The sequence below is a fragment of the Panthera pardus genome, unplaced genomic scaffold (genome assembly GCF_024362965.1).
Source record: "Panthera pardus isolate Hobbes unplaced genomic scaffold, ASM2436296v1 HiC_scaffold_13, whole genome shotgun sequence".
In the NCBI taxonomy this organism is placed as follows: domain Eukaryota; kingdom Metazoa; phylum Chordata; class Mammalia; order Carnivora; family Felidae; genus Panthera; species Panthera pardus.
In genome coordinates, this window is record NW_026526688.1 from 26,117,427 (window position 1) to 26,261,605 (window position 144,179).

General features: G+C 45.2%; 1 protein-coding gene and 1 pseudogene across 3 annotated transcripts; both read right to left on the reverse strand.

The window, feature by feature from the left end:
- Window positions 1-22,376: 22,376 nt before the first annotated feature.
- On the reverse strand, window positions 22,377-74,235 carry PRAG1 (PEAK1 related, kinase-activating pseudokinase 1). 3 transcript variants are annotated; one of them, XM_053900923.1, is made up of 6 exons: window positions 74,003-74,235; window positions 68,690-69,174; window positions 64,636-66,191; window positions 43,484-43,641; window positions 31,090-31,841; window positions 22,377-23,699 (listed from the first exon to the last, which is right to left on the reverse strand). In XM_053900923.1, exons 2-6 carry the CDS (start codon window positions 69,017-69,019, stop codon window positions 22,551-22,553), a joined length of 3,945 nt encoding a protein of 1,314 aa, XP_053756898.1. In that variant the 5' UTR covers window positions 69,020-69,174; window positions 74,003-74,235; the 3' UTR covers window positions 22,377-22,550. The 3 variants fall into 3 exon arrangements, with proteins under 3 accessions (XP_053756898.1, XP_019322333.2, XP_053756899.1); XM_019466788.2 differs by having other exon boundaries at window positions 64,636-66,455; window positions 74,003-74,234; XM_053900924.1 differs by lacking the exon at window positions 74,003-74,235 and having other exon boundaries at window positions 64,636-66,491; window positions 68,690-68,803.
- Window positions 74,236-106,387: 32,152 nt separating this feature from the next.
- LOC109277232 (14-3-3 protein sigma-like) lies at window positions 106,388-107,209 on the reverse strand (annotated as a pseudogene).
- Window positions 107,210-144,179: the final 36,970 nt, after the last annotated feature.

The following is a 144,179-nucleotide window of genomic DNA, read 5'->3' on the forward strand; positions in this document are numbered from 1 at the left end:
AGGGACTGGATGAGCCTTTCATGACCCAATGGAGGCCCCTCAGCTGTGCTCTTTCTCCAGATCAGCGTGCTTCTCAAAGCTCGGGCCTCCATGAGTTTTTCCCTTCTTCCCGGAATGAGTGCCACCTGTCTTTGGGGGAACCACGGGCTACCTTTCAGGTCCCAACTCCTGGCCGAGAAGCCTCCCCGGCCCATCTCCCTTGGCAGTCTGCTGTTTCTTCTGCTGTCCTTTCCTCTTGCCACTATCACAAAATTGATCAGGGGTCCTCATGTTGCCGTGGGCTTATTTCCCTAATGCCAGCGTGAGCCCTTGGCAGGCTGGGACTTTGTGTCCCCCGGCCTGCTAAAGGGTCTGGCACGCAGTACCCACCCACTCTGGTGGCGATGTAGCACACTGAATAATGGAAGAGAGATAAGTTGGTAAGAGCGGAGATTGTCCTCAAGGAAAGGATGCACGGCAATTGGAAGCAAAACTCCCGGTCAACCCAGGATAGTAGGACATCTCCACGTTGTAAGAAGCAAGTGAGAACAGTGGGCAGAGAACATTGTCAGGAAGAAGTCAGGGCCCTCCCTCCTGGGAGTGAGGCCATTTGGTGGATTCTCCCCAAGAACCTACATCTACCTGACTGGTGCAGCTGGGGTTCCTCCACCTAACCCCCATGGTTCGCTGGGGCTGAGGTCAAGTTCAGGCTCTCCATGCCCCCCTTCCAGACTAAGCAATCAGTGGCTCCCAGCAGGGGGAAGGACTCTGAGAACAGAGCAGGGCCCAGCCCATAAAGCATGTTCTGGGAGCCTCCGGGGCCAGCAAAACCAGCTGACGTCCCCACCTGCCGGGGGCTTCGTTTGCCATCTCCGGGCACCATCCTTCAGGCCCGTCCTGCTCCCAGCAGTGGCTTGTAGGGCCTCTCAGAACCTGAGGCACCACGCCCTTGAGCCCCAAGCAGCCTAATTACCCCAGCCTCAGGTTTGGAGTCCCTCAGCCTCACTCTGCCCCGGGGGCCACAAGCCCAGGTGCTTGTCCCAACTCAGCAAGGCCTGTAGCAGCTCTGTGGAAACTGCTGTGAAAGAACAAAAATTCAGCCGAGTAAATCCGAAGATCTACTTTGCCTTATTTAAGAACCGACGCATCAACAGGCAGCATCCCACCTTGCAAGTCGAGGGGAGCCCTGAGGAGTTTTTTATAGGAAGGAGGTGGAGCAAGGACGTTATCAGCTTAAGAAAATAAAGGATTATGCCAGGCAAGGTCTCCTTTCCTTAGTGGGAAGGGCAGAGGGTCCTCTTAAGTGGCTTACCTCATCTTCCTTTGGGAGATGGCGAGGGCCCGTGTGACAGATCACCTCCCTGGCGACCAGACATTTCCTGACCTTTCTGCGGGACGTTGAAATAGCAGTTTGGTTAGGTGATCCGCCCCGATTTGGCGGCTTGGCCTAAGTGATGCCATTTGGGGCCTGTGGTTTCTTTTTAACACTACTTTTTTTTTTTTTTTAAGGTCATAGGCCGTGTCCCACAGTTTGGCCACTGTAGGGGGTCCCCAGCTGCCGGATGTCATCTGTGAAAGTGCTGAGCCCCTCACTGCCATTTCTGAGTCCATGAGCTGTTCTGAGTTCCGGTCCATTCTGTTGAGAAAACGTGACTGTGAGAGTAGAGGGGGAGTTCTATGGCAAGGGGTGCCAGTGCAGACACCCCATTTCTCAGCTCAGTGAGTCAGTATTTGCTGACTGCTTACCGGGTGCCAGGAGCGAGGCACCCCTGACCCCGTCCTACAGACTCTGCCTTCCTCACGGAGGATCCCTGGTGAAGGCGAGTGGCTTCCTCCTACTGGCTGGCAAGGAGTTCAGCGGCTTCTTCCTACTGGCTTGCAACCCTGAAGACCAAACCCACCCCGGGGGGCAAACGCAAGTCTCCTTGGAAACAGAGCCACGCAGACTCACCGGATGTGGGTGGAACCAGGGCAGAGCCCCGCCCGGGGCCCTAGAGCCGGGGACGGAGATTCACCCCCTGCCCCTGTCGTGGGGGAGGGGCCACCCCTGCAGTCCCGCTCTTCTTGCTCTTGGGGCGCAGTTTGGCTCACAGCCGGGCTGGGCTGCGCTCTCAGCCTCTGACTCACTCTACCTACACGAGGGAGGGCGTGTCACCTAGAAGCAGTCGGTCCGCCTGACTTCGGTGGTCAGACCTGATCTCACCCCAGTCTGCAAGGGCGCTTGGGCCGCTAGTTCAGGACCACTGCCGCTTCCTGCCTCCCCTCACACCCACTCTCCGAGAGCAGGCAACCTTCCTGTGAATTTGGCAAGTGGCACCTTCTCAGACTTTCACACGGAGGGAGACCCGGTGCAGAGCCGACCAGGAAGGGGGGCTCACCAGAGCAGCGCTTGGTGGGGGTGGGTTCTGTTCCACAGTTGGGGGTCACATGTGGAACGAACCATAGGACATGTTCGTGGCCATAGGCACCTGTGTGGGGAATGTGGCTGCTGAGGGACCGTCCCCTTCAGCCAGTTGGGGAGAACACCAGGAAGGCAAAATGGGGCTTGGCGGGGGGGGGGGGGGGGAGTAAGACCTGGGGGAGGGGAATTCTTCCCCATCTCCGTGAGTCCATGTGGAGAATCGGCATAGGAACGAAAACAGAGCCCTGTGAGGGGCAATGGGAAAGGTTAGATTGGTTCAAATGACACAATAAGGTCTACTGACTCAGATGAAAAGTGTTGAAAGAAAACTGACAAATTTAGGCCTCAGGTGGCCCCTGAGTCAGATGATGTGGTGACTTCGATGTCCTCCTGTTTCCTTCTTTATTTAAATGGAGTTAATGTCATCTCTTGCCATCATCCAAAAGGACACAGAAGGAACATAAACACTTAGACGGTGGTGGCATTATAGCAGAAAACCACTAGTGTTCAGTTATGCCAAAGGGGGACCTGCATTGACCTGGTAAGTGACCAGGAAAGAACAGGTGTGGTGGAGAAATGCCTCGGTGGGTTTTAGCTGCTGGGTTAGGATTTCAGGTCTGAAGCTCTGCCTAGAAAGATGGGCAGATTCAGAAAACAATGCCCAGTGTCCCCTGAGGTCTGGCTATCTACACAGGGCAGATGGGTCAGCTGGAAAATTCCTATGGGTAGGGGAACGCTCAGGGCAGTATTTTCACAGGTAGAAATGTTTCCCCACTAATGGAAGGTGGAAATCAAGAGAAAGCCAAAGAGGGTGAGAGAGAAAGATAATGTAAGAAGAGGGAAAAAGAACAAAAGCAATGTCTGGTGTAGTGGGACCCACTATCAGGAGAAAACTGATGTTAAAATTCCAGGCAGTCTCTCCTACGGTAAGCCATTCGGCCATCTTGAGAGGAAAGGTAGTGAGGAAGAAGAGGAGAGAGGCTCTTATCTTTAGGGGCCTTAATTGCTAACAGTGCCTATAGAGGATCTTAATCATCCAGACATTTAAACAACTTTAACCATAAGTTAAAAGAATGGTTGCATCCAGCTATTAACAGTTTGTCTTGTACCAGCCCCTATGCCCCAGGACAAGGCCCTCAGAACACCTATGACTGACTCACAGGCCACCCGGGACCATCGGCCACATGCAGGGCTCCAGCCACAACAAAGGGACAGATTCTAATTCTCATCAGTGTCCCTCTGATCAAGGTCCCCCTGTGGGCCAGGACGGGCTCGCCCCTTGCACACGTGAGTCTGCTAGTGTTTAAAACGAACTGTCGTGTCTACTCCCTTTTTAGGTTGGAATGAGCCATTTGCCTAAGGAGACAAACCTCAAAATACTGCCAGGCTGTCCCTATGAAGAGTCATAGTGGGTGAAAACTGGACAGGAAAGATAAATCCCTGAATTCTCAAGCTAAATGTCAAGGCAAGGTGCGGGGGCTGCATTAACGATAAAGTTCCCTAACATCTGTGAAAGGCAGACTTTGCTGAATGGACAGAAGCAATAGTCATTTGGTTTTGTTAAGGGGAAATAGCATCCAGAGAGCCACAGCACCGGAAAAGACATTACAGATTATCTTCTAATATTAACCCCAGGCTAAATATTTCCCCGAAAGATTTTAGATGGACTGATCATAAAAAAATAAACATTGGAGCCCCTGGATGGCTCAGTCAGTGAAGCATCCGGCTTTGGATTTCAGCTCGGGTTATGATTGCCCAGTTCCTGGGATTGAGCCCCACGTCGGGCTCTGCGCTAACAGCACAGAGCCTGCTTGGGCTTCTCTGTCTCTTTCTCTCTCTGTTCCTCCCCTGCTCACTCTCTCTCTCTCAAAATAAGTAAACATTAAAAAAAAAAAATACACATTCATAAGTGATTACCAATAATGAGGTAGTGCTTGAGAGACAGAAAAATAAAAGCTGTAGTTGTAATCAGGCTTTAAGGAACGCCAAGTGTTATAATTGGGCAAAAGATCATGGTATGGAAGTCAGCCCTGGAGGCCCATAACTATGCTTTCCTTTCCCCCCCACGATCTGTGTTTCTGGCTCTCTACCCCACCACATTCCTATTACCTGGTGTAGGAGAGTCCTTACTCATGTAGAGATTCCTGGAAAAGCAGGGCCACAGTGGAGGCCCATGATAATATCAAGAACCCCTCGAAGACCCTTTACACATATTGGCCCCGTGGAAGGATAGTACGTGGGGCCTTTCAGTACAGGAATTCTCAAGGAGACGAAGGAGGGTTTTACAATGTGAAGGCCAATGAGATGAAGTCTTTGTTAGGAGGGTAAAGGAATGAAGAATTTTATGGAAAACAATTTGCCATATGAAGCAAGAGATTTAAAATGTTCGTATCGCCTCAGTGATTCTCTCCCAAGGGAGTCATCAGACATGCCCTCTCCCACCACAACACATGTACAATTAAAATGAAAAAGACCGGCCAGCCCACATCATGTGGAGGAACCAGAGCTCTCATATGCTGCAGGTGAGTATGTAGGACGGTGTACCTACTTTGGAAAACTATCTGGCAGGGTCTCAAATGTTAAACTAACATCGACCCTATGACCCAGTCGTTCCACAACCAGGTATTTACCCAAGAGAAAAGAAAGGAACACTTGTACATGTGTGTTCTCAGCAGCAATGTGATAAAAGAAACAAACGCAAATATCCACCAAAAGTTGCTGAATACCATGCGGTAAATCCTTACAACGGAAAGCTGCTCAACAATGAAGAGGAAGAAAATATGGATATACGAGACAACATAGGTGAATCTCAAAACGACGACCCCTGAATGAAAAGGGTACATGTTCTATGATTGCACGAACATACATTTCTAGAAAAACGTCAGTTAATTCTTCTAGAGGGAGAGAAAGCCTATCAGTGGCTACCTGGGGATGGGATGGATGTGAGATGAGTGGAGCCAGGCAGGAGGGAGGGATTACATGGGCCACAAGGAACCTTTTGGGAGAGATGATTATGTTCAATATCTTGACTGTGGCAGGATTTCATGGGTGCATATACATGTCAAAACGTACCAAATCTGCAATATAAATATGTGTAGTTTAATTTATATCAAATAAATACACCAAATAGCTGTTAAAAAAATCAGATGTCCTTTTCACCCTCAGTCTCACATTGTTTTAATTCTCCTTCAAAGCTCACCTCCGTATGTCTTCCTCTGGGATCTTTCCCAGTTCCTCCCCTCCCCCACTCCAGAAGGCAAAATTAGCTTTTCCTCCCCTGTACTCTGCTTGTACCTTGGCTCACATCTCCGTGATAGTTCATATTTGTGTTTGTAGTTCACATGTATGTCGCTCTAACAGTTTCTTTGTTGCGTCTTCTCTTTAGCTATACTGGGAACCATCCCTGTTGGCTGTCTAGTCAACGTAAGGATGCTTAGACGTGTTTATGATAAAAATAACATCCTGAAGATTACATGACCAGTGTCATGAGCTCTTAAGTGGAAAGGTGCTACAGAAACCTAACAAATAAATCATAAATAAACGCATCAAGCTGTTGTTTAACTAAAGACAAGCAACACCTCATTGACACAAATTCATAATGCCTGTCAGAAGCAGAGGGCACAGTGCAATGTACTTAATGTAAAGGAAAGGAAAGGCTGGGGACAGAGAGCTTGTCTTGGGCATGCCTTTTGCATAATTAACTTTAAAAATGGCTCCCCTCAGACTGCCTTTAATTGCTAATTCAACGTTTTCATTCATCGATTAGAAATTAAAAGTTATGAAAACACCTTATTTTTTTAAATTTGAGTACAGTCTAAAAGCTAGAGACACAAGCTTTTAGCTAGGCTCCTAGTCGCTCCTCAGGACTGGGAGGAGTAAAATTGTAAATTCAAGATCACAGTTTTCTTTATTAAACTAAATCTTTTGAGGGCGCCTGGGTAGCTCAGTCGGTTAGGCATCTGACTCTCGGTTTCGGCTCAGGTCACATCTTGCAGGTCTTGAACTCGAGCCCCATGTCAGTCTCTGTGCCGACATTGCAGAGCCTGCTTAGGATTCTCTCTCTCTCCTTCTCTCTCGGCTCCTCCCCTGCTCTCTCGCCGCCCCCTCTCTCTCAAATTAAATAAACTTAAAAAAAAAATTACATAAAACAAACAAAAAACTAAATCTTTTGGGTGAACTTGGAAAAACCAATTAACCTACTCTTTTTTAATTATACCGTTTACCAACCTTCTGACCTCAAAGTCACAAGACAGAACTAGACAACCTTCCCCCTCCACAAGCAAGTCAACCTCTTGGACTTGTTTCCTCATCTTTTAAATGAGAACAGCAGCGCGTGCACTCTCTGAATCACAACACGAAGACACTCTAATAACATGAGGTATGACCCAGCGATTCTACCCCTAGGTATATACTCCACACAAACACTTGTACGTGATGTTCACGGAAGTTTCTTCGTGATGGCCAAAGAGTAGAAACAATCCAAACGTCCATGCATAATGTCCATGGACAAATCCAATGTGGTATAGCCACACCACGGAATATTATTTACAAATAAAAAGAAATGAAGTGCTGATACGTGTTATGACATTGATGAACCCCGAAAATATGCTGAGTGCAAGAAGACAGTCACAAAAGAGCTCATATTGCATGGCTTCGTTTGTGGGAAATCCAGAATAGGCAAAACTATCAAGACAGAAAGTAGATTAGGAGTTGGCCAGGCCTGGGGGAGATGGGAGCTTGGGAGGCAGTGGCTAGCATGTGGGGGATATTTTGGAGAGTAACAGAAATGTTTTAAAATCAGGGTGATTTTACTCTGAATTTACTAAAAGCCATTGAATTGTAAACTCTCAATGGGTGATTGTTTGGCATATGAATCATATCTCAGTAAAGTTTTTGAAAAGGAAAGCATTTAGGGCACCTGGGTGGTTCAGTCGGTTAGGCAGCTGACTCTTTTTTTTTTTTTTTTTTTAATTTTTTTTTTAACGTTTATTTATTTTTGAGACAGAGACAGAGCATGAACGGGGGAGGGTCAGAGAGAGGGAGACACAGAATCTGAAACAGGCTCCAGGCTCTGAGTGGTCAGCACAGAGCCCGACGCGGGGCTCGAACTCACGGACTGTGAGATCGTGACCTGAGCCGAAGTTGGCCGCTCAACTGACTGAGCCACCCAGGCGCCCCAGGCAGCTGACTCTTAATTTCAGCTCAGGACATGATCTCATGGTTCGTGAGTTCGAGCCCTGAGTCAGACCCTGTGCTGACAGTGCAGAGCCTGCTTGGGATCCTCTGTCTCCCTCTCTCTGCCCCTCCCCAAGTTGTGCTTGCTAGCTCTCTCTCAAAAATAAATAAATGTTAAAAAAATATTTTTTTAAAGGAAAGCATTTATATGATATTTATCAGGCTTGAAGATTAGCAATCTAGAGATATAAAAGGCACAGTAGTACTTCCCATATTTAATGTGCACACACATCACCTGGGGATCTTGTTAAAATGCAGATTCTGATACAGTAGGTCCAGGGTGGGGCCTGAGATTTTGCATTTTTAGCAAGTTACCAGGGAAGCAGAGGCCACTGCCTCATGGATCACGTTTTAAATGACGTAAAAGAGTGGAGAATGGTTGTTGGTTTTTTTTGAAGACTTTGAACAACAATCGGTGAAACAAGGCACACAGCAAATATTGATTAACAAAGAGGCGTTTGAAAGGTGTTTGTGTGCAAACTTTAAATGCTGTACAATTTTGCGAGACTTGACCAAGTTCCGGTGGTTAGAACTCTCTAAGAAAATGAACATCACTTTTTTCAAGCCCTGACTTAGTACTGACTAATTTTGGTCATTGTTTCCTGACTATCCCTATCTTAAGCCAATAATCTTTTCCTTGCTTCTATCAATCTCATGTATAAAAGTCACAGTAGGGGCACCTGGGTGGCTCAGTCAGCTGAGCATCTGACTTTGGCTCAGGTCATGATCTCACGGTTCAAGAGTTTGGGCCCCGCATCGGGCTTTGTGCTGACAGCTCGGAGCCCAGAGCCTGCTTCAGATTCTGTGTCTCCCTCTCTCTCTGCCCCTTCCCCACTCACACTCTGTCTCTCTCTGCCTCTAAAAAATAAAGAAACGTAATAAAAAATAAAAGTCACAGGACATGGTCATGCCTTTGATCTCCAGGTTTTCCCATAGGGCCATCCTGTTCCTTACTAAGGACGCTGGACAGGCAGTTCATGCTGCGTGTAAAAATGACTTAGGGAAACTTTTATCATAGCTCTTAGTAAGTAACATTGCTATACATTTCTATCAATCAACCAGTCAATGACTGAGGGAATTGCTTAGGACCCAGGACATCAAACAGTGATCACATTACAGCTCAGTGATTGACAGAGAGAAACTTCTCACCCCGGGATCGTGGCATGTCACATGTTTCATTGGCTTTTGAGTACAAACAAATTTCTTGAGGATGTCTATGGGTGCAAGAAGGAGTTCAATAGGAAGATTTACATATTTCTACCTCTTACATATTTTTTAAAAATCTAATTTTAGCATCTCAAGATCCCAGATTTTACCAAGAACTGAATATTACCAACTCAGAGCTTTAAAAGAGGATTTATGGCCTCTGTGGCACCCCCAGCAGCCTCTGCACACTGTGAAAATCTTCAGCCCTTGTCAGGACCCTCGTATTGTCTTAACTTCCTCTGACCTTTCTGGATGATGGGAACTGGGAGAAAGGCAAGGCACCTGCAAATCCACCCAGCTGCAGCCAGAAAGCGCCCACTGCAGTCAGCCCCTGGCTCCAGATGCAGAGAATATAGTTGTTCTCAGCCAAAGTAAACACTTCCCCATCTGGGAGGCCCACTGAGTGACAAGCAGCTTTGATGTAGACATCACTCCCCCAGAGAGCTATTTGTTGGGAGGCTGGGGCGGGAGAAGGAAGACGCCTGTCTGCTAAGATGTCCTGCTATCGTGTGTTTGCTTCCTGCAATGCAATCCTCATGAGTTTGGGTAAAAGCGATTACCCTGGCACTTTAAAAGGGAAGTTGCTTCTAAAACCAGATTCTTCTTGGCAGCGTCCTGACATGCCTTTATTGGGGCTGATGAAATAATCTGCTGAGGATTTAGCTCACTTTCACAGACCTTCCTGACCAGAAATGGAGAGAAACCAGACAGAGGTCTGAACTCCACCCGGTGCAGCTGTCAGGGACACTGGCATAGGTTCATGAGGTTTGTGGGTCCCTTTATCCCAGGGTAAAGGACATTACTTTGGAAAATTGAATTCCTGCTGTGAAAACATAATGCTGAGAAGCAGCTCAAAAACAAGGCACCCGTGGGCCATTGTCAAGAAATAAGAGTGTCTCTTAAAGCTCATCCAAATTTGGGGAAACCCAGAGTGCAGAACCCTGCATCATGGAATTTTTCGTTCCACAACATTCCTTTAAAATCGCTGACAAACGTTTCAAATGATTTGTAAACTTGCGTGTGCTTATGGATTTAAGTGGTTCTCATAAAACTTCATCCTAAGTTTTGCCAAAGCATTGAAGACAAATGTGCTTCCTGTAGAGGGAGTCCCATGCATAGGGACTTCCTGGAGAGCGAGTTCCTACTGCAAGCAACTTAGTAAATGTGCTGCCTGTAGAGCTAAGATCACACTGTGTTCACCATGCCGTTCAGCACGGCGCCCTGCTATCCGGAGCCCCACTGAAGAGGTTCAGTTGCTGGGAATGCTGGGATAGCCTCATTATAAACCGGAGATGTCCCACCCAGCTTGGTGTCTTACCAACACTCAGCCTTAAGAAAAAAAATCTCACAGTACAGAGTGAAAAATCAGCAGGTTGGGAAATTTGAAGATTCTTGCTCCTTTTCTGCCCAGGAAGCCTCAGTGAGGTGGTGGCTGGAAATATGGCAGAGCTAATGGCCTGGGTAAGAGCGGATGACCGAAGAGAGAATGTGCTCCCTCAGGGGGTACTGCAGGGAGCACTGATACTTTGGGAGTGCATTCTAGGGTGATTCAATTGAAAATGGTTCTAATAAAACTTGTGCACATTATTACTACCCACCTCAACACTACACATTTCAGAGAGATGGATAGTGTTTGCATGACATGCCTAAAAAAAAACAAAAACAACACCATAAAATGTTCCTTTGCATTTAACTTTTGAAATTAATAACGGAGAACTATGCAGTCACTGTTGCAGTGGAAGCTGCTCGATGTAGCAAAAACAGAGCAGCTTTGGTGTAAAAGACGGAGACCATGGGGGTCCCAGTGTGAAGGCAAGGGCACCATACTTCAGAAACAATGGGGTGGCTGTGTTGTGGGGGAAAAAATGCTGAATTTGAAAACAGATGATCTGGTTCCAGCCTGAGTCCCATTACTCGCCAGTCATCAGGACTCTCCGGCGAGTCACTTTAGTCTCTCTGAGGCTCTTTGTCATGCTCTGTGCTTGGGGACATTGTATGACTCTGGAGAGGTGGTGTGAGGTAAGCTGTGTGAAAGTGCTTTTTCAACCATAAAGCCCCATGTGATTTGTGAGGCGTCATCTTTCCTAAGCAGCGGGCATAGTCATCAAGTGTAAACCATGTCTAATCATAAATGTCATTGACACATTATTAAGCATCTAATGTACAACAGAAAGAGACAGGGAACGGTGCAACAGAGTGGTTTCAGATACGGTGACTGCCCTCAAGGAGCTCATAGTCTACTTAGTGAGAAAGAATATACTACATCGCCACTCTCATTTTAATAATAAAACAACAACAACAACAGTTACCCGTCTCCTGAAAAGTGATCAGTAGTGGGTCAAGAGTACTGGGTCATGAACGACCCAGGAGTGAGTGAATGCAGAGGAGAAAGGGACACTGGCTTTCATGGGCAGGGTAAGACTTGGGCTCAACACGGATGGACAGCCAGGATGTTGATGGCTGCCCAGCGGACACCGGACTGCAGACATGATACATGGTACTTGGAGGAGAATGGAAGGCATGCAACCTAGACACTAGTTCTGGGTGAACACTTCATTTATTAATTCATCTTTCCAGACCTCAATTGTCTCTTTAAATGTACGTCATCTATCTGGATTCCCACATATATCAGAGAAATATCGTAAGAAGGTAAAGTAATATTTCAAATAACAGGACTTTACGTCTTTTGGAACAGAGAAGTCAGGCAAACAAAAAGACTATTATTATGCCATTCATAGTTTTCTAATGTTTTCATTAGATGCCAAACCAATAACTTCTGTTTGTGCAATCCGAGGGGTCCATGAATGAAAGGTTGCCCATTATGTCAAAAGAAATCCAGGGTAGCAATATTTATATCAGACAAGCTAACTTTGAAACCAAAGATGTGACAAGAGATGAAGAAGGGCGCTATATCACAATAAGGGGAACAGTGCAACAAGATCTAACAATTGTAAACATTTACGCCCCCAACTTGAGACACCCGACTATATAAAACAATTAACAACAAACAAAAAAGAACACATTAATAATAAAACAATAATAGTAGGGGATTTTAGCAACCCACTTGCATCAATGGACAGATCATCTAAGAAGAAAATCAACAAGGAAACAATGACTTTGAATGACAAGTTGGACCAGATGGACTTAACTGATATATTTGAAACATTCCTTCCTAAAGCAGCAGAGTACACATTTTTTTTCAAGTGCACATAAGATCACACACTAGGTCACAAATCAGGCCTCAACAAGTACAAAAAGACTGAGATCATACCATGCATCTTTTCTGACCACATGCTATAAAACTTGAAGTCAACCACAAGAAAAAATTTGGAAAGACCACAAATAAATGGTGGCTAGAGAACATGCATGATACTAAAGAATGAATGAGTCAACTGGGAAATTAAAGAAGAAATTTAAAAAAATACACGGAAACAAATGAAAACTAAAATACGGCGATCTAAAACCTTTGGGATGCAGCAAAAGCAGTCCTAAGAGGGAAGTTTATAGCAATACAGGTCTACCTCATGAAGCCAGAAAAATCTCAAATAAGCCACCTAACCTTACACCTAAAGGAGCTAGAAAAAGAACACATGAAGCCTAAAGGCAGCAGAAGAAGGGAAATATTAAAGATTAGAGCACAAGTAAATGATATAGAAACTAAAAAAACAAAAACAAAACAGTAGAACAGATCAATGTAACCAGGAGCTGGTTCTTTGAAAAAATTAATGAAATTGATAAACCTTTTACCAGACTTATCAAAAAGAAAAGAGGAAGGATCCAAATAAATAAAATCACAAATGAGAGAGGAGAAATAATAGTGAACACCACAGAAATACAAACAATTAGAATATTATGAAAAATTATATGCCAACAAATCTGACATTCTGGAAGAAATGGATAAATTTCTTCCTAGAAACATATAAGCTACCAAAACTAAAACAGGAAGAAATAGAAAATTTGAACAGACTGATAACCAGCAAAGAAATTGAATCAGTAATCAAAAATCTCCAATAAACAAAAGCCAGATGGCTTCCCAGGCATATTCTACCAAACATTTAAAGAAATGTTAATATGTATTCTTCTCAAACTGTTCCAAAAAATAAAAATGGAAGGAAAACTTCCAAACTCATTCTATGAGGCCAGCATTACCCTGATTCCAAAACCAGATAAAGACTCCACTAAAAAAAAAGAACTACAGACCAATATCCCTGATGAACATAGATGCAAGAATTCTCAACAAAGTACTAGCAAACTGAATCTAACACAACATTAAAATAATCATTCATCACGATCAAGTGGGATTATTCCTGGGCTGCAAGGGTGGTTCAATATTCACAAATAAATCAGCATGATACACTATATTAATAAGAGAAAGGATAATAACCATATGATCTTCTTTTATGCATCTTCTAGATGCATAAAAATCATTCAACAAAGTACAATATCCATTCATGACAAAAACCCTAAACAAAGTAGGGATAGAGGGAACATAATTCAACATCGTAAAGGCCATATACAAAAGACCAACAGCTAATATAATCTTCAACAGGGAAATACTGAGAGCTTTTCCTCTGTGGTCAGGAACAAGACAGGGATGTCCACTCTCACCATGGGAAGTCCTAGCCTCAGCAATCAGACAATAAGAAGAAACAAATGGAATCCAAATCAGCAAGAAAAAAGACAAACTTTCACTATTTGCAGATGACATGATAGTCTATATAGAAAACCCAAAAGACTCCACCAAAAAATTGCTAGAACTGACACACCAAATAAAGTCACAGGATACAAAATCAACACACAGAAATCTCTTGCATTTCTATAAATCAAGAACGAAGCAGCAGAAAGAGAAACCAAGCAATTGATCCTATTTACAACTGCACCAAAAACTATAAGATAGCTAGGAATAAACCAAAGAGGTAAAAGAGCTGTATGCTGAAAACTATAAAACATTAATGAAAGAAATCAAAGATGACACAAAGAAATGGAAAAACATTCCATGTCCATGGATTGGAAGAACAAATATTGTTAGAATGTCGATACTACCCGAAGCAATCTACACATTTAATGCAATCCCTATCAAAATACCACCAGTATTTTTCACAGAACTAGAATAAACAGTTCTAAAATTTGTATGGAACCACAAAGGGCTCCAAATAGCCAAAGCAATCTGGGGGCAGGGGTGGGAAGCAAAGCTGGAGGCATCACAATTCTGGACTTCAAGTTATATTACAAAGCTATAGTGATCCAGACAGTATGGTACTGGCAGAAAAACAGACACCTATGTGTCAATTTCCTGATCAATGGAACAGAATAGAAAATCCAGAAATGAATCCAGAACTATATGGTCAACTAATCTTCAACAAAGAAGGAAAGAATATATTTCCAATGGGAAAAAAAAAAGTCTTTTCAACAAATGGTGTTGGAAACATTGGACAACTACTTGCAAAAGAATGAAACTGGACCACCTTTCTTATACCATACACAAAAATAAATTCAAAATGGATGAAAGACCTAAATGTGAGAAAGGAAACCATCAAAATCTTAGAGGAGAACACAAGCGCTAACCTCTGACATCAGCCATAGCAACTTCTTTCTAGGTATGTCTCCCGAGGCAAGGGAAACAAAAGCAAAAATGAACTACTGGGATTTCATTAAGATAAAAAGCTTCTGCACGGCAAAGGAAACAATCAACAAAACTAAAAGGCTACCTTCAGACTGGGAGAAGATATTTGCAAATGACACATCTGATAAAGGGTTAGTATCCAAAATCTATAAAGAACTTATCAAACTCAACACCCAAAAACCAAATAATCCAGTGAAGAAATGGGCGGAAGACATGAATAGACATTTTTCCAAAGAAAACATCCCGATGCCTAACAGATACACAAAAAGATGCTCAACATCACTCATCATCAGGGAAATACAAATCAAAACCACCATGAGATATCACCTTACCCCTGTCAGAATGGCTAACATGAACAACTCAGGCAACAACGGATGTTGGCAATGATGCAGAGAAAAAGGATTTCTTTTGCGCTGCTGGTGGGAACACAAACCAGTGCATACACTCTGGAAAACGGTATGGACGTTCCTCAAAAACCTGAAAATAGTACTACCCTATGATCCAGCAAATGCACTACTAGGTATTTACCCAAAGGATACAGGAGAGTGCTGATTCAAAGGGGCACATGCACCCCAATGTTTATAGCAGCTTTATCAACAAGAGGCAAATTATGGAAAGAGCCCAAGTGTCCATCAACTGATGAATGGATAGCAAAGATGTGGTTTATATATTTATATACTGGACTGTTACTCAGCCATAAAAAAGAATGAAGTCTTGCCATGTGCAATGACGTGGATGGAGCTACACAGTATTATGCTAAGCGAAATCAGTCAGTCAGAGAAAGACAAATACCATTTGATTTCACTCATACGTAGAATTTAAGAAACAAAACAGGTGAACACAGGGAAAAAAGAGGCAAGCCAGAAAACAGACTCTTACCTATAGAGAACAAACTGAGGGTTACCGGAAGGGAGGTAGGCAGGGGGATGGGCTAGATGGCTGATGGACATCAAGGAGGGAACTTGCTGTGATGAACCCCGGGTGTCGTAGGTAAGTGATGAATCACTAAATTCTACTCCTGAAACTAAAAAAGAAAGAAAGAAAGAAAGAAAGAAAGAAAGAAAGAAAGAAAGAAAGAAAGAAAGTTTCCCATTAAGGCATTCCTTTCTTGGTGCTCAGAGCTCAGGGGTATGGGAGTCCAACTAGACAAAGGACGTGGATCACGTGGCCAGTTTCTGTCCGCTAAACATCGTGGTGTCCATTTACAGACACACAGCAAAGCCAAGCTGTGGTCATTCTCGGGGCCTGTGGTGTGCTCTTAACAACATCACCCCAGGAATATTAAGTGTCTCTCTCCTACCTCCTTTCTTTCCCTTCAAGGTAACTTTAGAGGTGCCACAAAGGAGAAACTCCAGACTTTTTTACAGGGCGTGCCCCCTGGAAGGTGATAATCCCAGCCCTCTGGCAAACTGACTGCTCCAGGAGAGCAACTCCCAGACACCCTCGTGCACCCTCGTGAAAATCCTTTTCAGGAGCCTTCGTGGGGCTGGGCGCTGCTTAGAAATGGTTATCCTACCAGAACGGCAATCCCCAATGCCCTTGGTTTTTCTTCGTTCCGGTGCTTTCTCCAGTGGGCCGTTGCCTTTCAGAGTTGAAATGAAGGGGGCTGTCCAGCGATGAGCCAGGGCCGGGCAGCTGACACAGGCCAGGGCTGTCTGCAGGAGGAGGGTAGCTATCAAATGTGTGATTCGTGGCCAGAGGAAGCTGCCAAGCCCAACAGCAGGGGTACAGCGAGCACTGGCCAAGAAGGCGCTCCCTGCCCTGCGCCCCTGGGTGCCTTCTGCACCAGGAGCACAGCTCCTACCCAGCCCCCCCAAAACGCCCCTCCCCCAACCCCTGCCTTCCCAAGAAACCGGTCCATGGGACAAAATGCCCAGCAAGTTCCTTCATTCTATCCATCGTTAATCAGGTACTTGAAACAGCGCATGGCTCATGTTGGGCTCTGCTAAGACCAACATCATCAGGCCTCTTTTGTGTAAGAGTTAAGTCTCAGTTCCACAAAGGACTTCAATGAGCGGAACCTCGTTGCTTCCATTGCAGCGCTCAGGACTCAGGGAAAGAGGTGAGCACCACACTGGAGCCACAGAAAAGCTGAGCCACAGAGAGTCGCACCATCTCTTTCTTCCCTAGACACTCTTGCTGGGAAGGGTTTTCCTCGAAGACCTGGTCATAGTCTCTAGGTGGGGTTTGCTGCAAGGGATCAATGAGAAGTTTATCAAAGAAGTGTTAGGTTCCAAGGGCAAGGACGAGCAGAGTCACTCCAGAGAGGAGGAAGCACCTGAGAACAAATCTCACCATTTAACTCGGGCATCTGCTGTCGACGCTGACTGTGGTTGGGGGTGAGTCTCACGGTTTCTGTGTAGGAGGAAAAGCAGTCCATAGTCCCCAGAGAAAATAATATAGGTTGTCCTAAGAACCAAGGGGCAATACCAGAGAGGGATCATTCACAGTTTGGTGAATTAATGTTCCCCAAGCAGTGCAAATGACTCTTTCACCACCTCGGTGGAGGGTGATGGACTGGGTTAATTCTCTGGATCAAGGGAGAGGTCCAGTCGCCTCCTTGCTTTAGAAAAGTTTTTGCTGACACACTGCTAAGAGAGAAAAGCAAAGTGCTCTGGCAGTTCTGATATACTAACACGCATGTAAAAGAGAAGAGTCTTGTATCTGCTCATTTGGGCAAAACACCCACAAAGAAGATAAGAAATTAGTGAGCTTGGTTACTACGGTGTATTGGTGGAGAGAATGGAAAGACGGGGACAGGGTTGGGGGAAGGACACTTCTCTGAACAGATCTTGTCGAGTAGTTTTAGCTTTCAGTGCCATGTCAAGTTTTGCATACTCAAAATAAATAAATCCAGTTACATTGAGGGGTAGGGGGAGAGGGAATCGGTTACTCCCTTAGGAAAATGGAAAATTGTCTCCATCATCATGGTTATGGGAATGGTCAGTAAAGAAAGGGCATATATAAAAGGCACAATTATTAAAGTCTTTCTGACTTGTTAAGGAATCTGTTACAAACTCTGAAATTGAACTCTATACCACCTAGAATTCTATAAAAGTTCCACATCCCTGGAGATCTTTAAGAATAGAATAGACATACAAATGTCTGTATGATTCCAGGAAAGGGCTGGGAAGAGGGATACCATAGACTGAATGTTTGTTCCCCCCAAATTCATACATTGATGTCTAATTCTCAAGGTGATGGATTAGGTGGTGGGGTATTTGGGAGGTGCTTAGGTCATTAGTGTGGAAACCTCACACAGTTGGACTAGTGCCCTTAATAAAGGGATCCCAAGAAGCTCCTTTGCCCTTTCCACCATGTGAGGACACAAGAACATGGCCATCTATGACTAGGAAGTGGATCCTCATCAGAATCAAATCCATTGGCACCTTGACCTCGTTCTTCCTAGCTTCCAGAACTATGAGAAATAAATTTCCATTATTTACAAGCCACCCAGTCTATGCCATTTTTTTTTTTTTTTTTTGTAGCAGCCTGAGCAGACTAAGATTCATGAATGCCCTTCTAGGGTTGTGGGAAGTTATTGGGGCTGGTTCCAGACAGGTAGTAAAGCAGGTAGTTTGTCTCTGAATCTTGCTTTCTCATTTCCTCTCTTCTCTGCCCTCCTTAGGTCTCCATGCTTGGTTCTCTCAATCTATCTCCATGCCCGATTATCCCCGATGAGGCAGTAAGTCAGAAGTCTGAAGAATAACCTTTAAGAAGTCCTAATACAGAACACAAACTTTTCATGGTCTGAGCACATCCAGTGTTCAGGACCATGGTTTTTATTGTTTCTGTTGTTGTTTGTTTTTGAAATAGCTGTACTCACTTCTGGTAAAAGATCTATAAAGATTCGAACCCAGCATTTATAACACAGGATAAAAGTATATGTTCAAATTCTCGCTGGTATAGTTCAATACTAAGCTAGCTTGTTGGCATGCAGAAGACTCCTAAGGTAAACTTGACTTTGCTTCCCCCACTCCAGGAATGGATGTAGTCAAGGAGGAAAGATGTGGATCAGAGAAGACTGAGTATCCAGGGCTCAGTAAGGTTATAATTCATCATGGAAATTCTGGTTCAGCCCCAATACTTTCCAAATAAATGATACCATTTCTGGGCTAACTTAGACTCCTTTCTTGGAGCCCTACAACCCCTCTGGCTACCTTCTAACTAACCTCCCAGGGCATAAGTCCTCCCAGGACATCTTTAAGTCTGGAGAAGGTCTCCTTGGCCGTCCCTTAACTCTGCATTAATTAGCATCAGAAAAGAGAAGCGTATTTTGTTAAGATATTCACCCCATGGAATTTGCCCCAGACATTTTATACTTGTCTTCTATTTTTAGCAATGACATCAGTTGGGCTACATTTTGGTTTCTAATGAATCATTCCATTCACACCACCCTCTATTAAATGCCAAGCAGATTTTATGTTACAAATCTCCTGCTTTTAATGAGATTAATAAGCTTATCCTTAGATCTTCAAAGATTTATAGCTATTCAGCAAAGTGGGAAAGGCCTGCCTCATTTATTGGCTGTATATATTTAAAGAATGGATTTCAGAGAAGTCATTAAAGTGACATGTGTCTTCCCTCTTCAGAATCTTTATAATTGTTTGTGTGCATGTATACATCACAAAAGAGCTTTCTCCAGCCCCAAGCTCTTGAAAACCAGGAAGTGTTACACAGAGTGGTAACCACAGCTCCCCAGGGCCCTGTCTTTTGAGATCTGAGCCATGTGTTATGATAAATAAATAATCCCCTGAAGTATGTTATCTTGCTTCTGGCAAGGATATGACAATTTAGATGTACGGCTCCATAACGCCTACAGGAAAGAGTTTAGGAGAAGAAAAGATTCCACGTCTTGGGATGAAAAAGGGAAAGGTCCCATTAATAACCAAGATTACCAATGCAAAAAGTATACGGGGGCGACCTGACTCAGAGCTGGAGAGAAAAAAGATCTGGAGATGTAAATACCAGTAATTGGGTCTAAAGCCAAGCAAAAAGATGAATCCACGGATGTCAGGAGTATTGAATAAACAAATGTTAGGAGCCTGGCATCCTACAAAAGCCCTGGTTTGTTTCTGAAACTCAGTCCAAACTATTGTTTCTGGACTTCATCTTTTTAGTGCTTGAGCTTTCTGTAAGATAAAGCTGTGCATTGCAGATGTATTTTGAGGCAACAAACAAACAAACAACTAGTTATATTGAGCCCTTGAATTTAGAGAGGCTAAAGCTGTTTGCCCAACCTACTATATGTAGTCATGGGCATTTATGGAATGGTATGTAGTCACTTACCATTAACGGAAAAGGCCAACAACCCATCGAGATGAATGGGTAGCGAATACCCTGTAAAACCATCCTGATGAAAATAGGTTTGAATGTTACCAATTGGATTTCACCCATGGTGAATGTAAGAAACTGGCCTGTCTAGGAAAATGTCTTAAAAAAAAAAAAATCAATAACACCACTATTGGGGCCATTATCCAATATTTTTAAACAAGGAAATCCTTGACAAATTCCCTTCAGAACCATGCACTAGGAAAAGGCTTGTTCCTCATGATGAACTGAGCCATCCCCTAAGATTACACACAAAGATTTCTGCAACCCACTGTTTTCTACTTTTTCTAGGTTGCTGGACCGCTGAGAAGGAAGTTTCATGTTTATCATTCCTCTCCATTGGAATTTACTGCTGTAATTTCTTCTCACCTTTACTCTGGGGTTCATTTTGGTTTTAAAACCTTTTCTACAATCTCAATTTTTTTTTCCTGAAAGTGGGTGGCATATACAAAAGGTGTCACTAATACACAGAGTTAAAATGTGCCTCCAGAGACGTGTTTCCAAGTGGCACTGCATTCCCTTGGCAGAATGTCTGCTTCCTCCCTCCCCATTGCTTATTTACTTAAGTGAGAAAGAAAGCAAAAGATAGCAAATGGAGGGCGGAGGGTGTGCCTGGAAAATTCCCAGGAATAAACAACTGACAAGCTGTTGCCCCCCAAAACAGATAGGTCCTAGGGAAGACAATGATTTCCATGTTCAAAGACTCTTTTTCTTGCACAAAGTTGGAAGCTGGTTTATTGTGTCCCTTCCTCGGTGCTCAAGTCACAGTTAACAGGACAAACGCACTGCTCAGGCACTGTCTTCACAGCCGACGCATGGAGACAGGGATGTGTTCACCTGTAGTCCAAAAGCAGTGAAATTAATATGCAGAAGGGGACCTGAGAGATTTCCCCGTCCTGGTCACGAAGCACATTCCCAGATTTCTAGAACATCCATGAAGATCTCTGCATTTGTTTTACGATGTCCAGAACTATTAACAAGGTTATAGAAGTTAGGTCACAAGTTGGGAGATCACGCTTTAGGTAGAAATACAAGGGTCTTGGGGGCTGTCTCCTTTTGCATGAGTAATTAGTAACATTTGGTGTGTCTAGTTTGAGGAGGAAAGGTCTGGTGCTACCTAATTCTGTGCACTTGAAAGGTATGGTGACAAATATCGACCGCACTGGATACCAGGTGACAGCAAACATGTTAAATGAATGAGTTTTACAAACAGAAACTGGGAGGAGCTTAGGACAGCAGGGAGATTGCCGGTCTGGGAGCAGGAACACCCCTGTTTCCTCCTGCCGATCCCTAGCACAGTGGAGACAGGTGACAGCAGGCCACCGGCCGCCACCTCCACCCTTCCCCATTCCCTGCCCCAGGAGGCTGAACCCGTTAACTGCATCACCCAACCCCACCCCCCCCACCCCGTGGGCTCAGCCTGGGGATGGCAGGTGGGAAATGGAAGGTGGATGGTTAGTTCACGCACCTCAGCTCCTGCTTTTGCCTCATTGTCCCTCCTGTTTTCTCTTGACCCTTTCCACCCCTAAGTGGGACGCTTACAGTTTCTTCGTCTGAACCATCTGGGGTGGATTCCATTTCAGCCAGGCCTCTGACGGATACAAATGGCAGCCAGCTTTAGCCACCTGGAAATGGATTTGGAGCAGTGGGGTTGAATTCTGAACCTCTGCTGGCCTTGGAATCGAGTCTGGATTCTAAGACACTGTTGCGTGGGGAGGTTAAGTGATGCCCACAGGCCCCGGGGCCTAGTGGCCCGCTGCTCTAGCTCACCAGCAGGTCAAGGACACCTCAAGTGGTCTTGGAGCTACTGCTCAGAGGCTTATATTCAATTTAACCACCAAACATATTAACACATGTGAACACTTGGGGATAAAAGAGCTCAACCCCCGTTTTTTTTTTTTTAAATGAAGGTCTGGGGGCCCCTGGGTGGCTCAGTCGGTTAAGCGGCCGACTTCAGCTCAGGTCACAATCTCGCAGTCCAGGAGTTCGAGCCCCGCGTCGGGCTCTGGGCTGATGGCTCAGAGCCTGGAGCCTGCTTCCGATTCTGTGTCTCCCTCTCTCTCTGCCCCTCCCCCGTTCATGCTCTGTCTCTGTCTCAAAAATAAATAAAACGTTAAAAAATAAATAAATGAAGGTCTGTTGGGGGCACCTGGGTGGCTAGGTCAGCAAAGCCTCAACTCTTGGTTTCCCCTCAGGTCATGGTCTCACAGTTCCTGAGTTCAAGCCCCACATCTGCTCTGTGTTCACAGAGTGGAGCCTGCTTGAGATTCTCTCTCTCTCTCTGTCTCTCTCTCTCTTCCTCTCTGCCCCTCCCCCGCTCATACTCTCTCTTTCAAAATAAATAAACTTTAAAACCAAAAAATAGTGAGTGAAGGTCTGCTGGATTTTTTTTTTTTTTTTTTTTTTTAACAGCCATTTGACAAAGGGGTAAAGTGATCCCATGGTGACGTAGTGAAGTCGGAGTCCAGACTTCACTGCATCCGCAGAACTGTCCCCAGGCCGGGGCGCGGGGCAAGGAGTGTACTGACTGCAGGAAGAAACCTGGAGGACTTGAGGAGGACGGAGAGCGGGGGGACGGAGTGGGCAATGACAGCCACAGTCTTTCTTATTTAGATATTTTATGTATATATTACATCCAAGTATGACAGTCGTTTGTACCATTTCCCAGGGGAGACAGATGTTCCCAAGGCCAGGCAGGGTGCAAGGGGTGGGGGGGATGGGTGGCAGGCGCGGGCAGGGGAGCGGGCGGCTGAAGGGCGGGGCTGGGGGCCGCGCTCACAGAAGCTGCAGGAGCTTCAGGGACTGGAGGAGCGCCCCCGGCTCGGCCGCCGCCAGATACTGGCAGCACAGCCAGTCCTCCAGCTCCACCCCGCGCCTGCGGTCCGCCGCCCGCTCGGCAAACTTCATCATCATCAGGGCGCGCTTCATGTCGATCCAGTTGTGCAGCGTGCCGCACAGCACCTCCTCCGACGTGCCCGGCTGCTCCACCAGCTCCCGCCGCGGCCCCCACAGCAGGCACTGCAGCACCCGCTTGGCCTCGCCGATGCGGATGCGCTTGATGGGGTCGGCCTCCAGCAGCAGGTGCGCGAGCTGCTGCAGGCCGGGCGAGTAGAGGGACAGCGCGGGCAGCGGGGGCAGGTCCTCCTGCCGGTAGTCCTGTTCCCGCAGCCGCGCCCGCACCTCGAACGGGTTGGGCTGGTGGAGCAGCTCATAAATGAGGATGCCCGTCTGGAACTCATCGAACTTGCGGTACTGCGAGGCAGACACGATCTCCGGGGCCAGCCGGGCCTGGCTCTTCTTCTGCTGCAGGTTGGTGGTGCCGCCTGGCTTCTGCTTGGCCTTCAGGAAGTTGCTGATGATGAGCCGCGGCAGGTACTTCTCGCTGGGCACCCCCTGGCAGGCGGGGGCGGGGGCGGGGGCGGGGGCGGGGGCGGCGGCCGCGAGAGAGGCAGAGGGGCACGCTGCGGGAGCCCCAGCCGGGGAAGGGGATGGGGCGGCGGGGGAGGCGCCGGGGGAGGCCTGGGGGGAGCAGTGCACCAGCAGCAGGTTCTCCAGGCACAGGTCCCGGTGGATGATGCCGTGCTCCTTCAGATGCTCCAGCCCGTTGCAAAGCTGCAGGAGCAGGAAGCACACGCGCCGCTCGTAAACCTCAGGCTCGGACTGATGGCTGGAGGCGGAGTCCCGCACAAAGTCAGAGGCTGTCTGGTGGGGCACCTCGGGGGTGATGACCACCACGCAGTCCTGCTCCTGGGCAGGCGGGTGTGACGGGGGTGCAGGCAGAGGGTCCTTGGGTGCGTCAGGAGAGGTGAGCATGCTGGAGGGCACCGAGGCAACAAAGTGGCCGCAGTCCTGCTGGATGTTGAAGTGCACGGGAACGGAAGGGCTGCAGTAAGGGGCTGCTTTGGGCTCAGGGGTCTTGCAGATCTGCGGGCGAAAGGCAAAGTCAGGTCAACGGTGGAATCCATCATCCTCAACAAACGGTGTTGGGACATTTCGGATAGCCGCTTGCAAAAAGAAGTAAACCCTTACACCGGACACACAAATTGCCTCAACGTGGATCACACTTAGGTGTAAGAGCCCCAAATATACGTTTTAGAAGAAAACCCAGGACAGACTGTTTGAGACTTGGGCTGGGCAAAGATTTCCCAGATGCCACACCAAAAGCATGGTCCATAAGGGGAAAAAAAAGTCGGTAATTATCAAAATTCCTAAGATACCATTAAGAAAAGGAAAAGACAAGTCATAGGCTGGAGAAAATATTTACAAAACACCTATCTGATGAATAATTTTTAAGTAAAATTTAACAAAAAACTCTTAATGCAATAAGAGAATGATAAACTACCCAATCAAAAGTGGACAAACTATATTAATAGGAATTTTACCAAAGAAATACGTAAATGGCCACCAGCACAATAGTCACTGGGGAGGGGCGCCTGGGTGGCTCATTCGGTTGAGTGTCCGACTTCGGCTCTGGTCATGATCCATCAGTTTGTGAGTTCGAGCCCCGAGTCGGGTTCGCTGCTGTCAGCACAGAGCCCGCCTCAGATCCTCTGTACCCCCCCACTCTCTGCCCCTCCCCTGCTTGTGTTTTCTCTCTCTCAAAACTAAATATTTTTTTTTTTAAAAAGTAGTCACTGGGGAGATGCAAATCAAAGCCACAGTGAGGTATCGCTTGATGCCCACTCGAATGTCTATAACAAGAATGACAGACAGTAACAAGTGTCCATGAGGATGCAGAGAAATGGGAGCCCTCCTACATTGCTGGTGGCGTATAAAATGGTGCCATCACTTTGGAACACAGTTTGGCAATTTCTTTAAGAGTTAAACATAACATGACGACGTGATCCAGCAGGAGTGGGGTTCCCACAGGACAACGTGGCACCCTATCAGTAGGAACACATCTGTCTGCCCCTAGTGTGTGCTAGAGAAATTCTCAGGAAACCAGACAAGCGTTTACACAGGCAGTCAACCTTAATTCGCATTCCTTGAGCCCTACAGCGGCCACCTGACCACGGACGTGTTTGGCCACTGGGGCGCTTTGCTCCCTTCTTGGGGAATCTCAGGGACAGAAGCGGGTCCTTCTAGGCTGTGGCCAAACTCCCTGAGACTGCCCGAGTTTCCAGATCCAGGTAAAGGTGCAATGTTGGTTGCTGGCACGGCTTGGCGAGCCAGACGTTTTATTGGAGCTGCTACATGGAAGCCACGCACCTCTTTCCGAGGATGAGTCAGAGAGAAAACAGAGGGCTCTCCAGGGTGAGGGATGCCAACCTACGGCACCCTCTGAACACCCTATTATTGTAGGAATAAACAAGCAGGTGAGTTGGAGCTCCTCTGGGGAATCCCCACGACCATCGCTCTCCGGCCTCTTCAACATCTTGTATTAAGACAGCACCAGCCACCGAGGATCTTTAGCCGTGGTAATCCTCTTCTGGCTGCCACGCAGCTGCTCAAGCCGGACTTGTAATGGCCCTCTGTCAGGCCTCATTTTCCCCGTAATTACAAGGAAAGGGACAGAAGATGGTCTGTGGTCTCCCCTCTCAAAAGGATACAGTGCATCCTCAGCCATGCGTTATAGGAAGGTGAGGATCGTTGTGTAATCCTGCAAAGAAAGGCACCTCGCATCTGCCTAGAACATATCATCCCACGAGCAATCCAAAATAACCCTTCAGGCTGCCGCGGTGCCACACGCGCGTGATTGATTACAGCAGCGTTTACAAAGCGCCACATTGCTAACAGGTGACGTTTTCAGGAGTTCTGCTGCAAGCATCTTTTCACAGGCATTTATTTAGATTGCAGCTATACAAACCTTCTTCTCAGCCTGAAACCTGAAATAAGAGAGTCCAGCCTCTGAGGAAACTTTTAAAATGATAATTAGGAGGTGAAGGGAGGCAACACATTAGTAATCTATTACAGAGGTAAAACAGAAGTAAAACCCAAGTGCATTTTCCCCCAGACATTGCTTCCTAATACACTAACAAAAATGATTCTGGAACACGCATCTAAAGGGCATTGTTGTGGACTCCCCACTGTAGCCCACCCAACTGTATTTGGTTTTTACATGGCAGTCTTCTGAAACACTATTAAACGAAAGGGAATGTGTAGCCTTCAAAATGTAGTCTCGTGTATAGATGCCAGCCACTGTTTATGGCAGTGTCTGCTGTGCCCTCTGTGGCTATGTGGGCCACGCATTGCTGAGGTCGGGGTCACTCCCTTCCCCGTGAGAGCTTCTCCACCACAACACACACCTACCAAACTCTTGTACGTGAGACACTGCCTACTAAGCATTTTTCACACAGTGTCTCATTAAATCTCAGACAACCCGATGAGACAGGATGAGGTAGACGCTTCTACAGAAGAGTTGAAACAGAGGCTTCGAGGGGTTAAATTATTTGCCCAAGATTGTACAAGGGAGAAGTCTCCAGGAGTCAAAAGTATGGGCTTGGAAGTGAAAAAGACCCTGGCTTAGATACGAACTCGAACTCGGCAAACCCTGGCAAGTTACAATCGATTCTTGTTATTTTGCAGACGTTCTGTTAAGTAGCCACAAACACGGAATGAGCGAATACTGAACCACTGCTCCTAGGGGAAATATAGGGCGAAGTTCTTGCAAGCGTCTGTTCGTAACATTTTTTACCAACCGGCCAACACCTAACCTTGCTTTGTGTGTGTTTCTGTTTAAAGACACCTTATTAGCAGATACCGTGGATTCATGAACACAGAACTCCCGCAGACGGCACTGGAACTCACGCCTAAACGAAGCTCACCCAACACTCCCCCAAAGGCACATGACAGCCTTCTTGTGCTCACGACCACTAGGCAGGACTTCAGCGCTCAGCTTGGTCATTTCCAACCGTGAAATCATCAACACAAGGCACAAAAATGTGAAGAACGAGACAACGAAGAGACCACAAAAAGGACACCTGTTGACAGGGGAGAACCGAAACAAGAAGCCAGAGCCTTGCCTTGTTCTACCTTGGCTGGGAATTCGCATGTCTGGTGACCCAAGTTTCCCCCTACTCTGTGCATTTCCAGGGACCACAAAAGGGCCACAAATTATGATTTGGGGTTACAAACGAATTTTAACAAGTGAATTCAAAAATACGGAATCCACAAATAGCGAGGATCCACCTTATTTATCTCAGTCTAATTTCTCCTCTGCAGTCCGGGCAGCGATAGGTCCTTTCTCCCAGGGCCACTGTGAGCAGCCAGGGACACAACACAGGTGTGGCTCTCAACACAGTGACTGGCCCACAGTGAGCCGGAGAAGGTTGCTATGGTGACTGCTCTGCTGGTCTGGCTGTAGCCATGTGGTGAGGCAATCCAGAGCTGGCTTGCCAGTTACTGTACAAACCTGGGGGCTGCAGCTGTCCAGGGCCTGGGAAGGGTTTCCAAGGATTCCTTTTCTCAAGGGTGTCAAAGGCCTAGGCCCAGCAAATACCGCTGACAGTTTGCACAGAGATGTAAATGAAGGAGCAGAATAAATGGGGACAGGGCTGGATGCATTTTAAATTCAGCGAGCTAGTCCTCTGTCAGGACCCCCCTGCCCCCGATCTGAGAGTCAGTACAGCGCAAAGGTGGGGGTGCCCCCTGCGGTCGTTTCACAGTGCGGGATGGTGGGTGCGGGTAGAGGAAGGGGGGAGGACAGGGAGGCTTCTCCACCCTCACCCCCTCCATTTCATTTTCAGGGAGTCTGAGCTTGGGATCTGGTGCAAGACCACACAAACCTTTGGTTCAGCTCAAATTTCAAACGTTTTGCTGGGCCAAGTCTCACTTTCAACTTTGGAGCCACAGCCTCGTTCGTGGTTAAAAATCTGGGCTAAGTCACGTTCTTTAAATAAAGAAGGCCCAGCTGGCTTAACACAAGTCCCTAATTACCGAACTGGAGTCCTAGTTGACCGAGGAATAAAGCAGATTCTAAAACTCACACACAGCTGATGATTTTTCCCCCCCACCACATAGTCACGGAGCAGGGCTACAAGAGCTGGCTTTAATCTCCTGGCTGCTGCAGGGCGCTGAGCCCATAAACGGAGGGCCTGGCATTTAGTGCGAGCAGGTGCGAGCCTGCTTTTGTTAATGGGGACTCGCGAGCAAGGCTCGCGCTTACCAGGCACAGATGACATGAGCTCAGCGCCGGAGTGGTGGCGTGGGCGGGGAGACCGCTCTGTCCCTCAGATTACAGATGACTGTATTCCGTCTAGACTGCAGCGCTAATGAAGTACAACAGCTGCACGTGGGAAACGATGTTCCGAGAGCCCCCGCCCCACAATTACCCGGGCCAGGCACACTTGCGAATCGGTATTGTTGTTCCCCAGATTCTGAACACTGGATGCTCTTCTCCAGATTTCCTTTTCATGTTACAGAGATGGTCCTTGGGCTGCCATGTCTCCGGCAGAGTCAAATAGGACACCCGGGACTCTCTTCCTTAGAGGGCTGGGGCCTTGTGTCCCCACTTCCTTATAGCTTACATTTCTAATGAAATGAGGAACAATGCTTGTTTTTAACCTCCTCCAGGAAAGCCAGATTTTCTGCATTGTTCTTCAGAGAATGTGGCTAATTCTTCATTGTTCCAGGAGGTCCTAGATCCAAGCGGCACATGACAATCACTTAAAAATATAAAAACCACGGGCGCCTGGGTGGCTCAGTCAGTTAGGTATCCACTCTTGGTTTGGGCTCAGGTCATGGTCTCACGGTTTGAGAGTTCGATCCCCGCATTGGGCTCTGCACTGACAGCAGAGAACTCTCTCTCCCTCTGCCCCTCCCCTGCTCTCTCTCATGTGTGCTCTGTTACTCTCTCTCTCTCAAAATAAATAAATAAACTAAAAAATATATGTGAAAACCAGAACCCTTTACCCCGAGGTTCTGATCAGTGGCCACCTAGCTCCTTAGTTCCCAGAGCAGGATGACATCACTTTCCACCCCAAGGCAGGAGGGAGCAAGCTGCTTCCACCAGGTCCTTCCTTCCTCAAAATGGAGAGGCACTGAATGAACCCAGTTCCAGCCCCAGGAGCCAGGTGACAGTGGCTGATGCCCTTGACCTCAGGGAGGGCAAGGGAAGGCTGGCTCACTGATTACCTCCTCAGGTTCCCTGGGGCTAGCAAAAGCAAAGAACCTCCTGTAAGACACCTCCAAGCCCTCAGGCTTCAAGGAGCTCACATTTCCATTCCTTTCATTGGTTGGGTCCACACCCTGGATCTGGGCCAACAAAGACGACCAGAAGCCTGGCTTCTCAAGTTCAGCTCACTGGAGAGTGTACTCACTTTCCCTCTACTGGATGGATACAGCACCATCGGAACAGGAAGGGGAACACTGGGATTGTTTCTTTTTTGTTTTTCACTGTGCTTGGGGAGTGGCAGAGCAGGATCACTTACTAAGATGGGTTTTGATAGAAAGAGACAGTGAAGTTCAAGAAATCGACAGACTCTCAGTTCAGCATGTTTGTGTTCAGCATGTTTGTGTTTTCTTCCATCTGGTGCTTGCCATCTTAGCCACAATCCCCCCCCTAGTCTTTTGGGACCTTGATTCTGGATAATTGATTGTATTCTTATAGCCGTACTGGCCTCTTCACCCCCAGTTTTTTCATCGTAAGGCAGCAATTATATATGGCCCCCTGAACCTATAAATCAGGGGTTACTAATCTATTTTTTTTTAAACTTTTTTTTAACGTTTTATTAATTTTTTGAGACAGAGAGAGAGGGCATGAACGGGGGAGGGTCAGAGAGAGAGGGAGACACAGAATCGGAAACAGGCTCCAGGCTCTGAGCTGTCAGCACAGAGCCCGACGCGGGGCTCGAACTCACGGACCGCGAGATCGTGACCTGAGCCGAAGTCGGATGCTTAACCGACAGAGCCACCCAGGCACCCCATACTAATCTATTTTTTATGGTGCTATCACCAAGTTCTTAAAAGAAAAATCTCAAAGTACAAAATTCATTGCAATTTTCCTTGGTTAATAGTCATAATATTAAAAACTTTTTTTTAAATTTTTATTTATTTTTGAGAGACAGAGTGTGAGTGGGGGAGGGGCAGAGAGAGAGAGAGGGAGACACAGAACCTGAAGCAGGCTCCAGGCTCTGAGCCGTCAGCGCAGAGCCCGATGCGGGGCCCGAACTCACAAACCATGAGATCATGACCTGAGCTGAAGTTCGATGCTTAACCGACTGAGTCACCCAGGCATCCCTAATTATCATAATATTTTTAAAAACTCCACTGGTAAGCAGGAAACCACCCTGCCTCCCCAGGCCATTTCATGTTAGATCAGTATTTGCATTTTTTTCTGACTGGAAATAAAAGATCTTGGGACAGGTGATGGCAAAAACAACAACAACAACAACAACAACAACAACAACAAAACAAACAAAAAAAAAAACTCATTGTTCCCCTCCTCACTACCCGCAAAAGCTTGCATTTATAGAAGAGCTACAGGACCGCCAGGTATTCAGGGGACACCAAAAGATGAGAAAAAAGGCCACGTGGAAGGAACAGAATGTGGGTGCAGACGGCTCGACCAGCTTGCAGGGAGCTGCACCTTGAGAGAGCGGTGGGGGATGGTAGCAACGGCCCTGAACTGGTGGCAAAAATTAAAGAGCCGTGTTACTTGAACTAGTCACTTCACTTCTCTGAACTCCATTTCCCTTAAGGGACAGGATGGTAGTAGAGGTGTAGCAGGCAAGCCAAAGCAGCGTTCTGATCCATCGCAGCCACCCGCCACCGCCAGCTGTGGGCAGCTAAATCGTTTTGCGCCTCAGATTCCCCATCTGTAAAACCTATCTGCCCTGTGAGGATGTGAGGTCATGTAGTTAATGCACCCGAGAGTCTTGTTGCATACTGAATGCTTCATCGATGCGGTTACTCTGTGTTCAAGATCACGCCTAGGTCCACCTCCCTCTCCAGCTATCTAGCATTTGAAGAACAGTATCTTCATTGTCCGTCCCTCTGACTGGATCATAAGCTCCATAAGGAACCTTATGTCCCGGGCCAGGCTGAGGGTGAAATCGGTGAGCACGGGTGCTCACAGTAAACGCAGGCATCAAGCCTGCGCCTGAAGCCGGGACAGGTGAAAGGACTTGCTCCAAAGGCTGTCCTGCCACAACCAGGACCAGCTGGTTGCACTGCAGAATAGGAGCAGGGGGTGGGGCGACACCTGCGTTCACAGCAAGAGACGGGGCAATACCTACCTTCACAGCAGGGGGCGGGGCGGTTCCTGCTTTCACAGTAGGAGGCGGGGCAATACCTACTTTCACAGCAGGGGGCGGGGCAGTACCTACTGGGCGGGGCGGTACCTACTTTCACAGCAAGGGGGCGGGGCGGTACCTACTTTCACCGCGTAGGTGCTGCCAGGGTCCTCGGAGCAGGTGGCGCAATAATAGATGGCGTCCCCCGAGTCACAACAGGGCCTGTTACAGGTCAGTTTGAAGAGTGACCAGTTATTCTCGTTGAAGTGCAGCTCCTTTTTCTGGCCGCCCATGAAGAGGTCCTCACACTTGGCTGCGAGGCGCACCAGGGACTGGGCATAGAGGCCCCCCAACTTGGCATAGGTGCCCTCCTTGCTGCTGATGCTGCCCAGGAGGCTGTGGAGCTGCAGCTGGGTGCTGCCGGTGGAGGCCTGGCTGGACACGCTCAGCTGGGAGGCCGAGGGGACCCCTTTGCACTGGAGGCTGGGGCTCCCGAAGCCGCTCTGGCCGCCCGCCAGCCCTGGTGCCGGCACCCAGTGGCCGTTGCCTTTGAAAGTTTTCTCCAGGGGCTCAGAAGAGGAGAAGATATGATGGTGGCGGCTCCCGGGGCTCGAGGAGTAGCTGAAGTGGGACTCTTCGTGGGCACAGACGTTGGTTTCCGAGTGGCTGAGGTTCAGCTTGGGACTTGCTGTTCTTGGCTTGGGGGAGCCTTGGGTCCAGAAGAAGCCATCAGGCGAAGAGGCCGCTCGGCTCACTAACTTCTTCTGGGGGAGAGGCGGGGGCTGCAGGGGGCCGCTGGGGGACACATCCTCAGTGGAGCCCGAAGGAAATGGAACAGGAGCAAAGAGTTTCTTCCCGCTGCTGGTGGGGGAGTGCGCTGGCTCAGAGGAAGGGCCTGAAATTGAGAAACAGCAACAATCAGGCTAAGAGGCCTATGCCACTCAGTTCCAGGGCCCTGCGGTCACAGAAATTGATTTTACTTGTTATTTATTTCTAAGAGATAACATATGCACAATGAACACAATTCAAAATGCAAAAAAGGTATCCGGTGCCTTTGAAGTCAGCCTCCTACCTTAGCACCCAGTCCCCCTCATCAGAGGAAGCCACGCTGGCAATTTCCAGGGATCCTTCTGAAGATTTGCCAAACAACCCAGACAAATGCACATGCACACGCACACGTTTACACAAAGGAGATATTTTACATCAGATGTGCAGATCTATCTAATTCTTTTTAATAGCAATCCCATCATATACCATCATGTGCAAGTATCAGGATTTATTTAACCAGTCCCCTCCTGATGGACACTTAGCTTGTTTCCAATATTTTGCAAACAATGCCTGCAACAACAAACTTGAACACGTATTTTGAATGGATTTTTTAAAAGTCAGGTTTATAGAGTGTACAATTGACCCACAATAAAAACAATAAAAACACCCTGGTTGCCTTGGGGGGCTGGTATGTGATTTTATAAATGAAGAAACAGATCTTAAGGGAAAGCAAGTCTTTCCTAGACGCCAGTTCCCAGAGTGGGGCACGTGAATGCTGAACCTGACGGGGGTGAGGGACGGGGATGGCCTCAGCCCCCCACCCCAAACTGCACAGAACATGGGGACATTCAGAAATGTCATAGACAGTGAGCTGAGGGCCAGTCTAGACAGGGCAATGACTGGACTTCACTCTTTGTATCAACGTATGAAATGGAGGTTTCAAACCAATGAAACAAGAGTTTGGGTAAAAATATTCAGGGAAGAAGGCATGGCAACTGGGGACAGAAAACAGCAAACTGAAACAGAACTCATTTCTTTCATTCTGAGAACTGACTGGAGGATGTCCCCACTATTTTGATAAAAGCTTCTAGGGAAATAACAGGAGCGTTAACTGTCTTCACAGGTCCTAAAATGCATCCTAGTATCCCAAGGGTTAAAATGTGAGAAAACTACGGGTCTGACGTTCAAGGACCTAGGCACTAATGACACCTGCCGCTCACTGAGTTCATCGAGCCATGTCATCCTAAGAGCAGGGCATGCAGTGTCCCTCTGTGCCTCTCCCCACCTCAGCAGCATGACTGGAACGCAAGAGCTACAACAAACACATAGGTCCCAGGCAAAGAGCAAAAGGCCCCAAAGGGAAGCAAAGTGTTAGTTTTGTGTTGATGCACACGATCTTTCTGGCACGGCTCCTGAATAGTTAACGATTTTCTTTGCCCACACAGAGTTGCCCTCTGTTTTCTCCAACCAAAGTGCGGACTTCTAGAATGGACCCCCAAGGAACAAACACGGGCACCAAGCCCCACAGATCAACACGGGGTCTCCTTACTTTGGGGTATCCCCTAGGGAGGAGGCTCCCTCTCGCAAGGTGACAGACCACGTCATCAGGCTCACCTTGCCCACTGACATCCAGGCCCAGCCTCACTGACCAGAGCAGTGTCCGTGAGTGACCGCAGGGGCCTCCCGTCTAGTACATGGCAAGGCGGTGTCCCCCACACCGACACCTTCCTCCCCTGGCTCCGCTATCACTCTCACGGGACCCGGGAGAAAGCACAATGCTGCTCACGCTCCACATCTGCAGGAGGCAAGCTCTCTTGCTTCCCAGTGGTTTTCCAAGAGCGCAGTTAAGTTTTCCCTCCCACCTCACCCCTGCATTGCTAATGACGGGCGGGGCACCTGCCAGCAAGGCTGAATGAGGGATTTATACCCTTCCAGGCCAGACTGATTATAAACCAAGCAGCAGCGGCACAGTCAGGCCAGGCAACTTTACACACCCGTGTATTTTCCCCTCACGGTCTGAAAGGGGACCGGCGAGAGCCAGCCAGCTGGAGGACGGGAGACCCTGATCGCAGCAGGTTCTGGATCCCTGGGGTCTATGGGTTCCTCCCCACTCTCCCCAAGAGGCTTTTCTGCTCCCAAGGGTGCAGTCAGCAGTGGAGGCGGATGAAGGCTAGGGCTGCACAGTCACTTCGTCTCCATCCTCCCTTTAGCAGAGGCTGAGAGAAAGGGGAGCACCGGTGACCAGCTGCTGGACTGCAAAACGGAGGAATAAGACCCCTTGTATACGGGGCTCTCAAAGGACACTAAGCCTCAGCCACCAAGTACCCAGGGGATGAGCAAGAGGGTGACTGAGTGGAAACAGGTCCATTTCCCGACCTTTCTGCATTTTGGACGGCAGAAGTCTGCGACCATCAATCTGATTCTCCATTTGTTATCAACAGGCAGAAGATGGAAGACGAGGGGAGGCAGGGGAGTGTGATCAGAGTCTCTGGTCAATGCTCCTTCTATTTCTAACTTTATTTATTTATTGCATGAGAGAGAATGAGAGAGAGAGAGAGAGAGAACACGCAGGGGAGGGGCAGAGAGAGAGAGAAGGCTCCTGTCAGCACAGAGCCCGATGCAGGGCTTGAACTCATAAAACGTGAGATCATGAGCTGAGCCGAAACAAGAGTTGGACACTCAGCTGACTGAGCCACCCAGGCACCATTCTGGTCAGTGCTTTAATCAGTGCCTCCAGTGACAGGGACAGCCTGCCTACAGTGAGGACTCCTTCCAGTCCCCAGTCCCCGGGTAGTTTCTGACAAATCAGTTTTTTGGCTAGTCGCCTCTTTAAGCCTTGCACTTACTTCCCCATTCTTATTGGTTTGCCTTCCCTGTATGGCTCTCCATGACGCCTGCAACATGTCCTTTTCTGCCTCTACCTGTGACCTGAGGGTAGACAGCGGGATGAACCCCTAACTAGCTGTTGCCCTCACCGGGCTGAGTTTCCTCATTTAAAAATTGACCAGATCGCACCACAGTGAAGGTCCCTTCCAGCATGAATAGTCTACAATTTCAGCTACTCTCTCCATTTTCAACTTCTTCCAGCAGGCATTTTGTCTCAAAGCTGCCCCTCAAATAAAAATACCTCTAGGCAGATAGCTCTCCTGCTTCTCTCGCTCTAGCTCCCTCAGCTGCCCCTGGTTAACTTTCCAACCTATAAGGGTAGCAGGAATTAAAAAAAAAAAAAAAAAAAAATCTGTAACACTTCTTATTCCCTAGATCACCAGAGGGAATCAGGAGGTTCTGCTCTCACACCAAAAATAACTTGTGTGTGTGTTCAGGCAGTTGGAAGGAAGTGATTTTCTCCTTTATCCAATGGATGTTCTCTTGCTTTCCTGTGGGAACTGCATTAGTCAGTGGCTTTGATCAGATCTATAGGTAAATCTGGCAAGGAGTTCTGGGTATTAGGTGGAGTGTGGTTCCTTCTCCTTTATTTCTTAGCTGCTGTGTGTTTGATCACCCAACAATCACTGCACAAAGCCCGTCCTAATTAGAGGACAGCAGGGCCTGAGAGGGCTCCCCCACCCGACCCGTCCCCAGCAGGAAGGGCTACAGTTACCCAAACCTCACCCAGGGAAGTGAGGCTCACCTCAAATGTGCACTTTACGCATATAATTGGGCCTTATGTACACATATTGTGATTCTGAGGTAAAAAAAAAAAAAAATGCCTAGTTCTGTAACGGGCACACCTCCTTCCGACCTGAGGAGTCTTTTTTAACTTAGTTTCTTAAAATGTTTCTTTTAATTCGGAACCACAGCTGGTGAGGAGACCATACTTCACTCTGATAGCCTCTGGGCACCTCAGGATCACATAACAGCTCAGCCCGTCATATTCTTAGGGCTACTCTGAAAGGGGTCAACATGTGGCCCTTGTCAATGAAATTGATTTCTCCACCATGGGACAAGAGGTACCTCCTTTCTATGGGACCAGAGGGCACCCCTAAAGCCCCACTCTGATTCTACCACTTTCTTTACTCTTACATGGAGCACTTCCTCCGAAACATGGCTGGAGGTAACACAGTAGCTAGATTCTCACTACAGTTGACCCTTGAACATGGGCTCAGAATGTGTAGGTCCGCTTATAGGTGGTTTTTGTCTTTTGTTTTTTTTTCTGGTAAATACAGTACTGTAAGTGTATTTTCTCTTCCTTATGATTTTCTTTTCTCTAGCTCACCTTGTGGTAAGAACGCAGTATATAATACAGAGTACAAAATCAGCTTATGTTATCAGGCTTCTGGTCAACTATTAGCAGTTACGTTTCTTTAACTTTTTTTTTTTAACCTTTATTTATTTTTGAGACAGAGAGAGACAGAGCACGAATGGGGGAGGGTCAGAGAGAGGGAGACACAGAATCTGAAACAGGCTCCAGGTTCTGAGCTGTCAGCACAGAGCCCAACGCGGGGCTCAAACTCACAGACCGCGAGATCACCACCTGAGCCGAAGTCGGACGCTTAACTGACCGAGCCACCCAGGCGCCCCATCAGTTACGTTTCTAATAGAAGCTACTAAAGCCGTGGATTGTTGACTGTGCGGAGGGGGCTGGTGACCCAACCCCTCTGTTTTTCCCAGGGTCAACTGTATTTGACCACTACACTCTGCATTTAGAAGAAGAGCGAGAAAGAAGAGGGAAAAAATATGTCTTGACACCTAAAATAGTTGCAAAATCCACAGGCAAACCACTGGTTCAGAAAAATGTGCCTAAAGAAAATGCTGAAAAACTCTGGCCAACAGCCCATATTCTCAGGACTTAGATTCAACAGCAGTGAGAAGAATTCAAATATATCCTGGTTTTATGCTGGTGTTAGATCACCCTGTTTCCAAATTCTGGCTTACAATTAAGAGTGTCAAAAAGGGTGAGAATGGAAAATACTTTTCTGGGAAGTTTGCCTCCATCGTAGTTACATCATTGGTAGGTTTTTAAATGACTTTTTGTGCTAATAGGGCCAGAGAGCTCCAAACCCCAGTTCCTAAGTTTTTCTTCCAATTGCCAATTCTGCATATAAAGCCCGGAGCCCATCATAGAGCAGAACACCTCTGTCTCTCTTCAGTGTGTGTTTCAGAGAAGAGAAAGCGTTTCTGGTGGGGAAACTACACATCGCATATGGTACACTGGGTGGGATCTTAAAAAGACCGAGGAGAAAGTATACTAGTTTGCTGCCATTATATTTAGAAAGCAGAGAAGAAATCAGGATTTCAATGGTCAAGATAAACAGTCCAGGCAGAAACGCAGGCCAGAAGTTCAAATGTAGCACTGTGACGTTTTCTTTATTATAGAGTCCTCTCTTTTTGCTGGCTTTTAATAGGCACTTTCACTGTTCTCCAGGGCCAAAATGAGAGGTAAGCTTATGGAGGAAGTGGTCAGTCCAGTTTTGAGCTGTGTGAATGAGGCTGTTTGGCTCCCTTAGTGCACAGCTCTGCCTTCTGACAGCAGCCGGCCAGAGCAAATGTGGCGCAGAGGGCAGAGTCACGGCGAGGGGAATACCCCACCGAGCTCCAAATTCTTAGCTTTTGGGTCTGGCTCTTCTCCCACCGCGGGTAAGGTACAGCAAATGGAATTTTCTTTTGTTTGAAAAACATGGAGTGTTCTATGGATCTTTTTTTTTTTTTTAAATGAGGATATAGATTATTGGCTGGAAATGGCTATACAGAGTTATCCATTCAGTCAGTCAATATTTCCTGAGCACCTAACTGCAAGGCATAGGAAACAAAGCAGATGGAAAAAACCTCTCCTACAGCCCGTGGCCTTGTTCAAAGAAAGCCATCTATGTGGACACCTTGCCACTGGTGCCCAGGAAGTGGCACCCTTTCAGGTTTCTGCCAAACCCCCTCTTCTCACCCCAGGAGACATGAGGTGGGTGGCGGAGGGGATGTTCTAGCCTCACATGTAGCTTTTTCCTCCAAAGAAAAACTGTGCAAACTCTTGTTTGATCACACAATCAGACAGGCTCAACATTAATTGTTAAAAAAAAAAAAAAAAAGGCAGCGAAGTATTCCTTCAGAAGGAACCCTGGCTCTCTCAAGAAGGTAAACGTGGCCTGAAAATGGAAACAGATTCTCAACATTCCACAACTGGAAGGAAAACGTGGCATTGGTGAGGAGCCTCTCCGGAACACTTGATCATCCTGAGAAACAATAATCAAGATGTGAATGCGATTTACATGTAAAACAGGAGAAGCACTGTGTCTCAGCTTGGAAAATGGGCCCATGGAAAACGTTCTGTGCCAACAGCCCAAGCGTGGCTCCAGAACCCTGCCTTCCGGTCTCCTGTGAGAACACAATCATTTGGGGTTGTTTTCCAAATTAACAGTAAAATTAGAAGTTAGTTCAAACCACTTTCACATGCTGTTGATGGAAGCGTAAATTGACATTTTACGGGATAATTTGGGAACATCTATTTAAAATGCATATAGGTTTTGACTTATCAGTTCCACTTCTTTTTTTTTTTTAAAGCTTATTTATTTATTTTGTGTGTGAGAGTGCGCGTGTGCATGCATGTGCAAGTGGGGGAGGGGCATAAAGACGGGGAGAGAGAGAATCCCAAGGAGACTCCACACTCAGCACCGAATCCAGTGTGGGACTCGATCGATCCCATGACCCTGAGATCAGGACCTGAGCTGAAATCAAGAGTCTGACCCTTCACCAACTGAGCCACCCAGATGCCCCTTCTTCTTCTAAGAATTTATCTTTCAGATATGTTCACCAAATTATATCAAAGTATGTCACGGGATCTTATTGGAGACTGGTAATGAAAATCACCTAAATATGCATTGTTAAGAGAGGGGTTTAATGAATTCACACAAGGACAAAATATACAGCATTTAAAAAAAAAAAAGAGGTAAATTTAGAGGTTCTGATTGGAAAGACTTCAAGATACATTAAGTATAACAATGTGTCAAATTGAAGTTTATGATATTTTAAAAATACGGATAAAAATTTCTGAGAGGACATAGAAAAATATGCTCAAAGCATGTCAAAGGTGGGAGCTGGGACAGGAGGTGTCTGATGACTTTGACTTTGCCTGTCATATCTTTCCCTGGCGTGTGAATTTTTATCATAGACACATACTGACTTTAGTGACATAATAATATATATTTTAAAATTCAGTGTGGGGCACCTGGGTGGCTCAGTCGGTTAAGAGTCCGACTCTTAATTTTGGCTCAGGTCATGATCTCATGATTCACGGGATCAAGCCCCATGTCTGGCTCTGAGCTGACATCGCAGAGCCTGCTTGGGGTTCTCTCTCTCCCTCTCGCTCCCTCTCTCTCAGCCCCTCCTCTACTGACTCTCTAGCTCTCTCTCAAAATAAATAAATAAGCACTAAAAAAAATTTTTTTTTAATTCCGTTTACAAGAAATAGTTTAAACTAAAACAAAGCTTCACTTTCGTGATATTGTATGGGCTCAGGCCACAGACAATCTTAAAAACGGAGGATCTTTTCCTTTGGGATAGCTTCTTCGTCCTTTACTAATAAATCTCCCTGAACAGAACCCGGGACTCAGTCTGTCTCCAGGGGCGTGGGGGATGAGGAGGGCCTAACCGTGTGAGGGCAAAACACCAAATGTAATATATTAGACCAAACCCACCAGTTTAGGATCCAGTGTTCTGGCAGCCAGAAACAATAATAGCCAGAAGACACTATTTTCAGCTGGGGAGTTTTAGATGCCTTTTCAGGGCTGCTTTTTTTTTCTTACAGAGACTCAGGTAACAGCCTGAGTAGGAGAGCAAATGCTCAGTGAAGGTCAGGCTGTCACTCCTTCTGACTGATGTCTGATCTTTGTGGACTTACTGCCTCTCCTCCTGACAGATCCGCCCTCCCCTCCCCGCCCACCTCCCTGGCTTGATTTTTCCCCACAGCACTTCCTGCCATCTGACACGCCAGCTACTGTAGCCCTTTATCTTCCTCATTGTCCATCTCTCCCCACTGGAATGTGACAGAAAGAACTGGGCAGGTTTGGTGACTGAGGTATGTTCAACATCTAAAGCTGTGCCCAGCAGCACAAGCCTTGGATTTGACAAATATCTACCAAATCAAGGATGCGATTAATGGGTATATTTAAAAAATCCTCTTGGCATCATTACTAAGAAAAACAAGCTGACTACTGTCAAGATTATAGTAAAACCTTGGTTTGCAAGCGTAATTTGTTCGGAAAACGTGCTTACAATCCAAAGCACTCGTATATCAAAGCGGATCTCAAGAACCACTGGCTCCCTTGTGATCATGTGACGTTCGGCATCCCGTACTACTTGTATTGCAAGACATCATTTGTCTATCAAGTTAAAAATTTTTCGAAATGTTTGCTCGTCTTGCAGAACACTCACAGAACAAGTTACCCACAATCCAAGGCTTTCCTATATTTCGTTAACTTGGCTGTATCTCTGGTTTGCCAGTTATAAAAATACCAACACTGACCTGGCACATATCTTCATGTGAATTTACACCTATATTCGCTGTAGACCTCTTATCTATTGCTTGTGCCAACAGTTTCAATCCAAGAGTGCACTCTCTAATCTCCCGTACTGTGGGGACCTGGCCTCCATGATGCCTGTTAAACTGTGCAACCGAATTTTAATGTTATCCTAAATCAAAAAGTTAAATAATCTTAATGTGCCATTGGGTTTGTCTAGTTAAAAGGAAGCATTTGGGGGCACCTGGGTGGCTCAGTCGGTTAAGCGTCCGACTTCAGCTCAGGTCATGATCTCACGGTTCAGGGGTTCGAGCCCTGCGTTGAGCTCTGTGCTGACAGCTCGGAGCCTGGAGCCTGCTTCAGATTCTGTGTCTCCCTCTCTCTCTGCCCCTCGCCCCCCCCCCCCCCATTTGTGCTCTGTCTGTCTCTCTCAAAACTAAATAAACATTAAAAAAAATTAACAGGAATCATTTAAAGCCCAAGAGTCTTCCAATGACTTTCTTTCTCTCTCTTCCTTCATCTTTTTTTCTTTCTTTCTTTCTTTCTTTCTTTCTTTCTTTCTTTCTTTCTTTCTTTCTTTCACTTTCTGATGACCATTTGTGATGACTGTCTAGCTGAGCATTTTGCCTCCCATCTATTCACTACAGATGACCTCTTGGCAACATCCATGGATCTGTCCTGACACATGCAGTTTGTCCCTCCCAAACTGAGCATAAACCAAACAACTGCTTAGATGGATTTTTCCTGCCACTGAGTTGACTCACTGTTCAACTGAATTGCCCATATGGACAAATGGGATAACAGATGTGCTTTGAGGAGTATGAGATGCCTCAGAAGCATAAAGAGGTAAAATGAATCTTGATATAAAAATATACAATTTAGACAAACTGGTTTCCAAAATGCAACAAAGTTATAGATTCCAGCTATGTTTGCTCTTCTTATAAAATCTATTATTATTATTTGCCACAAAACCCAAATAGTCGAAAACTAACTTTAACCACTAACTCTGATAAGCTTCTGAGAAATTTACATAAACTGTTAGGATACGCTCTGGAATGACTTTGTCCTCAACTCACTTTACTGCAGATATAAATAGCCTGCGGAATGCATCTTTTTCATTAGCGAATTCTTCCTGACAAACCAAATAGTCTAAAGATATCTTTTGACTTCATATATAATATTAGAGAAGTAGACACTACATTCTGGTCTCCAGGAACTTCAGCTTGAATGAACTCTACCTCTCTTATTCAGCTCCCCTCTTTCAGCTGCAATATTAGTCACAAAAGGCGTGATGGGTAAATATTTCAATATTAGTTTTATAAGGTAAAAGTGAGTAAGAATTCATGGGACTGAAAGATGACTGTCCAGGAACAGATCTACAGCAAGCTGCCTTGGTTAACGAGGAGAAGCAGACTGAGAGCTTCTTACATTTCATGACCAGAGAGACAGAGAGACACAGAAAGAAGAGAGAGAGAGAAAGAATAGAGAGAGAAGGTGTTGGTCTCTTGCCAGCTGCAAAGCATGGTCTGGGGTACAGAGCCATCCACAGGAGCAGCAAATAGAAATGGTTCACTCTAAGGACCCAGAGTCTGGTAACAAGGTATATACTTTTCGTTGATCTAGGAATCCAAGTTTTGAAGTGCATTTCCATTGCAGAACTGGTTCATGATAAAAGAAGAACCATGAAAATACATTCATTTGGATTAGAAAATGCCTGAGTTAGGTGTCGCCACTGTATTCCTAATCCCCAATGGCTCCGTATTTCCCACTTCTTCCTTAACCTACAAAGCTCTTTGCTCCCTCTCCCTCGTCAGTTCTAATCGCACTTGAGACATGAGCTCAAGTGCCATCTTCTCCAAGCAACTTCCCTGAACGCTTCCTCAACCCTCACTGACTCCTTTCTCTTCTGGAAGCCTTGATAGCATTCATGTTCTGGAAAGCCCAATCTCCTAGCTTAGACAAGCCACCCATGTGTCATGTGTTTTAGTCTTGTCTCCCTAGCTAGACCTTCAGAGTCCTGAGAGCAAGAGTCATGATTTGCTGGTTCTGAGAAGCCACGTACCCAGGTAGTTCGGGAGAGTTCACATCTAGGCGAGCTGGCTGGTGGCCAGCGGGGGGCTCCAACATACACTGCTCCCTCAGAATCACCCATCGTCCCCCAGAAAGCATGTCAGGGCACAGGGTCCAATGGTTCACGTGCCCCGCCCAGCCCTCTGTGGAATAATCCAGCTCGTAGCATTTTTGCACAATGGGATGGGAAAAGGGAAAAGATGAAATCCCAGGAAAATCTGCAGAAAAAGGAAAGCCTCTTTTGCTATGTCCCACCTAATCGAGATTAAGATATTTCCTGTTTTTAAGTCTGAGCTTTCAGAAGTTTCCCATAAGAACACACCACAGGCTGACTTATGACACATGCTTCAGTGTTAGCAGTACTCATCTCTCAGACGGAAAATTGTTAGTGATCGTGAATTCATGACGGAAACCTCGACTCCAAAATTGCCTACTGGGAAGAAATGTGTCCACAGGAGCGAGAAAGGCTGTCGTGTTAGCACATGTCGAAACATCACACGCTAAAGGGAGTTTAAGAGAAATGCAGCAGAGGAGACACACACACACACACACACACACACACACACACACACAATGTCAAAATAATGAGAGGTTTTACTATTACCTGTCCCAACTACAGAAACACAAGACTTCCTTCTGAGGAATATGCCCAATCGGGACATACCCACATTACTACGCCTGAGAGCTTTATCCAGGGAGTGGGATGGACAGTAGACTAATGAAGCCTCCGTGCTTTAATACAACAAACATTTATGCAAGCACCTGCTGTGTCCAAGTAAGCGTGTGCATGTGTGTGTGCAATCATGCACGTAAAAGGGCAAACAAGCTGCAGGAGGGGGAGAAACGACAGAGAGAAAGAGAAGCACAGAGGGTGAAAACTTGTGGTTGGCATGTACCTAATCCCCTGAGAAGCAATCCCGAGGACAGAAATGGAGAGCAGACCTATATATAAATGGCTTATCACCCAAGGAATCAGGAGTCTTTCAATATGCTTTCACCTTGAGCTTCCTCCGCCTCGTTCCACAGGGACGCAATGTATGTAAGTAGAAAGGGCAGCACGGGACGAGGCACCTTGTCCTGTATTCAAGAGAGAATTAATGCCCACTGCTCCTTGGTGGAGTCCACCTCGTGGGGAAAACAGGACCGAGACAGTGGGTCTAGTTCAGCCATTCCAAATCCTGGCAGCAAGCTGAGGGCTAGCCTTCCAGACTTGGGAGAATCTAAGCCTCCCCAGCAAGGTCGAGTCTGTTACCTCCATCGCTGCAGGTCCTGGAGTCCGAGGCCAGGCTGTCAGTGGAACCCGTGGTGAAGCCGACGTGGACGCCTCTGCAGGGAGGGCTGAGGCTCTCTGCGGAGCCCTGGCTCACTTTTTCCAAATCAGAGCTACTCTTGTTCATCTTTAAAAGATGCCTGGAAGAGGCAAGAACACACAGTAAAAGCAATTAGTTTGGTTTCCATTCAAAAACCAGGCCGATGGATCATGAGCCTACTATGCTCCTGAAGCCTGATAATACCAGCAAGCTTTGAAAAAATGATTCTGGGAAGGGAGAACACGGACCCTTTTGGAACTTTATGCACATGAATGGTAGGAGATTTCTCCAGTGTAGTTAGGAGGAGTGAGTCTATGAAATTGAGACAAATGCCAAAATCATGATTTGGGAGGAACTGCCATCGTATTCTTGACCCCATCTACCAAAACATTTATGTCACCTACTGTACGGTGTATAACATCTCTACAGAGAAAAAAACCGAACATGATCACACAAATCAATGTCTGGAGATATACTGAGATTGGATAGTTTGTGCAAAATCACAGGATAAGCGAATTGCAAATTGGGATTAACGACGTGGGATTTCTTTCTGCCTGGTGCTCTCCTGACATAGCTTCAAAGGGTCTAGTTTGTTCCTTGGAATCAAGGAAAACTTTATATCAATGTAACCAGACCTCTAGTGCGATCCTCAGAAACATGTTAACATAACCTTTCTTCCTGAAGTGCAGAATCTGCCCTTAGGCTTTCTACGAAATCTTTTGTTGCATCTCTAAAGACACCGTGACCAACAAATCAGGGACAGGAACACCAAGTCCAAGAAAAAAATTACTTGCCTCGGAGAAAACACTGCCATTATCAGATAGAGTGGTGTACCTTATTGATTTCTCCTTCCCCCTTTTCCAAGGACTACATGAATATTCACTCTGACCTGACATTTTCGTCACAAAGCGAGGCAGGCCACAATCAATCCGGCTCTTTCCCTGTAGGTGGTAACCCAGATTTGTCTGAACTGGTATTTCCTGATGACATTCCTGTTCCCACTCCGGCAGATCTATATCTCGATATCTGCTGCAGGAAATATACAATGCAGTATTGATTTGGCATCAGAACCGCCTTATTTCATGCACATGACCTTACAGTCAAGAATTTATCGATTGTTCTTTGTGCTCAACATCGCCAGGCCCTGAATTAGTCTTCACAGTCACTGGGATCCCTTGCTTATTACCAGAAAGTTTAGAGAAAGTCTGTTAGCCACCATGAAAATACTCGCCAGGAACATGTCCTTCTCCACACCTCCAATTCTTAGAGCCACAGTAAAAACCTTTTGAAAGCTGTCAAGTGTAGTTGTTTTGCTTTTGTGGGTTTTTTTAGTGTTTATTTTTGAGATACAGAGAGACAGAGAAACAGAGCACGAGCTGGGGAGGAGAAGAGAGAGAGGGAGACCCAGAATCGGAAGCAGGCCCCAGGCTCCGAGCTGTCAGCACAGAGCCTGACGCGGGGCTCAAACCCACAAACCACGAGCTCATGACCTGGGCCGAAGTCAGACGCTTAACCATCTGAGCCACCCAGGCGCCCCTGTCAAGTGTAGTTGTGACAGTGATGGCAAAGGTTGCAACTAATAATATTGCTTACATTTTAATGTCACTGTAGAGATCTGGGAAATATCAGATCTTTAGGAAGTGCTGTGCCAGTAGATTATCTTTATTTTACCCTCTGGCAAAATAAAATCATAGAAAAGTTTTGTAAATTATTTCTATTCTCATCAAATCTCAATAATGACTTTTGCAGATGATGCCTAGATACAAAGTTGTGAGTAATGACAACTCCTCAGTCTAAGAGTGAAGCCAAGTAGGCGGCAACACAACTACCCTGCTCCCCTCCAAAATGGCCTCTGGAGTCCCTCGGTTCTCAGGCCCAGAGAATTGCCAAGGGAGAAATTCCAGCACCAGAGCTGCTGAGCTGGCAAAGCTCCCCATTCTACAAACTTAGAAAAACACTGAATGAAATGTGTATAAAGAGATAAAACTAAAAAATACATAAATGTGTGAGTACACACACACACACACACACACACACACACACACACACACAGTTATTTATAGCAAAGCACCGAGAGGAAGAAAAATGCTGGGGTGCCAGATCAAAGAGGGAACTCAATACCAGAACAGTGCAAGGGACACTTCAACAAAGTGCGTTTGCTGTAGGTTCTGGAAGATGCTCTTTATGAGGTTAAGGAAGTGTATTTCTCTTCCAAGTTATCTAAAGTTTTATATTCTAAATCATTTACAGTTATCAGATTTTAGCAAATGCTTTTTCTACATGTATAAAAAAGGCATACTGTTTCCCTCCTTTATTCTGTTAATGTGATGATTTACATTAACAGCTCTTCTTAAATGAACCCACGCTTGCACACTTTGTATAAACTTATTTTAGTACACATTGCTGGATTCTTTTTACAAATATTTCACTTAGGATTTTTACACTTACATTCAAATGTGAGGTTAGCTCATAATTTTTCTTTCCTATACTGTTCTTAACTAGTACAAAAGTATAAAGGTTAGCTTAGAATCATAAAATGAATTGGGTAACTGTTTCTTTTTCTCAATCACCTTGCGTAGTTTATAGAAGATAGGGATTGTGTGCTCCTTGGAAGATTACTGAAACTTGCCTGTAAAACCATCTAGACCTGGTTGCACTCTAAGTGGGTCAGTACATATGTGTTTCTGATAAACTTGCAATCATGTTTTGAGGACAGAGATCCAAGAAGCAGATCCATGTACAGGAACTTGCTGTGTGCAAATGTAGTGTTGTATCAGTGATTGAAGAACAAACATGTCAGTTCATGGTACTTATACACTAGCTATTTGTAACAGGCCAAAACCCAAGATTTAAAATCTGTTAGAAGAAAAAGTTTATGACCTTGGGATAGGAAGGATCTGTTAAATGAAAATTTTTAAAAAGTAGAAACCATAAAGGAAAAGATAGATCAACTTGATTCTTTAAAATGTAAAGCTCCTGGGGCTCCTGGGTGGCTCAGTTGGTTAAGCCGCTGACTTCGGCTCAGGTCAAGATCTTGCACTTGTGAGTTCAAGCCCCGCGTCAGGCTCTGTGGTGACAGCTCGGAGCCTGGAGCCTGCTTCAGATTCTGTGTCTCCTTCTCTCTCTGCCCCTCTGCCTCTCACGCTCTCTCTCTGTCTCTCTCAAAAATAAATAAACATTAAAAAAAATTTTTTTTTAAAAGATTAAAAAAAAAAACGTACAGCTCCTGGGGAGCCTGGGTGGCTCAGTAGGGTAAGCATCCAAATCTTGATTTTGGCTCAGGTCATAATCTCATAGTTGTGGGATCAAGCCCCAGATAGGGCTTTGTGCTGAGCATGGAGGCTGCTTGCGATTCTCTCTCCCTCTCTCGGCCCCTCTCCCCCTCTCTCAAGAGAAATAATTAAATAAAAATAAACATTAAAACGTAAAAATCCTCTCTGATAAAATAAAGACACCATAAAAGGAAAAAAGCCAAACCTGGGACTGGTACCCATTTGTACCCAAATGTACACACATTTGCAATCTATATAACTAATAAAGTATTGGTATTCAGAATGTTAAAAAAAAATCAACAGACAAATGATGTTATTAAAAAAAGGGCAATGGGTATGAACAGGTAATTCACAAAAGAAAAAATATGAAAGATCAATTGACATATGAAAAGATGATCAACTGTAATCAGATTATAAATACATAAAATGAGATTCCATTTCACATCTATCAGATCAGTCTGGCAATATCAGGTTTTGTCAAGGATGTGGGAAAATGAGAACTTTCTCTCACTGTGTGGGACTGTAGATTGGTGTGTACACACATACACACACACACACACACATACACACTTTGGATATATATCTTTGAACAATGTTATTTAAATCACTAGTAGTGAATGAATGGCTAAGTCAATTTAGTGAGTCACGGCACCTTACCAGCAGTTTATTTTAACGAAATATGCTATATGACCAGAAAATATGAACATGTTATAGTAAGGATTTTTGGAATGTTTTGTGAAACTTTTGTTTCAGGTGTGTGCTTGTTGGAGCATGATAAAGGCTAAAAACCGTTGCTCCAGAAAAGGAGTCAACAAACATTTCCTTAAAGGGCCAGATGGTAGATATTTTAGGCTTATGGATCATACGATCTCTGTTACAACTACTCAACTCTGCTGTTGAAGCAGGAAGGCAGTCATAGACTTCGTGTAAGTAAATGGGCATGCTTTCCAATAAAACTTTATTCACAGACACAGATGACCACACTGTGGATGGTAGATGCCTAACTCCTGATCTAGACCAGTCTTGTCCAATAAAATTACAACACAAGTCATATATATAATTTTAAACTTTTCAGTAGCCAAATTATAGGTGAAATTATTTTAACGATATATTTATTTAAGAAGATATATAAAAAATATTGTCATCTTAATACGTAATGGGGATAAAAATCATTAATGAGATATTTTACTTCTTTTTTTTTCAGTCTAAGTCTTCAAAATCTGGTGTGTATTTTACACTTACAGCACAGTGCAATTTAGACTAGCTGCTTTTTAAGCTGTTGGCTACTGTACTGTACATTGCTGATCTAGAGAAACTCACACACGGACAAGGTTATCTTCGATGTTACTAACAGCAAGAACAGAATCATAAAACAGTCCAGTGTCCATCAATAAAGGAATGGATACATTGTGGTATAGTCTTAAAATGAAAGATGAGAAAGCATTCAAAAATAAATGAACTTGATTTTGAGGTACTGATATTGAAGTGATCCTTAAATGTTAATGTTAAAAGTAGCTTGCTGCAAAGCAAAACCACAATGAGATGGTCATCTGACACCAGTCAGAATGGCTAGCATCAAAAAGACAAGAAATAACTGTCGGCAAGGCTGTGTAGAGAAAGGAACCATCTTGCACTGTTGGTAGGAATGCTAACTGGTGTAGCCACTGTGGAAACCAGTATGGAGGTTCCTCAAAAAATTAAAAATAGGAAAACCATATGACCCAGCAATTTCTGGGTATTTACCTAAAAAAAGAATACTAATTTGAAAAGATACAAGCACCCCTATGTTTACTGCAGCACATTTACAATAGCCAACATATGGAAGCAATCCAAGTGTCCACTGATAGATGAGCAGATAAAGGAATAAGGAACAGGTGTATATACACACCATAGAATATTACTCTGTCATAAAAAAGAATGATAACTTGCCTTCTGTAACAACATGGATGTACCTAGGGGGGTATTATGCTAAGTGAAACTAGAGAAAGACAAATACCATATGAGTCCACTTATATGTGGGATCTAAAAAGCAAAGTAAACAAACAAACAAAAGAAATAGACTCATAAATGCAGAGAACAAAAAAAGTGATTGCCAGAAGGGAAGGAAGTGGTGAGGGGGTGGGGGGTGGACGGTTGAAAGAGGTGAAGGGGATCAAGAGGTTCAAACTTCCAGTTATAAAATAAATACGTCACAGGGATGAAAAGTACAGCATAGGGAATATGGTTGATCATATTGTAATAACTTTGTACGGTGACAGACGGTAACTACACATGGTGAACGTTTCATAATGTACGTAATTGTTGAATCGCTATGTTTATAAACCTAAAACTAATGTAATATTGTATGTCAATTATGCTTCAATGAAAGAAATTTCTAAAAAAAACAACAAAAAAAAGTAGCTTGCAAAAGGCCTCGGGTACAACGTGATGCCATTTAAATACATTTTAAAAGTACGTAATGATGCTATAATTTTTTTTAATCATATATAGAGAGTAAAATGTAGAGTAATACTCCTCAAGTTCAAGAAAGTGAACACTCTGGGTAACAACGGGAGACTGAAACAAAAACTGGATACAAAGTGATCTTCCGCTGTGCCTGTGATGTTTTGTTTTTCTAAAATGGCAAAATGTTAATAATGCTTGAAAAATCTTTGGAGGACACATAGGAAAGTGATTGTTTGAACTTCACTGTGTGCTTGAAATATTCGATAAATTGAAAACGAGCATTTCTAGGAGGAAAGGAAGTCCCTAGGACCTGCATGAGCCCAGGTCAGCTTTCTTGTTCACCTGCTGCTGACTGTCTGAAAAGGCAAGGAACAGGAAGGATGACCCAGCAGGCCCCACAGCGGGACAGGCAGATTCAGTGAAGGTTAGTTGTACCCCAGAATAGCCTTATGGGTGGAAAAAGTTACTTCTCAGACTGAACCATTCTTCTGAGACTTCAGAAATTAGTACTTCCAAATCTAGTCACAGTGAGGGGGAAGTCACAGTCTTGAACTCACCAAGTGAAGGCAGACGAAATAAGATTATTCTTTGGTTGCAGGGTAAACCTTCTGCAGTGTGCATGTGTGTGTTGCATGTGCGTGCGTGCGTGTGTGCATGTGTGTGTGTGTGTGTGCGTGTGTGTGTGTGTGTGTAGAGAAGTGGGGAGCTTCCAAAAGTAGACCTCGGTAAATCTAAATATCTAAGCACAAGTGGAATTTTCAGGTTTCTGGGAATGGCTTCTGGGAATATTACTACTGTTTCTCTACTAAAAAGGCTTAAGAAGTACAGGCTCCCTCCAGGTCACAAAAACTCAGCAGGCATTTGAAATGCTCTGGTGTAAATGGGGAAGGAAAGGGGTAACCCTTTCTCTTACTAGCCAAATCTTGGGACTGATGACTCATTTCTATGAATTGCATCAAAACATCCTGGAAGCCTGTGTCACCTGCCTTCTTAAAAGAATGCCACTTCAGTGAGGGAATAAGCAAAACTACATCAGATTTCAAAATGAAAGGGAGGCTTGCCATCAAAGCAGAGACTGGCAATCAAGTTGTTTCTGTGTGTCCTATGTATGCAACAGATTTCTCAAGGATCCCTGGAAAAGGCTTAATATTCTGAAGGTGACTATTCTGAGCCCTACTGGATTGCTCTATCAGACATAAGGCCAAATGACCACAGTCAACAACGCACAAGACTCTACTGATTGTTTTTAAAGGCACTTTCCCCTCGTTAATGATAGTTTGTCTTTCAGAAAACGGGTGCAAACCACCTATAAGATGAAATCTGATGTCATGTGATTTAAGGAAGTGGCTTCAACGGGCCGAAACCACACACTCCAGTCTTTCCTCTCTGGGTGGTAAATAACATTCTTATCAGCTGCAGGGCGAGCGCGGTCCGCACAGATGTCTTTGCTCGCGCAGTGTGATAAACGATTTGTTCTTGCTCAGACTTCCTTTCCTGCCTCCCGTTGATTAGACACAGTCACAGGAGAGTCGGATGAAATACACGGCCGGTGGCACAGTGTCCTTAGAGAATGAGCCCTGCAGCTGCTGCCCGGTGTTTTTAGAATGGCTTTTCCCCCCATTGTCCTCAGAGAATCCAGCCCTGCCAGGGTTTTCTCCGTACCGTATTGGTAGAAAGCTGGAAAAAAAAATCATCCGGGCGGAAGAGCCATCTGCCAGACTTCCTCATTCATAGGAACCAGTCTCATCTAAAAATACCCCCGAGCTTTTAGGACGTCCGAAATCCTTAACGGATGCCGGGCCCTTTACAACGTAGTAGAGACTGCGTCCCCAACTCTGCATGGCCGCTAGGCTCCTCATAGGACAGCACAGTTCAAAGTGTGACTGCGGCAAAGGCTCGCTGTCACTGCCCTCACTTGTGTTCAGTTCACCTGCATTTGGGGGAAGAGTTCTCTGCCTCTGGGGCAGAAGCTGGGAAAACCCAAGTAACATCAGCGTGCAGTTTTAGACCGGGTCTCCAGACCCTGGTCCACAAGCACCAAGTCCTCGGATGGGTCACATTCACTGCCAAGTCTGGTGATGACTCGGGGAAGACCCGTGAGCTAGCTCTGAAAGCACGAACAGGGTAGAAGATTCGATACACATTTTTTTTAAATTGCCAAGAAGAAGTGAAAACAGACGAGTTTTAGATGCAAATAAGTCAAGTCATGCCCAGATAAAAGAATGAGAACCTCTTACCATCCTAGACTCTGGCCTGTGCTGCCGTCCTCATCGGCATGGCCTCCCAGAGCCCGGGGACAGGCTGGGCCAGTGACTGCGGGGTCCCATGGAGCAGCCCTGAGGAGGAGGGCCAGCTTCGGCAGCGGGTGGCAGATCGCCTCGTCAGCCTGCTGTGAATTCGCCGCTCAGAGCTCTCCTTTCCCCTCAGTTCCTCTCTGACTTTTCTATAAAATGCACTTCCTGCTAAAGCACAGGAAAGTGGGGACGGCGCTGCCTCTGACCTGAGGCTTTCAATCTCCAATTGTCTTGTTGGGCTCCAAGTTTGAGGCAATTCAAATGCACTCTGAAACACGGCAAGCTTCACCCCACTTATTCTCTACTATTTAGCCACATCCTAAGGTCAAAATCATTGAATGATTCAAGCTGAAACACTGGGTTTGCTCAGTAAATAAGAGCACCTTATTTTACTTCTCTTATGCCTGTATCATCCGCAGTGTGCCCCCTGTCCTGTCTATCCTGAATACCATTCCCAAGGTTTTCCAGAAATAAATTTTGACTGCCTACTCATGGTGAGCACTGTGTTAGGTGTTAGAGATACAACAGTGAGTAGAGGTGATGCCATCCCTGCTTCAACAAACCTACAACCGGGAGATAAATATTTACCAAGCTCCTCTAAGACAGTATGTAGGGGGTTCAATCCAAACCTTCAGAATAGATCTGCAGCCTTGGGGTTGAGCATCCTGACTCAAAATCTTTCTAAAATACTGCTCCCATAATGATGGCTGACCCTGATGAGCCCTACACAGAGCTCTTGTAAGTATTCGTAACCCGGGACACCCCATTAGATCTCGGGTCCTCTGTGGTAACTGAAACACACACCCCAGATATTCTTTGCCAATCTCAATTTCAAATATTCCTCCCCCCCCACACACACATACATACACACACACTGTTTATATATTAGAACATCTGACTGGACTCCTTGTTTGAAAAAAAAAAATTACCATTTTGATTAATATACTACTACTTTCCCTCCTAAATCCTTTGCTCTGATTGGGCTAGTCTCCCATTGTCCCCAAAGCACTCTACATTAACTGTCCCCTCCCCACCCTGGCTCTGGGGAAACCACCGACTCTCCCTTTCAAAGCTTTACATTCCTCAAGACCCAGCATCAGTATCACTTACCTACAAATCCCTCCCAAACCACTGCAGTCTTTTCTGGCTCTTCTGCTTCTGCTGGACCTCACACCCAACTGAATCTGATTCACATCACTGGGCATTAGGTTATAATCCTGGTTAGATTATTCTAATTGTTTCATGTGAAATGGGCTTGTTACCACACCCAAATTATAAACTGTTTGAGGAGTTGTATCATAGTCAGAATATACTGGAACCCAGAGGAATTATTAAATAGTTCTTGATTAAGTTTATCTGCCTCTGTTTCAGTAACTCGGTAGCATCTGGGAGGAAAAAAGTTTCCTTTTACAAAAGAATGACACTTGTCCAGCAAAACTTGCAAAAGGCAGGAACACTGTGCGAGCACCCCTCCATAAAGCTGGATTCGACAGCTGAAACTTTCTCATATTTACAAAATACAACAGTCCCCAAATATCCTGAATTTTCACAAATCTTGTGGTTAAAAAAATTTTTTTCTCCAAGAGATGGGATGAGAAAGGCAGATAACTATGCCAGAAAGTTTGTATTGTTTTTATCGTTGGTTCTCTTTGATGAAGCTGTGAAGGGGGTTATTTTCCAAGTATCTATGAGCCACCTGCAAGGGCTAATAAGTCCAGTCTCCTCTGGGGGCACGTTTCCCCACAGATTTATTAGCGTGTATAAAGATAGGAAATCAGTTTCATTTTCAGTCAGGTGACCTCAATGTTCCCCATGGTGCAGGCCTGTTCATTTGCATCTACAGTTAATGCACTGGTGACTTCCACAGTCCACAAGCTGAAACACCCTTTGGTTCAGTGGAAAACCATTTAAAAATAGGAATAAAGCCATATTTATTTTTAAAGATAGGGACGTATACACACACACACAGGAACACACACATTTAGGTCAGTAGTTGGTTTTAGGGAAGGATAAAAATGCTTAAATTGGTCAAACGGAAATTTGCAGGCATTTGTCCTGACTATATGCAGACATACTTTGGCACTGAGAGATACAAATATTTTTAAAAGATGACCTTTCAGGTCTCAGGAAAAAAAAAATGTCCTTAATCTGCAGCCCCCGTCTGCGGGGTAATTTTTGTGTACTTTCCTAGAGAAGCTCTGGGCTGCCAGGTGAGGGAGTGAAGAAGGCAGAGGTTTGGAGGTACCTGGCGTGGGAAGCTGAGGCTAAGGGCAGACTAGGAGAGACCCCGTCACCAGTGCGCTACACTTTCATCTCCAATATGATCATCTAAGAACAGAGGCCTCACGTCCCGGCCTGGAAAGTCAAGGAGGACGGTCTTCCATCCGTTCACACAGGGGCAGAAAGGAAGAGATGAAAAGATGAGTAATGAGTGGACCACCAAGCAGCTGCAATCCACAGAGGGGCACCGCCCGCTACCCGCCCCACCTACAGGCCAGCGCAGCGTGGGAGGACCCTCAGGAGCCATTGGGAAGAGCAGCCACGCAGGCATTTGCATAACTTTCCCGATGGGTTTCAGAGTCACCTAGGAAGGCCTCCGATGTGGTGGTTAAGACCGTGAACACACGGGCTCTGCTGCCGGGTTTGGATCCCGGCTCCACTGCTTCCGGGCTGGGTGCCTTGGAAAGGGCACCTGATCTCTCTGTGCTTCAGCCTCTCATCTATCCCATCCATCTTAAAGGGGGTAACAATAATACTTATCTCATGGGGCTGTTAGGAAGTGTCAATGAGTTAATACTTACTAAGTGGTAAAAACAGCACCAGATACACAGAGGGTGTTACTTATACAGAAAGATGAATGGATGGGATGGGGAGACAGACACACAGGGAGACTCCGCCGTCTCCAGTAAACTGGGGGGTTCTAACTGGAGAGATGAGGAAAACAGCGATGGGTGGCGGATGTCACTCTCGTTACCTCTACTTTCGTCGTGGTTCCATCGGGATGAGGCTCCGAAGGCATGCATTATTCTAAAATAAGTAGGAAGAACTTCTCTTTCTATCAACCAGACCTCAGTTTGAATGTTCGTATTCACGACCTTGGTAATTTGTAGTGTAGCCCCAGGCTCAGGGGCTGACAAAGCCCACATCTGACCAGGTTGCTGAGCTCCATTATACACAAATTTAGCAATGCAAGAACCTCTTTTGTTACATTAGCCTACCTCCCACCTGCAAAACAGAACCTCCCAGGATTCCTTCCCTGTTCACAGCCCCTCTCCGCCCCCACTGGCGGACTCTGGTGGTTGAGTAAACCATAGTAGTAGCGAATTCTTACTCACCCACTTGGGAATTACTGTTCTACTCCTGACCTATTCCTGTTGGAATCCAGCCACCAATATGATCTGTGCCTGACCAGAATCTTCCTGTTTGTAGATGACTGGTTTTGGCAACCACGCTTTCAGAATTCTCTTTTCCTCTTTCTCTTGACTCAGCAAATGCTCCAGATCCACTTGGTCGACCCAGTTTCTGAGCCCAACTATTGGCTTAAGACCTCTGTGTGTATTTAAATTAGACTTTGGTCCTACCCTGCTGGCTTGGGAGAGTCAGACTATTTGCAACAAAGCCCCTACATGATCTGCTTCTCCACGCCCCACTCCGGCCCAGTCTGTTGCCCAAAAAGGATGAGGTTCCTTTCCCACTCCCAGGTCACTTCTTCAGCCCCGTTAGCTGCTTCTCAACAGCTCCATCACCCTGGCCTCCGTCCTGGCTGGCACCTCCCCAACCTAAGTAAGGATTGTGGTCACCCAATTCCACCATGGTGATAGGGTTTCCCTATCCCACTGAATCTCACCAGGTGGGTGTCCTACCATTCAACTCAATTCTGACACGAGCTAACCCGGAGACAGCATCAGATTCTGCAGGTTAAGGGCTCAGCCCCGCTACACCGCCCAGGAAAATCACAGGTTCATGACGCCACCTGTGCTCCTGACCAACAGGCTGTAGATCGGAGGTTCCAACAATCTCTTCCGAGGGTCCGATTCATTTGCTAGAGCAGCTCACAGAACTCAGAGGAACATTTCACTAACAGAAGGTAACCCGGGAGCAGCCAGACAGAAGAGACGCATAGGATAAGGTATCGAGAACGGGCACGGAGCCTCCGTGACCTCTGCCGGTGCACCGCTCTGCCCACATCTCCACAGGTTCACCAACCTTGTAACTCTCCAAACGCCATCCTTTCGGGGTCTAATGGAAGCCTCGTTACATTGGCACGGTGGATCAAATCACTGGCCACAGAAGACAGAGTCAACCTCCAGCCCCTCACGCCTCCCCAGGGGCTAGGGGGCGGGACTGAAAGTTCTAACCCTGTAATCACCTGGCTGATTTCCTGGCAACCAGCCCCCATCCTTAGGTGGGTCCAAAAGTCACCTCATTAACATAATAAAACACACCTTTATGGCTCCTAGGAAACTCGCGGAGTCGGGCGAGTTTTAGGAGCTCTGTACTAGAAACAGGAACGGAGACCAAAGATTTATTTATTACAAATCAGGACATCACACTAGGTGACGACAATCATCTGCCATCTTCACTCCTGCACCGGTTGGTTGGCCAGTGCTTCTCCAGGAAAGCGCATAACCGTGCAGCCTGGGGCCACAATTGATTCACGTTCCCTGCCTTCAGCTAGCTCTGGGGGCTTCCTGGGAATCCTTGCACTTGACCTCCCATTCTCCAAAGCAGCTATGACAAGCTCTTCCAAACATTCATTTTTCTTTATATTCTTTGTTGCCATCCTTATCTCTGGCAAATAAGTCCTCTCTCTCTCTCTCTCTCTCATGACTTAGTCTTTCTTATGTTCCTGTTTACTTCAAGTGTAGAGAGGTGAGATCATCGTATGCTTCGATTAATGAAACACCTTCACATTGATCTGTGTTATTTTAGTTTTTCCCTTCATCCCCATCTCTACACTAATTCTCCACTTTCCCAATTTCCCACTCGCAGGTACTCACTGGGTTTCCTTGGATATATACCCTTGGACTTATGTTTTTAAAAGATATGGGGTTACTTTACATGTTTTCAATTTATATTCATTACATTGTGTTACAGATCTTGTTCTGCCTCTCTGTTATTTCACTCGATACTAGTTCAAGGTTCATCCATGTTTCTGATTATACATCCAGCCCACAGCTTCTGACTGCTGTTAAGTATTTCATTTCACAATCATGACATTTTACTCTTCTGTTTTCCTAGAAAGGAATATGTGGGCTTGTACAAACCACCTGCCACTGTGAAGGATGTTGTAATGACCTTCATCATATATGTTCCCTTATTGACCTATGCGTTTCTCTGAGGCCTAACACTGAGGAATGAAGATTGCAGGGGCGGAATGTATACTTAATTTGACTCAATAATTCATACTAGGTCCACCTATACCAAGTCCTCAATATTTAGTGACTAAATGACTGTCAAGACCAAGAAAACTTCAGACTCTGAACAGTGAGGAGTCTCTTTCATTACGTTTCTCTGCTTTTATAAGAAATTTGGACCAGAACTGAAAGTAGAAAAGAAGTAGGGTCAAGGAGCTGGATTTAGGATTCACCGGTAGAGGCGATTTCTGTTTCAGGTTTTGGAGAGGACGTGAATATACAAAAGACACTTTGAGAGATTTGATGGGAGGTCACCAAGTAAACATAACAGATCAGTGAATATTCTTATCCCAGTTCTCTTGTTTTCTTGTACTTCCTCCTCAAGAGACATGCTCTGTCTCCACATTGAACATCTCTATGAAACAGATAATCTAACTCATCACCAGCCAAGAAGACTCAGAAAATTGTATGTTCTATGTGTATGAAAACGATGGTTTTGTTGTTTATCTCCCAAATTTAAATTTATATTATAGCACTAAATTTTCATTTTCAAACTATCCCTCTAAAAGATTTGACATACTTCCTGCCCCTACTCCCTCACTCACCTGTTGAGGGCATAGAAAAGAAAACCATTGCTACAAACAAAAGAGGGTAAGGCTAAGTGAACACACATTATTTAATGGGTAAAAGACATAACGCTAACTCTTATTTACTCAAATACAGATCTCCAAAAAGGTTAACATTCATGGAATATTCATAACCGCTCATCCAGAGACTACAAAACATTTTGACACTAACAGTGTGAACTTTGAGTCTGTAATCAAAGAGACAACCACCGTCTGCCAACGTCTGCTTAGGACAGCTTGGGTTGTACAGAACACAGATCCTCTCCCAGGTATGGAACTCTTAAATTAGTGTAGGGAGTAGTTATTGACCACCAATGATTTTACATTATAGATTTTAGATTCTAAATCTTAGATTCCAAACCTGGATTGATAAATATCCAGCACAGGCATCTACACCCCCACTGGCATCACCTGCAGACAGTACTAACTGATCAAGGGGAGCCTTCCCACAGGTCACCCTGTTTTCCACGTGGAGCTCCCAGGCTGCTACTCCAATTGATTGGAACTGGTGTGGAGGATGCAACCTAATGGCCCTCATGGTTCAAAAACATTCCTTCGTAAAACCTTCCTTTTGATCTGCACATATTAATAAGAATTATCTTTAAGTGCATCCCCACTGTGACTCGTTTTAAAATTCCAAAGACTTCCTCCCTTTTTTCCAGATCTTCAAGGTCCTTTTACTTACTGATATGTCAATTTATCCCAACTGTTCTTGCATTTATCCAAGGTAGCTGTATTCATTTTGACTGCCATTTGGAGCTCCCTGAAGAGCAAGACCCATTCTGAAGGGCTTTCTGCAACCCAGGAACATACATGGTAACAATGCCAATTAACCTCCTAGGTTGTAGACTTCAGATAAGTTTTTATAGCAGATGCATAAATGGGCATGAAGTGGCTGAAAAACAGCAAACAAGGAAGTCAGCGGATCATCTGACAGTGATGGATACTGGAGAGTAAGATGAGTAAAAAGGGAAGGAGTTTTCAAAGCACTCTAGAATCTGGAAGTTCCCCTTCTGCCCCCTGCCCCCATGGAGAACAGCTGTGTCTGTGAGTCAGCCTGTTCGAGAAGCACAGAGAATAAGCCATCCAAGGCATTAGACAACAGCTACACAAAGCAGGCAGCTTTACAAAGTTGTATGGAAACAGCAGGAGCACCTTAACAGCCAGCATCTTTAGGGATGTGTCCCAAAGTCAATATAAAGCAAGAATGAGCAATTCTAGTACAGAGGATGAAGCCTGATCTTAAACTCTGAAAGTTATCAGCTGCAGAAAGGGCCACTGAGTATTCTTTGCAGTTGGTTTACCAACCCTGATAAAAGGAAGTCCTTTCGTGAGCAGACCAACGATCTCAAAATAACAACAAATTACTCGCACCACAAATCGTGATCATTTCTCACCAACTGGTGAGTTCTACACCCAAAAAGTAGGCAGGCAAATTTACAAAAAAGTCCCTCTGATCACTTGATGGACAAAGGGGGCTCGATCATGTGCCCCACACTTGTGTTTTCCAACCCACCTCAGAAAGCATAAAAAATATATTCCCAAGAGAAGTGAAGCCACACTTAGAATTTCTTGAGACTCACTGCTGGGGAAAAAAGTCCTTAGGTGATTACTACCTGAAAGGAACATTTTTGTGGAAAGAGGAGAGGGCTGGTTCCACACACCTGCTCAGCTTAAAAAAAAAAAAAAAAAAAAAAAAGGGCAGCAGAGTATGAGTCCAGTTGCAAAACTGAAATGTATAATCATTAGAGGGAAATTAATCCATGAAAGGATGCATTGTGCCTATATGGTGTTTGCCCACCTTGAAGCATTAATAATTATTAACTTCAGCTTCTTTTACTCAAGATTACAATGTTCTACTGAGCAAGGCTAGGCACAGAATTCTAGTGGGCTGTCCAGTGAAAAATCAGGCTAAGATCTGTAGTTCGCTCTGGCTTTTTTCCCCCAATTCGATAATCCTTTATTGAATACCTACTATGTCCCAGGCACTGTGCTACAAGGTAGCCTATGGGAAAGTCAAAGAAAAATGTATGAAACATGGTGCTTGCACTCCTAGGAGTTTACAATTTCTTGAGGAGATACAAATATGGATCCAATGTAATGCAGTGCAAGACAATACTGTGTTAATTACCAAAACAGAGGCATGAACAGAGTACTGGGGCAATCCAGAAACCTGGGTTTCAGAAAGATACTGATACAAGTGTTTAAAGCTACTTGTTTCTTTCTCAAGCACAGTGCTTTTGGAGAAACTGAAATAAACAGGGCACGGTCTCTGCCTCCAATTTAACCAGTATTTCTTGAGCATCTATTATGTGCCAGGCACCACACAGGATATTGTGTTATTACTGATGGCTAAGCATGCTCATGACCTTCAAGGAGCATCTTCCCCAACTCTGACTTTTCAAAAATAAGTGGTTGTCTGTATACCTGTACTAAGCTTGGTCTTGGATCGAGTCAAAAGACACTTAAAGAAAGGACTATTCTTTCATTCCTCTTGGACGCCAAGCTGAGCTTACCTCTGTGTTACTCAACAGAATGAGAATGTGCTGAGAATCCAGTTGCTAGGATGACCAGTCTCATCAAAGGAAACCAAAGAAGAGGGAGAACCCTTGGTGGTCATGTTACACACTTACTGATTCGATGTATACCAACTCAACCCTTAGGGGCCTTAAAGAGCAGAACCCCAGTGACTGACTTTTAGCACCTTAGAACATAATAGGAAGTAGGCGGTTAGCAGATATCTGATGAATTAAAGACCCACGAATCCCTAGCCTTAGCCATGAATGTATGCTTAAAACTGGAGAAAACCTCCAAAATATTTGATATAGACTACTGCTCAACTCAGTAATTTTTTTAAATTACAGAAGAGAAATCTAGGAATCAATGTTAATGGTCCCTGGTCCCGACAGCGTCATTAGATATCCAGTGATTTTAGGTTCTGTCCACAAACTCACGGGAAGAAGCCGACTATTAATTTGCCCCTGGTCGGGAGCAGAATCTAACCTTAACCTTGCATTGTGGATGTGTTTTGTTCTGTTTGCCAAAATTGGTGAGTATATGTGCAGGCAGTTTCTCTCCCTGAAGTATCCCCAGTATTCATTCTTTCCTGGTCCACATTGACCTCCAGCCGACTTATCTCAGCTTTGTCAAAAAGGCTAAACACAGAGAAGATTCTCAAGGCACATACAGTGTTTTCTAATACAAACTGTGATTTTCAAAATGCCACACAGAAAAGCCATCAGGACTATGGGATTTCCTAGTAAATAGTTGCCATCCCACCGTAATCCACTATAGCAGAAAGTATTGCAGGAATAAAGCATCTGGAGCTTTACGCAGATTGTAGATGGAGTCTGGAGATAAATACCAATCCCGGCCCTGGTACTCATATACTGAGAGTCCATGTTACCAAGAGACCACACAATGAAGTCATTTTGCTCCCTCTGGTTAGCCAAGTGGCCACTTCTGTGGACAGAAAAGTGCTCCATCCATGACCCCGTCATCACCTGTCTGCTGAGAAGAATGTGGGAGGGAGAGGGGGGAGTCAAGCGTGAACAAAGTCCCGAGGACAGACTCCGTCTCTGCTCTCCGGAACCCACCCCGCCCCCCCAGAGGAGGGGGAGAATGCAGTCAAGTAGCGGGTTAAAATTACAATCAGCATGAGTGATAACTTCAAAAGTAAACTTCTCTCACTTTTTCGGAGAAATGTTTTACTTTCAATTAGTCTCACCTAGGGCCAGACCTTTGGACACTAAAACCATATAAACCTTGTCTGAGTTCTTATTTCCTTGCTGGGCTCCAACTCCTCCTCTCAGTTCAGGCCTCTCATCCTAATTTGGGGTTTCTCCGTGAAATTCCCGTCTGCCCTAATCAGATGATCCTCCCTCAACTGACCTTGTCACTCAAAAGCCATATGTCATTTAAAACCAGGTTTGCAACTGCGAAGAAATAAAAGGCAGAAATAAATTTGATTCTTCTGCATCTTAATTATTTCCCCCAGGCACTGCTATTCTCATTAAACTGCCTTAAGTCTTGAACATGACATTTAAACTAAGAAGTTTAATGAGAATAGCTGTAATGTCATGTAGGACAAAGGTTCTCAATGCCCATGTCCTATGGTGGGAGCCCTTTAGAGGTGTTGAAGTGCACCTAGTTTTCCTCCCAGTAGTTGAGGTACAGTCTGGGTCCATGGGTACCTGCTGTTGCCAAGGCAACCACCTGCACATCTGGGCTCACCTACTTAGACTGACAGACCTCACTGACTCTCTGGAATGATTTAGTGCCCCAGTTTAGGGCAGAGTTCAAAGGTGAAGATTGACAGATACTTAGGGTTAGGAGACAAACCTGTGGGAAATAAGTCCTACATGACATTACAGCAAGAGTTTTCTCCAGAACCCTAATGGGAGTTTACGGAGGACAATATCTCAGACAGACAGATAAGCTACGGCCAAACATCCAAAATAAGACCACAGGAAAGTCAGGTCATTCTCAACATCTTCCCCCCCCCCACCCCCCCAAGCCACAATTTTGTAAAATAGGACCACAGGCAAACCAGAAAATGATTGTGTTCTTCCAGAATAGTCCAAGAAAGCAGAAGGAACTAAGTAAACGTAAGTGAAAAGTAACACTGTCCTGCATGAAACAACCCCTTTCTCTAGAGGGTCGAGTGTACTTAATACACCTCATGAGATTCGTTCTCTTTACTTGAAAGTGAGGCTGATTCTTAGAAATAGGACCTATTAGCAAATGGCCCATGGAAAGAAATTAAGTTAACCTTGAAGGTCAAAGACCTTCTAACATCTTCCATCTTGGAAATTGACATCAGCCTAACATAGTTACCACTGTGCTACTGGTATTGGTCCTGCATCAACTGTGGGCTGTATTCTCATTAATGGTCCAATTTGCCATCACCCTGACCTGCTAGATTTGAAGACTGGGGGTTTCTGGCACCCTCCTCAGAAGGATTTGGAAGTACTGAGTTCCAGAATTAAAAATCAGCTTATGGTCCCAAGCCTGTCCTCTTATCTCCTCATGAGGGAGACGTGATGACTCAAGACATGTCAGTAATGATTAAAAAATCTTCCCCAAATGAAAATATATACGAGTTTGTTTTATTTTAAATAGTACCAGATGCTCTTTTTTCTGGGCTCCCTTAAGCCAAATTTATTTCCCAGACTTTTTTTTCCTAAAAGCCCTTAAACTAACAACTTTTTTTGTTTGTTTTTTGTTTTTAAGAGCTGGAACCCAGGACCTCTGAGATTCCCACCTGGTTTGAGCTATGTATAATCCAATGGTTTTATCCTATAAACTGGGCCAAAAACCTCAGATCTCAACCCAGATGCTAATGCAAACCCTGAGTTATGTTGCTATGGTGACTGGATGCCTCCAAGCCCTTAATTCTTACATGAGAAAGGTTTACTTTCTTCTCTGAGGAATGAGGGGGTGTTCAGGTGGGTGCCTGGGATTGGGCCAGAAGTTTCCTATAGGGTGTGGGTGTCCCTGCCACAGTCAAGAGCTCCAGGTGGCTTTTGCCTACATAACTATACCCTCTACTGGATTCTGTTCATCTCATTTGAGTCTTTCAGCAACAGGGTGTTATAAAAGTATTGTTATTACTACCCAATTTTAGGGAGGCTCAGTCATGGCAAGTGGCTTGCTCAAGATCACTCAGCCCATAGATAAGACAGATGCATTATAAACTTGATTTTCTGATCAAGTTCAAAGCCCATGCTTCTCACTAACCAACCCAGGCCGGAGGCAGACAGATGTCTTGTTCACTTCCTACACCTGCTAAAGCGCCCTATGTATTTAGGAGCAGGTACAGCTGTGTAATCTTGGCAGGTGACTTCAGCTCCTTCTATCTCTGTTTTGTCATCTGTAAATTGGGGATGGTAATTCCTATCTCCTAGGGCTGTTCTGAGGATCAAATGAGTTAATATGTCTAATTCCCTTACATCCAGGCCTGGTCCATAGTAAGTACCATATAAACGGGAGCTATTCTTAGCTGCTGGATCCCTTATTCACTCAGGAAGTTAAAACTATAGCCAAAGAGAGTCTGCAATCACCTGAGGATGTCTATACCACTGGCAGGTGGCCAGCGCAATACCAGAACAAAGTAGTGGTCATTGAAAAAGCCCATGTTAGAGAGCATCATAGCCTGAGACGCCTTGATGTTCAAAGTCAAGTATTCACAGCTGCATCTCTCTGTGGTCAGTTTCCCTGCTTCTGACATCAACCCGGAGGCACGTAAGCTGAAACAGAATCACTGGAAATGACACTGCTAGAGAAAGTCTGTTTGGAAAAGCTGTCATTTTTTAAAAAACAGCAGGCTTCTCCTTTCCCTGATAGGAATCAGTTTTGCTCGAAGAAGGACATTTTTTTTTTCTTCCAGAATTTAAATTCCATGCACAACTCAATATCTTTAAAAAGGCATTTATTTACCTTAGGCCTTTGAAAGGTACTTTAAACTGGCAGGAGATAGCAGCAAAGCGGTGGACAAAGCTGTGAGTTTCAGCACGCTAAAATGAAACTACTTTTTTCCCCCCATAAAAGCCCACATCTAAAGGTTACCAACCGCGCGCAGAGCCTCCTACTATTTGGCTCTTGGCCCCAAGGCCTGTTTCTGGAGCACACATTTGGCATTGCCCATGGGCCTCCCCATCTCTTTGCCTCTCCAAATTCTGCAGCATAGCCTCCTTTGGCATTCTTCTGCATGTTTAAATAAACGGAGAATCTCAGGGTTTTCCCTAGAAAAGTCTGCTAAAGACACTCCAGAGAGATGGGGAGGAAAAGAGTACCAGCTTATAAAACTACAAGCATCAGAAAAGAGGGACAGCTTAGCGGTGCTTCTTGCAAAGATTTATTTCAAATAGCCAGTCCCAGGCAGGGTACAGCCTGTAGGTCTTTTTGCTGAGCACAAACATCAACTTAGAAATTTACATAAAGGCACAAGGCCTTTGGGCAGATACTTGGTGCCCAGAGTGCCAGACCCAGAGCTTGGGCCTGAGGGCTTTTGGTAGGGGGGCAACAGCACAGGTTTCTAGAAGAGCCCTCCCCCAGTCCTCTGGAACAAGCCCGACTTACACACAGACAATCATACTCACCTCGATTTTGGAGGCGGTGGAGGAGGTGAGAACACTTCAATCCCACTTCTGTCCTTGGGGAACTCAAAGGCAAAAGAGGCCGATTTGCTCATCCCGGTCCCGACTTTGCTGCTCTGCCCAGAGGAGCCATCTGTGGGGCGGAGACGGTGCCAGGCAGAGGAGTTTGAGGGGTCTGTGGCACCGTTTTCCATCTCTCGTCCCCAGCTTTGACTCAACAACTCCTGCTCCACCTCCTCCTCTTCCTCTATCCGGCACTGACGACTCCAGGCCCCAGTCTGGTACCGGGGCCGCCGCTGGTCCAAGGCTGAGGCAGTGGCGGCAGGTGGGTGGCACCAGACAGAGTCATTGGTGGCGACGCCATTGGCCCGGCAGGAGGACGCAGAGTCAGTGGTGCCCCCGGATAAAGCCTGGGGTCCAAGACCACCCCCAGCGCTCCCCTCGCTGAGGTCAGAGAGTGGGGAGGCAGATGGCGACACTGGGGACCCACCGGGGCTACTCTTGGACAGCTTGGGGGGAATGGCAGGCTTCCCCTTGGGTGTGTTCTCACTCGCGTCAGAGCGGTGGCTTTCTCTGGAGCTCAGCCCCTGGCCAGCTGAAGTCTCCTCTTCACCTGCCTCTGAGTCCTGGCTCAGGGGCCCGCGTGGCCACTGCACCCCCACTGCAGAGTCGGGGCTGCTCAGGTAGATCGTCCGGCGGTCCTCTTCTGGATGGGCTGCCATGACCGTGATGGTGGCTGCCACCTGGGGAACCTTATCTGGGCCTTCCCTGTCCCGGCCCCAGCCAGATGGCGCTTTCGGAGCCCAGGCATTAGCTGTCCGTACCTGGCCCTGGCCCCGAGCAGCTGCTGCTGCGTGTTCCGCTGTGGCCTGTGGCTTAGAAGGCGCTGGAACCGCCTTCTTCCTCTTGGTGCTCTCAGCATAGATGGGTTCAGGCTGTACAGCCTCCCTGGGGTGGGCTGGAGGCTGGGGCTCCCCAGTCAGTCCAAGGCACCTGTTCGAGCCAGAGTCCTGCTGCTTCCCTGGCACAGGTTCCTTCATGAGGGAGCAGTAATCACTCTCAAGATGGGGGGCGAAGGGGCTGCTGGCCCTGCTGCTGGGACTCCCACAGGAGAGGCCGTCTGAAGAACCGGCCGCCTCTGAGGGCAGGGACAGCTTCTTGGGACCCAGGCGGGGAGGGTTCTCCGCGGGGCCCTGGCTGCAGCACTCCCTCGGGAAGCTCACAACCCGCTTCTGTTCCTCAGTGGACCCCGCACACACTGCCTGCCCCCAGCACACTGCTGGGCGGTCCCCTCCGCCAGGCCTACACCGAGAACTCGCAGCCTGTGAGGTGGCCGTGGCCGTGGGGCTCCCGGGGCAACAATCCAGGATGGAGCAGTATTCTCCCCCCTCGCTGTCCCCTGAAGGCGAGCACCTTTGATCGCTGTCATCCTCCGAGGCCAGGGACTCCCGCAGCGGCTGTGGAGAGGGGCAGGGCCCGGCGCCCTTGTGACAGCCAGATGTCATCCCGGCAAAGGCAGCCACTTTCTGGCGGAAGCTCTCCTGAGTGGAGGTCAGCTCCTGGTAGGGAAACATGGGTTTATCTTCTCGCCCCCCCTTCTCATTGGGGAAACTCACTGGGTGGAAGGCAGTGCTCCGCTCCCCCCGGGCCTCGAGGCTGTGCAGACCAACCATGGCATATGCAGGGGGGCAGCGAGAGTGGCCATCTGCGGAGACGGAGGGCCCGGCAGGCTTCTGGACGCCACGGAAGCTGCCCAGGTAAACTATCGGCACGTCGTCCTGCTTCGGGAGGGGGAGCTTGCCGGGGGCTCGTCTCCAGATGACCTACACAGCCCCAAGGTTAAAAGACTTACATTAGACCTTGTCAGAGAAAAAAGGAAGAGAGAAAAAGTGAGAGGGAAGTGCCATGACATTGTGAACGGTCTTCTGTGCTGCAGCGAGAAAGCTCTCCAGCACGCCTCCCCCTCTGATCGCCCCACAGCCTCTCCTCCTTGTCACACCCACAAAGCCACTGGCCTTCCCAGACACCCAGCCGTGCTTCCCTCCCCGGGGGCTGTCATTCTTTTGGCTTAAGTCTGTGAGGTAGGGGAAGGAAAAACCCTGAAAAGGAATATTCTGCCTTCTCCCTCAAAATTGCCTGATGAGGTAAGTTCTCCTAAGAGCTTTGAAAAGAGAGTTTTGAGTTTAATTTTCGCTCCGTGTTTGTTAGTTTTTTGATAACCATGCCACAGTACATTCCCGAAGAAACCGAAGTCTTAAGGCTTTTTAAAATACCTTGGCTGGGCGGTGGGGCAAGAGAGTGAGGGGTGGTTTCTGAGCTGGGTCCCAGCCCCCTCGCTGCTCTCTGGGCTCTGCCAGTGACCTCGGCCCAAGCCTACGTAAGTGGCCGGACTAGTTGAACTAGGAGACAGAGATGTGGACTGCTCGTTCCCATCCCTGAAGTCACGGTCCCCTCGTCCTTCCCTTCTAAAGTCTCCCCCTGCCCTGGGGTGCCTGGGTGGCTCGGTCGGTTAAGGCTCAGGTCATGATCTCACGTTCGTGAGTTCAAGCCCCACATCGGACTCTGTGCTGACAGTGTGGAGCCTGCTTGGGATCCTGTCTCCTTCTCTCTCTGCCCCTCCCTTGCTTGCTTTCTACCTGTTTCTCAAAAAAATAAATAAAAATAGGGGCGCCTGGGTGGCGCAGTCGGTTGAGCGTCCGACTTCAGCCAGGTCACGATCTCGCGGTCCGTGAGTTCGAGCCCCGCGTCGGGCTCTGGGCTGATGGCTCGGAGCCTGGAGCCTGTTTCCGATTCTGTGTCTCCCTCTCTCACTGCCCCTCCCCCGTTCATGCTCTGTCTCTCTCTGTCCCAAAAATAAATAAAAAACGTTGAAAAAAAAATTTTAAAAAAATAAATAAATAAATAAAAATAAACTTAAAAAAAAAAAGTCTCCCCCTGCCCCCAAACTTTTAGAAGCAGCCTCAAAGTAGGGCTTGCATTTGCTTCCTTTCCAAGATGATTCTGAACTGAAAGAGTCCTTGGCTTACGTCTGTGAAGGCTGAAGGTAGTGAACGTAGCCTGGCGAGTGGGTGTGACTGGCTTACGACAAATAGAGCAGGGACATGGAGCTACGTGCAACCACAGGAAGTGCCTCTCTTCAGTTAAGCCACCTCCGATATAAAACTGATCTCTGATTTTACATAGGCTCGCGCACCTTTCCTGATCCACCCACCATGATGGTTTAGGAAAACTAGACTAGACAGAAAGGTCAAACAAGTCCCAAGCAGTTTGAGAATGTCCTAGACTGACTGACAGCATCTTAGACACGTCTAGAGGCAGCAGGCTCTGCACGGCCTCTAAATAACTACACCTTTGTAAGGGTGACCTGTGGGATGAGCAGAACAGTCTAATCTCTAAGGATGTGACCATCTTTAGTTATCCCAGGTCAAAGTTGCTAAAATCCAACGTTCAAAGCTGGAAATTTGAACGCCGGCTGGGAACTGGATATGAAAGAACTACTGCTAATATTTTAAGGGCGATCTTGGTATTGCAGTTCTATTTTTTAAGAAGACTTTATCTTTTAAGACATGTACGGAAATGATGTGATATCTGGGATTTGCTTCAAAATCACAGGGAAGGCAGGGTGGAGGTGGGGGTGAAGAGGAAGCAAGACCAGACCGGGTCATGAGTTGGTCTGTTGACACTCATGGTGAAGGACAGTGGGATGCAGGGCGTTTGTTATACAATTACCGCTACTTGCGTATATATTTTTAATTATCAATTAAAACATTTTTTAACTTAAAAAAAAAAAAAGCTTCATTTTGGTGTGTCCCCAGATAAATAATTAACCCAGTCTGCATTTAAACTTGAGGGACTGGATTGATGGTTCTTGGCCTAAAGGGACAGCTGGAAAGGTGGGCAGCAGCCAGGACGGGGCAGTCATGGGGTGAGCTGACGGGAAGCCATCCTGTCCTGCAGAAGTCTTGCTCCAACAGCCCTCCCTGGCTGCCAGCCAGTCACCAAGCGTTACAACAAGAGTGGCCCCTGTAAAAATACCACACGGGTTCGTCAGCCTCACCTGCGAGACTTCGGCGCTCAGGTTCGCCTCTGTCCACACGTCAGAGGCGTCTGAGCTCATCATGGTGGGCTTCACGGCGATGGTGGGCTTGGAGTAGGGGGAGCTGTTCACAGCGTCATCTTCCTGGCGGCAGGTCTCCGCCCTGGGGGGCAGGCGAGGTGGAGGGGGCAGGCTGCCTGCTCGCGGCTGGGGATGGCCGGGTGCCAGCTGGTGGTCACTCCTCAGGCAGAAGCAGTTCTTGCAGGACCCGGGCTTCCAGATGTGCTCCACAAAGTCACTGCACGCAGACATTTTTGGGCTCGCGGGGCTCAGTCGGACGGTCTGGTGCATCTTGAGCAGACAGTGTGCTGGCTCATCTTGTGCCCAGCTCTCTGGCGTGGTCTTATGGGAGGCAGACGCGGGGCACGGAGCGGCTCCCGGGAATGGCAGGGATCTGCCTGATCAGAGATCCACGCGGCCAGAGGATGGCTGCATTACCCTAGAGTCTAATTATTTGAATGGGGAGTAGGAAGGGGAGGGAAGAGGAAAAAGGGAGAGGAAAAGGTCAAAATTAGCATTCCATTTCTTCTGAGACCCTCACCTATTTGTCCTAAGGCTCGTAGTCACTCTGCGGTGATGCGGCCTTATCGGAAGCTGTAAAAACTAAATGCAACTCTGATACAGGAGTACAGAGCATAGTGGACATTTCAGTCCCCTGAAGTCCCGAGCGCTGAGGTTTGGGGACTGTGGCAGGAAGAAATCACATAGGGTTTTAGATGAGGAACTGCCCTGTCTTCCATGCATTCCCTGCTGCTGGGGTGTCTAGAGCTTGGGACAAGAACTACAAAGTAATTCTGCAAGTAAAAACAGTGGCTTCCGGAGGACAGGCCACAATCTGTAACCAAGGACTGAGCAGGCAGGCAGGCCTGCGCCCGGAGACCAGTGCTCTAATGGTACTTCTGGGCAGGTGGAGACTAAATGCAGGAGAAAGGGGAGAGGTGTGGTGCCGGCCTGCCCCTCGGGGGAACTGTGTCAGGAGGTCTGGCATCTGGGGAATCTGCCCTCCTCTCCTTACTAAATATAAGTTATTCAACCCAGTGCTCAGTGAGGTCAACAGAGCAGGGGCTGCAGGTCAAGGAGGGAAAACAGAAAAAGAAATGCCTGACCACCACAGCCCTGTGGTCTAAGGGTGGCTGATAGAACAGAACAGAGGGAAGAGATTATCACAGTTATTTTTGCCTATGATAGCCCTGGAGGTAAGGCAGTCAGCTTGTTGAGAGAGGTGTCTCTGACAGTCAAACTGAGCACAGAGAGTTTGCCCCTAGCACCTAGCAAATTCGCCCATTCAAGACGAGCTCAGAAGTTTGCAGATATTAACCAATTAACTTGAATAACACCCCGCAGGTAGCTGTTATCCCCATTTACGGATAGAGGGGAGCCTGGCTGGCTCAGCCGGAAGAGCATTCGACTCCTGATCTCAGGGTTGTGAGTTCAAGCCCCACATTGGGTGTAGAGATTACTTAAGTAAATAAGTAAAAAAAACCTCACAGATGGAAAAAACAATGGCAATGGCATAAACTAAGACTCATCCATAGACATAGGGAGTTTGGTGGTTTCAGAAAGCGAGGCCAACTGTGTGGGCAACCCCTCACCTCATCATGTCCTTCATCAGACAGAGTTGCTGGCCATTATCTGTTTGCTGCTCATTGCTCTTCTCTGCTCACTTAAATGACCTGAGCTCCTCATAAGGAGGGTGTTCATGAGAAAATAATCCTCATAAATCGAAGGTGAACAGATTCTCATCCAATAGGGAGTTTTGCCCTAGGGTTTGCTCTCCACTGTCCACCAGTGAGAACTTGCTTTGAGGCTGATACCTTCTAAACTACCAGGACAGGGGTGCCTGAGTGGCTCAGTCAGTTAGGTGTCTGACTTCGGCTCAGGTCATGATCCCGTGGTTTGTGGGTTCAAGCCCTGCGTCGGGCTCTGTGCTGACAGTTCAGAGCCTGGAGCCTGCTTCGGATTCTGTGTCTCCCTCTCTCTCTGCCCCTCCCCTGCTCACCCTCTGTCTCTCTTACTCAAAAATAAATAAACATTAAAAACAACAAAAAAATTCTTTTTAATAAAAAAAGCTTTAGGGGCACCTGGGTGGCTCAGTTGATTAAGCATCCGACTCTTGATTTCGCCTCAGGTCATGATCTCATGCTTTGTGAGTCTGAGCCCTGCGTCAGGCTCTGGGCTGATGGCTCAGAGCCTAGAGCCGGCTTCAGATTCTGTCTCCCTCTCCCTCTGCCTCTTCCCTGCTTGTGCGCTCTCTCGCATGCTCTCTCTCTCTCTCAAAAATAAATAAATAAATAAATAAATAAATAAACAAACAAACAAACAAACTTAAACTACCAACAGGACTAACCAGGTAGACTGAGCCAGGAGCCCACTCCTGAATCCTTTTGGAAAGTGCTCTCTTTCTGTTGTCCCACACGCACTCACAGACAGGGGTGTTTATTCAGCAAGCACTGGCACTAAATTCACCTCCTTTCCCTCCAAAGTTCCCCGCAAAGCCACTGCCTCACTAAGCTAAATGAACACTCTGAAATACACAAGTATTTGTCTTTCAGCAACTGTTGGTGGGTCCTATGCATCCCTCTCTTTAAGATGATTGTGGTTAGGTTCTTCTCCTCCCCTAAATACACCCCAGTAGCAGGTTCATTCCTCACCAAGTTCCCCAGAAGAGGTCACTAAGCTTCAACAAGCAGAGGAGGATAGCAAGGATTTTTCTCCCTCCCATAATTTTGAGCCACCGAGAGCTTTAGGCTCAGCTGCTAAATCTTGCAAGGAGGAAAAAGGGGAGGAAGCACAGTGGTGTTCGGAGAGCAAGTCTCCAGATCCCTGCCCCAAGGTGAGGAGCTGGTCCTTTCTTAGGGAGCCGACAGGCTTCCTGGCCACAGAGAAAAACAGTCTCCCGTTTACTGCAGTCAGAGGCTCCCGAGCCCCGCCCCCCCCCACACCCACACCCTGATGACAGTAGGGAAGAAAGCTTAAAGACCAGTTCTCTGTGGTCCCTTCTGCGTTCCTGCAGCTCCTTATAAGGCTGAGCTAACTGTGGAGGTGGGTGTCCAACCACTTCCTCGGGGCTACCACAGATTCACAAAGAGGCAGTCCGGGGAGGTCACATTTCATTTCCTCCCCAACAGGCAACTGGGAGCACAAACTTGTCATGTCTGCTTGGTGCCAGAGGTCCCCACTCCTTGTCACCGATGGCCCACCACTGCCCTGGGACTTCGGGTAGGCTCTGGATTACTGATGAGTGGGAAGCTTCCCTCAGAACCCTGGCCACAGCCTATGCACCCTCTCTTCGCTCCCAGGCCCAGCTCTGAAATTCTCTGATGTGGGCACAACTCTCACCGACACGACTGCTCAGAGATGCAAAGGTTTTTAGGGGCAGTCTTTGAAGAAGAAAACAGAATGAAGTGCTAGCCTTCCACCATCACTGACTCACTGCATCCTGTTAAAACTGGTTTCTCAGTCACAGCAAACAGAATTTACCATCCTGTCAAGCCAGAAAAGATGCTTTCCCAGTTCTGTCTGGGGAGCTCCATGCCTGGAATTATCCCCTATTTGTTTTCTGTGAAAGATGGTGAAAAACTCAAGTGGCGCTCACAAACCAGGAACGTCGCTTCGCCTCCCAGTGCCAACTCTCCACAGCCTGGGAATGGTACCTTCCTGCCCACGTTCCTTACCTCCGAAGGGAGGCGGCCCCCAGAATTATGCAAATTCCCCCAGTTCAGTGGGAGGTAGCAGGGCAAGATTAGAAAAAGATCCCAGCATTCTTTCTGATCCAAGTCGTGATAAAACATCTTTGCCTCTGCAAACTTCTGCACTAGATTTGTGGCTGCAATTTGCAAGACTGAAGTTGTCAGACACACTCCCATCCCATTTCCAAAAGAATCTGAAGAATGACGGCCAGATCTGTAAAATTAAACCTTTTGGCTCCAAATACCCCTTCACGCTTGCATCAAAGGCTGTTCATGCCTCACCCCGAAGTGACAGAATTCCAAAAAACACTCACCTGATAAATGTATACATACCGTTAAATTAATGCAACACTGGAAAAGAAAAGTAGGTACGGAAAGTGTCTGGTTTTCAATATTCCACTGGCAAGGGTTGCCCAGGCAGAAAGAACAAAGTGACAATCTTAACACACCTCCTTCCCCCACCCCTCAGAGGGTAAGTCGTGATATTCGCCCAACTTTTCATTTTATTTTTTCCGTCTCCAATGCTATGTACGCAATCTCATCTCAGCAGTAGGAATGTGATTTTCATGGGTTAGACCTACCACAGTCGAAACCAGTACGGAGGATGGCCGAATTCCACAGGACAACGCGATGGCAAAGTCACCGCACAATTCCCCAGGGCTTCCTGTCAAATGTCCCTCTCAAAACGGGAAAAGGTTGCTACCACGGATCAGGCCAGTGATCAGTAAGGTCCGTGGAACCTGACTCTGCACTGATGGCATTGCAAAATTCCTGGCCCCGAGACCTTTGGGCTTTCTTATCCAGTTCTGCAAAGCCATGTCCTTGCTGGCTGAGCTTTACCTGAGAAAAATAAACACAGCGGGCCCTGCCTCCATTCCCATTTACAGGACCTGAAAGCGGAGAGGTGGAGAGGTTCTATTTTCTCCTGGTGTGCTTGCGTGTGCGTGTGTGTGTGTGTGTGTGTGTCCGGCTGGGAACACGAGCAGCACACGCAAAGGTTAAGAACGTGCCCACGGTACGCCCTCTTTCAGAAGGCTCGGGAGAGAGGCATCATCTCCTTCCCTCCGGAGACTCGGAGGCTGGCATCTAACCCGGGGCAGCGCCAGCGGCCGCTACCCTGCGGCCCCAAACCATCACCCCCGGGATCCCTGAACGGCCTCTCCCTCTGCTCCTTTGACAATACGGCTGCCGCGGAAATGAAGTGTCCCCACTAGCAACTCGCAAAGCGCTCGGGTCCCCTGCCCCAGACAGAACAGCAAGACCAGCAAGACCAGCACAACAGTCGGTGTCCCCTCCCCGAACTCGAAGGAAAGTTTCCCCGTTTTAAAAAGCGCGATGCTCGAATGAATCGAAAACAGCCCTCCGGCTCCCGTGTGCTCCGGGCTCCGTGCCTGCACCTGGAGCACAAGCCCGGGCGCACGCGGTCCGGACGCTCCACCCTCCCCGAGCGGCCGCCTGTCACCCCGGGGGACGCCGACAGGGGATCGCCCTCTCGGCGACCGCAGCGCTCCCCCGGAGCTCCCCTCTACGGCCACGTTTGCCAGACAAAAAGGGGCCGGATTTGGAGAAAGCGTCGCGGGCTCACCTCGGGGCCGCGCTCCCCCGGTCTCGCCGTCGGTCGCCGAGAAGCCAGCCGCCCGGCCGGGCGCCTCGGAGCATTGTTTGGAGAGTGAGCGCGCGCAGTGCGTGCCCGGCCGCGGGCGGGTGTCCTCTGCCTGGGCCCGGAGGCCGGGTGGCAGCTGCGAGCGCGGCTCCGCCCCCTCCGCCTCCGGTTACGCCGCCCGCCCAGGCTCCCGCCGCACCTCCGCAGTCCCCGCCGCCTCCCCGCGCCCCCACCCCCTACCCGGGCCCGCGCGCCTCCGGCTCCCCGCCGGCGGGCTGAGGCTCTCAGCCCCGAGTCGTCCAAACTCTCCCCGCCCCGCCCCTCCCACCCGCGCCCACCCGCCCGCCCGCTCCCGGCCGCGAGGCCCCGCCCCTGGCCCGGGACTGGGCGCCGTCCGACCCGCGAGCGGGGCCCCGGCTTGCCCCCTCCCCGGAGACCGCGGTGCGCGCCTCTGCCACGGCGACTCTCGGTGCCGGCAGCCTGGCTCTTACTACAATGTCTGTAGAGGTATCATAGGTGTCCGGCATCCCTTCATCCAGCCGGCTCTGCCAGAGTCGGGGGGCGGGGAAGGCACGAGAGCCGGCGTGGGGGAGACGAGAAAGCCAGGGGTCAGGAGGGGAATAATGAGGTCGGGATCCCACACCGGTCCTGAAAGCTGCGTGGGCACCGGGACTGTCCATCGCTGTAGCGGGCGGGAGGAGGGTGGGGCGCGAGGGAGCCGGGCTGGGAATCCCGACCTCGGATTCCAGATCCCCTCAGTCCCTGGACTGAGCCTCACTCAGGCCAATGGCTTAACCTCTAGGAACTTCGGTGTTCTGGATATAGAATGAATGGTTGGACTGGACAGAGCTGGTCTCCCACCTCCCTCGGACATCCAGGTCTTACGCAGGCCAATATTACACCTGTGTTTACAGTTTCCAGTAAGTGACTCACTCACTGAGATAGACCGAGTTCGAGATAGTCCTCGGGCTAAATAAATATCTTTTAACAAAGAGTACCACACAGCCCACACCTAGTCAGTCCCTTCCCCCACCTGCCTCTGACAGGCTCTGCACCTTGACCTGGGTGGTTCCTCAAGACGTTAGCGCCCGGGTCACCACCTTGAGAATGCCTGGGTGGGGGCAATGTGGTGAAATGGAATAGGGAGAAGACCCGGGAAAAACACCTGTGGGCTCCTCTCTCTGCCCCTCCTGCTCTCCAGAGAGGTAATAATGTATTGTAACTCCAGTTGGGTCCTCTGCCCTCAGCCCACAGGGATGAGCCTGTGAGCCTCCACCGGCTGAGAGGAGGAAGACTGGTTCCCCTGGAGATTCCTGGGCTTTCTTGAGATCTAGCCCTGAGAGGGTGAGGAGGTTGGCAGAAAGGAGAGAGGGAGAAGACACGTTTGTGAGGCTTGGCTCGGGGGTGAGGAAAGGAGAAAGGTAGAGGGATATAGGGAACGCTTCCTCGTGCTCAAATGTCTGGATTTCTCCTGAGTGTGAATAGCATTTGGGGGAAGGTGTAGTGGGACGGAACCAACACTGGTTAAGTACCTACCCTGCGCCATGCCACCCCAGGACGGGGACATCACTGCTATTTCATAGAGAAGAAAACCGACCCACGAAGTACCACATAACTTGCCTGGGGCCCATTTGCTGAAAAGTGGTAATGCTGGGAGCCGAAGCAAAGGCTGTCTGGCCCCGCTGATGGACGAATCCATGCTGCCATGCTACCTCCTTGTCCCCAAGTACAGGTAGTCCAGCCCTATTTTTCTTTCTTCCCAAAGTGAGGGGAAACCACTGGGACAGGGAAGGAAAACTCTGGTTAGCCTCCAGCAGCAGTCAACAAAACGGAAGGGTCCAGGCCTCTCTTGACCAAGACGTGGGCGGGGTGTTGATAAGCAGACAGGTACAAAGTGGTCTACACTGGAGAAATACAAAAATAGCACAAGGCCGTCCAAGCAATTCAGTTACAGAGGGAGATGGCACACCCCTGGGGTTTGAGAAGCTTCTGGATCCCATGATTCAGGCTAGATATTTCCCTTCTTCCTCTGTAAGGCCTGGGTGGGGACACCCACCTCACAGGCTTGAGTGCACATAGAAGCCACTTGCTTTCCCACTTTATTTTCTTCTGTTTACTTAATTTATCCTTAGTACATAAACAGGCGGAAGAACATAATGATAAGCAAACGCAACGACGTGAGACGGGATTGGCGGTTCTGTGGCATGGGACAGCAGTTGAAGGGTTAATTCAGTCTTTCTGCAAAATAAACTGTGTTCCAAAGTGTTTTCGCTGTGCTCACACAAAATGAATGCATTACACTGTAGTTGCTGACATATAATGTGCATCTTTTAATGCCAGCGACACGGCCTTAAAGATGGCTTCATCCTGCCTAATGAAAAGAATCAAAAAATACTTCAAAAGACTCACTTAGATCCACATAAAATTCCTATTCTCTGATGCAGTGCTCTACCAGTGACTGTTAAGTATGTTATCTCCTCGGTAAAGCTGCGGTAAGCTCATGCATTTTAATAAACAATTCTTGCTCGAACTTCCAAACTGCATCCTGCAATGCAGGGCCATTTGTGTATACACAGCATTCTGCTTCTGGGTACTTATCAGTCCATTTCATGACATTTTTAACTGCAGGGCTTGCTTGTGTGCCCTGAGACACATCAGACCTTGAAGAAGAGCAATTCCCTTCAAGGTTTTAGTCCAGGAGCACCGTTCTGTACAAGAGAGCAGTTAAATTTGAGGAAATGACAAAGGCGGGGACAGGTAGTGCTTTGGGGTAGGTAAGCGAAAGTCGCTTGGAATTAGAGAAGGAAAAAGGCAGAATGAGGAAGTGCACACCATCAAATTATACTGAGAAGATGCTAGCTGGGGAATTTAAGGGGTGAGACAGTGTGAAGATTGGACCAAAGTAATCCTGTGCCTGATCTCTCCCCTGCCAGAGAATAGGCCCCACACAACAGAGAGGTGTCTCTCCCCTTAACGGGACAAAGGTGTTCAGAAAGGTGTTCAACAAACATTTATTGAGTGCCCTCTACTTAGCACCGGATGAGGTCCTATGAGGAAAATACAAGGTCTATGAGAGGGAGATAATGCAGGGGCAGTGGGGGCTCAAAGAAGGAAAAGACAGAAACAAAAAAAGTGGCTTCAGGGAAGAAGGGGGCTTAGGAGGATAAGCAGGATTTCCATGTGTGGCCAGTGGGGACTTCCCAGACTGAGAGAATGGTATCCACAAAGGGATGGTCATGGGAGAGGCGGGAGACTTTGCAGAGATCTCCTATCCAGTCTGGCTGGAGCACGGTTACGGTTATGGGAGACAAGGCTGGAAACGCAGGGTGGGGCCGGCAGGAAGGCTTGGCCTGCAAGCCAGCCAGGAGGAGAGCATTGACTTTTCTGAGGAACCGGATGATATCATCCAAGTTAGCTTTTCATTAGCTCTACCTGGATCTTCTATCCCAGATAAATTAGGAAGTGGGACTAGAGGCTGGAGACGAGGAGACTGGCTTGGAGTTTCCATCTCTGGTCCAGATGGGAGGTAAGGGGCCTGGATAAGGGAGGCAGCAGTGAGAATGGAAAGCAGGGATGTGGGGTGGACAGTTCTGAAAGACATGAAGAAGGAGATACAGGAGCTGGTTACTTATTGATTCACTGTGAATAATAAGATATTAACTGATAATAGCAGCCTACACTGTGGAGTACTCATTCTATGTCAGGCGCTGGGTGCTAAATGGTTTACATGCCTTCTCTTGTGTAAACCTCACAGAAACTCCCAGGTAGGAGTTGCTATAAGGGAGAGGAAGGAATCAAAGATAAGCAGCAGAACTGTAGCCTCCAGAGACTGGTAGACCAATGGTAGCGCTAGGACAGCTAGGGAAGTCAGGACATTGAGTTTGCAGTCTCTTGACCCTGGCACGTGTGGCAGCCATCCAGGGAAAGAAGGTATCCTGCCAGCTGTGGTGTTTGGAGCCATAGGAGAATTGAAGGAGGTTGGGGAATATGAAGAGATGATCTGAAAAGGTGAAGGGCTGGGGCGCCTGGCTGGCTCGGTCGGTTAAGCGTCTGACTTTGGCTCAGGTCACGATCTCTCAGTTGGTGAGTTCAAGCCCCGCATCGGGCTCTGTGCTGACAGCTCGGAGCCTGGCGCCTGCTTCGGAATCTGTGTCTCCCTCTCTCTCTGCCCCTCCCCCTGCTCGTGCTCTGTCTCTCTCTGTCTCTCAAAAAATGAATAAATGTTAAAAAGAAAAAAAAAAAAGAAAAAGAAAAGGTGAAGGGTGGGCAAACACAGTAATCTAGAAGAGGCTGTGGAGAAAAGGAGTAAGGACCCTCTCTTAGAGACTTTCTTAAACCCAGGGCAGTGTGAAGAGATGTCTCCTGGAGAGAACAGCCAGGGAGATGACATGAAAGGAATTCAGGTTGCGGGAAATTGTGTGAGCTGGAGAGTGTCTGAGACCAGCTTAAACTCTTAGTCACTCTGTTCACAACAGCAGGAGTTTCCAGTGGACCCCATGGAAGGAGAAAATCGGGTGTGAGGAAAATGAGATGGGAAAGGTGGGCTTGAGAGGGCTGTGAGTAGGGAAAAGGGCATTGGACTGGGGGGAAGAAGGTGGCCGCAGATGAGGTAGGGTGGAATCCCTGGGAACCATGGGCACGTGCTGGGCCTGCCTCGGTGGCATCTGGGGTCCCAAAACCGCCACGGAGGAGACTGGGAAGGTAAGGAGGCAAGGAAAAGGTCTTCTGGAAATTTGCTGTGAGGAGCTCATCTGAGTTCTCTCCATCCTGCTGGAAAATGATGTTCTCAGCAAGCCAGTCAAAGGTTGGTTTAGCAAGCATACACAACCCCATTCCACCCCTTGGTTCTCCCTGACTTACAATTAGCTCTTTGGGTTGCCATCCCAGCTTAACCTCTTTCTTCTCTGAAGTGCGGAAATCCAAGTAATCTTACCAGTTAACTCCTGTCCTGTGATTATGGCATCACATCCTTGTGTCCTAGCTTTTTCAAAAAACCTTTTCCAACATCCCATTCTCCCCCGACTAATGTCCTAGGCAACTCTTCACAGGATAAAACATTCTAAATAATTTACAGTATCATATTCCAAGCACTGAATAGATTCCCCCCCCAAATTGAAAGCTATTATTTAAATAACTGCAGGATGTCAGAATCTCAAACCACATGGGACTGGGAGCCAAGGGTGCAAGACTGTTATGATCTTCCTTTGTGCCCAAGTGCCACAGAGCTCAGATGTCAGGTGTTGAAGTAAGAAAACACTTTATTGTTTGCCTTTTTTAACATAAATACAGTTAGATGTGCATCCATTGACGGATACCTTATTGCAAGCCTCAGTTTTTCAAAATGTCACTTACAGATTGAACTGTGTTCCCCCACACCCCCAAAAAAGATGTATTGAAGTCCTAACCCCAGTTTCTCAGAATGTGACCTTATTTGGAAGTAGGGTCCGTAAAGAGGTAACCAAGTCAAAGTGAGGTCATTAGGGTGGTTCCCAACCCAAAGTAACCGATGTCCTTACAAAAAGGAGGAAAGAGACAGGCTCCCAAAAAAGGAATATAGTGTGAAAACACAATGGGAGAAGAGACCATGTGACCACGTTGATGAATCTGGAAGCTGAGGGAGGCCAAGAACTGGCAGCATACAACAGAAGCTAAAAGAGACAAGGGAAGGTTTTTCCCCAGAGCCGTCAGAGAGAGACTGGCTCTTGCCTCCACCTTGATCTCAGACTTCTAGCCTCTAGGCAATAAACTTGCGTTGTTTTAAGCCTCCAGGTTTTTGGTACTTTGTTACAACAGCCTGAGGAAAATAATACGGTTACCAAAATGAAAACGTTCCCCTGAACGAACGATAGACACTACTGCTTCCAGACGGAAGAGAAAGATTTTTCAAAAATCAGCTCCAGAGAGCATGACACACAGGAGACATGGTAATTAATGCCCCCTACATATGTAATGCCAGACAGTTCTCTGTATTAAGGTCAGTGTCCTTTCGTTCAACCTGCCCTGTGAAGAGAATGGTCATTCTTTCATTGATGGCTCCCTCTTTCTCCGGTTTCAGGTTCTATGGTTAGGAGAAAGTCCTGGTTCCTTACCCGAGCTGGCGTTTGCATGGTTAAGAAACTCGTTACCTCTGCACCCAGGGAGTGTGAATGAAGATGTACCTCAAAGCCCATCAGGGGGGTGTTCTGGGTCCACATACACTTCCAGAGATGTCATTAATGGACAGGAGAGATAATCCATGTCTAATCCTTCAAGGATAAATGGAGGCACAGAGGTCCTAAATGACTAACATGACTTGCCCAAGGTCTCCTAAGACATTTCAAAATACTGTTCTGAGCTTTCAAGGTTGTTTGGTTTAAAAAAAATTTTTTTTAACTTTTATTTATTTTTGAGACAGAGAGAGAGAGAACATGAACAGGAAGGGTCAGAGAAAGAGGGAGACACAGAATCCGAAACAGGCTCCAGGATCTGAGCTGTCAGCACAGAGCCCGACGTGGGGCTCGAACCCACAGACTGTGAGATCATGACCTGAGCCGAAGTCGGACGCTTAACCAACTGAGCCACCCAGGCGCCCCTAGGTTGTTTGGTTTTAATGTGGATTGTGAGTTAAGGATGTGAAAATGAGAACTATTTGAGGAATTAATTCATAACTCCCACTGCTTCTCTTTCTGACTGAGCTGGAGCCAGGGTTAGAAAGAAGCAGAATATTCTACATTAGGAAGGGTCACAAAGAAAAAAACAAGCCCATTTGAAAGACCTGCTTAGTTAAAACCTCCTAATGATACAGCTACTATGGAAAACAGGTTAACGGTTTCCTACAAAGTTAACCATAAATTTGTCACGTGGCCCAGGAATTCCACTCTTAGATATCTACCTCGAAGTAGAACTAGGTACACACGAAAACTGGTGCACAAATGTTCACACTGCATAACAGCTAAAGAGTAGAAACAACCCAGATGTCCATCAACTGGTGAATGAATAAATATGCAGTCTGTCCATATGCTGAAATACTATTCAGTAATAAAAAGATTAAATGCTGATACATGTGGCAACACGGATGGAGCTCAGAAAGGTTATGCTAACTGAAAGAAGCCAGACAAAAGATTACTTACTGTGTGATTCCATTTATATGAAATATCCAGAAGAAATAACTTGATAGAGACAGAAAGTAGACTAGCGGCTGCCTGGGGTGGGGGGTGGGAATGGGGTATGGGAGCGAGGGATCACTGTCAATGGGTATGGGGGGATCTTACTCCAATGACAGAAGTGTTCTGAAACTAAACTGTAAATCATGATTGCACAACTTGAAACACTGAGTAAAAATTGTTGAATTACATGCTTAAAATGGTTGAACTTTATGGTATGTAAACTATACCTCAATGAAGCTGTTCATGAAAAGAGAAAGAACGGAGTATCATTGAGCCTTAAAAGTGATGGCAAGTCTAACACCTGCTACACCACGGATGAACCTTCAGGACTTTATGCCAAGTGGAATAAGCCAGTCACAAAAGGAAAATTGCTGGATTCCACTTTAGCTGAGGTCCCTAGAGTAGTCAAATCCATAGAGACAGCAAGCAGAATGGTGGTTGCCGAGGAGGGGAGTGGTGCGAGTGGGGAAGTATTGTTTAGAGGGTGCAGTTTCCCTTTGGGAAGATGAAAAAGTTCTGGAAATGGATGGTGTGATGGATTCATAATGTGAATGTGCTTAGTGCCAGGGAACTGCACATTTTAAAAAAAGTTAAAATGGCACCTTTTATGTTTGTATATTTTATACAATTGAGAGAGAGATTGAGAGAAACGCCTATGTCTCTGTAAGCAAACTGCCTGTTTCTGAAAGATGAAACAGGTCTGAAACATCTCATGTTATCTTTAAGTCACTGAGCCTTAGTCATTCAGAAGACCATCAGTTTTTAAACTCCTGTAGGAAAGAGATCGATTCATAATTCTATGAAGTCACAAAAACTCCAGGCCTATTGCTGCCTGATAAATCATGGATGAGAAAACATCACATGCTTTCCTGTTCAACCATCTCACCGTTGGACATCCTTCTCCCCTTGCCTCGCCCAAGGCAGCTTCGGGTTTGCCTTTTACTAGGTCAGTAGGCTTGTGAATGTCCTGACCTCTGCGTTGTTTTTGTGACATTACCTCTGGGACCCAGTAATCATTCTCCAAACCCAGCCATGTGAATGTCATTACACGGATCGTATCTTAGGGGCTGTCACTTGCAAAGGTAAGCCAGTGCTCTGAATCAAGTTTGCCTGAGGAATGTTCAATGGAAGGAAAAAAAAAAGGCTTCTATTTATCTAAAAAGGACGCGTCATTTGCCACCTGCTGTAAAGTTTTATAAGCATGTTGAAAAACAAAATGTTTCCTTTGCCTATTCCCCTTAAAGTAAAGTGGTCTTTTCTCTTCCCCCCCTTTTTTTTATGGTTCTCATAGGAAACATACCCTAAGAGGATTGAAAGCCAATTTTTTGGACTCTTAAAGCATTTTACTAATAACCAGCATTGGCCCTTTCTAGGAGTAAAATCCCATTTGGATACAGCACAACTGTATAAGATGTAACTCTGAGGACATCTTATTTCTCTCCATATTCTACCATGTTGTGAGACCAAAAATACTTTTACCCACTTCCTCCTTTCATGTTTCTGAGAGCATGAATTGAGTGACAGGACAGATGGTGCGTGATTTCTGTGCTGGGTGGGGTGGGACCGGATGACAAGGGGGAGCAAATAAACCTTCTCATCTAGGACCTGTAGATACGTGCCCCCTTCCTTCAATTTCAGGCCCGTGATATGTAATTGATGTGGATTATCTATAACTTAACTATCCAACCCCAGGGTGTCCTACAAACACTGGCTCTTATTAGCAAATTACTTCTCCCCAAGTCATAATGTCGTAGAATTAGCATTTTCACGTGGGGAAGACTTGCATAGTCAGAACAGTCAATAATCAAGTATAGAAGACTGGGGGTGGGGGGCAGGGAGTGGCTTATTTATTTTTCGGATGCCCTGTTTAAACTCCCAGACAGCATTGCCCACAATATCGCACTTGCTGTACTTTGTGGAGTCAGGGTAACCTGCTTGTGGATTTACAGCCCTAACTGGTTTCTGACATCTAGAAATGGTGGCTGAGAGGCTCCCAGAAGGATGCTTGGTAGAATGTCCTGTGGTCACAGAAGGTAGCAGAGTCACCAAGCTTTGCAGTGACCAATGAATGGGGGAAGGGGACCACCGACCATCCCGTGTCTAGAAAGGGGGAGGGGAGAAAACCTCCAACTAATTTACTGGAAAGCCCCAGGCCTTGTTAAGGAGGCTTTAGGATAATAGCTCTTTTGACTGTTCAGTTTTTTCCCCTTTTAGAAGTGGCAGTGGTGGCTGGCAGAGAGAGCCATGGAGAGAGCAGGGCAGGAAAGGGGTCAAAAGACACGTGATGGGGCTGATTAACAAGTAGGCTTTTTAAGCAGTGGCCAGGGGACACCTGCAGCTCTTCTAGACTTGCTTGCCCAGTAGGGGTTGTTTGAATGAGAAAACAGCTTCCAAAAAGATGTAACACAAGAGCATAAAAGGAAAAAGAAAAAATGTGCATTTGTGAGATGAGGGAATTGTAGAGTTTTATCCCTGATTCTTCTCTAAAGAAACCTTTTATTATCTAATATTCTCATCAGTAGGTCAAGGCTCACAAGATGAGGAGAAAGGGCTCATCACCAGGGCACTGTGCTGATGTTTTCCTCAAAAAGGAATTTGCTTTCAAACAGACATGCATTCACTAATCTCTTTTCTTAAAAAAAAAAAGAGAGAGAGAGAGAGAGAGAGAGAGAGAAAGACAAGAAAGAAAGAAAGAAAACCACAAACACAAAATCTCTTCCAACTCAGCTGACTGAGTCCGAGTGGGGATGACAGCAGCATTCACTTGCATGATCCCACAGAGCTAGTGTCCAGAATGAAAATAAATGTGACTTTTCAAATCAGGGCATAGTGTTGCTTTGTTTGTAATTCAATTAAAGAACAGGCATTACAATGTTATTGTATGACAGGGGAGATAATGAAGACATCCACATCTTTTGGGCTGCAATAAAGCAACACCTGTACTTGACAGATTGGCATCAGTATCTTAAGAAAGCCAGAAGGGGACAGTTCCTGATTTCCAAGGGGCTGTTCTGAGTGTGGTGGGGGTGAAGGAGCAAAGGGACAAAATCCCCATACCTTCCAGAGTCAACCAGCTTAGCCCAGCTCTATACCAGATGGTTATGTTTCATATCTACTGATATTTCCTATAATTAATAAAGCCTTCCTTGATAAAAACCAATTGTGTGATTAGACAGACAGATAGATATGATCCATAGATCTATCTATCTGATATCTAACTCTCCCTATTGAGATACTAACTTGCCCAAGAAGGTCAGCCATTTAAATTTGGTTTAGCCAGACTTGAAAGGAATTAAATGGAGTATCATCATTGCCACCTTTGGAAAGTCATCATTGCCACCATGATTCTGGAAGCAGGATTGGATGTTCCTACTTAGCGCTTTCACTGGCCTCAATTTCCTTGTCTGTAAAATACAGTTAGTGATACCTTCCTCAAGCGGTTGCTTTAAAAATTAAGCAAGCTAAGTTATGTAAAATGCCTACTTCAGAACCTGGTGTCTTCGGTCTTACTACATTTGGGCTATTATAACAGAGTGCCATAAACAACAGACATTTATTTCTCACAGTTCTGGAGGCTGGGAGGTCTATGATCAAGGCACCAGCAGACTCAGTGTCTGGTGAGAGCCCACTTCCTGGTTCACAGAAGACTGTCTTTTTGCTGTGTCTTCATATGGTGGAAGGGGTGAAGGAGCTCTCTGGGGTCTATTTTATAAAGACACTCATCCCATTCAGGAGTGTTCCACTCTTAGGACCTAATCAGCTTCCAAAGATCCCACCTCCTAATACCATTACCTTGGGGGGAGGTTTCAATATATAAACTTTGGGGTGACCCAAACCATTAGTCTATAGTACCTGGAATACATTACACTCAATAAAGGATGGATGTTGTTAGAGCATTCATCAGAAAGTTAAATCTATTCATTCACTCATTCAGCACATTTTTATTGAGGACACACCCTGTGCCAGGCTCTAAGCAAGGCCTAGTGATACAGTGATGAGCTAAACAGATATGCTTCCTGACTTTCTGAACTGGGCAGGATAGTGGGAGTGGCTGGGAGGCAATGACACAGCCAAACAGAACCATGCATTTTTTAAATATTATATACCCTTCTTTAAAAAATTTTGTTTATTTACTTTCGAGAGAGAGAGAGAGAGAGAGAGAGAGCACGAGCGTGGGAGGGGCAGAGAGAGAAGGAGACACAGAATCTGAAGCATAGGCTCCAGGCTCTGAGCTGTCAGCACAGAGCCCAACACAGGGCTTGAACCCATAAACTGTGAGATCATGACCTGAGCCGAAGTCAGATGCTTAACCGACTGAATCACCCAGGCGCCCCTAAATTTTTTTTTTATTGAAGTATAATTAACATACAGTATTTATTAGTTTCAGGTATAGGGACCATGCATTCTTTTTTTTTTTTTTAAGTTTTATTTATTTATTTTGAGAAAGACAGAGACAGTATGAGCAGGGGAGGGGCAGAGACAGAGGAAGAGAGAAAGAATCCCAGGCAGGCTCTACACTGTCAATGCAGAGCCAGACGTGGGGCTCGGACTCATGAAACTGCAAGCTCATGACCTGAGCAGAAATCAAGAGTTGGATGCTTAACTGACTGAGCCACCGAGGCGCCCCTAGGGACCATGCGTTCTTGATGGCAAATTGTGACAGGTGTTCTGAAGGGCAATACTTTATTAGGTCACAGAGCAGGGGACTCCACTTCCCAGAGAGTTAATGAGGTCTTCCTGATGACTCATATTGTGGCTGAGGTTGCAAGGATGGCGGGTGACCACTTGGAGAGTGAAGCATGACACGGAAGCGGGATGTGGGAAAGGGTATCTGTTCTGTTGTGTTTCATTTCATGCTCTTGCAGGATCAGGATATTTATTGGTGTGAATTTGGAAGAACTAAATTCCAGCGCTTTTTCTGGCATCTGAGTTGTTACTCTCTGGCGTCACAGGGGATGCAGACAATGCAAAGGAGGGAGATTAAGGGGTTTTCAGGAAAGACACCTGGGTGAGGATAATGGAGGCAAATAGGAAGGCACCAATAGGATCCTGGGGTAAAGCCACGAAGCACTGAGCTGCGAGTCAGCAGCTGAATTCTGTTCCTGGCTAGGAGTTCTAGTTTACAGATGAGAAAACTGGGGTTCAAAAAGATTATGTATTCACCCAGGATATACCCCTAGTAGGTGGTGGAACTTAGACTACAATCCAGGCCTTTTTACCCCAGGTCTTTTGACTACAGCACAAATGGAAGATTTGAGAAAATAACTCCTAAGTTTCTTTAATAAAGTTCAATGTTACGAAAGATCCCTATAGTGTTTCCTTAACAGCATAACAGAAGAAGAAGATGAAGGAGAAGAAGGACAAGGAGGAGGAGGAGGAGGAGAGAGAGGAAGAAGAAGAGGAAGGAGAAGAAGGAGAAAGAGAAGAAGTGTAAAGTAAGGTAAGCAAGGAGAGGAAAGAGAGACAGAAAGAAAAAGAGAAAGAAAAGAGAAAAGAAACGAAGGGGAAAAAATCTTAAATTCTATTTATGACTTTTCAACTTTGGAATTTGTCCAATTTAATTATTTATAGATGCATTAAAATCCACATCAGAGCGTTCACCAGTCGAAGGTTTTGTCTCCATTTCACCGTAAGGGCAAACACTAGAAAGACATGGGACTTCTCCACCATATTATCATAATGGTTATTTCAGCCAATACTTGGTTATTATCTGTGCCAAATGCAGGGCAAACTGTGGAGGCATGAACCCCACAGAGAGTTCCAAACCGTTCTGAGTCATTAGCTCCAATATCCTCGCAGCTCCGAAAGCAGCCAAGCTGGAGGTCTTTGCTAAGCTTCGTTCCCTTAACCTCTTTCCACGCTATTGTTTTAAGCCTATAGGTTAAGAAATCAAAGACAGTGCAAAGAAAGTTTACTTTGCCCTCAGGGTAGACAGCAAGTTAAATCACCAAGTTGACATTAACATCTCAGTCTAGGCATTCCTTGTCCTTTTGTTACTGGCACCAAACCTATTTTTTTAAATGTTTGTTTATTTATTTTGAGAGAGAGGGGGGGCGGTGGGCAGAGGGAAAGGGAGAGACAGAATCCCAAGCAGGCCCCTCGCTGATAATGTGATGAGGAGGGGCTTGGTGTCACAGACTATAGATCATGACCTGAGCCAAAATCGAGGGTCGGACGCTTAGCCGACTGAACCGCTCAGGCGCCCCACTTGCAACAAACCTTCCTTTGGTTTCTCCAAGTGTGAGCCAAATATGCTTCTCCTTTGGCATTTCCTTATTCCCTAAACCACAGTGACTGAAGACACTGTTCTTCGTGCCCATGTCTGCTTCAGCTGCCCCGCCCCCCCCTCACCCCCGCCGGCTGCCAGACACACTGTTTTTCTCTTTACATTTTTGTAAGAAATCTAAATGTCTTGTCATTTAAACATAATATCAAAGTCTCCAAGGTGTTTATTTCTGTTTCTCTATTAGAAGAAAGGGAGCATGATAAAAATCGTGCGCTGTCGTTCTCATAGAATTTCAATATTTTAAAACTAAAATGTTGCTAAGAGGCGCATCTCTCCCACTCACCAAAAAACCTTAATTTAATAAAAAAAAATGTTTAAAAAATTAGAATCTGGGGTGCCTGGTGGCTCAGTTGGTAGAGCGTGTGACTCTTGTTCTTGGAGTTGTCATTTTTTTTAATGTCTATTTTTGAGAGAGAGACACACACACACACAGAGCACAAGTGGGTGAGGGGCAGAGAGGGAGGCACAGAATCCAAAGCAGGCTCCAGGATCTGAGCTGTCAGCACAGAGCCCGATGCGGGGCTCAAACTCACAGACTGCAAGATCATGACCTGAGCCGAAGTCGGACTCTTTACTGACTGAGCCACTTAGGCGCCTGTTGAGGCCCATATTAAATGAGCTTAAAAAAAATAAAAAAGCAGAATCTCCTTTTTTTTTTTTTTTGTGGAATAGACTCAGGACTGACTTTGGAACTTGTTATTAGTATTATGTAGAAATAGCTCCTGGGCTCTTTATGGAATAGAAAGTGACTAGAATTGAGATACTCTGAGGTGATTGATACACATACAAAAATAAACATCTATGAAAACAGCATGTTAATAGTAGACTTATTTTTATCCAATGTTATAGTAAAACAGAAAGATCTTCTCAACACTGGCCCCAAATTCCATTATTTAAGACTTTTCAAGAGGCATATCTAGGAATGTACAGACCAGAAAGTGCAGTGGCTTTCCAAGACCATAGAGAAAGAAAATAAGGGCAGTTCCTGTTAGCATACAAACTATTTCAAAGAAAACCAGATCCTTTTTTAAGCAGGAAATGACCCTATTTGGGGGATGAGGCCATTAGAAAACGTTTGTGTTCAGAAATGTATGTCATCTGCGTGTCATGAGATCCCCAGTCTAAGATATAACTCAAGACTGGCTACATTGGGTCCTATCATGGGAGAGTGATCTCATTTACTTAAGAAAAGAAAAGATATTGTTGCCCTTTGGGATGCTAATACTAGATCACCATACAGACACTTCCCTCATTTCTCTTAACAACCTATCAAGTGTGTATAAACTATGAGGTTATATAAAGTCTATATAGTTCCATAAGGTTTCCAACTACCTTGCAAAGTAATACTTAATTTACTTCTTCCAAATTCTGTCATTTTTCTACCTTCAAAGGATAATTCGACTTCCTCTTTGGGCTCTGGGGAAGCAGTTCATACTCTCTCACCACTCTGATTTCCTCAAATCTCTCTGGGTCTTTCCCTAAGCTTCCATAGACCAGTGCACTGTAGACATGCCTCCTTAAATCTGTCCTCAGTTGACAGATGCATTCACCCTACGGATGAGTTTTTCCTTCCATATTTTTTATTTTAATCAGTTCCACCTATAAAGCTCTTTACTCACCCCGCCGCCTCCATCTAAATTCTATTCATCTTGCAAAGTTCATTTTGAGGTCATTGCCCCCACACCTCGTTCTTCTTGTTCTCCACCTGTGACCTCCTATATCATTTATATTGGTCCCCCTTCATTACTTCCACACCTTGTTTCATTGTTCTTCCCCATTTTACAGTTTTCTTTCTTGCTCTTGCCTTGTCAGTCAGCCCAAAGGTCAGAAACCCCGATTTACACTCATTTTACATCCCTCTTAACCTGTAGGAGTGAGCTTTCCATGTAAGAGGAGCCATATGTGTGTTTTAGAGTCTTTGATGGTTTCCCTGCCAATCTTTGCCAAGAATATAATCAGTCTAAGTCTGTCCTCTTGAGTTTATTCTCTACCTGGATCGTTCTGTTGCTGTCTATGCACACAGGATGCCTGAGAGAACAGCAGAAGCTTGTGATTTTAATATAAAGAAGCAGAAAAGGGATTCAGTGGATTAGCATGCTGGTAGATGAATACTGTGCAGTGGACAGATTTCATGGAGACATCTAAGAATTCCATGATATCTTTGTGTGAAAGAAGGAAAAATAAATTGTGTTGAATCCAAGTCATTTCTGGGTCCTGAAACAATTATTACTCATTCTAAGTTAATCCACTGGCCTTCTGGATTTTATATACTGTATCAATCTCATAGGCTTGTCCTGCCACCATGGCCGATGTTCAGGGTGCTGATAACAGCCCAGGTTCTCTGCCCTGGCCAAGCCCACCACACACACCTGGTTCACATCACCACTTTTCTGAGCCAGGGGCCTCATCTGTCCCTTACACAGTCTCTAACATTACAAGCCCAGTGCTAAGCCGACAGCAAAGTGATGGGTTGCCAAAAAAAGTCGGTACAATCTTAGCACCATTGCAGTGTTGGGTGATGGGCTACTGGGCAGAGCTAAGGCCTAGCAGAGCCAAAGAGTCTGGACACTGCTGATGAGAAACAGTAAGAGCCTGGAAGCTGTATCACCCAGAAAAGAAGGTTTCATGGAAAGGGGGGAGCAGCAGGATTAAAGTCCACCTATATGTGATAGAGGGTAATATGGAAGTAGGCCTTTGTGTAGACGAAAGCTAGGACTCGTGAGGGTAAATTATAAGGAGGCTCAGTAAGTTTATGGATGCGGACAGCAAGCTCCCAACACTGGTAAAATGTATGGACTTGAGTTCAGATAATTAACCAAGATTTTATGGAAGAGGGGCGCCTGGGTGGCTCAGTCGGTTGGGCATCCGACTTCGGCCCAGGTTGTGATCTCACGGCCCATGAGTTCGAGCCCTGCGTCGGGCTCTGTGCTGACTGCTCGGAGCCTGGAGCCTGCTTCGGAGTCAGTGTCTCCCTCTCTCTCTGACCCTCCCTCGTTCATGCTCTGTCTCTCTCTGTCTCAAAAATAAATAAATGTTTTTTTAAAAAAAAGATTTTATGGAAGAGCTTCCTGCATTGCATGGGGCTAAAAAGTAGGCGCTTCCTAATGCTGTATACAAATTACTCTAACTCTGAGATCCTTTGAGTGTTATTACAATTTTCAATTAACTTATGTCTTTTCATGGGATGTAGTCACTGTAAACAAATAAGATTCCAGCTTCTGATATGAAGATAAATCAAGATTTCATGCAAGGGCAGGACTTAGAAGGTGGGGGTGGTGCATGGGAAGGTTTGCCCAATATCGGTCTTGATATCTTCCTTGGAGTAGTTTTTCTTGAGAACATGGTGGTTATGCAGAAGGCAATACTGACTTTCTTCCCTCCTTCCCAGTATACCACTCGATACATTAACCAGATTTAAGGTATTTGAAAACCTCTAAAAGTTTGAAAAACACCGATCAGTTGCTTTAAATGTGTCCAGCCTTCTTTTCATGTCAACTTACAACAGATAGGAGTGGCAAATAATTAAACTTTTGGGGGGAATTGTTCTTTGGAGAAAAAGTGCCATTTGCTATTTTTATACATACTATCACATTCATTCTCTAAATTAATTCCATCAGAGAAGCATCAGTATTCCAATTTTACAGTGGACAGAGTTGGGGAAAGTAAGATGCTTACACAAGTTCACACACCCATCAAGTTGTGGAGCTTGTCTCTGAATCTAGGCCAGCGCCAGCCATATATCCTACATATTCTGGGAAGACAGAAGGCAACGTTTAGAGATGCCCCTTACTTCCGAAAAGAATGGCTTGGCTTTAGAAGGATACAGCAGTATTTGCTTAGCAGACAAGAACTCCCGCTTTGGCACTGGTGTGAGGTTGACTATCACCCCTGGTCTCTAGAGTGCCCTTCAGCAAGTTCATTCATTTCTCTAGGTCTCTGTATCCTTGTTTGACAAATGGGAGTGCTGATAGTACCTTCCTCGTGGGATGTGATTAATAGTAAATGAAAGAACACGTAGAAAGCACCTAGCATAGCATGAACATAGAAAGTTAAGTTCCAGACATTATGAAGAACATACTCTTTTTCACCTTATAGCTCTCTACTCAGAAGGTTGCTGGTGAGGGTCAGAAGACATTAGTGTAGAGCTAAGTTATAGGGAAACAGCAGAGGAGAGAGAGACAGGACAAGCAGATTGTGCCTTGGAAGTTAAGTTTATCTGGTAACAGTAGCACTCTTACTGGCTGTAATGGATTCCTCTGTAAAAGGAATCCTCTCCCTACCTCTCCCTCAGTGCCTCACACAGTGCTCACATGCTCACTGTCCCATTCACTCAGGTAGATGGTCTCATTTGGAGGAAGAAAAGAGCACACCGCTTAGAAAAGGCAGTAATTCACCACTTGCACAAAGTACAGACTGGGGTGATAAACAGTTTGGTGATCATGATGAATGGTATTGTTCCCAGGACCTCAAAGCAAAGTACAGACTACACTCACGATGAAGGCAACAGTAGGTCAGAGCTGCACGAATGACTTAGACACATTCCCCTGTGGGAAGACCCCATTTTGCAGAGAAAAAAGCAGATGCAAAACTCCGAGCCAATGAGGGGCATGCTTGGCACCGGGAAAGGAAATGTTTAAATTATATTCCGGAGGTAATTCAGTAGCTCGAGCTACCGGTGATGCAATTTGAGGTGTTCCCTTCCATCAGAAAGACCTAGATGCTCTTATATTTCTTTCGACGCCCCCTTCCCACCGGTCAAACCTCTTATTTCACTTCCCTTCACCTTCTTACAGTAACTGGGATTTAACCATACTGTTTCTGCTAACAGTGCCTGCCTTGTAATCCAATTGTAACTTGGGCTGGCACTTAAAGTGACACATCGCTGTCCCCGAAGCTCCTTTGCTAACTTAGGAGCAGCGCCCCTGACTTTTGTAGCTTTTCAAGGCAAATGAGAAACATGCCTTATTTATTTTATTCATTCATTCATTCATTCATTCATTCATTTTATTTAATTTATTATTTGCCTCTCCACTCTACCTTCTTGAGTTGCAGTCCAGGCATAGAAAGAGGGCAACCAAACTCACTCGGATGACGTGCTTTTAGTGCCCTTCTGAAGCCAGAATGAGAATGAGGCTCCTCTTCCTGGGGGACCATGCCTGCAGCATCTTCGTGCAGCAAGGTTAACACTGACTTGATGTTTTCAACCTTCAAATAGATAGGGAGAAGGTTTGATAAATAAACCCAGGCACTGGCAAACTCGGCAGAAGTATTGAGAATTGGGTGGAGAACAGGGCTTGCCCTCTGCTGCTTCCCTTCCTTCTCCTTTCTGCTCACCTGAGGTCTGGGAGAGCATGCAGGGTCAGTAAGGCTTTCAGAATTGCCCTTCTTCATTTTCCAGGAATCGTGGTCTTTCTCTCCCTCCGGACACTTGCACGATCATACACCTCTTTCTCGGAAGTCACATTTAGTGAGGCGTAATTTCTATATAGTAAATTCACCCTTTTTAGGTATTGCAGATCTACGAATCTTGGCAAACACCTGCAGTCTTGTGACCACCACCACAATCAGGATACAGAATACTTTCATCACCCCAAAAAGTTTCTTCATACCCCTTTGGAGTCAACCCCTTCCTGCCATCTCTAGCCCCTGGCAATAGCTCATCTGTCCCTCTAGTTTTGCCTTCTCTGGAATATCATATTAGGAGAATCATACACCACGTAGTATTTTGTGTCCGGCTTCTTTCACTTAGTGTAAGGCTTTTGAGATATATCCGTGTAGCTCCATGTAGTAGCAATTTGTTCTTTTTTTTTTTTTTTTTTTTTACTTCTAAGTAGTATTCCATGACATGGATATTCAAAAATTTGTTTACCCATCCACCAGGAGATGGATATTTGATTAGTTTGTGCATTTTGGTGATTTTGAATGGAAATTGATTTCAAAAGGTTTTTTTTTTTTTTTGCAAGTTAGGTCAATATTGTTTTTTAGTAACTTACCATAACTTACTCATGTAACAATTAGCAACTATACTTTCGGTTTGATTTGATACTAAGAAATTATCTTTTAGGGTGCCTGGGTGGCTCAGTTGGTTAAGCAGCTAACTTCGGCTCAGGTCATGCATGATCTCATGGTTTGTGAGTTCTACCCCACGGCAGGCTCTGTCCTGACAGCTGGAGCCTGGAGTCTGCCTCGGATTCTGTGTCTCCCTCTCTCTCTGCCCCTCTGCTGCTCATGCTCTGTCTCTCTCTCTCTCTCCCTCTCAAAAATTAAACATTAAAAGAAAAATTTTTAAAAAAGAAATTATCTTTTGCCTTTTCAGCTGAAGCATTTGTTCCAAAATATGATCATAACCAGGGCAGGCTGGCCATGGGAACTTGTCACAGATGTTTCAACAGGCAGTCTTCTTTCTGTACTTGCCATTCAAGGCCTATGACTTTCCACTTGGAGAGCAGAGCACTACCTCTTATCCCTATCTGAACAGGCAAATGTACTGCTGGCCAAAGGGACTGAGAAGGTGGCCATTATAGCTGCCCAAGGTCCAGCAGTCCCTTTTGCAATAAGGCCATGATGTCAATAATTGTATGTGAACGGATTGTCAAGTTCCTCCATAGGAAACTAGGGGCTCAACTTTAATTCTTCAAACTCTGTTACATATTGAAAATTTCATACCTGAGAAGGAAGAAGAGCAGTACCTATAAAGACATCAAATTGCCAAGATGTGTTAAATGCTGATTTATCATATAGCGAATGCACCTAAAATGGAATTTGTGTTTTAGATACATTCGCCTCAGGCATCATAGTGTTACAACATGCCGTGGTATTGTGGTATCATGTTGCAAAACTATCCCTGTTGAAACTTCCCTCTCTCTCTAACCTCCTTCTTTTCCCAGAAAGGGGGGGGGGGAGGAGAGAAAAAGGGGTTAGGGAGTGGAGAAGAAGGAAGTAGAAAACTTAGGTCTAAATACAGCAGTTTTTATCTTAGAATCTCAAAAGTTGTTTTCAGAATCAACCCGCTTGCCAGAATCAACCTGACTGCCAGGACAGGGGAAACTAGGGAGGAAGTAGAAAGAATTTTTGTGGAGAACCACAATGTGGTGGTTAATTTCATGTGTCAACTTGGCTGGGCCATGGGTTACCCAGATATTTGGTCAAACATTATTCGGGATGTTTCTGCTGAAAATATTTTTTGAATGAGATTAACATTTAAATTTGTGGACTGTGAGTAGAGTGTATTACTTCCATAATGCCGGTGGGCCCCGTCCAGTCAGTTGAGGCCTGAATAGAACACAGTCTTGACCTCAGGAACAAGAAGAAATTCTGCCAGCCGACTGCCTCTGGATTTGAACTGCAACTTTGCCCCTGAGTCTCCAGCCTGCCATGCAGATTTTCGATTTATCATACTTCCACAATTACAGGGGCCAATTCCTTAAAATCTCTCTCTCTCCCAACCCCTTCTCTTTCCACACACACACACACACACACATCCTGTTGGTTCTGTTTCTCTGGAGAACCTTGACTAACACACGCCACAAGTCAGTGGCAGATTGAGTGCAGTGGTTGATGACAGAGGCTCTGGAGCCAATTATCTGACCTCAAACGAAGGCTCTGTCAATCATCAGCTGGGTTCAGTTTCCTCATCTGGGAGGCAAGTCTACTCCCCTTGTGGAAATGTGAAGGCACAAGGGCTCTAGGAACCCAGCTGCAATCATCATTATAATTAATATCTGAGTCCGAGTGGCACTTCTTTAAAAATTGGCCCAGGTTTGCAAAGAAATGTACTGTTTCTAGAAGCCTTGAATATGGCAGTGTTCACAAGTTTTGGGATGACAGAACAGTTATATCTAGGTAAGCCTTTCTATCAAGATTTATCTACTTGTTATCAAGTACTTACAATGCAGAGTTTTACCTAAATTCAATCCACCAAACAAACACACAGTGAACATTATTATCCCAATTTTATAGGTAAAGAAACAGGCAGAGAGGTGAAGAATGTCACCTGAGGTCACACAATAAGGCAATAGCACAGACCTTGGGGGACTTGTCACCACAACATCAAACTGAAAGCAAGACACACATGCCCATACACACACACACATGTGCACACATGCACAAAAACTCCTAAAGAATCACAAAATTTCCACAGTTGGGAAAATATTATACAATTTATTCCAACCCTCTCTCAAGCCGTTAATCTCTTCCCTAGCATCCGCTTAAACGAGCACTGAGCCTCAGCTAAATATTTTCTGTCCAGGAACCCAACGGCTACTGAAGCAGCTATTTCTATTTTTGGATAGCTCTAAATGTATCACTTTGTTGTTTTGTTTGCTTCTTATACAAGCCCAGTCTATTTACCAATGTCTCCTCCCCTTCGGTGACAATCCTGTACCTGGGAGCCAGGCAGGCTATTTGCACACGGGTATGTGCTTCCCTTGTCCAATTCATCTTAATTTGAACGATCTATGTGGCAGAGTAATTTTGAAATATCAAGTAGTTTTGTTGGTGCGTTTACACATTTCTATGTACCTGCCTTGTCCTTCCTTCATAAATCACCTAGGACATTTCTGTCTACTGCCTCAAGGAAGGGAAAACAGTGGAAGACTGAGGACACAGCCAATTCTGGGACAGAGCAGAAGGAGCGTTGCATTGGAAGGAACTTTTCAGGTACCAGTGAGGACACCGGTGTGCCTGATGACGAGGGCCTCTCCGGGATGCCGGCCCAGATGGGCAATGTCCAAGGACTAGATGAATCCCAGACTCCATAGTGCCCTAGACACCACAATGGGGCATGAAACAAAATTTCAGTTGGGTGATAGAAGAATCTAGTTATAGTCCTCGCTCAACTGAGTGTACCGAATGAGATCTACATCGGCTTTAATTCCTCAATGAAAAGAAACTAGAGAAAATGATTCTCTGCCTTGGGAATAGTCTTATCCCTGGAAGGGTCTGGATAGAAGGGCGGGAAATCATGGTCCCAAGAAAATACCCTGAGAGTCATGGGCATATATGTTTATCTTATATTGGTTCCTCAGCTCATTCCATCCAGCTGTCAATATTTCTTCAAAAAAAATTTTAGTAAGGGCTTGGTGCATGCCAGCAATGTGCCGATCACTGGAAAATCAAAGACAAGGGAGCTTGTTATCAGGAGGAGAACTAAAATGTAAGCAAGCACGTGGGAATGACAAAATTAAATTGGTTTAAAAACATGTAAGATGGTCTCAGTTTCCTTTCCTCTTAAAGGATCTGCTTAAAGGAAGTTACCTGAATTTTTATTTTTAAAAGTGATTATTATTAAGTAGCCAAGGTGCTATTGAATCTATCTCTTGAACCTCGTGAGACCCTGAAAGAGACCGTCAGGGAGTAGAAATTCTAGAGAGCTGAACTTTACAATCGTTGGGATCACCCTGTGGAGTGCAACTCCACTCATAGTTCACAGGCAGGCAGGCTAGGCAGTGTTTGGCTTTCTTGCTGGTGATTGTGGCCTTTTGTAGGACAATGTAAAGGCATGAACTAGATAACATTATTGAGCAGTGGTGCTCTGTGCTTGACACGTATTATTTTATTTCATCCTAGCAACAACCAATGAAATAAGTACCATTGTTAACTTGTATTATTGATAAGGAAATAAAAGCTTAGAAGGTAAAGTAACATACACGGGTAGTTAGGGGTAGCGCAAAAATTCAAGTCCAAGTCTGATCCAGAACAAAATCATTTACCTGCTATATATTATTGCTCCCTAAAAAAATGCAGAACAGGCATTTTAAAACCCAAAGAGTTATACATCAGTCCTTCTGGACTAGTATCCTTCTGGATCTATTATGAATGCCAGTATCATGAGTAACAGACTTCTCAAGGATCTCATTTTTTACTAGTTTGGGAATTAGTCATATGGCCCAACCACCTTTAAGAGAAGGACACAAATAATTACTTTAAAACTTGAGACAGTTTAACCGAATTACTCAGGAAAAGGGCAATCCGGTTTTAAACAAAGACAAGCTGAAACTCTGCAAAATGTTCTTATGTTAGCTACTTGACTATTAAGATTCTCTTAATAAAGTTGTAAACTGTCATAAAAAAAAAAAAACTTGGAACATTATCTGGGTTTGGGAACTACGAAGTCAGTGATTCTTCTGGGATTATCTCTTTTGAATTAGCGCAAGTCATGGCCTGCCAAGAAAATTACTCTCCAAAGCACAAGAAACACGTCTAGTGTGGCTGGTACCCTTGTTTACATAACAGTGTTTATGCTGTATGCATAGATACACATCCACACACTGTATACACACACCTTTCAGGCACACCAGTTGAGAGGTTTTTGTGGTTTGCCATTCTTCCATTGCTTCCAAGAGACCAGAGTTAGCCCTGTCTTCATTCTATGACTCTTCTGTTCCAATCTAAGACTATATTTGCCTTGGCTTTTTCCTTTTGTGTGGAATCCACACTGATGATCTCACAGCAGGTTGCATTCAGTATTGCACCTCCTTCTCCTCTCCAACGATTTCCCATCACCCCTCATTATCACTGTTTTCACGTGCTCTGTAGATTTGTTTCCTGGACAAATGTCCAGGCAGTGATGAGGTTAGTCACGTACTGCTAGAGTAATGACACCATAAAGAAGGTGGGGGGGGGGGTGCCCAAGGGTGGTGCCTGATGTAAGACGTCATAGGAACATGGGGGAGGGGGATGGGAAGAGCTAGCTATTACGGCACAAGGGATATTTCCCAGCAGAGATGGTATCTGATCAGGATCTCATAGGATGAGTAATAGCTGTTCCCAAGAAAGCGAAACCACATGGAAGGGCAGGGAAGAGTCTGGACCGAAGGATGCACCACCTCATTTGTTTTGGAGACCCTTACCTTTGAGCGAGCTCCTGCTTCACCCCACTGCCTGCTGCCACAGTGTGGACGCTACCAGGGGAAGATCGAGGAAGCCATCTTTGAAATTGACAAAATGCCTTCTGACCTCTGACCTCAGTTAAGCTCTAACTTCTCTGTCTGTGCCTTCCGGAAACAGTGCCTTGTGGTAGAAAACACATGGGCAGCTTTTTTCCTCCAAGTGCCTTGCAGGGTAGGCTCGCCCTGGGTGGTGCCGGTTGTAGCTATCACCACGGAATCCCCTCCCCCGCCCCATTTTTTAAAAAGTTAATTTATTAATTTTTAAGAAGGAGATTGATAAAGAGCATGTGAGTCCACGCAATAGTTCAGAGCCTGATGCGGGGCTCCAACCCAAGAGTCAAACGCTTAACGGACTGAGCCACCCAGGCGCCCCGGAATTCCCTTTATCTGGACTAGATGAGACGTAAGATCTACCAGTGGTGCATTTAATCAAAGAACTGCCCTTAGGACTTTCCTTATTTAGCGAAACTATTGTTGACAAATCAAAACTGCACGCACGCTCACACCCACGATTTATTCAAGGTATGATACTAAGTATAAGTAACAGCTTCTTTCCAGAAATCTTTGGCTCCAGAAAAGAGAGTTCAGATGTCTGGTGGTTTCATAAACATCTTCGATTAAAATTCATGTTAGCACAGTTTCTGCGGGATCTGATTTCACACGAGACAGCGCCCAGTGGGGCATGTATAATTTCCATGTATGTAATTTTTCCCTCTAATGTGCACACACTTAGAAATGTCTTTTTCCTGCATTAAATAAGAAATACAAATTTTAATAACACACTTCCTGAATAAAAACTTTAGAAAGTTTGCTGCTAAGTTTGATGTTTGGAAGATTAATAATTTCAGAGCTCACATGTTAGTGTTAAGATTTGCTGGTAGCCCTCATCAGGTCTACATAATACAGTTTTGTGTAGTGACATGGGCACTGCCTTACACAGTTGTGACATGAGTCCATGATATTCAGCACATTTTGGAGCAAAAGCATGACACTAAGACCCTTTCTGACAGGCTCCCATTTTGCCCCTTGCCGTATTACAATGGGGACATTGTTTTTCCAAGTCCGTCATGAGACCAGCACTATCAGATTATGGCTTGATAGCTATTTATCACTTTGAGTTGATGTAAAAACCAGGCATTTCTAATCACTTACAGCTTAGGAAGACCACAATGTTATCAGAGAAGAAAGTTTTAAAGAAATATTAAAAAAAAAATTTCACAAACATTTTAAGTAAACTCTTGAAGAAATCTGGCTTCCCACTCAAATATTTGGCTAAATAATACACTAAGCAGTTAAATTTGATCACTTTTCTAAACACCTTCTATTTTATATATTTAATGTGGAGAGGGCCAGAGGCCACAAAGAATTTCACTGTTCCTTCCAGGATTTATCACAAATACCTTGTGTTTTACTTCTAGGAGGTATTACAAAGAAAAGCTGGGACAAGATAAGAAAGAGGTCTTAGCTGATTTTATTACATCTGATGCATTAGTCAATTGATTGAAATGATCAGATAGCAGATGTACCTCAGCGCAAAGGAAGTAATCCCCTGAAAGCTAGAGGCAAGTGTTGGGTGAGAGAGGGGATCACACCATGAGGACTTTGCCCGCCCTCTGAGTAACAGCCTTCTGTCCTGCGTGGCCATCATAAGCATCCTTTGAACACCTCAAACCTAATGTTCATACAATGAGGGTTAATTATCTTCCCATTGTCTGCTTCTCCTACCAGACTGTGAGCTCCCTGATGCCAACCATATATTATTTAAAATGTTTTCCCAAATCCTGGCCAGACAAGATGCTCAATAAGCATTTTGGAGGAAGGAACGAAGGGAGGAAGGGAGGGAGGAAGAAGGAAAGAAGGGAGGGATGAAGGGATGGAGGCAGGGAGGGAGTGAAGAAGAGAGAGGCAAAAGTTCACATATAATGTTTAAAAAGGTATTGGTCAAAGTAAAACATGTATTTAGTTTGAGGAGCCATTTTATTAAGAACCAAGTATGATTTACTCAGAATTAAAACACAAGTTATAGGGGTGCCTGGGTGGCTCAGTCAGTTAAGCATCTAACTTTGGTTTAGGTCATGATCTTGCAGTGTGTGAGCTCAAGCCCAGCTTTGGGCTCTGTGCCTGAAGCCTGCTTTGGATTCTGTGTCTCCCTCTCTCTATGCTCCCACCCTGCTCATGCTGTACCTCTCTCTCTCTCAAAAATAAACATTAAAAAAATAAATTTAAACACAAATTATAACTTAACAAGTACTATGGGCCTTTTGTAATGAAAAATAAACACAATACCTTTTAAAAGGCTTTCAAGCACTAAATATAAACTAAACTGATGAGATTTTTCAATCTCAAGAATTACCCAGGGTAGGAGCTTTGTGAAGAGTTAACAGGCAAAAAGAGAGAGATTGCTTGCAGGAGGCCAAGTGGATTATTTGCATAAATATTAGTCACTACAAACTTCCAAAGGGTTTTAAAAGTGAACAAAGAAAACAGCCTTAAGGGAAACAAAAGCAAAAATGAACTATTGGGACCTCATCAAAATAAAAAGCTTCTGCACAGCAAAGGAAACAGTCAGCAAAACTAAAAGGCAACTGATGGAATGGAAGAAGATATTTGCAAACTACATATCAGATAAAGGGTTAGTATCCAAAATCTATAAAGAACTTATCAGACTCAACACCCAAAAAATAAACAATCCAGTGAAGAAATGGGCAAAAGACATGAACAGACACTTTTCCAAAGAAGACATCCAGATGGCCAACTGACACACGAAAAGATGCTCAATATCACTCATCATCAGGGAAATACAAATCAAAACCACAATGAGATACCACCTCACACTGGTCAGAATGGCTAACATTAACAACTCAGGCAACAACAGATGTTGGCGAGGATGCAGAGAAAGAGGATCTCTTTTGCACTGCTAGTGGGAATCCAAACTGGTGCAGCCACTCTGGAAAACAGTATGGAGGTTCCTAAAAATATTAAAAATAGAACTGCCCTATGACCCAGCAATTGCATTACTAGGTATTTATCCAAGGGATACAGGTATGCTGTTTCAAAGGGGCACATGTACCCCAATGTTTATAGCAGCACTATCAACAATAGCCAAAGTATGGAAAGAGCCCAAATGTCCATTGATGGATGAATGGATAAAGAAGATGTGGTGTATATATACAATGTAGCATTACTCAGCAATCAAAAAGAATGAAATTTTGCCATTTGCAACTATGTGGATGGAACTGGAGGGTATTATGCTAAGCAAAATTAGTCAGAGAAAGAGAAATATCATATGACTTCACTCATATGAAGACTTTAAGACCCAGAACAGAGGAACATAAGGGAAGGGAAGCAAAAATAATATAAAAACAAGGAGGGGGACAAAACATAAGGGACTCCTAAATATGGGGAACAAACAGGGAGTTACTAGAGGGGTTGTGGGAGGGGGGATGGGCTAAGGGGGAAAAGGGGATGGGTAAGGGGCATTAAGGAATCTGCTCCTGAAATCATTGTTGCACTATATGCTAACTAACTTGGATATAAATTTAAAAAATAAATTAAAAAAAAAAAAGAAATCAGCCTTATGTATTATACTTATATATTATGAAAACAAACTATTGTAGTAAGTCTTACTGATGAGTGGTTGATTGAATTCTTTGTCAATGGAGTTTTTTCTTTTCTTTTTTAACATGGATAATGTACATATGTTGGTTAATCATTAGAGGACTCCCAGTCTTCGTCTTTGTTCTACTCCTTAAACAAGAAGTTGTAAATCCTTGGGGTTTCCTTGGAGTTATCTTAGGTAAAGTCCAAAGTTTAAGGTAGTGTTCTATATACCATAAACCTTGCTACCATGGTACCCCTAACGGAGGCAAAGATTCAAAGGAAAGGACCTGATGTTCTGGCATAGTCTTTACTCTGCCTGACTTCAACCTATTTCTTTAAAGATTCCTCATACTTGGCTTTTTACCCCATGACCTATTTAGACTTTTTTTTTAATATATTTTTTTTTATTTGAGAACAGTTTTAGATGAGAAAACTTGTAACAGTAGTACAGAGAGTTCCCATACACCCTGTACCCAATTTCCCTTATTATTAGCATTACATTAGCAAGTTCATCTGTTATAATTAATGAACCAATATGGATACATTATTGCTAACTAATAATAATGTAGTTTACTCAGATTTCCTTAATTTTTACCTAATATCCATTTCTGTTCCGGGATTCTGTCTAGGATACCCTGTGATATTTAGTTGTCAAATTTTCTTAGGCTCTTGTTGACTTTAACAGTTCCTCAGACCTTCCTTTGATCATTTTGAGGACTGGTGGTCAGATATTTAATAGAACTTGCCTCAGTTGGGGTCTGTCTGATGTTTTCCTCATGGTTAGACTGGGGTTATGGGTTTCTGGTAGGAAGACCACAGATAAAGGGCACCTCCCATCACATCATATCCAGAGAACATACTAATCAATATGATTTATCATTGTTGCTGTTGACCTTGCTCTCCAGGCTGAGGTGCTGTTTATCAGTTTTCCCCACCGCAAAGTTACACTTCTCCACTCTTTTCCATACTATACCCTCTGGAAGGAAGTCACTTAAGCACAACCCATATTTGAGAAGTGGACACTCAAGCTCCACCTCCGTGAAGGCAGAGTACAGAAATTATTTGGGGGGGCGCCTGGGTGGGTCAGCGGGTTAAGCGTCCAACCCCAGCTCAGGTCACAATCTCATGGTTCATGGGTTCAAGCCCCGCATCAGACTCTGCGCTGATAGCTCAGAGCCTGGAGCCTGCTTCAGATTCTGTCTCCCTCTCTCTCTGCCCCTCCCCTGCTCATGCTCTGACTCTCTCTCTCTCAAAAATAAACATTAAAAAAGTGTTTTTGAATAAAAAAAAGAAAAGAAATTATTTGGAATTATTGAGATTTGTCTCTTTTTTCCAATTCATTTATTCAATCATTTATTTATAGTAGCATAAACTTATGGATATGTTGGTTTTTTTTTTTTTTACTTTATATTATAATCCAATTCTACTTTATTTTGTTGCTCAAATTGTTCTAATTTTGGCTTCAATTAGGAGTTCTTTCAGTTGGTTCCTGTGTCCCTTTGACATACCCCTATCATTGTGGGGTTTTGTTTGGGGGTTTCTTTTTTCTCCAGAATTTTTTTTGTTTTTTGTTTTTTGGGTTTTTTGAACTTTCTGGCACTCTAAAATACTCCAGGTTCATCTTGTGTGTTTCCTGCCATGGTCCTAGAATCAGCCATTTCTCCAAGGAGTCCTGGTTCCTTTTATTGGAGAATGCTATAAGAAACCAAGATTTGAGTTCTAGATGTGCTGGCTTCTAGGTCCTCTCAGCTGACAGAGCAAGGAAATATATGTGCATGTTCTAACTCCTATCTGTACACATGTCTATAAATATTTGCACATACATATGTACCAGAAGTACATCCAGATACATCTATACCTATATTCAGCTAAACATAAGTTCATACAGTGTTTCCATGTGAATGTGAATGTGAATCCACTAACACAGGGATCATTCTAGCCTTCTCCCTTTGCTTATCTGTCAATTCTCCTTCCGACAGTGAGAAAGCTGATTCCCATCATTGGTTATCCATTCACTTACTTGTTCATTTCCACTATGTTTAGCAGTAACTCTTGGTAATCTGCACTCCTATGGAAAACAACTTTATCAACTAAAACACAAAGCTTACGTAGATTCCTTTGTGTTTGGTCTTACAGATGCCACTCATTTCCAAAGTTACTAAGGTCAGTGCCACCCCCCATCGTCCCCGCCCCACCCCCAGCACACATACCCTCAGTGAATTTGTCACACATTTACTTTCTGCATCCCATCCCTGGGATCCCTCACTGCCCAGATGATTTTTTAAAATCTGCCTACATTCATGTTCATGCTTGGTACAGATTTATTTTAATATTAAAATAATGTTTTAAATTACTTAACAACCAGCAAAAATGATAAACCACAGAGATTTATTAATCCAACAAGTATTTTCCCAGTGCCTCCCTTGTGTTAGGACTTACAACTGTCACTCTTTATCTTGGAGTTCCCTTGGGGCATCCCTGGTGTCTCCCTGCATAACCGAGGCATATGCGTGTCAGCTTAGGAAGCACGAACCAAGGAAATTGGATTGTGATTATTTATGGCCACATCTCTAAAATTCTAGGATTCTTTAGATTGGTGTAACCACATCTCCCTCAGCGGTTCCAGAGTCTGCAAAACGAGTCTATTTGGAGAACTGCATTTACATAAGGTGAGAATTGTTTTTTTTTTTTTTTTTCTTACTGCTCTTTTGCTCCTAGAGAGAAAGTAATTTAAACTGCAGGGGAGGATAATAACCACCAAAGTCAACTACCAGCTTTTGTCTAACACATATGCCATCAGTACAACTTAAATTATAATCCCCTTTGTCATTCTGGGTTTGCTGAAAACAACAATTAAGTTGCTCTACACTTTCAAGGGATCTACTATATTGTTGTTTTATGGGCTTTATTTTTTGCACCCACCGCATTATCCAAACAGCTAATGAAGTTGCATGTGTAAAATTATGCCCATAAAGGATGAAAAGGCAATGGTTGGTTGTTGCTCTTATCTTTGGGGGTGGTGATGGGAAAGAGGACTTGCTGGCATTAGCAAATTCACAAATGGATTCGCTTCCTTAAGGGCATTAATGCTTTGTAACTCTTTCCAACTTAATCTTGCCTGACTCTTTGGATGACCATCTACCCCATGGTTGTCTAAGTTTGTCCCCAGTGGGGGATGCTTATTTCTAACACTGCCACAAAACGTCGAGGACTTTGTAGGAGAATGCTCTAGAGTTGTATGATTGAGTAAAAAAATTGAAAAGACGAAAATCTTAACACTTACTAAGACACTGGGCTCTATCTTTTGATGTGCAAAACGGTCACTTTGAGGAATGGAAGCTCTCTTTGGGGTGGAGTCTCCCCTGTGGTGGGAGGACTGTTCAGTAGGACCTTTCAACAAGTTAGTTATAAAACAAATGACTGCCCCTTGTCAAAGGGACACTGGAATCTAGAGAAGGAATCCAGGGACTGATGCTTCAGGTGGATGCTATTAGGTACTTGGCAATGGTGACCAGATATTCAATGGGGAATAGATATATCTATTATAAAAAGATAGAAAATGGTGTCCCCCAAAACTTTCCAGAATATTACTTTTGTTCATTGGAGGTATGTTAACTTTGTTGTCTAAACATTTGCTTTTAAAAAATTAGGAGCAAGAACCAGCTTCATCAGGAAAAACAAGCTTACTTGAACCTCTGTTCATTTGGGGCTGGAAGGAATAAGAAAAGGAGTGGCCGGGCCTGGGGTCCCTGCAGCCTCGCCTGTGTTGTCGCCTGGATGAGCTGTTATTTAAGGTGACCTGTGCTGGCCCCTGGGAGAGTGCCCATGGCTCCGGTGATTGCCTTGCCATGCTCTGGAAGAAGGGGTGGGTGTTCCCCCAAAGAGGAGAAACAATGGTCACTCTTCCTGGGACAGGAAAAGGGTGGGTTTGGGACTGGCAAGGTGAGGTTGTTCTTTTTTTCTGGGAACTGAGCTGGGCCTGGGCTCTGAGGTATGGGGAGGTGTATGGCACCCAAGCCAGGGTGTGGAGGTGGGGTCTGAGCCTAAAATGCCAATAGTGTAAAATTCTACAAGCTGTTGTGAGTTCCACTTAGCTTGTGACCAAGTCCTCTGTTAAGCCTTACTAAAAGCCTGACCTCCAGTGAACTAGATACCATGTATAGATGTACTAGAGGGAATTAAGGAGAACCATCTTCCTGTAGCCTACAGACAGAGATGGTTGGCCTAGAAGAGCTGTATTTTTTTTTTTTTTTTTTTTTTTTGTCACAGGGGAACTTTATTGGGGGGAAACATGGTCACATGCAACAGGCATGCTTTCCCTCACATTCTCATTCTTGGACACACACACACACACACTCATCTCCAGCCTCTCCCACACACATAGTCCAGTTCTCAGCCACAGGGGTGGGACACTCCTCAATTCCTAAGATCCGGAAGCAATAGGGGCAGGAGAGAGTCAAAGAGGTGAGCAGTGAAGTGGTTCACAGGTGGGGGTCTCCCACCCCATCCGGGTCCCGTCTGTGGGAGGGAGCAGGGGCAGCTCAACGTGGGGCTCCTCAAGAGCCTCACCCCCACTTCCCTGATGTCGTCGGCCGCCCCCAGCGTCAGCTTGTCTTGCAGCCACTGCATGATGAAGGTGCTGTCTTTGTAGGAGTCCTTGGTGAGGATGTGTAGGTCAACCACGGCCTCATCCAAGGTGCTCTTGGCCAGTGAGACCGTCTCCTCTGGGCTGTTGAAGATCTCATAGAGGAAGACAGAACAGTTCAGGGCCAGGCTCGGGTGGATAGGGTTGGTGTGCAGTATCTCCTTGCTGATGTCTATGGCCTCCCGGGAGGCCCACAGAGCAGAGATGTTTTTAGTTGTCACTGGTGGCCACCTCTGCCAGATAGTGGGGCAGTCAGCCTTCATTTTTGGGTGGAAGAGCCTGCTTTCAGCGTCACCAGTGTCCTTGATGAGGTGGTGTCCAGCAGGTCCTCCACGATGTCACACACCTCCTGGAGCTCGGTCTCCACCTTCTCCCAGGACACTTGCACCTCCCGGCCCTTCTCGTTAGCCCGCTTCATCGCTTTTCTGCTCAGCACTGAGCAGATCCCTCTGGGCAGCACTCTGATCACCCACCACGTCCTTGCAGGCCACTGAGAGCCGGTTTCAGTCTTCACAGGATAGCTCCTCCCCTTTTCCATGGCACTCTTCATGAAGGCTGCCATGTTGTCATGGCCCTGGCCTGCTCTGCCAACTTGGCCTTCTGGATCACAGTGGCTCCCTCCATGGCTCTGGGGACAGACAGACAGGCAGCAGGCTAACTGGCTGCCTTGAGACCAGTGCCAGACCCAGGGCAGCAGCAGTAAAGGCCACAGGCCAAGAAATAAGAAATGAGCAAAACCAGACTTGTCCCTGAGAACATACGTTTTGCACCTTGAGACACCTCACACTGGCTGGGAGGCATGGGATGAGGATGTATGTGGGTGCTGGGGAGGAGGGGACCATATTCCAGTAACTAAACCTGGGGGAGGGGCCCGTGCATGAAGACAGTAACTTGTTTCAGTTCAAGGTCATAGTTTGGAATGCCAGGAACACAGAGGCTACACTTAGTTTTCATCAGCTTCCTAACACTTTTCTATAAAATTTCTACCATGAAAGGTATGCTATTGCTCATCGGAAGCAGCTTCCATACTTAATTGGAAAAAAAAAAAAAACCCTAGCATTTCAAAATAGAACAATATTTTAAATATTTTAAGATAACAACAGTCTGTGGAAGCCTCACGACCCCTTTCTCTTCTCAACCCTTAGTGTATGTGTGTTCACGTGCACACACATTCACTGTTCCCTCTCAAACATCCTCAGTGCAGGTGGAGGACTTATGTTCTTACAATCTTAAAACCTTCGATTATAACTCACGCTAAAATAACAAAGGTAATAAAATGTGTAGGTGGAAGCTTGCCAAACATTTGTAGAGTACCGTACCGTTCATAAAGCGCTTTAAAAATATTTGACTTCATTTGAATAATGCTTTTCTGCCAGTGTTCTGGTAGAAGTTTCTTTCTTATTTTATTTGTTAGCTGAGGTATATAAAACAGCTCATTTTAAAAGACTAGGCAGACGTTAGCTCCAACTAGCCTCAAAGGGTTAGCACAGGAGAACTGTGTTCAATTTCCATTCTTGGTATCACAGGCCTTGATCTCTAAACAAATACATGAAGTGGGTCTCTAAATTCTGAGTGGAAGTAAGCTAATCATTGACATTCGAGACACTCTGCTACTTGACACACTTAAACAATAAATGCCCAGCCACTCTACAAACTAAGTTTCTACTGTGGTGAAGAATTATCCCCTTAAGGGGCCCACACAGCTCTGTTGCGGTGTTTGTCAGACTGCAACCTGTCTGCTCCCTTTTTGGTATCACTCCGAGTGGCCAGCTCAGAGATTGGCACAAAGGGAGTGGCTACTGTGTCTTTGTTGAACAGGGAAAAATAAGGTAATTGCCACCAAAGGAGAACTCTGTCAGTCGCAGGTGCTTGCTAACAAGTGCCAGATTGAATCCTCTTATCTACTATGTGGTGTATTAATCATAATCCTATTCCCAGGCAGAAAAACAGAGCCTGTGATATAATAAGACATACATATTTGGTATTTGTCCTCAGTTCCTGGCACTGTGCCCTAAAACACTTGTAATTTCCTGAGCGACAGGGGTGATAAAGGCATCTTTTGTTACAGTATTGGTCTTAGTCCCTGACTCCCGACATAAGAGTTTTAAGCTGTTGGGATCCTGGAGTGATAAGAATGTGTTTTGTATGCTAACGAGATGATGTGGTTGGGGACCCCTAGATAGTTCCAGGATGGGGGCTGGTCACCAGAAAGACCAAGACATGATCACAGGGTTAGAACTTTCACCCCCACTCTCTGATTTCAGGGGAGGGGAGTAGGGGAGAAGCTGGAGATTGAGGTAATCACCAGGGGCCATGCTTTAATCAATCATGCCTATTTAATGAAACTTCCATAAAGATCCTGAAACTATGTTGGGGGAGAGGGTGGTCAGAGAGCCTCCTGGTTGGTGAGCACATCAAGGTGCTGGGAGGGTGGTGCACCTGGAAAGGGCATGGAAGCTCCAGGCCCCTTCCCATATACCTTGGCTTGTGCATCTCTTCAACGTGCCTATTCCTGAATTGTATTCTTTATAAGCCAGTAATGGTAAGTAATGTGCCTTCCTGAGTTCCATGAGCCATTCTAGCAAATTACAGAACCCAAGAAGAGGGGTATGGAAATCTTCAATTTTGTAGCTAGTCAATCGGTTAGAAGTATGGGAGGCTGCCACAACTTGTACTTCCATCTAAAGTAGGGGACAGGTCTGTGGGACTGAACCCTTAATCTCTGGGTAGCTAGTGTCATAATTGAGTTAAATTGTAGGACACCCACTTGGTGTCTGGAAAGTTGGAGAACTGCTTAATGTGGAAACCCCACATTTGGGGCCATAAGTGTTGAGTAAAAATGGTTTATAGAGGCTCAGAGAGGCTAACTTGTTCAACTTCTACAACATGAGAGTGGGAGAGCTGGGATCTGAACCAAATACAGTGTTGTCTTCTGTGTTACCTGTTTAATTTCTGGAACATTCATATTAATTCCAGTACTGACAAAAAATGTGTTTCACGAGAAACCCACAGTACCACCTCAAAATGAACAGTTTTGTAACCTTTACCAGAGGAAAAATGAGCCTAGATACACCACTGAATGTCACATTGCATTTATATGGCTGGAGCACTATATCTGGAAATGAAGACCGGGTCCCAGGTTCCCTATGGACTAACAGTATTATTTCTCATAAGATACATGGTCTCTCACTTTGGCTTATTTTCTTCTCTTCTTTCAAAACATAAGTAACTTATTAACCGTGTTTTTGCTTATGAAATGATAGGAAGCTTCAGGAAATCACATTGTGTGCTTCAGAGGAACAGGTTGGGAGAAAGGTTTGAGAAATAGTTGGGGGATCACTCCCACTAACAAAAATGCCGCTCCCACAACCACCACCAGCATCCGGTTTCCTTAGGCTGAGACGGATGTGGTAGTTTTTTTCTTCCTTAAGCCAATATCACATCTATGATTTTCCTTTCACTAAAAAGTTATATCCCATCATTACCCATGCCTGTTCAAACCGCAAATATTTTAAACATGACTCTGACAGGACACAGATTTTTAGTAAATAAAAGCAAATATCCAAGCTGCATTAATGGCAAAGGTAGTTTGCAAACTTCTCTCTTTGATCAAATTCTTCTCATTGTTTATTTGGAAGTGGTCAGCTTCCAAAGTGTCTTTGAAGTAAGTTTGAATATATCTTTTTCCTCTTCCTCTACCTCTCAAAACACACACACACAAACCATTTCTTTCTATAGTAATATTTAGTTCGTGGTTATGGATTTATGTTATACCTATATGAATGTTTCAGTGCCTGGTTTTTGAGGTCTGCAATCAATACACTGTATGTTTAACTGGTGATCAGACTGGCTGTACATCATAGCTTCTAATCTATAATGACTTGTATTATAAAACAATCCCTATGTTTAAAAACTGTAATTAGTAGGGGCACCCAGGTGGCTCAGTTGGTTAAGTGTCTGACTTCAGTTCAGGTCATGATCTCACGGTTCTGAGCCTGCTTGGGACTCTTTGTGTCTACCTCTCTCTCTCTCTCTGCCCCTTCCCCCACTTGCACTCTCTCTCTCTCTCAAAATAAATAAGTAAAATTTTAAAAATTCTTTACAAAAACTGTAATCAGTATATAATGACTGTTAAGATTAACTTCTTAACCTATTAGGTTTTGAGCACACAAACAGGTATTGTCTTTGTCTGAGTATCAACATGAAAAGTCTCTACAAATCCATCTGAAATTGCCCTCAAAGTCTGTGACATCTCTTATTTTAGGGTGGCAAACTCTCCCTTTTCAAAATGGATTTGAGTTTTGAAAAAGGCCTCATTCAGAGGCAGGCTGTTGAGTAAAAGGAATAATCAAACTGAGTATTAAGCTGCTTTTTTGGTTAGAAATAAGTTTTTACTAAAATATAATGCAGTGATTCTCAGTGGGAAATAAAAATTCTGGGGATGGCGTGTTGGTGATGTATTTTGAAAATGCATTCACAGATGGGAAACAGGAAAAGAAAATCTTGATTTCACCAAATAAGCAACAAAAAATAAACTTTAAATTTAAACTTTCTTGGGTGATATGATCAGTGATATGGGCTGTAGGATAGAGAATAGCTGGTGATCTTTTTTTTTTACACATTTCAAAAAATGTGTACTTTTAAAAGGTTAAGAAATATTCTTGTAATAAGACTGTTTTTTTCTTGTGTGGCTCCTAACCTGATTTAAGGGCAATTCACAAAATAGGAGTCCAGAAATATTTTGAGAAATGGCAGCTTCATTAAAATATAGGTATGGTCTTCTAGAGTAACTATTCTGAAGGTTAATGCTCATTGTAATATTACAGTTCTAGTATTGTCACTTAAAAATTAGATTACTACTTGATAATCATCTTTTCTTTTCATGCTTGTTTATTTTTGAGAACGAGAGAAAGGGAGAGAGAGACAGAGTGCGAGCTGAGGAGGAGCAGAGAGAGAGGGAGACACAGAATCCGAAGTAGGCTCCAGGCTCTGAGCTGCCAGTGCACAGCATGACTTGGGGCTCAAACTCACGAACTGCGAGATCATGACCTGAGTCCAAGATGGATGCTTAACTGACTGAGCCACGTAGGCACCCCACCTTGCCTTTAAAAAAATTCTTGTTATGTTTATTTATTTATTTCTTGAGAGAGAGAGAACAAGCCAGGGAGGGACAGAAAGGGAGGGAGAGAGAATCCCCAGCAAGCTCCACAACTTTCAGCACAGAGCCCAACACGGGGCTCGAACTCACGAACTGTGAGATCACGACCTGAGCCAAAACCGAGAGTCAGACGCTTAACTAACTGAGCCACTCAGGCACCCTGATAATCATCTTTCTTATCTAGATGTTTCCTCCAATAATTGAAGCACTTTGCAGAATAAACAATCCTTATGAAAAAAGAGCAAATTATACAGTATCTTGTTAAATGGGTTTTCAGGTTCTCAGGAAATTTCAGGTCCTAGAGAAATACCGATGGTAATTTCCCACAGTTTAGTTGTTTTTTGTTGGTGTTTTGGGCCGAACCTAGTCCCAGGTGTTATGTTTGTAAAACTGAGATCCTGCAACTTCTGTCGACATATCTAAGTGAGCTCTTGATTTCTTCTGAAGGAAAATGGATCTCACACATCTTAGCTAGCACCCCCAGGCTTTTTCCTGCCCAGACAGAATCACCTGGTATTATCAAGCACTGTAAAGAAAATGCTGTGAGAGAATCTAGATAAAGACACATATGCTGGCTCCTGCCCTGTAATTTCTCTACTGTCTAATCTGAGAGGCAGCGTGGGCACCAAGTGTGATGCATTACCACCTCCAAAAGGGAAACAGAAACGTGTTTCCTGCCCTGTACAACTCCCCTTTCCTGGATATACAGATTTTGCCAGTGTCCAATGTCTTAGACAAGAAAGTAGCCGGTCTAGTGCAGGGTCTCCAATGACCACAGTTTCTAGAGTCTAAGACCCTTTGTTTCAGCACCGAGTGGCAGTGTCACATCGCCCAGACAGCTGTGCATTCAAGACAATCCATTGAAGTCAAATGTTGGGGAGGAATTCCTTGGTTGGCTCGGAACAAGATTCAGCTATTTTGGGGGCTTCAGCTGCTGTCCTTACCAGTTCTGCACGATCTAGAAGTTGCTCTCCTGCCTTCTATTGAGATAATTTGGGAAAGGCCATGAGATGGAATTTTAGCCTCTGCATCTATCACTGTTGCTGCTTTAAAATCAACAAATTCTTGGAATTCTTTCTACCAGCTTGATAAAATCTAGATGCCGCTTCAGGTTTGTGGGGCTTAGGAAATCGTGGGAAAATCAACCAAAGTGATCAAGAATCTTGTGCTTGTTATCACTTGATGAGTAAATCAAAGAGTGAGGCTCACTTTGGATCCCCTTGCAGGGTAGTTTTCACCCTGGGCTCTGGTGAGCATGGCTATATGACTGTGGCCACATGACTGTGAGGCGTGGCGGGGAACAGCCTCTCCATCCCCTGGGGTGCTTGTTGAGATTTAGACTCTCAGACGTACCCAGATGTTCTGACCAGCCCATGTTTTATCCACTGCCAGATGATTCTCTCACACACTAAATAAAGCTTGAGGAACACTGCTGGCTAGGAGCCCCTAGATCTAGGAGTTGGAAATTAGGGTCCTGGGCTGTCCCTATCCCCCATTTCCAACTCACCCATTTTACACACTGGAATCGCCCCTATGCTTTCATTTGAAGAAACACTTCTATGACCAAAACCAAAACCAAAACCCTGAAACACGTGAGAAACAATCACTCCAGCATAAATATCTGAAAGGGGCCTTCTCATGCTTGTCTTCACTGATGATGTCTTTCTGTTTAAAATGCAAATGAATGCATAGGGACACCTGGGTGGCTCAGTCAGTTAAGCGTCCAACTTCGACCCAGGTCATGATCTCATGGTTTGTGCGTTCGAGTCCCACATCGGGCTTTGTGCCGCCAGCTCGGAGCCTGGAGCCTGCTTCGGATTCTGTGTGTCTCTCTCTGTCTGACCCTCCCCTGCTCACGCTCTCTCTCTCTCAAAAATAAATAAGCATGAAAAAAAAATTTTTAAAAATTCGAATGAATGCCTAAGAAAGTGATTTTGTCCAGATAACTTCAGGACACAGAAAGCCACTCATCTCATGTACTGCAAGGACACGGTTCTGTACCTCCAGCTGCAACTGATTTGTACACCTCGGGAGTTCCTGAAGACCCCCACGAGTGCTGGCTTTGGTGTCTGGGATTAATGGTTTCCCCTCCGTGGCACAGCCAGCACCATACCCAGCCCCCTCCAGTCCTCAAATCTGGCCTTCAGCCCAAGAGTTCCTCATTTGAGACAAAGTTTAAGAATGTGATATATACAAACATGATCACGGAATGCATTCCACATGCTGGCTTTTAGGTCACACAGAATGAAGACATAAGAACACGTTAATATGGCTGCTCATAAAACAATTTTGTAGTGTGGTGTTTGCTTTCCTAAATGCCTGAAGTAAGTCTTTCCTATTGTGTCAAATTGAGCAAGCAATCTAGACAATGAAAGAAACAAGTGGACTTTCAAATTTTAAAGCCATTCAAAATTCATATAACATCCCATTGAGTTTCATATGTTATAAAAACTCATTAACATGATTCAGATCAGTTTGGTAGCATAAACACTTCAAATCCATAAAATATGATACACAGTACCTCACATATTTATTTATTAAACTACTATATATAAAGCTTATACTAAAAATATTTCAAGAACTACAAAGGAAATAATATACTTGAGTCAGGCCTTCAAAAAGTATACAAACAGGATGTAAGAGTGAAAGAGTAAATGCTCATACTATACTCTGTAGCAAATGAGAGACTTAATTTTTTTTAATGTTTATTTATTTTTGAGAGAGAGAGAGACACAGAGAGTGAGAGAGTGTGAGCGGGAAAGGGGCAAAGGGAGAGGGAGGAACCTGAAGCAGGCTCCAGACTCGGAGATGTCAGCACAGAGCCCGATGCAGGGCTCGAACCCACGGACTGCAAGATCATGACCTGAGCTGAAGTCGATGGCTAACCTACTGAGCCACCCAGGTGCCCCTAAGTTTCCTTTTTTTTTAATGTTTATTTATTTTTTTAAGAGAGAGAAAGCAGAAAAGGGGCAGAGAGAGAGACACACCCACAGAATTCAAAGCAGACTTCAGACTCTGAGCTGTCAGCACAGTGCCTGATGCGGGGCTTGAACCCATGTACCATGAGATCATGACCTGAGCTGAAGTCAGATGCTTAACTGACTGAGCCTTCCAGGCATCCCAACAAATGTAAGCATTAGAGCTCTATCATTATATATGAGAAAAGAGAAAGTCTGAGTGCTTTTTTAGATGTTTTACTCCTTTGCCGTTTAAAGACAGTATTTTGCCACAGGTTCCTTGCTGTACTTGGGTATGAGTGTGTGTGTATGTGTGTATGAGGGTTCTGTGTATGGTTTTTCTATTGCTTTTATAAGTTTTTAAGAGAAATCTTCCTTTTGAATATGCACTAGAAAACTTAAAAGCTAACCCAGAGGCAATTACTGTTGTGAATTTCCTATGTATCTTACAGAGATATCCTATGAAAATACAAGCACAATGTATGCACATATTTTTGTCCCTTCTTTAAAAAAAAAAAAATCCTATACAGTATACATGATACACACCATTTTTGTTTTTACCTTAGAGATTATTCCAAAGAAATAGATACATAGCAACTGCATTTTTTATTATTTAAAAAAAATTAATTCTTATTTATTTTTGAGAGAGAGAGACAGAGACACGGAATCTGAAGCAGGCTCCAGGCTCTGAGCTGTCAGCACAGAGCCCTATGCGGGGCTCGAACTCACCCTCACCGACCATGAGATCAAGACCTGAGCTGAAGTTGGACGTTTAACCGACTGAGCCACCCAGGCACCCCATAGCAATTGCATTTTTTAAGAGGCTACATAGCATTCAATTATCTGAATTCTATTCATAGTATTTTACTACCCATGATTATTTTAACCAATTCTCTACTGATAGCCAGTTATGTTTCCAATTTGTTGCTATTCCTGTCAATTCCTAAAAGTAGAATTGTTGAATATATGCATTATTCTCCTTTAATGGTTACCTTGCAAATTTTTAATATGAATGTAGACTTAAAGTTTAAAATCAGTCAGCATCTTTACCATCCACACAAACTATTTGCTCTGTAAACACTTCAACTCCAATAATCTCCTCCTTACTTCTACACCATTACCGTATTTTAGTTTTTTTTTTTAACTCTGAGAGACTATATTATAATCATTGTTTTCCACCTTACATGTTTATGTATACCCACAATTTTACTAATTTCTTTACTTAGCGTTTTTTTCTTTCATCTTAAGCCTTTTGTCTAGGATTAGTTTCTTTCTATACAAAATGCTTATTCATAAGTTCTTGTAGCAAGGGTCTGTTTCTTGGAAACCCTATTAGTTTTTCTTTGTCTCAAAATATCTTTATTTCATCCTCATTTTTGACTCATAAATAGTGGATATAAAATTTTGGTTTTTGAGTTAACTTTTTCTCAGCATACTGAAAATATTCCACCGTCTTCTGATTTTCATTGTTGCTGTTAAGAAATCAGGTGACAGAGTCGTTGCTGGGTGACACTTCTTTGCAGATGATCTTTTGTTTCTGGCTGCTCCAAGATTGTCTCATCACTCCCCTCCTGCAGTTTGATTATCATATGTATAGTTGTAGATTTTTAAAAACTTAATTTTCTTCGAAAATTTCTTTCTTTTTAAAATTTTCTTTTTTAATTGAAGTATAATTTACATACAGTGTTATATTAGTTTCAGGTGTACAATATAATGATTCAACAATTCTATACATTACTCACCAAGGTAAGTGTACTCTTGATGTCTTTTTTCACAAAGACCTCCCCGCCACCCACATCACCTCTGACAATGACTAGTTTGTTCTCTGTATTTAGGAACCTGGTTTTTGTTTGTTTGTTTCTCTTTTTTCCCTTTGTTTGTTTTGTTTCTTAAATCCCACATATGAGTGAGATCATATGGTATTTGTCTTTCTCTGGCTGACTTATTTCACTTAGCATAATACCCTCTAAGTCCATCCATGTTGTTGCAAATGGCAGGATCTCATTCTTTTTTAATGCCTGGGTAACATTCCATTGTGTATATACATGTGCTCATCTTTTTAGTTCGAGTATTGAAATCTTTCAACAGCAGAAAATAATGAGCCATTTTCAATTTGAATATTGTCTTCTCTCTATTCTCTTTATTATGTCCCTCCAAAATTTTGACTGATTTTGTAATTCTAGAACTCATTCTATATTATAAGGTTCTTAATCACTCTTTAATTTTTTCACCTCATTTCTTTCTATGCTGCATTCTTAGTAATTTCTGCTACATTATTTTCCATTTCACAATTAGTCTTAAACTGTGTCTATGCTGTGTAACCTGAATATCAGGCTCTGACTTTCAATTGCTCTATTTTTGTTTTTAGACATTCTTTTGGAGCCTTTTGAATTCTCTTGATTGATTTTATAATCCATCATTCCTGATGCCTTTCATTTATGTGTTTGCTGTGATATGGACTTATGTTCCCTGGAATTTTACCCATAGTAATTTTTGAGGCTTTGGTTGAAGGTAAGTTCCTTCAAAAACAGTACACATTTAATTCTACCTACTACCAATAAGGCACTCTCAACCAAGGGCTACTTTAAAATCAATTCTAGATTTGAAGTACTGTGAATTTGGGCTGAAAATTCCCATGAAAAACTGGATTATAGTTATGAATTCTCAGGAGAAAGATTTTCTCTTTCAACCTAGCTTCAAGGCTGAGGGAAACAAGTACTTTTTAGTAGGCCTTTCTGTGGCTTCTTATTTATCTTATGTCTCTACATGGCTTATGTGTTTTCCTTTCAGACCTTTGTCTTCAGTTGGCCCAAGGATTTGTCTCAGTTCTTACACATTACTTAGTTGTTAAAAAGAGGAATTCAAAGTCATCAGAGTTTCATACCTTATCCCAGAGCAAACACCAGACTCCGTGTTTGGTTACCTATATGTATTTCTCCTTTTAATTAACTTTTACCCTCAATTGATTTTTCCTTTCTAACTTGCTCATGAGTGCATTTAGCAAGAGGTTCATCTTTAAAAAAATAAACAAAAATAACATCTATCTTTGCTGTTTTCAGTGGAAAAGTAGATTATACCGTCTCTTCAAAATTATGTCAAGAAACAGCAGTCCATAAAATTCTCAAGAAGCTTCAGTTTTTAATTAATTCCCACAGACACTTCAATTCTTGCCTGTCTGAAGCACATACTAAAACCATGATAATGGGGGCGGTCGCAACACAGTGCACTGGGGAAGCTGGTGCATATCTGATGGAAAAGGGAGGGTCTACACTGAGACTACAGCACCAGGATTGCACTGGCTCTGCATTTCTCCACTTGCCCAAGTTAGGGGGATGTTGTGTGAGTTTCCCATAACACTATATTTCTGACACTCCTGAAGTTTGTTACCTAATACTAATTTTATGACCAGCTTTGAAAAAACTATTAGCTTTATGTTGAATGACTATATACGTGTGAGTGTGTGTGTGTGTGTCTGTGTGTGTGTGTGTGCGCGTTTATAGGCTTCAGGGCACAGGAACAATCTGGTATGCTTTCTGAGAGTGTCTTAGTCAGCTTGGGCTGCCATAACAGAATACCACAGACTGGGTGGCTTAAACAGAAACTTATTTTCTCACAGTTCTGGAGGCTGAAAGTCCAAGATCAAGGTCTGATAGGGTTGGTTTCTGGTGAGTACTCTCTTCTGGCTTACAGATGGCTACCATCTTGCTTGTGCTCATATGGTCTTTCCTTAGCATGAGCACAAACACACACACAGAGGGAGAGAGGGAGGGAGTGATCTCTCTTGTGTTTCTTCTAATAAGGACACAAAACCTATCTAATCCAGAGTTGGATCAGAGCACTACCTTAATTTAACATTAATTTCTTCCTTAGAGACCCCGTCTACAAATACATCCACACTGGGGGTTAGGGTTTGAACATATGAATTTGGGAGGACACACACATTCTATTTACAACAGAGTCTCTTACGAATTCACTTATATGAATAGAGGGTGTTACGGGAGTATTACAAGTTACAATTTGAGGCAGTGCCATCCAACCTAAAACCTTCTGGAGGATTTTGTTCTGTTTAATTGCTTTGATACACTATGTATGCATTTCCCAAAGGGCAATGGGCAATCTGTTAGGAGAGAGAATAAAATGTTATTGCTCTTTTATAATTATTTCATCTCATCCTTTCGTAATTCATTTTCGTTGTATATTATAATATATGGAATGTATTAGTACAGTTTTCCTTGCATGAAATTTATATAATCATAAACATACTTATAACAAGGAACATGTCTAGAATACTTCCTGATGGGTAGGTATCACAAAGGCTCAGAGAAACAAAAATGGCCTTTTTCATGGTATGTGCATCGACAAACACAGTTCAGATATTAAAACTTGATAGCAAGAATAGGTCATAAGAAAAAAATAATCAAAGAAATAGAGAAGGCTGATAGGAAGGAATGAAAAGGATACATCATGCCACCCCAACACTAGAGGAAAGGCAATGGGAAATGAGAATTGAAGAAAATACTATTTTCATGTCCCAATACCTTTTAGCTGTCTGCTTTGTTTGCCCTCCTTATTCTTTTTTTTAATTCTTTTTTTATTTAATATTTATTTCTGAGAGAGAGAAAAAGAGAGAGAGAGAGAGAGAGAGAGAGAGAGAGAGAGAGAGAGAGAGAGACTGACCATGAGTGGGGGAGGGGCAGAGAGAGAGAGGGAAACACAAAATCCAAAGCAGGCTCCAGGCTCTGAGCTGTCAGCACAGAGCCCGATGTGGAACTCAAACTCATGAACTGCGAGATCATGACCTGACACGAAGTCGGACACTTAACCAACTGAGCCACCCAGGTGCCCCATACTTGCCCTCCTTATTTTTAATAGTCACCCTGGTGGCATGAGGCCAATGAAGCACAAATGATAATCATGTAAGTGTTTGCACATGTAGGGTACAATTATTTCTTGCAGAGGGCCCTGTGCTGCTCACAGAGTTAATCCTGAACCATCTACGTGTTTCCTTCCATGAAAGAATAATGTTTGGCCTTGACTCAAACACTCTTTCTGTTGCTTGATTAGAGAATTGAGACGCTGAGTTAACTGCACTTCCATGATACTCTTGAGGTACTGGAAAACCCATTAATGGTTTTCTTTGAGAAGGTATTTTAAAACTTGATGTGTTGAATTCCCTCCTGAAAAGGGAAAGACCAGTTGGGGGACTGGCTACCCTGAAGTAATGGGCTGGGAAAGAGTCCTCTATGGGTTGTGAAGAGACCGAGAGGCTTGGTCCTTCCCTAACTGGCCCCCGTGGGGCATGTAAAGTTTTATGTGTGGCCTCCAAATTGTCCAAAAATCAGAGTGGCCACTTCTAATCAGTTCCTGCCAACAGCCAGTGCTTTTCCTTCAGAGGCAAACGCACAGGCGCACAATGCAGAAGGACAAAGTCCTCGTTAGCACCAAGCATTTGCAGAGAATCTGGGGTGCACTGAAGGGAGGGGAAGAGAGGCCCCTGGCTGGCTCAGTTGGTTCAGTGTCTGACTTCGGCTCAGGTCATGACCTCACGGTCCATGGGTTCCAGCCCTGCGTCAGGATCTGTGCTGACAGCTCAGAGCCTGGAGCCTGTTTCAGATTCTGTGTCTCCCTCTCTCTCTACCCCTCCCCTGCCCATGCTCTGTCTCTCTCTGTTTCTTAATAGTAAATGAACATTAAAAATTTTTTTTAAACAAAAAAAAAGGAAGGGGAAGATTTTCTGTCTCTTATGGTACCACAGGGAGACATTATGGATGTGGGGGCGGGGGGACTGGAATGGGAGCAGGATGGGCCTAACTCTATTAGTTTATTCTCTGCTAGGTGTTGAAGGTATAGAACTTCCCTTCCAGTAAGATTCACACACAGTATGGGCCTCAGTGATTTCCCTGTGGTTTTCTGATAAATTATATATGCATTTGGCTCTATGCACTTGGTTTTCGTGGGGAGATATTTCTTACTCGCAAATAGGTCTGTGATCCTCAAAAATGTTACAAATGTTTGTTCCAGAGGAATTAGAAGCCCACAAGTGCTTTTCCTTGGGTATCTTTTCATATTTTCATCTTAGATAGAATGGTCAGGGGCATACAGAGTGCAATATAAGGAACTGGCACACGTTTTCAGAGGTCGAACCCTCTAACTCTCACCCCACGGCTGAAGGGCATGATGAAATGCTTCCAGGCACATGAAGGCAGTGGTATTGGGAGATTCTATTTTTAAAGACTTTTAGGCTTTTTTCCCTTTTTGACATCCACTCGGATGACTGATAGATGTCTCGTGAAAATCAAAATTTGTTAAATCCCAGCAAAAGCACTTTGAATAGAGAGAGAAGGCTCCATCATAATATTTAAAACTTTTCTTTTTCCTACACATCTTCAAGGAAGACAGCTCTAGGCTAAGAATAAGATGTGTGGCAGGGCACTGATGTGTGCGAGTTTGGCTCTACACCGACAGTGGAGCCAAACTGCCTGGGTTCAAGTCTCAGCTCCTATGATCCGTTGCCACTTCACCTCGGTTTCCTCATCTATAAAATGGGAATGACAACAGTATCCGCCTCATAGGGCTGCCGTGACTTAATGAGGTAATGTCTGGAAAGTACTTAGAACAGTGCCTGATTCGTTGTAAATGCTACATTCATGTTTGCTAACATTCTTTTTTTTTTTAATGTTTATTTATGAGAGAGAGAGCAAGCATGAGTGGGGGAGGGGCAGAGTGGGGGACCGAGGACCCGAAGTGGGTTCTACGCTGACAGCAGAGAGCCCAATGTGGGGCTCGAACACACAAACCGTGAGATCATGACCTGAGCTGAAGTTGGATGCTTAACCGATGAGCCACCCAGGCGCCACGTCCCCGCTAACATTCTTTTTTTTTTTTTTATTTTTTTTATTTTTTTTTTAAATTTTTTTTTTTAATGTTTATTTATTTTTGAGACAGAGACAGAGCATGAATGGGGGAGGGTCAGAGAGAGGGAGACACAGAATCTGAAACAGGCTCCAGGCTCTGAGCTGTCAGCACAGAGCCCGACATGGGGCTCGAACTCACGGACCGCAAGATCATGACCTGAGCCGAAGTCGGCCGCTTAACCGACTGAGCCACCCAGGTGCCCCCCCGCTAACATTCTTAATACTTCTCCCACCAGTTCCCTCTTAGATCTTACCCCTTCTCTCCATTCAGTAACTAGACTGTAGCAGGTGATCACTGACACAGGGAAGGAATGTGACAGGAAAGATCAGAGAGGAAAAAAGTCTCTGTGGCCTATGAGTTTCAAAAGAATTGACCGTGAGGAAATGGAAACAGGACAGAAGTAAATCAGGACAGAGGTAAATGAGAGGAGTAGCAGGGAGGTATCCCTCCCTTCTCCCCTACATACACACTGGCTAGGAGAAGGTGTCACAGTCTGGGATGAGACTGAGTTGGACCGGGGGAGTTAGGAAAGCATAGATACTGGTAGGTCTCTGAGGAAGGAGGCCACGAGCCCTGGTTCCCATGTCAAATGTTAGAGATGCTGGAACCGAAAACCAACCAAACGAAAACAAAAACCAACCGACCAACCCTCACACTGACTTGGCAGATGTGGCCTCGGTCAGCCTACAGAGTTCCCCGGGCTCTGTCACGGCCCGAAGAGCAGCACAGGAGATGCCAACGAGGCCGCCTCAGGATCCATGTGGGTGGGCAGTAATGTTAGATGGGACAGGCTTTCCCAGCAGGAAGCAGAATGAATAGATGAAACTGAGGATGAGGACCGGGTACGCCTTCACTCAGGCACCACATAAACCCTCGGTGCTTAGGTGCCGTGTTAGGGAAAAGGGAGAGGAAGAAAAACTGACTGCCACCCTCAGAAAAAAAAAATGAGACTTGAAATAGAAACTCAATTGAATTATAAAAAAATCAAGATACTTTTTTTTTTTTTGCACATTCAGATTTGCAGACAGAGATTCATACCTGCTCTACCTGTTTCTTCCGTGACTCAGACATCGGGAAAATGAAGTAAGCTTTGGCTTGGAAGATTTAACTCACCACTGGCAACAGATGAGTCACCCGGGCATGTCTCCACTGCCTGTTAAGGCCCCACAAAGATGAGAGGAGCCTGGGAACTTGGGAGCCGCTGACACCATGAGATCACAGTGGTAGCACATGAGGATGGGGAGGGAGGGAATTGGAAGCACGTGCTGGGGAACTCTCTCCATCACGAGGGGTGAGAAAGAAGAGTATTGCTCAGACCTCTGCACCTCTATTCTAAGCAGAAACTAGGGAATGTCCATGCCTGTCAGATTGGAGCACGGTTATCCTACATTCCAACTCTTTTCCAGCTGGCATTCTCCAGACAAATATCAATCAATGTCTACTGTATTCCAGGCGTTGTCTTGGATGTTAGGAACATTCCTGGGTGAACAGGACAAGGTTCCTGCCCCCAGAGGGTCCATTCTAGTCTCACAAAGAGATCCCTCAATGTCAAGTGGGCAGTAGGCACGATGGGAACGTGAGGGGAGGAGAGTTTGTCCGATTCCAGGGCTCTGGAAGAAAAGTGGGCTCCTAAGCGTGTTCGTACAGCAGACAGAGATGGGCGGAGAGAAATTTCTGCAGAGGACACAGCCTGGACAAAGGCATGCAGGAGAGGAACAGCGGAGAGTACACAGAGAAAGCATCCAGCATCTCTGGTCTGTCAGGTCAAGTCACTGGTTGGAAAGTGGGGTTAGAGACGGAAGCTTGGGCCAAGTCACAGACGCCCTGAATGCTATGATTAGGAATTTAGCCTCTGTTCTGGAGCTGACAGGCTACTGACAGTTTCTGGCAACAGAGTGGGATAGCCAGGTTTATATTTTACAACAACATGTCTGGCTACATTTGGGGGACAGATGGGAGGGGATGTAAGGGACAGCAAGAAAGCCACTTAGGATGGTCCTGCAGGCCTCTTGCTTACTAGCCAGCTCTGGCAAGTCCCCAGGTTGGACCTCGGGCATCACAGACCCATCTACCAAGTATTGCTTGTAAAAGGAGGTTTCTGACTAAACGGGAATCCCTATTCCGACTAAATAGGACCAGGCACACCTGAGCGGAGGACTGGGCCTTAGGTTGGCTTATAATGGCTGAGAAGAACAACAGACAGATCTCCTGGGTTTCCCAATCTCCAGCCGGTCTCCCCTCTGGCAACCTCAAGATCTTTATTCTCCCACTTCCCTGCTTCCTGGCCTGGCTGCTATGTGGAGTTTCAATTCCATCCCCTCTAGGGGCACCTGAGTGACTCAGTTGATTAAGTGTCAGACTCTTGACTTCAGCTCAGGGCACGATCTCACTGTTTGTGAGATCGAGCCCTGTGTCAGGCTCTACACTGACAGTGCACAGAACCTGCTTAGGATTCTCTCTCCCCCCACCCCCAAAATAAACAAATAAATTAAAAAAAAATTCCATCCCCTCTCCCTGTCCAGCTGCATCCTGTCTGGTGTGACAGTGCCATTCTTGGAATGAGCAAGCTGGCCACTAGATGGTCATTGCACTGGCTAGCCAGCGCAGTAGAGTTGAGTAAGCATCTCCGCACCTTCGAGAACTCCCAGCTTTAGCCCCAAACAGAGTATGAAGATTTAGCCTGCTTTTGGACAATTGTAGATTCTTACTCAGAACTGCATTCTCATAATTAACAGTGTGTCTGAAGCTTTTGGGGTTTGCAGTAATGTGATAGCACTTCTTGCTAAGTCACTTGGCTGCATTTCTGAAATGCTGTTCTCAGTTTCGACTGACTTCAGTCTGGCTCTCCCAATTCATTATTCATGCCTGTGTCTCAGATTTTCACATCCTCACAGCCATCGGTGGCCCAGCAATACTGGCTGGAAATAAAGGAGCGGGAAGAAGTGGGAAAAATGGGACCTTACAAAGGAAAATCGTGTCTTGGGTGTGGGGGGCACATGGCAGTGGGGCAGATCTGTGGATGAGGGGATGTGGGGATGGATAGATTAAGAAGGAATAAGAGGGGAAAAGGGATCTGAGAGATAAGAGAACCGGGCAGAGAGAGGTGTGGCGCTGCCCTGGGAAAGGGAATTATGTGACATGATTGCAAGATCAAAATGCAGCTCCCGTCCTTGATTAAATTAGTTTATCTCTGCAGCACAGCGCTGCGCTGCACAAGAGAAGTCAGAGCTGGTTATGAAGAGGCAAATGAGCTTGCCGTGCCGGGTTCCAAGAGAAACGAGAGTGGGCTTTGCAGCTGGTCTGCAGTTTTCCTAGGAGCCATGATGATTCCCTTTTAACAATAGATCCTGCCCTCCCCTCTGTCAAACTCCTCATTCTTCAGGTTGGGTATTCTGGTTAATTACATTGACTGCTTCTGCAGATCCTGTTGGAGCTATGGCCCTACCAAGCTATGCACTTGGAAGGGTGGGCTGGGCAGGACATATAGCTGAGGACACTTAGCTGACTAGGGGGCCCTGAGGTGACAGCAGCAGGCCCCAGAGGTGCTAGCACTAGAGAGACCTTGGAGCTCCCTTACCCAGCAGTTCTGCACCCTGGCTGCGCGAAGACTCACCTGGGAACTTTGAGAAAAAAATACCCATGTCTGGGTTCCACCCCCAGAGGTTTAATTTAACTGGCCTGGGGTAAGGCCTCTGCATCACTGTTAGAAAAAGAAAATCAAGTGAGTCTGCCATGCAGCCAAATGGCAGGCAACCCCTGATTTAGTCCAGACTTTTCACTTTACAGATAAGAAAACTGAGGCTCCCAAAGATACTGTCATGTGGCCCTATTTTTACAGTTAAGAAAGGCAAGGATCTCCTGACCTCCCGCCACACAGGTCAATGCTCACTCTGCTAAGCTAGATGCCTCTCAGCACGAGAGCCTTCATGGCATGACTTCTGACCCTTCCTATGGAGAGGTGACCGAGTGGTCACTCCCTGACCTGGCCATTTGGAGCTTCACGCCCTCCTGGGAGGTTAATGCCAGCTTGTGGAACAGTTTGCAATAGCCTGAAGAGAGTCAGATATGTAAATAACTCCCACCCGGCAACACACACACTGAGTGTCCCCCAGCCCAACGCGCACGCACGTACACACAAAGACTCAGCAATCCTTGTATTTGATAGCAGGTGGCTTTGTTTCTGAAAGGTATTCACTGCTGACAATAAAAAATGTGGAGTGAGAAAAAGTGAACCAGGGGAGCCGTGCTACTGATATCCCATTCCAGAAGCATTCCCTTTGATCCCGGCTGGGGCAGGGCATTTCTTAGAAAGCTTCAGACTTCACACACATTTAACTGAACGAGGGGAACTGGGCATATAGTAAAAGCGAACACTGAAATGGAGAAATCAGGAAAAGGATGTATGTCTCTCTTTACAGGGAAAATCCAGATTATTGACAGCGTGTGGAATTTCAAATGTAGAACACACTGTATAGCTTTCTCTTTTTAACATCAAACTTCAAGTGGCTTTTCCTTTCCTTTAAAAAAATGTCTACAAAATAAATAGAATAGCGTTACAGCCTCATAATACTCAGGACAAGTATTCTGTGATAAATCACAAATAAGAGATTAAGTTGATTTCATACAAGGCTGCATTCCATTTTGTTGGAAGGTCTTTGGGTCACATTTAAAGGCAAAAGGAAGATAACGGATGACATAGCTTAACATGGAAACCAAACATTCTTGAATGTTTGTTTTCATCCATTCTTAAGTCCCACTGAGCTGGGCGTGGAGGAATGCTTCTCACAACAGCGATGTGGGGCACCCCTACCCCCTAGGATGTTTCCAGGTACATCCTGAACCTTAGACGATGGAAGATGAAAATAGCATCTCATCACACACCTGTCGGGTGGCAACATTCACTCTTGGGAGAAAGACCTCCCCAAAATATTACAGCGGAAGGCTTAATTAATACATACCATGGAATTCATATTCATGTGTGCCCCTTTTAGGCTTCCTTATGTTTACAAATCTGGTGAATGAGAAGTCAATAATCAGAGGAACTATAGAGGCAGAAACAGATGAAAAATAGAGGGAATACCAACCACGACAAGAAATGGCAGCCCAAATGTGCGGTATCATGGAGGCCCAGACAACAACCAGCATCAAGTTAACTTGTGCAGTTACCTACAGGTGAAATTGGCAACTATTTACCTTATTAAAAAGGGACACTGGAGGGGTGTCTGGGTGGCTCAGTTGGTTAAGCACCTGACTTCGGCTCATGATCATGATCATGATCTCACGGTCCATGGGTTTGAGCCTCACGTCGGGCTCTGTATGGACAGCTCAGAGCCTGGAACCTGCTTCAGATTCTGTGTCTCCCTCTCTTTCTGCCCTTCCCCCCACTCGCGTTCTTTCTCTCTCAAAAAGAAATAAACATTAAAAAAAAAGGGACACCGGAAAGTTAGATTGTTTAGAAACAGACATCACATGGGGGCATTATTGAGATTTTTATCAGTAATATCAATTTCAATACCTCCTTCCAAAGCTTATGACCACAGGCCTCCATGGGCCCTCAGGCTCAGTCCAAGAGATGAAACCTGCCTGTAGGCTGAATAGGTGATGTTGTACAAAGGCATGCCATCCCGTCTCATCATCACTGTGCGATTTATCATTATAATCACTATTATGTAGAAGTTTAAAACTTTTTTTAATTTCAAAAGGTATTCTATACTTGTAGGAGCTAGGAACTATTGGCATAAAATTTGGGGCTTTGGGGACACATTTATTTGGATTTTAGTATATTCCAAAAACTGTGTTCTGAGGAACATTTTGGTTCTCTTCTGCATGGGTTTTTTTGTTTTTTGTTTTCCCTTGGTGGATGGAACATCTATTCAGATACCGTTCCTTGTTGGCCCCTTAATTTTTGTAAGATAATGTGAAGTCCTGCGGACCTTAATGAGCACTGTCGAGTTTTTACATTTCAGTTTCTTACCCCCAAATCTAGCCCTGCATGTTTTCGACCTGCTGTGGTTCATTGGACTCTTCCGACTCGAAATACCCAAGCTCACCAGTGTGTAGTCAGATGTCCACATCTGGCGGTTGCTCCACTGGTTCTTGACCCAGCAATTGCTCTAGTGGTGGGGACATGACTTACATCGGCCCACTGTAGACTCTGTCTGTGGATTCTCTAAATTTGCAGTGGAGAATGTTTTTTTCTCTTTCTTCTCGACTTGCGGGCTTTGAAGTGCCCAGGATGGTGCCTGGCACATATAAACGGTCTCTTCCCATTCTTGTTAACAGGGTGTGCCTTCAGAGATGCTGCTGACCATGGCCCCCTTCACATGAAGAAACCTGGAAGAATGAGAAAAACACAAACAAAAGCTGAGATCAGAGGTAAGGAAAGAAATCTGGTACCATTCACGTGAAACTACCCTTTCTGTGGTCTGGTTCCACAAGCCAGAACATCCCGTTTTCTTATTGAACCTGAGTTCAGATTCTGCCATTTGCAACAAAAAGTTCCAAAAATAAAAGTAACATAATGTTATTTGCCAAATGCCTAGCAATTAGGAATTGAAAAGGTCAAGAATAACATACGAGTCTCTAGTGGAGTGGATGCAGGAAGTGAGACAGAAAACCCAGGGAGACAGGTTTTAGACATGATGGTAATGAACTTGATTTTTAGCATACTGAGTCTGAGGATCTTGGAATTTTTCCATGTGGAGCAGTCTTTTAGGTGTTTGGAAATATGGATAGAAAATGCGGAGGAGAGTTGGGGGGGTTATATGTGGGGGTCAAGAGAATAGAGCTGGAGCAGCAGCCCATGGAACTGGATGAGATCAAGAGTAAGACTGGGAGGAGGCAGGAATTATGGAAAAGAGAGAACAAGAAGAGTCAGGATACGGAACGTGAGAGAGGCCGAAACTAACAATACTCTCAAATGATGCCAAGGGGCTGGGCTGGGTGAGAGCCTAGAAGAGGCACCACATTTTACAGGTTGTTTATTGGTATGCCCTGGGAGAAAAGTTTGGTTTAGCAGGAGCCAGTCCCAGGCTGCACGAGGTTGAGAAATTAATGGGAGCAGTAGATGAGAAAGACAAGGGCAGAGGGTGGTGGAAAGAGGGAAAGGTATGCAAATTCCATAGTGTCAGTGGGAATCAGATCACCTCTTTAAAAAAAAAAACTTCTTGGGGCACTTGGGTGTCTCAGTTGATTAAATGTCTGACTCTTGGTTTCGGTTCAGGTCATGGTCTCATGGTTTGATGAGTTCAAGCCCCACGTCAGGCTCTGCATTGGCAACATGGAGCCTGCTTGGGATTCTCTCTCTTTTCTTGTCTCTCTTCCCCTGTGCCTATGCTGCCTCTGTCTCTTTCAAAATAAATAAACTTAAAAAACGTTTTCTTAAGAGTAATTGTGATATAAGCACATTTGCACACTGAAGAGTAGTCAAAGGGCAGGACAAAAACACATCAGATGGGAAATGATTGAAGAAGCAAGTTAAAGACATGATAGAGGATGAAGGAAGGAGCCTCAGAGGGGAGAAAATATATTTTCTTATTTAAGGCAACAGGGTGAGAGAAAATGGTCACGATGAGCACGGGAAATCTTAATGTAGGAAAGCGAATGTTAGCTGGAACCCCACCAAACAGCGTTGATCCCACGTAGACAGACGACAAAGCCCCGTGCTGCATGATGGATGGGGGAAGGAGCTTCCGTGTGGACAGATTTTGGAATCGCTATGAGAAATTAATTGAATTTATTATAATAATTCTGGAGCAGCACTGAGATTAGAAAGAACAAATTGGCAATGGATTCAGTCAATTGCTGCTAGCAGCCCGAGATAAGGGACGGCAAAAACCTAAGCTGTGTGTGCCCACTCCAGTGGAAAATCAAGGAATGAGGAAATGTAGGATGCCAGTGAGTCTTATTGAGTGAAGGGGACACATTTGTCTCATTTATTAGTTTGCTATTGGGGACTCGTCTTACTGTGAGTGCAGTGTAGCACAGTATCTGGCACTTTAGGGATAAGCAATAAAGATTTATCTCATTGAACAAAACAGCACTCTAACTTTTATGATGTAGTCTTTCATCTAGTTTCAGCTCTGAAACAACGGGAATCACTCTCCTTTCTTCTCTACATTTGTTCTGGCAGTCTGATTAAAAAGAACAAGATGTTTTTGGAATCATCCTGTGGAGAGATAGGGTGGTGATGGCAGTGGGGAAAACATGAAGTAGAATTCAAGCAAAATAAAAGAATGCATTTGCAATAGCATTGCGAGGAGGAAACTGGGGGTGTTTAGCGTGTGTGTGTGTGTGTGTGTATGTGTGTGTGGTCTAAGCACCAAGTGATAATGGTTTGAGATAAAGCAGTGCATGAGTCAAACAGAGGGGAAGATTTATAAAGAATGCAGATGTTCAACAAGCATCTCTGGGCATATGTGGGGTGACCAGTTATCCCAGTTTGCTCAGAATGGAAAGTGGACATGGGACTTTCAGTGCTAATACAGGAAAGTTGCAGAGAGATCAGGGTGATGGTTTATTCTGATGTGTGCAGAGAAACATGTACAAGTACATTTACTCCATTTCTCCCTAAATAGAATTTAGGGAGCTTCAGAACTCCTAGAGACATTGTGAAAGTTGCTACCCTAGGAAATCTTCTGAGAAGGAACACGTGATTTGTATCGGCAGACTAAAAATTGTTAACTCCACAAACTGTAAACATTTCTATGTTGAGCTACTTGGAAGATGGCTAAAACTTCCAAGTAATTGGTCTGAATCTAAAACCAGAAGGCTAGCCTTTATGATGACATCTTAGATATACTATCCTATTGGCCCCATCTTTAAACATAGTATTTTTTTTTTATTTTTTTTTTTAACGTTTATTTTTATTTTTTTTGAGACAGAGAGAGACAGAGCATGAACAGGGGAGGGTCAGAGAGAGAGGGAGACACAGAATCTGAAACAGGCTCCAGGCTCTGAGTGGTCAGCACAGAGCCCGATGCGGGGCTCGAACTCATGGACTGTGAGATCGTGACCCGAGCCGAAGTCGGCCGCTTAACCGACTGAACCACCCAGGCGCCCCTAAACATAGTATTTTTATTAGAACCTGAAAGTGTTGGTCCCGTGGCTATTTACCACCTTTCTTGTAATCCAGTCTACAGAGTACTGGGGGAATCAACAGATTCTCTTTTCCTGTCCACCACCGCACCCCTTCCCACCCCGCCCCGGCAGAGGAGACTGGCAAGGCCCACCTACTGTCTCCACTGTTAAGTCTTCTACCAGGTGAAACACTTGCATGTTTCATAAGGCCAAACAAAACCTAAACCAGCTAGGATTTTATGAGCCTACTTTGGTGCTTATCTGAACCGAGAGCTGAATAAAATACATAAACCTAACAAGAACACTACAGACGAAACCTGACACATAAGAGACACATATATGATGGAAACTAAAAAATAATTGCCTTTAATTTGGAAATTCACTGGTGGATTCCAAGAGAACGGATAGAGCTTCCTCTTGGATCTTAACACTAGCCAGTGAATTCAATAACGTTAATTCAACAGTAGTCGAGGTGGGTGAATGGGTAGGAGGAACAAATGTATTCGGAACTTCTCTTGGGGATCCAGAACCTGCAGTGGACAGTTGAGGAAGTAGTAGTGGGAAAAACAAACAGGAAAACTGAGCAAACAGAAATGGTGGTGCCCCCCCCCCCCCTCGCATTCTGAATTGATTGATACTCAGGCACTATTGCATTCACACAAATGGTATGAATGACTTAACTGCTTCATTCAAATTGTTACTCCAAATCAGTGGGTCTCAAGCTTGGCTGCACATTGAAATTACCTGAGGAGTCTTAAAAAAGCTGGTGCCTGGGTCCGATCCCAGAGATTCTGATTTAACTGCCGTGAGTTGTAGACTCGGCACCGGGCGGCTTCTGTGCAGCCAAGATTGATAGCCACTGGGCGATCAACCAGGAAATCAGGAGAAATGGCTTAGGTCGGTGGTGCTCAAATTGTAGATGTCTAAGAATCACCTGGAGGGTTTGGTAAATAGTTTGCTGGAGCCCATCCTCAGAGTTTTCTGATTCAGTAGGTTCAAGATGGGGCCCGAAGAGTCTGCATCTAACAAGCTCCCAGGTACTGCTGGTTGGAGAACCATACTTCGAGGACCACTGGCCTGGGTGGATCCTGTGTTATTATGTCCTGAGACAGCTAAGCCATTAGCATTCTTTGTGTGTCCTCCCAGAGCCAAGAAATAAAGCCCCGTGGACCCTCCTCTACATGTGCTTGGAGGGCACCTCCCACACTAATCTGCCTGCTCCCTCAAGGCTACTCATGGGGAGCAGCCTCTCTTTTTCCAACCTGGAAGCGTAAGGGCTTTATTCTTTGCCGCCCTCGTTGAATTTTGTGGAAGTCATCTAATTACCATTAGATATATGGAGTCTAATTACCATTAGGTGTCAGGAACATGGTATCCTGGACATGTCAGCCAGCTGCCTAGAGTCCCTCTGACCTGCTGGCACCCCAGCTGGCCGGGGCAGCCTTCCTTCCATGCGCTCCTCCATTCCAAATTGGAGCCCTCGCTCTTGGCTCTGGACGTGCCCCAGTCCAACAAGCAGGACCCACGGTGCATTTGGAATCCTGCCCTGGAGGACGCCCATTACGCTCAGAAAGCCGTGGTGGTCCAAGGGCAGTAGTCCCCCTTCCCAGTCGGCGGTTTCGCTTTCCAGGTCTCCGTTACCCAACGGCCACCGCCGGCCAGAGGCAAATTCTCCTCCTTCTGACGCTGCAGCGTCAGCGTCAGCGTCATATCGTCATAACGCCGTAACGCCATAACGTCATAACGTCGGGAGCCGCCCACATAATGTTACGACGCCGAAGTCGTTCTCCTCGCTTCTTCTCCTCACGTGGGCGTGTCATCCTCGGGAGGCCTCGCAAGAGGGAGGGTGAGTGCAGTGCAATAATTTGTACAATTTTACGATTAGTTATTGTTGCTCTTCTCTTACTGTGTCTAGTTTATAAATGAAGCTTTATCATAGGTATGTGTGTATGTGAAAAAGAGTATATAGAGGGTTTGGTATTATCCCTGGTTTCAGCCATCCGCTGGGGGTGTTGGGACATATCCCCCATGGATGGCGGGCAGTTGTACGGGAATAAATACTAGCTACTACCATTGTGGGGCACGTACTGTGCCAGAAACTGGTGGCACTTCACTCACATCGTTTGATTTAACCCTCGTGTCCATCTTTAAAGATGGGAATGAGTGTGCCCATTTTATAGCAGAGACTGAGGCACAAGGAGGGTGACTTGGCCAAACCTTACAGTTGAGGGAGAGAGGGGAGGGATGTGTGGATGGCCTGGCTCCAAAGCCTGTGCACACCTTTCTGCCTCCCTCACCACAGGTGGAATAGTGTGGCGGGAAGAGCGCTGGATCCCAGCTGGTAAAAATGCTTGCCTTCGACTCCCGGACAGAGCTGACTGGCCAGCAGCCTTGGACAGGTCGCTGAGTGCACCCTACCTGCCTCAGTCCTCAGATCCTTATCTATGAACTGAGGGGGTCGGACTGGGTCGCTAAGGACCCTTCCCACTCTTCTAAAAGTCTCTCTGCTACTAGTGCAGCCGTGTTTCCTCTCCCAGGATGGGCCCTGCCTGGTGATCACACTCTGTGTGCAGCAGACCTGTTTCCAGAGAGAGCTCTTTCCAAAGGTGCAGGTTCAGTTACTGTGGCCCAACTCAGCCAAGGTATCTAAGGTTAAGTCAGCCTCTCCTAAGGCCCCTTGATGACTTTATAACGCAGGTGTAAAATGTCCATTTTCTGGTGAGATCTGGTGTTCAGTTATCTGCAATGGTACTGGATTAAAAGCTGGTCACCTAAAACCCAAGGGACAGGTGGCCAGAAATCAGACTCACCCCAGCGTGTGGCCCCTTGGGCCTGTCACCCCTAGAGCAGCAGCCTTGGGGGTGTGCTGGTGGAGGAGGCCAGTGTGATGGCAGGGTGTCTCAGCATGCTGGGCGCAGCTCCCTGTCACCCTTCCCAAGGCCAGCAAGATTGGTGTGATGAAGGAGGTTGCAGATTTGTACCGTGATCGTTACTAGTAGTAGGGGTGTTGCTACCGATGATACACAGAGTGATGTCCCACTTTCTTCCAGAAAAACAAATTTGGACCCGAAATTAGGAACCTTAAATTGTAGTTGACGGTTTCGTTCAGATGAGCCTCATTCCTCATCCGTAATGTGGGAGGGAGGGGTGAGGAGGGCCACCCATCTGCAGCCTTTCCAGCTTTAGCTCTCTCTCAGCCTCGGTGAGGTTTTGACAACAGATCAGAGGGCAAGGAGATGCAAATAGGCAAAACAGGGGGTGCCGAGGGGCTGGATGCCAGGAAACCTGCTTTCTAAACAGTCAGATAATATAAAGGTTTTTTGTTTTTGTTGTGGACTCTTTGCATATTAATTTTTTGAATTGTAGGGAAATGCCCATAACATAAAATTTACCATCGAAACCTCTGTGAACAGTGCAGTGGACTAAGTACGTTCACATTGCTGTGTGACCATCACCACCATCCCTCCACAGGACTCCTTTTATCTCTAAAGATATGTTAACAGTGTTTGCAGAGCACTAAAAATAACATCTTGAAAAGCAATAGTGTTTTGAGTTTATAAACCTCCTTTGTAGGAATTCAGGGCAATTCACAAACATTATCATGTCTGTCCTCACAATGACCTTATATAGAAGCAGAGAGAATAGGAGAGTGGGCAGATCAGAGAGAGAACGAAAAAGAGGGGGAAATGTAATTTTGGTCAGTTTCACGATGATCCAAAGAGGCTCTGAGTCACCCAGGATCACGGTTTTCAGGTAGCTGACAATCTTAGCACTCAGATCAAATATCAGTTCAATGATCAGTTTCCTGAGACCGTGATTGTAGCATCGACCAGAGAGGGAAAATGTATTTTTTGAAGTTAGAGGACAGCGTGGGATTGCCATGCCTTGTGAGAGAATTTTTCTTCATAGCACATTGCTGGGATGGGCGTGTCAGTCTGGGAGTGGAAACTGGGGACAGGCACGCTTGGGCAGAGCCTCTCAGGGGTGCATTACTGTTTCAGGTTCTGTTGGTCTCTGAGCAGCTGCCAGTAGTGAGCTTTGGGTAGTAAGGGCTGACTTGGTTGTAAGGCTAAGAGAGAAGGGAGCACTCACATGTGCAAAAGTTTTCATGGCCTAGGAATTAAAGCTACAGGGCCTCAGGTATGTGTGTGTGTGTATGTGTATGTTGTGTGTGAGACAGAGAAGGAGGGAGGGAGAGACATACAGAATGTAAACGAGCACCAAATGTAAAAGATACATGAAAAAAATACGTGATTTGTCCTGGCTGTGGATGAGGAATCCGATGGAGAAGTTAGTCATCAAAATTAGTAAATTGCATTTGTTTGCTTTTTTCAATTTGCTGCACCTTTTATAAAAAAAAAATATTCCTTGTTGGAGAAGAAAAAGAAGAAAACCGTACTCATATAAAGTTGTGGTTCAGGGGCACCTGGGTGGCTCAGTCAGTTAAGCGGCCAACTTTGGGTTAGGTCATGATCTTGTGGTTCATGGGTTTAAGCCCTGCATTGGGCTCTGTGCTGACAGCTCAGAACCTGGAGCCTGGTTTGGATTCTGTGTCTCCCTCTCTCTCTCTGCCCCTCCCCAGCTCACGCTCTGTCTCTCTCTTTCTCTCAAAAATAAATGTTAAAAAAAATTTTTTTTAATAAATAAAGTTGTGTTTCAGCTAGATTCAGCCTTTTGAGAACTGAAAAGTTTCCAGTAAATTTCCAGGAACAAGAGATGTCACTGTTCCTGGTGCAAAATTTAAATCCATGAAGTCCAGGAATAATCGTGTATACACTGTGATTAAAAGATAGAAAAGAACCCAAGAAATAACGTGGCCATTAGAATCAAACAAGTAGGATACTGTCATTTAGTCTGGAACATGCTTTTTCACGGTATGTAGGAAAAAGGAGTTTGCTTCTTAGTTAACAGAGTGTATAATTGGTCTGGGAGTCTCCACTCCACCACTTACATATTTAATTGGTTTCTCACTGAAAGCAAATGAAAGCATACAATAAATAATTAGCTTTGTTATTGTTACTTTTGCAGTTGGCCACATTCTAGGGGGTTAATGGGGAGGCCAGGAGTAGTTGACTTCAGATATTCTTCCTTCCTTCCTTCACTGCATTTATTAGGAATCTGATTTGCACCAGGCACTGTGCTAGGAGCTGTGGGTAGCGTTTCAGCCTTGGCCTTGGATGAGTTTACAAACCAGCAAGTGAGATGGACATGTAAATATACTGGTGCAACCAAGGGTCATTGGTGCTGTGAATGAAGAGTGTGCAGAAGGGGTCAAAAGGCACAGGCTTCCAGTTGTGAAACAAGTCCTGGGGATGTAATGTACAGCATGGTGACTACAGTTAATAATATGTATTGTGTGTTTGAAAGTTGCTAAGAGAGTAGCTCTCAAAAGGGCTCATCAGAAAGAAAATTTTCTGACTTTGTATGGTGATGGATGTCAACTAAATGTATTATGGTGATCATTGTGCAATACATACAAATATGAAATCTCATCTCTACACCTGGAACTAAAACAATGTTATATATCAGTTATATGTTAATAAAAAATAAAGTATTTGTAGAAAGTGCAAGGAAGGGATTGATTAGCTTGTGTGGATGGTGTATAAGGAACCAGAGAAGGCTTCTGGAAGAGATGACATCTAAGCTGTGTCTTTTTTTTTTTTAAATAAATCATTGTTTTCCAGACAGGAAGTGTTTGGAGGAGGGGTTAGATGTGCTTAAGGGATGTGGTACAACTGAAGAGAAGGTTCAGACTCCATACATGATCTTTACAAAATGATTATCAAATGTGGGGTACCTGGGAGGCTCAGTCGGTTAAGTGTCAGACTCTTGATTTGGGCTCAGGTCATGATCTCACGGTTCATGAGTTTGAGCCCCGCATCGGGTTCTGATTGACAGTGCAGAGCCTGCTTGGGATTCTCCCTCCCCCCTCCCCCCGCCCCTCTTCCACTTGTTCTCTCTCAGTCTCAAAATAAATAAATAAATAAGACCAAAAAATGGTTACCAAATGGAATGATGTTTGTACTGCCTAAAGGGAGCTGGCCATGAGCAGGCCACAGATCCTCGGAAAGAAGAGGAAAGTGAAATTAAGTAATAGAAAGAAGGAAAATGATAGAAAAGCAAATGAGAAAAGTTGAATGGGAAAGGAGTAACGATATGTGGAAGGTTGAGAAAAATCATATCTTAATCCCCAAATGAGAAACTACCATGTGGTCAGAGTTGGGGCAGAAGATCAATAGACAGGCCCTTCTGGTTTGAAGCTAGGGGTGATGTGGCCAGTGTGCAGCCAAAAACCTAAACGGAACTAGAATAAAATGGTACCACCTATGCGGCACGTGTCGAAAGACAGAAGCCATCATTTTTTTTTGTCAGGTGCAACCTGTTCTCAATAGTTGGTGCCGCTGTACCCCCAGAAGGAAGGGAGCCCTGGGTGGGCAGCAAGGAGGCCCATCCTCTACCCTGTGCCTGTAACCTCCCTCACCTCCTTCTGTGGCGTTAGAGGTGAGGAGTGGGGAGGGAGCAAAAAGGCCCAGGTGGCAGAAATTCTACTAGAATCTGGCTGCCACTGGGAGGCCAGTTGTCTGTTTCACCTCCGCTTGTCAGGTCTGTCATGGCAGACTTTGTTCTAAGACATAAAATCACAGAACCATAGAATTTCAGTGTCAGAAAAGAAAATGAGTATCTCCTAGTTCAATGGTTTTCAAACTATTTTAAACATTTACCCAAAGCAGTAACAATTTGAGCATGTAGCCTCAAATTACGTGTTCATTTTTAAATGACGTAATTATACTTCTATACTAGTATATTTGTTTAAAAATATATACAGGGGTACCTGGGTGGCTCAGTCGATTAAGCACCTAATTCTAGATTTTGGCTCAGGTCATGATCTCACAATTGGTGAGTTTGAGCCCTGCATTGGGCTCCATGCTGGCAGTGTGGAGCCTGCTTGGGATTCTCTTTCTCTCTGTCTGCCACTCCCAGCTCGCTCTTGCTCTCTCTTTCAAAGTAAATAAAGAAACTTAAAAAAGATTTAAAAAGTAAAAATATATACAAAATTACATTGATTAATTAATTAGTATTATTTTATTCCTATACCTTAATGGTTGTCTTTGTTTCCTCTGGGGCACATGAAATCTGTTTGAAGGCAACTCATCAAATTCAACCAGGTGTGTTCCTCTCTTCTGTAACTCTCTTCCAAAAGGAAATGTAACCTTTTCTTGAACACCTAGAGGGGCCCTTTCATTTTTGGAAACTTCTGGGAAGTCCCTGGTTACCATTGCCCCAGATGGTCAAGGGAGGGGCTTCTATACAGAGTCACATCTGGAGTTTAGGCCGGAAGTGAACACCTCTCTAGGCAAGCAGAGGGAAGGAGCCCTTTCTCTGCATTTGGCTCTCCCTGGGTCTCACCACAGTTGAGCTCCAGAGCTGTGAAGACAGCAGGAAGGGCCTTTCGCCGCCACTGTAAATATTATCATTGACTCTGGTATGCAGAAAAGCAAGAGGAGCAGCATTTGCTGCTTCCAGGTGGCAGACGAACAAAAATCAGAGTGGGGTGGGCGGAGATGGTGGGGTGTCTGGGAAAGAGAGATCAATAAAACCTCACTAGTGTGCGCTATTTACCATAAACAGCCCGGGGGTGTTTGGGGTAGGGGAAACTGTCAACAGAGATCAGTCTTTCTCAGTGACTGTGGGAGCAGGTGTTCCAGAAGGAAGGGTAAAGATGGCAGCCTCAGTGGGATCGACGATCGGACTCATCGCAGCAGTCCCTGAATGTTAATGTGGACTGGCAGCCCGTGCCACAGCACACGGGGCCCCCTGCCATTTTGAAAACACACCCTTCAAGATCCTGAATGGCCACATCATTTGCTTATTTTCAGACTATGGACTATTTCCTCAGTTCTTCAGCAGAGGTTTTCCAAAACTCACAAATGTTAGGGGTAGAGCTGGTTTCTAGCCAAGAATTCTTAGTTGACAAAGAGTTAAGGTAAAGCCTAGGTAAGGTGAAAAATGCAGGCATATCTTGCTCTAAAACATGTCAAGACTCTCAGAGAACTGACTAGAAATGCTTCTCTGGGCATCTTTTTGTGAAAGTATTTGAGAGACTCTTTCAACAGTTAGGCTCATGGGGGCTGGAGTATCTTTCTGGCAATTCGAAATTCTCTCTCTTCCCCTCCCTATTCCACCTGCTTTTGAGTGACAGACTAAGCTGGATCCTGAGGCCAGATTTAAAATTACTGGGACTTTTAATTTGATTTCTTACCGTTAGATAATGAAAGAACAATATCCCTTTTGAGGTGAGTGCCCCATGTTGAAAGCTATTCTGAGTTTCGGGGAAAGGGAGAGACTTCAGCGTCTGGGGAAGAAGAGAAATCTCAAAGGGGAAACAAGTTGGTGTTCACTGGGGTGGGGGACATGGGTTAGACCGTTTGCATGCCTGGAGAGCTTTTCCTGACTTTCCAATTCCAGAAACACGGCCCTGGGGGTAAGCACTCATGGGGGTGAGTGTGTATTCTAGGTCTGGACAATCATTGAATGCATCTTCCTGACAACAGTGATTGATCCAAGGGTTAGGCCCATGACCCAAATAGGACCTTATTGAGGTCTGATGTATACAGATGCTCCTATGGTTGCTAGCTGGGAGGGTATGAATTTCGGGCTCTTGGACACCATGTCATTACCTGCCGTGTAGAGAATTAGAATGAAGCCGAGGACAGACAGAGATGAAAGATAGATCGATGCATTCATGAGGATTCATGGGGAGGGAGAGAGTCCTGGTAGCATGAAATCAACCATGTCTCGCTGTCCTTGCAGCCCAGTGAAATCTATGGTGAGTCCTTTAACCCCCACCTTTGAAAAAGAACCAGATCCTGGTGACATGATGACATCTCATCATTTCTGCTATGACAACCTTAAGTCCAACCAGCATAGTGTCTCCCCTGAAAAGTAGTAACCTCCTACCTGCTAGCCTCTTAGCCTCCTGCTCCTGTTTTGCTCATCCACATTCACTTTTGCATACAACAAAGGGGTCATTTGGTTGTTTGCTTGCACAGAGTTTTGAAGCATTAATTATATTCTGTCACTCCTCTGAATCCTTCAAAGGAACCTCATGTCACTTAGAGTAAAGCCAAAGTCTCACAATAGTTTACCCTATAACCTGCTGTCCCCCTCATCTTTGGATCTCACTGGCCTCCTCACTGCTCTTGAACAAATGTTTATCCTCTGAGGTGGACATCTTTTTATTTTTGCATGCTGTTTAAATCTCTTAGTTTTGTATGGTTGTTTTCATTGCTGTATCCTGCACATCCGGGGAGCCCTGGAATGTGAGGAGCACCGTGACTTCCGATGCTGGCCCCTAAAGTGCTGGTTCCCTCTGCCCATCCTTTCATTCCGCTGACCACCCTTTGGGTCCTCCCAGCTACCCGAGCCTACAAACTCCCTCTTCTGCTTAAGCTACTTTGTGTTGTGTTGGAAATTTGAGGCGGAACTGTAAATCTCTAAAGATGAAATAAATTGACTTTTTTCCCAAGCTTTTGATGTTGGTTCGACGTAAGTGTTCTGAAGATGCCAGTAGTTGAACCTCCCAAAAACTTAGAGCTTGCTGGGGTGCCTGAGTGGCTCAGTCGGTTGGGCGGCCGACTTCGGCTCGGGTCATGATCTCGCGGTCCGTGAGTTCGAGCCCCGCGTCGGGCTCTGTGCTGACAGCTCAGAGCCTGGAGCCTGTTTCGGATTCTGTGTCTCCCTCTCTCTGACCCTCCCCCATTCATGCTCTGTCTCTCTGTGTCTCATAAATAAACGTTAAAAAAAAATATTAAAAAAAAAACTTTGAGCTTGCTAATATTTTTCATAATATTTTTATGCTTGCATTGTGTGCTCTTAAAGTTTTTGCTACATTCTGAAGCCTGAGTCTTAGTATCATCTTAGGGTCAGCATTTTCCTATGAAAACTTATGTTTGAAGTCAAATCTAATTCAGTGAGCAAGTGGGGTTCGACTTAGAAAACTTCTGTGTATAGTCAACATTTCCATCAACTTTTACTCTTTTGAAAAATGAAAATCACTGGGGTGCTAACATTCCATATCTTTATCATCTGGATGCTGTAGGACTCAAGTGGGATGACAGACAATGAAACATGCAGGAATCATTTTTTTGTTTTTGTTTTTTTTAGCAGTAGTTACATTCCCTATCACTTCCTCTAGGCTGTAGACTGCTGGTTTTCCTTCATGTGTTAGAATCACCTGGGTAGCTTTTCAAACCCCTGTATCTAGGCTGTGCCCCAGACCAATTCAGTCAGATCCCTGAGGGTAGGAAAACAATGATTAAAAACACTAGGCAGCATTTACTGAGCACATACTATGTGCCAGGGTCCATACTCCATGCCTTATAAGCATTATCCCATTACATCCTCCAAAAATTCCATGATCCCAGCTGGACAGGTGAGGAGATAGCTCAGGCACTCAAAGGTTACATAGACTTCCCAATGACCTATAGGGAGCCAAAGATGAGAACCAGCTACTAATCAGACAGCTTGATTCCAGAGCCTAAGCTCTTTCACGATTTGGGTTTCATATGAAACACACATGGTTTCAAGAATCAAAGAATTCTCAGAGCTCATTAGCCAAAATACCATTCTATCAGTCCTCTAGTGCCACCCCCCAGCTGTCCAATTTCCTCTTCTCAAGGCTATCACTTTCAGTGGTTTTACTTTTTCTTTTCATATATATGTGTATGTCTCTCACCAGTGTTGTTTATAATGGTACTTTTGCTTTTTGCAGTTTTAAGCATTAGCTCTGATCTTCCCACGTGGAAGACGATGGCATAGATTTTACCGCCCATCACTGCTCATTTATATATAACTGCACCATTCTTTTGATTATATCACAGCAGATTGCATTACGTGGATTATGTAAATACTGTTTCCGGCTGAGCTGTGTAGTACGTTCGCTACATGGTTATGCTTTCCTTTTTTAAACAACTCCATGCTTGTTTCTGAGTTGTAATATCTGTTGTTATCTCTCTGGGAATGATAAAGATAAATTTCTTTGTTGTTTGTTTTTGACAAGGACAGGGAGTAATTCTCATATCTTTGCATAGCATCTGTTTACTCCAAGTTGCTTTTTTCTATTTATCTTTTCTGGAATCTGCTTTTCATATCTGAGACTTGCCTCAGATGTCCTGTGGCCCTTGGCTGTCTGCTCCTAGGTGTTAAAGAAACCTGAAACATGCACATGGGGGCATCTAGCTGGCTCCACTGTGCATTTCCGCAGGAAACTCCAAGGTCAGTGTCTTTGGATCTTTTCTCTCAGGATGTTCACATTCCCCAGAGAAGGATCTTCCAGTCTTCTCTCTGAAGAGTGTTAGCCTGGATTCCAGCACTTTCAAAGTAGGGAAGAAGGGTGAGGATATTTCAGTTAATCCCCCTGTTTTCAACCAAGTACTCTTGCCCTCAGCTGGCCTGGAGATCACTGATCTGTAGATTCTGTTTTGTCTTCCCTAGAGAATCAGCCTCCAATCTCCAGGGGGAGGGGTGGGAAACCTGTACAGGGTTGGCAGGAGGACTGTGCACCTCACTGCTTTGTAAATAGACTTTTAACCAACTGCTCCCTTTTTGGCCCCTCATTCATCCTCACTTCTGAAGGTAACTGTGCTGCCAATTCCTGAGGCTTCTCACGGTTCTGGATACAAACTGAATTGTTTTCCAGCTTCCCTTGCTGTTGACTTAGCATGCATCTGCTAGAATATGCCCAGTGAGTTATCATTTGTGCTTCTCCTCTTTAAGAATATAACACACACATGCACATATCCATTCCCATATGTGTGGATTTGTTATAGGATCTTCTGTCCAGTCTATTTGTCCTAGTGATCTAATGCTGTCCCCTTGTTCTTCCGGGGAAACAAATAGGAGTGGAGTTAAATAAGTGATCAATCATCATCCTCACGGAGGAGTCTGAGCTCTTCATCACCACCTCTGTTAGGAGGACAGACAATTGGCTATTTTCATGCTGCTGAAATTGGGTATTGGCACTTTCCCAGTCCTTGATTCATTGGCTTTTCTCAGCCTGGTTGGACAGGTCATGAGGCCGTCGAATGCCCATCGCACAGATGAAGAATGGTATGCAAACAATAAATTCCTGGGCTGGGAGCACATCACAGGCTTCCTGACTCCTAACCTGGTGCCTTTTGCATGTTTCCGTATTGTGTTCTGGCCTGTATTGAGGACACCATCTGTAACTAGGAAGGATGATGCTCTCTGGTCCACCAGAGATTATGGGAAACCATGATTCCGTTTATCACCCTGATTCAGATTTCAAGTTCACTGCCTGAGTCTACAAAGAAGAGAAATAGAAGAGGGAAGCCTGGTCTAAAACCCTTTTATTCCATCCTGGCCCTTCTTTATCTGCTGCAACTGTTAAGGCCACTTAACATTAGGAGCAGATGAATGCAGAGATGACCACATTTGTGGTAGTCACAAAGGGTGATAAAAGGCATGGGGATTCCCAGGCACTGGAAGAATGAGTAAAACAGTGAACTTTCTTCCCAGGCTGGATACCAATGCTGTATCGACACTGAAATGAGCCCATGAGGATGGCCTTTGGAAGCCAAGTGAACTGTAGCTCTTCAAGTTAGTGAGGTTACTGGTTCAGCTAATTGTAGAAATGCAGGCACTCCCCACTGACCCAGAAATCCTTGCAATTCACAGCTTAAGGACATACATTGTGAAGGTGATTTGTGCAGTTCATTTTCGAAAACAGAAAGACCTGGGCAGCTCTAGTTGGCACATGTGCCCTTTGTGGCCTTCCCTTGAGGCTTAGGAACATGGGCGAAATCCAACTCTTTGCTCTAAATAATAAAAAGAGACTAAAGGATAAAAAGAAATCCAGACATCACAGTGAATGGGCTAGCTAGCCTTAATGAGGTGCATGCAGAAAACCACTTTATTTTCACCCTGGTGTGTTTGAATCCATTTACTAATTCTGTGGGCTGGTTTGTTCCCTGCTGCTGGGGAAAGACTTGGGCAGGTCCAATGACTTCATCACTGCTGGTAATAAAGAGCCCTCTAGGTTCTCTAAGTCCCCAAATGAGTCTCACTTTGAAAATTAAGCATTTCAATAATTAAAATAACCAGGCCAGCATAGACATCCAAACAGAAAACGTCAAAGTTAAAGCTTTCCTTCTCCCATTTTGTGCCTGCCTTGGGTTCAAGGTCCGACAATAGGATTTTCCCTCCTATTACTGCCTCATTGAACTGCTTTTGGTTCTCTGAGGCTGGAGCTGGGCCAAGGGATGTGTGAGAAGGAGCCAGAGGTCTTTCTGGAGGGGCACAGATGTAATCATAGTGGATTGGACGTGGGCTCTGACAGTTGACCAGTTGTGCTCCTCTCTGGGGCACTTTCGGGTTGTGCCATTCTCCAGCAAGCTCCTTATGATAATTCCCTCCTCAGTCTTGGGGCTTCTGCATGTGGGTCCCTCTGCTGGATCCCGGTGCCCCT

Coding starts and splice junctions, on each gene's coding strand:
- PRAG1 (XM_019466788.2), bottom strand. CDS start 69,019: ATGCACCAGACCGTCCGACTGAGCCCCGCGAGCCCAAAAATGTCTGCG. Junction 66,456..68,689: donor TGAGCGCCGAAGTCTCGCAG/GTGAGGCTGACG, acceptor GGGGCTGTGTAG/GTCATCTGGAGACGAGCCCC. Junction 23,700..31,089: donor GCAGCACCTACGCGGTGAAA/GTAGGTACCGCC, acceptor TTTCGCCCGCAG/ATCTGCAAGACCCCTGAGCC.